This window comes from Bos taurus, chromosome 16 (genome assembly GCF_002263795.3).
Source record: "Bos taurus isolate L1 Dominette 01449 registration number 42190680 breed Hereford chromosome 16, ARS-UCD2.0, whole genome shotgun sequence".
In the NCBI taxonomy this organism is placed as follows: Eukaryota; Metazoa; Chordata; class Mammalia; order Artiodactyla; family Bovidae; genus Bos; species Bos taurus.
This window is the reverse complement of record NC_037343.1, coordinates 45,164,077-45,308,255: the sequence shown is the minus strand read 5'-3', so window position 1 is coordinate 45,308,255 and position 144,179 is coordinate 45,164,077. Positions and strand designations below refer to the sequence as shown.

The window sequence follows — 144,179 nt, the reverse complement described above, 5'->3', positions numbered from 1 at the left end:
CTTCCCTGGTGGCTCAGACAGTAAAGAACCTGCTTGCAATGCAGGAGACCTGGGTTCGATCCCTGGGTTGGGAAGATCCCCCAGAGGAAGGCATGGCAACCCACCCCAGTATTCTTGCCTGGAGAATTCCACGGACAGAGGAGCCTGGTGGGCTACAGTCCATGGGGTCAGAAAGAGTCAGACTCGACTGAGTGGCAAACACTTTCATTTTCACTTCACATTCCTTTGAATGGGATGACCTTTTATCCCTTCTGTATCCACTTTCCCTCTCCTCCATTCAAAGACCAGTTCTTGAGGCTTCTTTAGAAACAGGAAAAACATTGTTCCTGCCCTCAGAAAGCTTTCTGAATCAACTGTGAGTGTTTAGCACATAAGAATCATAGAACCACAAAGGAGTACAAATACGATGCAGTTTTGGAGAAAGGAGAAACTATTTTTGGCTCTGCTTGGACCACAACGTCTGTGCCTTTTGGCTTAGCATTTCACTTGGTTGTAGTTCTGTTTCTGAAAATCTGTTCTGCTGGACGATAGACAGCTTGAGTTGGAGGCTATGTTATTTTCACCTTTCATTCTCCTCTCTATTCTAGTACATTCAGCAGCCCCTTTTCACCACCACCATCCTTCCACAGGGCACAAAATAGTGAAAGAAAGTGAAAGTCACTCAGTCGTGTTCGACTCTTTGCTACCCAATATACAGTTCATGGAATTCTCCAGGCCAGAATACTGGAGTGGGTAGCCTATCCCTTCTACAGTGGACCTTCCTGATCCAGGAATTGAACCAGTGTCTCCTGCCTTGCAGCTGGATTCTTTACCAGCTGAGCTACCAGGGAAGCGCATACACATAATAGGGCCCAGTAAGCATTTGCTGACATGGTTGAATCGGGGAATGCTTTGTTGAGAAGGTGGAGCTTGAGTTCTGCTTGAGACAGAGAGAGGTCTTTATATGGTGACAGACTGCCCCTACACGAATCATTTGTCCTGGACCTTGAGAAGAATTTGAAAAGCCAAAACAGAGTGGAGATGCACCCTTGGTGGAATGACCACAGCAGAGCTGATGGTTAGTTTGACAAAGTAAGGGATCAGGGGGGAGGCAGGCCAAGATGTTTTGGAGCCTAATTGTGATATTGCTGTTCAGTCTCTCAGTTGTGTCCAACTTTTTGCAACCTGCTGGACTGTAGCCCACTCAGCTCCTCTGTCCATGGGATTTCCCAGGCAAGAATACTGGAATGGGTTGCCATTTCCTTCTCCAGGGCATATTCCCAACCCAGGGATCAAACCCATGTCTCCTGCTTTGGTAGGTGGATTCTTTACCACTGAGCCACCAGGGAAGCACAATTGTGATAGCTCATAAAGTAAGAGGACTTCCAGAGGTGCTGTGATCAGGATGTGGGCCACATTCATGGCATTTCTTTTTTTCCCCCAATTTCATGCCCAGGACACTCTCTTCTTCCTCATTTGTTCCTTAGCACGTTTATTATATTTTTGGTGGATTGACGAATGGGTGGGGTCTATTAATATGACTTCATCATTCCTTTCTTTGCACCTGTGTGTTTTATTAATTCGTTAGTTTTAGAATTGGTTTGTTTTTAAGAAAGAGGTTGAGTGCATTTTGAAAAACTGTTGGAAAAATTGGATTGAGATCTGAAACTAACACAACATTGTAAGTCAACTATACTTCAATTATTAAATAAAAAAAAAGAAAGAAACCAAGCAACAACCCCCCAACAATTTGGATTGAGAAAATTAAAGTTTTTTTTCTTTTTTTCTTCTGGGAAGAATCTTGGCTGGTTTTGTAGAAATACCATGGATTAAAAAAAGATACTCTTTAAAGTAAAAAAGATATCTACTTTGGGGCAACTGCTTGAGATGGGAAAAGTAGGGGAAAATAGCAGGTTTGAAGAAAGAAATAAGAGTTTCCTTGTTGACAGTGTTTGTAGACCAACTAGGAAGCAATAGAAAGAATGAATTGAAATCAGGGCTTCATTTCAAGAATTCAGAGCCAGAAGGAAATTTAGCAGACAGACAGTTGTTGGAATTGGGAAATGGTGCCAGGAGAGCAGGTGGAAGGGGGCCCTAACTGGGATCCACAGTGGTTCCATGATTAGAACCCAAGACTCTACAACCAGCAGAGACAAACAGTGTTCTCTGTGAGTTTCCACTTGTCATGCTGCAATGGAATGTGTCTGTAACTTTGATCAGATCCTGAGAGGTATCCAAAGGTCAATGAATAGATAAAGATAGATTAGAGCAAAAAGGTCAGACTCTGAGGGGAAATCAGCATTTAAGGAGGAAGTGAGAGGAGTTTGGGAAAGAGGCCAAAAGATAAGGAGGGCAGAAACCTATCCTGGAAGTTAGGAGGACGTGGAGAGCGTGGTGTCTTGAAGGCAGATAGTATTGACCATTAGGAAGTCATTCATGTGACTGGAAGAGCTGTGGTGATGAGCAGAGAATGAGAAGCAGGGAGTAGGGACCATAAGTCCAGCCTTCTCTTTCTGAAAGGTTGTTGTTTTCTTTTCAGTTGCTAAGTCATGTCTGACTTTTTGTGATCCTATGTGAACCGTGAACTTCCTGATGTTCAAGCTGGTTTTAGAAAAGGCAGAGGAACCAGAGATCAAATTGCCAACATCCGCTGGATCATCAAAAAAGCAAGAGAGTTCCAGAAAAATATCTATTTCTGCTTTATTGACTATGCCAAAGCCTTTGACTGTGTGGATCACAGTAAACTGTGGAAAATTCTGAAAAAGATGGGAATACCAGATCACCTGATCTGCCTCTTGAGAAATTTGTATGCAGGTCAGGAAGCAACAGGTAGAACTGGACATGGAACAACAGACTGGTTCCAAATAGGAAAAGGAGTTTGTCAAGGCTGTATATTGTCACCCTGTTTATTTAACTTACATGCAAAGTACATCATGAGAAAAGCTGGACTGGAAAAAACACAAGCTGGAATCAAGATTGCCGGGAGAAATATCAATAACCTCAGATATGCAGATGACACCACCCTTATGGCAGAAAGTGAAGAGGAACTCAAAAGCCTCTTGATGAAAGTGAAAGAGGAGAGTGAAAAAGTTGGCTTAAAGCTCAACATTCAGAAAACCAAGATCATGGCATCTGGTCCCACCACTTCATGGGAAATAGATGGGGAAACAGTGGAAACAGTGTCAGACTTTATTTGTTGGGGCTCCAAAATCACTGCAGATGGTGATTGCAGCCATGAAATTAAAAGATGCTTACTCTCTGGAAGGAAAGTTATGACCAACCTAGATAGCATATTCAAAAGCAGAGACATTACTTTGCCAACAAAGGTCTGTCTAGTCAAGGCTATGGTTTTTCCTGTGGTCATGTATGGATGTGAGAGTTGGACTGTGAAGAAGGCTGAGTGCCAAAGAATTGATGCTTTTGAACTGTGGTGTTGGAGAAGACTCTTGAGAGTCCCTTGGACTGCAAGGAGATCCAACCAGTCCATTGTGAAGGAGATCAGCCCTGGGATTTCTTTGGAAGGAATGATGCTAAAGCTGAAACTCCAGTACTTTGGCCACCTCATGCGAAGAGTTGACTCATTGGAAAAGACTCTGATGCTGGGAGGGATTGGGGGCAGGAGGAGAAGGGGACAACAGAGGATGAGATAGAGGATGAGATGGCTGGATGGCATCACTGACTCGATGGACGTGAGTTTGAGTGAAGTCCGGGAGTTGGTGATGGACAGGGAAGCCTGGTGTGCTGTGATTCATGGGGTCACAAAGAGTGGGACACGACTGAGCGACTGAACTGAACTGAACTTGACTGCAGAGTGCCAGGCTTCCTTGTCCTCCACTGTCTCCCAGAATTTGCTCAAACTCATGTCCATTGAGTTGGTGATGTCATCCAACCATCTCATCTTCTGCCATCCTCTTCTCCTTTTGCCTTCAATCTTTCTCAGCATCAGGGACATTTACAGTGAATCAGCTCTTCTCCATTAGGTAGCCAAAGTATTGGAGCTTCATCTTCAGCATCGGTCCTTCCAATGAATATTCTGGACTGATTTCCTTTAGGATTGACTGGTTTGATCTCCTTGCAATCCAAGGGACTCTCAAGAGTCTTCTCTACCATCACAATTTGAAAGCATCAATTCTTCAGTGCTCAGCCTTCTTTATGGTCCAACCTTCTGAAAGATTGACATTTGATGAAAGTATTTACTGAGTTTCCGAGAAGGGCTGGGACCTGTACCGTTCGTTGTAGACATGAACTTGAGCAAGGGGGCAGAAGCTTTGTGCTTGTGGATCTTAGGGTCTCATGGGAGATGTAGGCACTGATTTTCGGGACCCAAAGTAAGTGGATCAGTCATCACAAACTGAGTCAGTGCTTCAGCAGGAAGAAACAAGGTGCCCTGCATGGAATATGACCTCATTTGAGGTCAAGGAAAGATCCCTGGGGAGGTTTGAGCTCAGACCTGAAGGATGAGTAGGAGTGAAATAGTTGGGGGTGGGGGCAGAGAGAAGAATATTCCAGGCAACTTGGAAAGTGGGTTGAGAGGGCCGAAGGGCATTAAGGGAGTACATACTGTTTTTGTTTTTTTATTTTTAATTTTTATTTATTTTTAATTGGAGGATAATTGCTTTACAATGTTGGTTGGTATCTGCCATACAACAATGTGAATCAGCTATAAGTTATACACATATCTCCACCTTCTTGAGCTTCCCTCCCACTTCACCCCCATCCCACCCCTCAAGGTTGTCACGGAGCACTGAGCTGAATTCCCTGTTATATCGCAACTTCCCACTATTTACCTATTTTACACACAGTGCCATGGGGTTGAAAAGAGTCAGACACGACTGAGCATGACTTTCACTTACTTACTTAGTGTATATTAGTCCAGAACTAATGATAACTTGGACCAGCATCCTGGCAATGAAGATAAAAGAAGCAGACAGACTCAAGAAGTAGGTTGAAGCTGAAATGAGCACCAGAAGAAAGGAGAATGCAGTGATTTAGGGATATCCTGCAAAAGCTAAAATCTTTTTCTTCAGGTGCCAGGTGATGGAGGCTTTTGTAAAATGAATTATTTTTTATTGGAGAAGCAAAATGGCTGTCTCGGGAGGCCTTACAAATAGCTGTGAAAAGAAGAGAAGCGAAAAGCAAAGGAGAAAAAGAAAGATATAAACATCTGAATGCAGAGTTCCAAAGAATAGCAAGAAGAGATAAGAAAGCCTTCTTCAGCGATCAATGCAAAGAAATAGAGGAAAACAACAGAATGGGAAAGACTAGGGATCTCTTCAAGAAAATCAGAGATACCAAAGGAACACTTCATGCAAAGATGAGCTCGATAAAGGACAGAAATGGTATGGACCTAACAGAAGCAGAAGATATTAAGAAGAGATGGCAAGAATACACAGAAGAACTGTACAAAAAAGATCTTCATGACCCAGATAATCACGATGGTGTGATCACTGACCTAGAGCCAGATATCCTAGAATGTGAAGTCAAGTGGGCCTTAGAAAGCATCACTATGAACAAAGCTAGTGGAGGTGATGGAATTCCAGTTGAGCTATTCCAAATCCTGAAAGATTATGCTGTGAAAGTGCTGCACTCAATATGCCAGCAAATTTGGAAAACTCAGCAGTGGCCACAGGACTGGAAAAGGTCAGTTTTCATTCCAATCCCAAAGAAAGGCAATGCCAAAGAATGCTCCAACTACCACACAATTGCACTCATCTCACACGCTAATAAAGTAATGCTCAAAATTCTCCAAGCCAGGCTTCAGCAATATGTGAACCGTGAACTTCCTGATGTTCAAGCTGTTTTTAGAAAAGGCAGAGGAACCAGAGATCAAATTGCCAACATCTGCTGGATCATAGAAAAAGCAAAAGAGTTCCAGAAAAATATCTATTTCTGCTGTCTTGACTATACCAAAGCCTTTGACTGTGTGGATCACAATAAACTGTGGAAAATTCTGAAAGAGATGGGAATACCAGACCACCTGACCTGCCTCTTAAGAAATTTGTATGCAGGTCAGGAAGCAACAGTTAGAACTGGACATGGAACAACAGACTGGTTCCAAATAGGAAAAGGAGTTTGTCAAGGCTGTATATTGTCACCCTGTTTATTTAACTTACATGCAAAGTACATCATGAGAAAAGCTGGACTGGAAAAAACACAAGCTGGAATCAAGATTGCCGGGAGAAATATCAATAACCTCAGATATGCAGATGACACCACCCTTATGGCAGAAAGTGAAGAGGAACTCAAAAGCCTCTTGATGAAAGTGAAAGAGGAGAGTGAAAAAGTTGGCTTAAAGCTCAACATTCAGAAAATGAAGATCATGGCATCTGGTCCCATCACTTCATGGGAAATAGATGGGGAAACAGTGGAAACAGTGTCAGACTTTATTTGTTGGGGGCTCCAAAATCACTGCAGATGGTGATTGCAGCCATGAAATTAAAAGACGCTTACTCCTTGGAAGGAAAGTTATGACCAACCTAGATAGCATATTCAAAAGCAGAGACATTACTTTGCCAACAAAGGTCCGTCTAGTCAAGGCTATGGTTTTTCCTGTGGTCATGTATGGATGTGAGAGTTGGACTGTGAAGAAGGCTGAGCGCCAAAGAATTGATGCTTTTGAACTGTGGTGTTGGAGAAGACTCTTGAGAGTCCCTCGGACTGCAAGGAGATCCAACCAGTCCATTCTGAAGGAGATCAACCCTGGGATTTCTTTGGAAGGAATGATGCTAAAGCTGAAACTCCAGTACTTTGGCCACCTCATGCGAAGAGTTGACTCATTGGAAAAGACCCTGATGCTGGGAGGGATTGGGGGCAGGAGGAGAAGGGGACGACAGAGGATGAGATAGAGGATGAGATGGCTGGATGGCATCACTGACTCGATGGACGTGAGTTTGAGTGAACTCCGGGAGTTGGTGATGGACAGAGAGGCCTGGCGTGCTGTGATTCATGGGGTCGCAAAGAGTCGGACACGACAGAGTGACTGATCTGATCTGATAGGTGCTTTACAATGTTGTGTTAGTTTCTGCTATACAACCAAGTGAATCATCTGTATGGACACATATGTCCCCTCCCTCTGAGCCTCTCTCTTACCCCTCCTCCCCTCCACCCCTGTAGGTCATCCCAGAGCATGAAGCTGAACTCCCTGAGCTATACAGCAGGTTCCTACTAGCTATCTGTTTTGCATATGACAGTGTATATATGTCAATGCTTGTCTCACTGGAGCTTAATTGTAGACAAGAGAAACAGCAGTGGAGAGAGAGAGAGAGCTTGAGGAAATCAAAAACAGCAGGGGATTTATGGCAACTACACTCAGAAACACAGATCCTATTAGGCAAGGAGAACGTATAGATACATTTATAGTTAAACAGAAGGCAAGTTGAGGCTTGAAGGCTTGATCTACCAAGAGGGGCTCTGCTGTGTTAAGGGTGAGGCTGTGGCCAACAGAACAGTAGGGTCAGCTCTGGAGGAGGAGCAGCATGAACTCCAAGATGAACCCTGAAAGGGACATGGTTGTCATTTGTGGAGGTGTATGAACCTTGCCTCCTCGTCCCTTGCAAAGTTCATTTTTGAAAAAAAAAATCGTATTTATTTATTTTCGGTGGTGCTGGGTCTTTGTTTCAGTGCACAGGCTTCTCATTGCAGTGGCTTCTCTTACTGCAGAGCATGGGCTCTAGGGGACACAGGCTTCAGTAGGTGCTGCTCGTGGGCTCTAGAGCACAGCCTCAGTAATTGTGGCTCACGGGCTTAGTTGCTCTGAGGTATGTGGGATCTTCCCAGACCAGGAATGAAACCCATGTCTCCTGCATTGGCAGATGAATTCTTTACTACTGAGCCACCAGGGAAGCTTGAGAAGTTCCATTTAAAATTTTACAGCTGGAGACAGAGTCAGGGAGTTTAAAACGCCCAAATGTCAAGTGGATAGCTTAAGCTCTATTAGACAAACGTCTTTTTCCTGAATCCACGAAGTGGTTCACTCTACCATTGGGAACAGAGCTGGTTGGGTGGTAGAGTGAGAAAGGGAGACACTTGCTTTATCACTTGGGAGAACCGGGTCATTTTCTTATAGACAGAGTACCTGCACAAGTCTGTGCCTCAAATGGCATGTTAGTAATCCTCACGGTGTGGTCCAGCTGTAGGAACAGAACTAACACCAATCCATCTTTAAAAACAGACTCGTTTAATAAGAAAGACACAATGAAAAATCATGTGTCAGATATATTGAATCAAATGTGCTTTAAATCTTTTTTTATATTATATTGGAATATAGTTGACTTAAGCTTCCCAAGTGGCTCAGCAGTAAAGAATCTGCCTGGAATGCAGGAAACCTGGGTTCTATCCCTGATCTGGGAAGACCCCCTGGAGAAGTAAATGGCGACCTACTCCAGTATTCTTACCTAGAGAATCCCATGGACAGAGGAGCTGGATGGGCTACAGTCCATAGGGTTACAAAGAATCAGACTTAGCAAGTAAACAACAACAAAGTGTGTTTATATTAATCCCAACTAATGTGCTTATTAAATGTCCTGATTCAGAAAAAGAATGAGAGCTCATTGGCTTTTGAAAAAGATGACTGGAAAAGGATTAATGTTCACCTCCCCTCCTTTTATTTTTTTAAAAAATTATATGAACGGAATACCCATTAGAATGAAATATTCTTTGATTGCTTTTTTAAAATTATTATTAATAGCATGTCAGATTCTTATTGCAGAGTCGGAGTGAATCTGTGTATACTATTCTTTTTATGTCTCATGTTCTTTTCTAGGCTTGAATATAGCTGTGTCACAAAATGGCTTTTCTCTATAAATGCATGTTTTTTGAAGATCAGAGGGAGACATGTGGTTTGAGTGAGCCATGTTGGTTTATAAATGAATAGCACAGTACTGCCTGGAGGAGTGGCCCTACTTGGCAGTTTTTAAATAAATGCAGCTGGATTCATTTTCGATTCAACCCTTGGCAAACCTTCAGTGTGTACGAGAAAAGAGAAAAAAAAAAAAAAATCAAGCAAGCTGTGGAGGAGCGGAGGAGTCTCAAAGACTATGCTCACGGTCATCACTCTATCTGCTAGAATTGCCAATAAACGATAGGTCAGCTCTGTGTCCTACTGGGGAAGAAATTATTATTATTAAATGGATTAATACATCTAAATCCTGAGTATAGGGCACTTGGCATTTAATGAATATTAGCTATTATTGTTTTTTAAAATTATTAGTCAGAATTATTAACTACCTAGAATTCAATTGGAGACACTGAACATCCCTTTTACACATGGAATCATGTGTAGGAAAGATTTCCCTTTGTGCCCTAAAAGAGGAGGAGGGTTTAGGAAAACTGTCACCAATACTGCATCCGAAAGGGTCACGATCAGGGATTAAATTTCCTTCTCTGCACATATGGTCTGTTGGTTCTATACCGAAATATCTAAATTTTGTACTACACATGTTCAAAGACAACCTGGGAAAGTGTTTCAGTTCCATTCCAGCTTTGAAATGTATTTGTGTATTACAAAGTTTTCAAGAGCTAACAATTCACTTGTAGGATGAGATACGTTTCACACCCGATGAAGTCTCCGCCTTCTGAGTCTGATTCCTTTCTGAATTCCCAGGAGGACTAGGTTTTGGAATTACCCTCATAGGGCCAAATCGGACATTTGGCGTTTCCTGTTCTGTACGGGGAACCAGACAGAAGCTTTCTGAATTATCTCATAGGACGTTTCCTGATCTGTGAATCTTTAGAGCATGAAGATCATGTTCTTCCTTGATTCTCAGTCTCCAAGGAACATGTGTGTATCTCGTTACAACTCTACCATTTCCCGAGTTAAGTGATAAATATGTGGGTTACAGTATGCACATTCATACAGAACACCAAAGGTTACCAGTACAGATTTATTGCTTGTTACATCATTTTACTGTGGGGCTGATTCACAGAATCAGTTTATCTAGCAATTAAATAATATTAAATAAGGCAACTGTACCAACTTACACCAGCCCTGACTTGGCCGATGCTACCACCTCCTCCCTCTTCTAATCGGCAGCTTGATAAAGTTGATCTCAACTCACAGGATAGACCTTGACTAGGACATGCAGCGTGAGCTTCTTGATGAGGTTGTGTCTCTAAAGTGACATCTAGAGCCAGAGGATTCTGTGAACCTAAAAATATAGGCAATCGTTCCTTTTTACGTACAGGATTTTGGATGTCTCCTCTTGCTCTTGTTTACTCGATTCTTTGTTGTTGAGATTAGATTTCTTTGTTTGCTTTTGTTGGTTTTGACTGTGCTGGGCCTTCCCTGTAGCACACAGGCTTCTCTAGTTAGTGGCGCATGGGCTTAGCTGTCCTGCAGTTTGGGAGATCTTGGTTCCCTGTTGTTGTCGTTCAGTTGCTAAGTCATGTCTGACTCTTGGCGACCCCATGGACTGCAGTGTGCCAAGGCTTCTCTGTCCTTCACAATCTCCTGGAGTTAGCTAAAATTCATGCCCATTGAGTCAGTGATGCTATCTCACCATTTCAAGGCAGATTCTTACTTACTGGACTTCCAGGGAAGTCCTGAGATTAGATTGCTTTGATTACTAACTCCAGATCGTGGGTCTCCTCTGTGCCATCTTGATCAGCAAGTCACTTTATTCCACTTTACTCGGGTCAAATTTACAATGACAAAGGTCTTTATGTTAAGACCAGATACATTTAAATTTAAATCAAAGTTAAATTCAGTTTGTTAAAAATGGGATGTTTCCATTGCTTTATTTTTACTAGTTTCAAATTTACAGAAAAGTTGAGAAAACTGTACAAACTGAACACAATTGTACTTATCACTTAGATTCTGCAATTAGCATTTTAATATTATATATTTATTTGTAATGTAACCACCTATTTGTCCATCAAGCTGTCTTATTTTTTTAACTTTTCATTTTGAAATAATGTTAGACTTAGAGAAATGTTCCAAAAATAATACAGAGAGATCTCAAATACCCTTTACCAGCTTCCCCTAATGTTAGCATGTCTTGCAAAACATAATACAATGATTGAAGCCAGATAATAACACATTAACCTAATATTATTCATGAATCTACAGATCTTATTTGAATTTCATCAATTTCCCCACTAATGCCCTTTGCTGGTGCAAACTGCATTTAGCAACCCACCTTGCATTTAGTGGCTGTGTCTCCTTAGACTCCCAATTATGACAGTTCACCAGTCTTTGTCTTTAATAACCTTGACTTTTTAAAAAAAAAGCATATTTATTTATTTATTTGGCCGTGTTAGGATCTTTCGCTGTGGCATGGGGGAATCCAGTTCCCTGACGAGGGATGGAACCAGTGCCCCCTGCGTTGGGAGGGTTGAGTCTTAGCCACTGGATCACCAGTGGCAGCAAGGAACCTGCCTGTGATGCAAGGGACCCAGGTTTGATCCCTGGGTCAGGAAGATCCCTTGGAGAGGGGAATGGCTACCCACTCCAGTATTCTTGCCTAGAAAATTTCATGGACAGAGGAGCCTGGCAGGCTACAGTCCACGGGGTCGCAAAGAGTCAGACACGACTGAGTGACTGAGACAGAATACTGTTTTCCAAAGTTCCTTCACTTAGTCCTTTTCTTCACCACCCTCTTCAGTGTGATTGTGTTATTCATCTCTAAAATGATGAAGTTCATTTGTTACTGTTTGTATTCCATTTGGGGTTTCCTTCACATCTTGATTGATTTAAAAATTTATATTTATTACCTGGGAGGGGAGAGCAATGTGGGAAACTTGGCTGTGATTCTAAAGTCAGGGCTAGGAACTTCCCTGATGGTCTAGTGGTTAAGACTCTGTCTTGCAATGCAGGGGACATGGGTTTGAATCCTGGTCAGGGAACTAAGAAACTACATGCTGTGGAGCAAGTAAGCCTTCGTGCCACAACTACTGAGCCTGTGCACCGCAACTAGAGAGTCCGTGCACCACAATGGAAGATCTGACAGCGAAGATCCCACATGCTGCAACTAAGCCCTGATGCAGCCACACAAATAAATAAATAGATTAATAAATAAAATATTGCTATTAAAGTCAGGGCATAAAGAAATATACGTTCTTTCCACCAAATTCCATCTACTCCTTGCAGATAACCAGTCTCATTTGTTTCTCCTTCTTTTTGAAACATGTAATTAGTTAATCAATTCATTTTTGGTGGTGCTGGGTCTTTGCTGCTGTGCACGGGCTTTTCTCTAGTTGCTTCGAGCAGGGGCTACTCTCTAGCTGCAGGGCTTGGGCTTCTCACTGCAGTGGCTTCTCTTGTTGCGGAGCACAGGCTCTAGAGCACCTGGGCTTCCGTAGTGGCAGCACGTGGGCTGAGCAGTTGCGGCTCCCAGGCTCTACAGCACAGGCTTAATAGTTGTGCTGCACGGGCTTTGTTGCTCCACAGGAGGTGCGATTTTCCTGGACCAGGGATTGAACCTGTGTCTCCTGCATTGGCAGGCAGATTCTTTACCACTGAGCCATCAGAGAAGCCCTCAGTTGTTTCTGATTTATCCTTCCTATATTTCTTTTACAGAAATGAGCAGGCCCATGAACATTTCCACATATCTTTCTTTTCTCACATAAATCTTACTTTTTTAATTTAATTTTTTTCCCTTTCTCTGTTATCCACAAGTCTTACTTTTTGATGTGCTTCACAGTAAGTTGCAGCCATCAGTATACTTTGCCCCTACACACTAAAGCATGCCCATCATTAACCAGAGTTCAGTTTTCATGTATGGGTACTTTTTCCTTTTAAGGTAAAACTCCACATACAATAAAATGCATTAATCCTAAGTGTACCACCGGATAAGTTTTGACAATGCATGCACTTGTTTAATGCAAATCCCTAACAAAATGTAGAACATTTACCATAACCTCACAATATCCTCTGACTCTTATCCGATTACCTCCTGCTTCAGCCTCTGGTGACAATTGCTATTCTAATTGTTTTCCACTGTCTATTGGTTTGGCCTGTTATAGAACTTCATAAAAATGGAAACATCTAATTGAACTCTTTTGTGTAAAGCCTCTTTCACTCAGCACAGGGTTTTTGAAATATATCCATGTTGCAATATTTATTGCTGTTATTGCCTGTAGAGTTCCATTGTTTAAACATACCACAGTTTATTGGTAATCAATGTTTGGAATACAGGGATAAAAAGTGAAGGTTTCCTGTGGCTGTGAAGTTAGCCTTTTTTCATCTGGTGCTTCAGATTCCTCTGGTGTTACAATGGCCATGGTTCATGCATTTTAAATTATTTTAAATAATTCCGTTTTATCACACTTCCTTTTGCATAAATGGATAGTGCTTTTCTTTCAAAAAGCTCAGTGTTGAAAGATGATTAAGCTCTCTTTGTATAGACAGATAAATATCCCTTCAGATATTCAATGTTGAAAAATTCATCCAACAAAAACCTGGTTCTGTGAACATGTATTATTTGTAAGTTACTGTGAAACTTTGAAATTTGAAAGTTACATTTGGAAACACAGGCACCAAGAAAACAGAGGGTTGTTTGGTGTGTATTTTAGGGCACTCAAGATATATGAGGATGCCATTGGAGGGAACTTTCCATGAAGACTCTCAATCGTCACCTCATTTGCTTCCTGCAAATCTCATGAGATATGCAGTGATCTTCAAATCCAGTAGTTCGGATGGGTAACACTGGGCATTGGTTTTGTAGCTGTCATGCAAGCTCAGGAGTTTTGGACTGGGATCAGCAGGAACAGGGAACAAGTAAGACCAAAATGGAAACTGACACAGGGCCCAGAGCTCTACTGCCAAACAGAAGATGGCACGGGGAAGGATTTAGTCCTTTGGTGCCAACTCTCATCTCTGGAGGCAGCTGCTAAGATGCAGATAGGAGCGGAGTTAGGGCTGAACTGGCAGCCAAGTGCTGTACCCACCTTGATTTCTTGGGGTAAAGGGATATACACAGTCAGCTTCTGCATAGGTGACAGACCCCTTCAACACTTTTTTTAAAGATTTTTTTTTAAATGTGCACCATTTTTTAAAGTCTTTATTGAATTTGTTACAATATTGCTTATGTTTTATGTTTTGATTTCTTGTCCCTGAGGCATGTGGGATCTTAGCTCCCCAACCAAGGATTGAATCCACACCCTCCTGCATTGAAAGGCAAAGTTTCAACCACTGGATGCCAGGGAAATCCCCACTTCAACTCTTATAGATGCACAAAATAAGGCAAAAGTGTGGCTAAATAATTTGCTTGGGGACACACCATGGAAAGCACTCAGTGGATGCTGAATTTAGTTGAATAGTTGAATTTAAACCTCTTCTCCATCCCACACCCCAGCCATCACCTCATCACTCTGCTCTGAAGCTCCTTCGTTTTTAAAAATCTTTTTGAGTAACTTATAAAAATCTTTTTGGTAGAATACAGTAACTACTAAACTTGGAAATGGTACATTTCTTTAAACAAAAAAATATGAGCTGAAATGGAAATGACTTTCTTCCAAAACACTTTGAAGAAACATATTATCATGTGGAATCTCATTCTGAATGAATCAGAGTACAGTAAATCTCCAAATATCTACTGAGCTGCATACTGTGGTTTCCTAAACAGGAAAATGACTTCGGCAGCATAGTCTTTTCCCCCTGGATCCAAAGCAGGCAGCTTTTTGTGCTGCTCTGAAAACATGTTAATTCTCCCCCAAGCACCATGTTTCTTGGAATTATTCACCGGAAACTAATAGTATTCTGAGTTTTAAAGTAATTCCAACCACAAGTGACTTTGTAATAGTGCTTACCAGTAGTATAAAAGGGATAGAGCACAGTTTATGACAGCATTAGTCACATTTGCACATAGTGACCCCCACACAGAGATGCGTGTTTCTATTCCACTGTGCTCACTGGACAGAGGTACTGGGGCATGACAACACAGAAGATAAATCAGTGCAATGTGTTGGATAGTGTTAAGTGCTGGGGGAAAAATTAGGCAAGGACAGGATCTTAAGCATTCCAGGGTGGAGGCAAGGAGGCAGTTGAAATGATAGATCAAGTGGTTAGGGAAGGCATCATGGAAGAGGTGACGTTTGAGTCAAGATATTTGTAGTATGTGAGTCATATGGACGTCTGATTCCAGACAAAGTGAAGAGTATGTGTTAAAGCCTTGGGGCAGGAGTGTGCCTGAGGAACATAAGGGCATAGCTGGAATATACTGACTGATGGGGAGAGTAGTTGGGATTGGGGCTAGAGATGGATCTGGGGCCACATCATAAAAGGCCTCACAGCATAGAGTTTGGCTTTCACTCTTAGCGATGGAAGACTCCACTGGAGGTGTTTGAGCTAAGAAGTGACATGATCTGAATTGTGTCTTAGCACCCGAAGTAGAGAGAGCAGTTAACAGGCTCTATTGAACCAGAGAAGGAAGCACACAAACTCTTCTGAAGAAGGAAAAGAATCTCCAAGTTCTGGAGACAGGTCAGGTCTCCCCAGACAAGAAAAAATAACACACTAATTTTTCAGATAACTGAATATTTGAGGATTAAATGTGTGATGCCATTTTTAGAAAATAGCATTATTTTTTAAAAATGTCCTGCTCCTGGTTTCCGGTTGTATCTTTCAGAGCACACCATGAGCAAAGATAAGGAAGCATCGTCTTTCAAGTATAGCACTGAATTAAAAGACGCTGTTTTCCAGTTATGGTCTTATTTTGACCTTGTAGTATCCTGGGGATGATGATGTAATCTTTCTGAGCTTTAGTTTCCTCAGTGGAGAGCATCATTGTTAATTACTTTATGGAATTACCATGTCAATTAAAAACACATTAATAATCTGATGGTCATAAAGTAACTCTGAGTGTCTTTGAAATCCACATGACGTGGTAGGGACCAATTAGTGTCGTTATTATAAGAAACACATGGTGTTTAGCACCAAAATGTTCATGGACAGGAAAAACCGTGGGCGATTGGGAGAAGACTGGTGTGAACTTGGAAAGAGATGAGTGGTAAGGGGGAGATGACATTTAATTTCAGGACATTTTGATGTATTTGACCAGAGATTTTGCAATGCTACTTATAAAGGGGTGGACATTTTAGGAGGAGGAAGGAAAAAGAGAGCATGTGTGTTGAAGTATGTCACCTCCTGGTGCTAGGATATGGTACTCAGTACATGTGACACCTCCTCCCTTATATAGTACTCCATTGTTATATCTGACTAGGATAGCTTGTATTTTTAAAAGTTTAAAAGATTTCTGTATTGTAGTATAACTGATTTATAATGCTCTGTTAGTTTCAGGTGTACAGCAAAGTGATTCTGTTAAATATACGTCAATTATTTTTCAGATTCTTTTCCCATATAGGTTAATACAGAATATTGAGTAGAGTTCCCTTGTCAATTACCTATTTTATATATAGTAGTGTGTATATGTTAATCCCAAACTCCTAATTTATCCCTCTCCCCCACCATTCCCTTTTGGTAACCATAAGTTTGTTTTCAAAGCCTGTAAGTCTGTTTCTCTTTCATGAGTTAAGTTCATTTGTATAATTTTTTTTTAATTTCACATCAAGTGATACCATATATTTGTTTTTGCCTGACTTACTTAACTCAGTAGGATAATCTCTAGGTCCATCCATGTTGCTGCAAATGACATTATTTCATCCTTTTTTATGATTGAGTAACATTCCATTGTATATATGTATCACATCTTCTTTATCCATTCATCTGTCAAAGGATACTTAGGTTGCTTCCCTGTCTTGGCTATTGTAAATGATCACTGCTGCTGCTGCTGCTGCTGTTGCGTTGCTTCAGTCGTGTCCAACTCCTAGTGACCCCATGGACTGCAGCCTACCAGGCTCCTCCATCCATGGGATTTTCCAGGCAAGAGTACTGGAGTGGGTTGCCAAATGATCACTAGGGTGCTGCAATGATCATTGGGGCACATGTATCTTTTCAAATTATGATTTTCTCCAGATGTATGCCCAGGAGTGGGATTGCTGGATTGTATGGTAGTTCTAGTTTTAGTTTTTTAAAGAACCTCCATACTGTTTAGACAGATAAGGCAATGGCACCCCACTCTTGCCTGGAAAATCCCATGGAGCCTGGTAGGCTGCAGTCCATGGGGTCACTAAGAGTCTGACACGACTGAGCAACTTCACTTTCACTTTTCACTTTCATGCATTGGAGAAGGAAATGGTAACCCACTCCAGCGTTCTTGCCTGGAGAATCCCAGGGATGGGGAAGCCTGGTGGCTGCCGTCTATGCGGTTGCACAGAGTCGGACACAACTGAAGCAACTTAGCAGGAGCAGCAGCAGCATACTGTTCAGATAACTTGTATTTTTGAGCAGCGTGTTCAAAACACTGGCAGTTGACCTCTAACATGTATGTCCTGGATAATTATAGGCATATTGAAATGTGTGATATTTATTTTCTTTATTACACATTAATTTCTCAAACAAAATTGTGAAATCGCATGTAAGTGGCCACAACTTCTGATGAATAATGAGATGGACCCTGGTTTATCCTCCTCCTTTCCTGCTTCCTTTCTTTCTCTCTCTCCTTCCTTTTCTTCCTTCCTTCTTTTCCTTCTTTGTTTTTTAATTCAGAAATCTTTTTAATATAGAAAACAACAGATAACATAATAACTTATTATAAATTTAATAATGACTTATTATAAATCATAATAATGTATATAGGTTATAATTTATAATAAATTCATAATTTTAATTTAATAATAATTTATTATAAATAAATTTATTATATAAATTATATTATGTTATTATAAAAATAATAAAGAAAACTTTAAACTTTTCTGTTTTGCTACCTTTCAAAGCAAGATTATCTGTCCAAAGAATCTAGGAAATTACCTCTACTGTTTCCAGCTGATTTTGTCTAGACTGTTTCTGTGAAATGATGGCTCTTTCTTAAAGTCAAAGGATAACCAGCGTGAGCTTGGCTTTAAGCAGGGCACCAAGGAGGTCTATGAATTGGGGTTGAGACGTCTGTTGCTCTGGCAGGGCCCCTTAACTCCTTTGTTTACTCCTTCAACAGATAGTTTTTCAATCATACACTGCTTTGGGCACTGCAGAGCATAAAAAAGATGAGTAAGGCGTGGTCCCTATCGCCAATGAGCTTATAATCTAACAGGGAAATAACTCTCAGATCAGGCAGTTGGTGATATGTGTGTGTCACAAGTGGTCATGAGCAGTTAGGGGTGGGGACAGTCCCTCTGGCTCAGAGGATCAGGGCTGCTTTGTGGAAGAGCTGGTGTCTGAGTGTGTGGCCGACTGTGTGTTCAAGTTGAACAGATAAAGAAGACAAGTGATGGTTGGGTAAGGTTGCTCAGAGAGGGTGCACTGGGAAGGGTACAGAGGAGACTTTACAGGCCAAGAGCCAGGCCTGAAACTCAATGGGTATGTTAAGGAGGGGCAGCCATCAGTTATCCTGGAGCCAATGAGTTCCAGGAGAAAAATCTGGCCAAGTAGATGTGGGCTGGATTTTGTCTTTAAAAATCAGGTCAAGGAGTTTGGAGACAATGGAGGGTACTAGTAACCTCTGAGCTGAGCCATGAAATTTGCCAAGAGCATTTTGGGGATGCTAAGCTGGCAGCCATGTAAGGGATAAACTCAAGAGTGAAAGAAAGCCAAATGGGGAGCCTTATCAAAATAGTATTAGAGGTGAAGAAAGAGGATCAGTGGGGACAGAACATAATGGGAGAGATGGGTGGGGATGAGATGTCAAAGAAGAAAATTAACAAACTCAGGGGTGTATGCACCATGAAAAAGCCTCCAAATAGCAGGGGTTATTGAAGGGGAAGGAAAGGGTAACAATTTCTCCAAAGGGCTGAGTCAGCGTGAAGCTGGAAAATGGTGACATCACGGAATAGGGAACTTGAGAGATGTCATCTCAACATGGGAAGTTATCATCCACTCACACCACCTGAGTTGCGGAGAGCAGCTTGCTGGTGGTTGGATCCCTTGCACCCTCTAGGTGTGTGATTAATGGGAGTGTGGTGTTTCTCAACTCCTCATCTGCTCAGAACCGTCTAATCTCTGGGAACATATCAGATGTCTGGCTCCTGTCGTTTGGATGCATTTCCACGGGTTGTCTATGTCAGGTTGGAAGTGAATGTTTCTGCAGCTTTAGTGGAGAATAAAGGTCATGTATATACGTGCTCATTTCTAAATGGGCTGTAATTATATTCACAACCCAGGACTCCATGACTCACCTCTGCCCTTATTAACTCCACCCAATGAACTGCCTCTTTCATTCAAATATGAAGTCACTCCTTCTACTTCACTTTTTAAATCTTGGGAGAGACTTAATGATATATATATATATATATATATATTTTTTTTTTTTTTTAAAGGGAATCTAAATGTTTAAATGCCACACTCTCATGAGAGCCCCCAAGGATTCATAGGGAGACATGTCCACTCCCCAAACATGAGCTGGTTTTGTGTGTCTCTCTGGGATCCAGTGATTTCCACATCATCCCTGTAGGTGAGGAGAAGGGCAAAGGGTCCTTAGGTGGTGAGTAGGTTGACACATTGAACTTCAACCAAAGATCAAACAGCATAGTGGAGATTTTGGTTTCTTAATCTAAGTAGATTTAAACTCCTGGTGAGAGGGGAGAGGTAAAACAAATATGAACATAACATCCTGCTTTTAGCGCTGAGAGAGGCAGTTCACAGGAAAAGACCATAAATCAGAAGGGGCTGGCAGCTCACCCGTGGTCAGTAAAAGCGACATTTTCCACAGGGGAGTGGACTGAAGTGAGGGAGGCTAGAAAACATCAGAATCCCTTCGGATTCCTTGTAAACACTCGTCTCCATGTGTACTTGTATTTACTACAGTCAGAAGACTGTGGTCAACACAGAGACACAGTTTGTGCTCTCTCCATATAATAAAATCTATTTATTTACTCATCACAGTTGCTAAGGTAATTACAAGGGTTTGCAGATGAGTATTTCGAATCTTTTATGGCTGTACAATGCTGTCTTTGGGCTTCCCTGGTAATTCAGTGGTAAAGAATCCACCTGCCAATGCAAGAAACAGGAGAAGTGGGTTTGATGGCTGTGTCAGGAACATCTCGCGGAGAAGAATATGGCAACCCACTCCAATATTCTTGCCTGGGAAATCCCATGGACAGAAGAGCCAGGCAGGCTACAGTCCACGGGCTCCCAAAAGAGTCAGACAAGAGTTAGGGACTAAACAATAAATGCTGTCTTACAGATACAATCTTTGAAACTAATATCTTTGGTAATGAGTTTGAAAGTATAGTTTTTTCTCTGAATAATCATGATTTTTTAAAAATACTTTAACCATGAAATATTATAGATGGAAAGTAATGATTCCTGCTTGCTTTAAGATTCACATCGACTCAACATTCATGGTGTGCCCACATGGGATTTTCACATATTTTACACTATTCACAAATGTAAGATGTTTTAATCACCTCCATATTTTTTTTTTTTTTTTTTTCTTTTTTGGCTGGGCTGCTCAGCTTGAGGGATCTTCCCAACCAGGAATTGAATCTGGGTCCCTGGCAGTGGAGGCTTGGAGTCCTAATCACTAGACTGCCGAGGAAGTTCCTATTGCCCCCATTATAGAGATGGAAACTGAGGCTCAGAGAGGTTGCATAACTTCCTGAACCTTTTACTAGTAAGTGGCAGAATAGGGACTGAAACCCGGGTCTTCAGGGTGTAAATGCTCTGCAGTTGTCCCATGAGAAAAAATAGACTAACCTTTAGGTTGATAGAAAAATATTTACATCTACCTTACCTCTACCCTAAAGTAAAGAGAATTTAAAATCCTCTTGGCATATAGACTTTGGAGTTGAGGACCATTTGGTTTCAGGATCCTTTCTTATCCACCCTTCCCTTTTTGGGGTTTAAAATCCAAAGAGGTTATCTCTTGGACATCCAGCAAGCAAATCTTAGGAGATTTTCAGGTCAAATTGTAAAACCCATAATGTTTACATGGTCTAGATAAATTTTTATTGTTTATTTATATTTCAGTTTCCTAACTACTGGTAGTAAAACTGTCCTTACATAAACATGAAAAAGTTCCCAACACTCAATATTATTTTTATCTGCCTTCAAGGTCTCCAAACCTTTCTGGCAATTAAATAATAAGCCATCTTTGTTACTACTGTCCTTCCTCATTTGGTCCTGAAGTTGGACAAAAGTCTAAGGTTACTCTGCAGTTAATAATTAAAATCATCTCCGTGTGGACATTATTCACCAGGTCTTGGGAGCCTTCTTAGGTCATCCGTTAGTTTCCAGTTCTGAAAGAGCATAGTGTAGATTCTTCGATATCCTGTGATAGTGTAGATTCTTAAACAATGTGATAGAAATTCTGATGTCTTGGCTAATTTTTTAAAGAACTTTTTAGTTTGCATTGACGAATAGGTGGTTAACAATGTTGTATTAGTTTCAGGTGTACAGTAAAGTGATTCAGTTATACATATACATGTATCTATTCTTAATGGCTTTTTACCTAATGAACCACCTTGTCCATCTCTACTTTTAACACTTTCCCCTGTTAATCGGTAGCTGTGACGGTCAAGGCCACTTCCTCTTTACCATGTTGCTCTTCAACTAGAGTCTTAGTTCAGGGGAACTGCCTTCTGAAGAAAAATTCAGAAACACACAGATTTCTGCTAGAAGAAATTTCCAATATTCTTTTAGCCAATGCCTGTTTTAATACATTTTTCTAAACATAATTCTTTTTATCATCCAGACTCTTATGATTCATTCAAAAGAAATCTAGAACCCAAATCAGGTTTTCAAACATGTATTTCCAAGCACTGTTTTGCAGAAGCTGATCTATTTTAAGATCATCCAAAGGTTATTTCAGGTCGGTGAATGAGAATATGCTAATGAACAGCAGAGGCTGCGTTTGTTCATTTTTAAGGGAACTCAGATTTTCAGAGATACAAAGTTTTTCTTCAGTGATTCATTATCAGTTTTGCAATTTGAAAGCAGTTTATGAGTCATCTGGTTTATTAATCTGTTTTCATTTCCTAGGAAAAGGACTGCCTTTCCTTATGGCTTTTTAAAGTTTAGTCCAGTTATCTGAAAGCTGTCATCCTACCCTCATTTGTCCTACTTCTCCAAGAAATTTCCTTTGTTAGTGCGTAAGGAGGCCTAGAGACTAGTGATGTAAATTATCTGAAGTATTGCTGTTTGGGAGTTTTTAAGTCACAGCAGAATGGATAGTTGTTTTGGGGAAAAAAACACACAAAAAACCTATTAAAATACCACTGCCATTCTCCACTCCCACCCCCCCCCCCGCCCCCGCCACCTGCCAAGTTCTAAATATGAGTTCTCTGTTTTCAGTTAACTTGTTTCTGCTCCCCATGCAATAAACTCTAGTCACCTGTAGGACCGCTGGCCATATGACCTTTTGTTAGGATAAAAAAGCAGCTTTAACTGAAAATCTTCAAAAAAAAGGTAAAATACCCTCAGTTAGTCAAAGAATAAACCCAGTAGACTCGTGTTGACAAGGCCCTTGAGCAAAGAAAATAGGCTTGCTTTCAGGTCCAGACAGATCATTTAAAGTATTTTTGGATTCCTTTTTGATCAGGAAATCAGATCAACACCCTTGTAGGGAAAGGTTCACTTGGTCACAGGTGGGGCACTTTAGTTAAAGTGTCTATTTCTTAGTCCATATTAGGCAACAGGAACTGGTTGCAAGGCATTTATTCTTCATTCTGTGTCATTCAACCATAAATGACTCAGTTCTGATATTATTTACCAAGCTCCAGTGAACTCCTAGGAGAGACAGCTGGACAACACATGAAATGCTGATTTTATACTCTGAGTAGGGAAAGCAGTGAGTGACGAGGGAAGGGGGAACTTTTTCCTTAAGATGTTAATTTAATAGCTGATTCACATCCTGGGGACTTGATTAAGCCCTCAAAATGCTTCATTTGTGAAATATTATGGGCTTAATCTAAGTAATTTTACTGTCACTCCCGGCAAAGCTTATTGAAGTTTAAGGGGGAGTTTTTTAAAAGTCACATTTGAAACCACATGGGATTAGAGAAACGGAAATGATTTAGGAGCAGAAAAAAGATGCAAAAATAGTATGGAACATTAATCTAGCATTTGGAGCGTCACCAAATCTTATTACTTTTTAAAAACAGACTTGATTTGTTACTGCAGTTTTAAGTTCACAGCAAAACTGAACAGAAAGTAGAGAAAGGTCATGTGCCGCCTCTTCCCCCACGCCCCACCATGCACAGCCTCTTCCACCATCAGCATCCCCCACTGGAGTGGTACCTTTGTTACAATCAATGAACCTGCACTGACCCATCATAGTCACCCAAAGTCCATAGTTTACATTAGAGTTCACTCTTGACATTGGATAAATGTATATAAGGGTAAGTATCAAACAAAGCACATAGAGTAGTTTTGCTGCTCTAAAAACCTCTGTGTTCCACCTATTTAGGGATTTTTTTTATTTGTTTTAAGTTTAATGATCCAAATAGCTAAAATTCAAAAGTTTTAAAAAGCACAAGAACCTGAGTGTTTAAATGTAATGGTTGTTAAAAATCATTAATAGTTTTACTTAAAGCATATAATGTTAAATGTCAGCATTCATATTAAAATTTCATTAATTTGGAATATGTGTCTGAAATTTACCTTTGCAGCAGCCATGAAAAAAAATCTGTTGGCTAAGTAAATTAAATAGTTTAACAGCCAAGGTATCGTACCAACTTTTACCAATTCCCTGCCTCTGGAACTTAGTTAAAATTAAGTAATCAAACAATAATAACACAAGACAGAAAAATCTCCGAAGAATCTCTAAATATTAAGAAGATAAAATTTCTAGTATTTCTTTTTTTAATTAGTTTATTTTTAATTGGAGGATAATTGCTTTACAATATTGTATTGGTTTCTGCCATACATCAACATGAATCAGCCATAAGTATACATGTGTCCCCTCCCTCTTGAACCTCCCTCCTACCTCCACCCTATCCAACCACTCTAGGTTGTCACAGAGCACTGGGTTGAGCTCCCTGTGTCACACAGCAAATTCCTGCTGGCTATCTATTTCACATGTGGTAATGCATATGTTTCAATGACACTCTCTGAATTTATCCCATCCTCTTCTTCCCCTACTGTGTCCACAAGTCTGTTCTCATGTCTGCATCTCTATTCCTGCCCTGTAAATAGGTTCATCAGAACCATCTTTCTAGATTCTATATATATATGTGTGTGTGTGTGTGTTAATATATGTTATTTGTTTTTCTCTTTCTGACTTACTTCACTCTGTATAATAGGCTCTGTGTTCATCCAGCTCATTAGGACTGACTCATGTTCTTTTTCATGGCTGAAACTGATAACAGGCATTGTAGAGAACAGTATGGAGAATCCTTAAAAAACTAAGAATAAAACTACCACATGACCCAACAATTCCACTCCTGGGCATATATCCTGAGAGGAACATTATTGAGACACGTGGACCCCAATGTTTGTTGCAGCCCTATTTTACAATAGCTAGGATATGAAAGCAACCTAGATGTCTATTGACAGATGAATGAATAAAGAAGTTGTGATACATGTATACAATGGAATATTACTCAGTCTAGTATTTCTTAATTACACACATTTTTAAATAACCATAAGTCTCAGAAGAAATCATAGCAGGAATTAGAATACATTGTGAACTAAATAAAATTAAAACACAATATATCAAAATTTGTGTCATGGAACTGAAGCACTGCTTAGAGAGATGCTTATAGCATTTAATACATATATCAGAAAAAATGTCTAAAATTAAATATCTAAGCTTCCACCTTAAGAAACTAGAAAAAAGAGCAAATTAAACCAAACATAAGCATAAGTAAAGAGAAGAGTGGAAGCTCAATGAAACAGAAAATGGTAAAAACAATAGAGAAAAATCAATGGGCTAATAGCTGGTTCTTTGAAAAGATTAATCAAATTGATAAACCAGGAGGAAGGGCCAAGAAGGAGGGGATATATGTGTACATATAGCTAATTCACTTTGTTGCACAACATTGTAAAGCAACTATATCCCAATTAAAAAAAAAATTAAAAAAGAGGGGAATGATATCACCATGGATCCTACAGATAATAAAAGGACTATAAAGGAATATTTTGAACAATTCAATGCCAATACATTTGAAAACTAAAATGAAACACATTCTTTGAAAGATACAAGTTATTAAAACTGATTCAAGAATAGAAAAATCTTGCATCTATTAAAGAAATTAAATTTGTGATTTAAAAACCCTGACAAAAAAGACGCTCTTCCCAAATGACTTCATTGGAAAATTCTAACAAATATTTAAGAAAGAAATAATTCCTATCCTACACAAATTTTTAGAAAACAGAAGAGGTAGCATTTCCAACTCATTTTATGAGGCTAGGATTACACTGATACTTAAACCAGACAAAATTATTATTATCAAATAAAACCATAGGCCAATATTCCCCATTAATAATACATTAACAATCTCCCTTTCAATATATATAAATATATCTTGAGAGGAAGAGAGAGGCAGAGAGGATAATACATAAGGAAGATATTTATCAAAATTCCAGAAATTCAAGGTTGGTTTAATTTTTCAAAATCAACAAATATGACTCACAGAATAAAGGACAAATCTATGCTCTGTTGGTGGTCCCCAAACTACCTTCAGGTTCAGTAATTCTTTAGAACTCAGGGTTCAGCATATAGTCATACTCATGTGCTTAATTCCTAAAGCAGTGTGTTGTCACAACACACAATAAAATACTCTTTACTAGAGAAGCTCAAGAGAGACTTTGCTCAGGGTTTTTCTTGGGAGCTAGTCACATAGGCATTCTGCTTGGCACATACCAAAATCCCAGACTTCTAGAACAAAAGGAGGTGTTCAACATAAACCACATTGCTTATAAAAACAGTTTAGGCACAGTGAACCACTCATCAGTTCTGAGAATGGTGGGAAACCTCCCAAAACTTATGTCCCAGCTGACAGCCAAAGGGCAATCTTGCAAACAGACCTTTCCAAGTACAGCAGTCTCAGGACTGCCACGTTAACTCTTTTCTACATGGTGTCTCCACGGATGCATTCCCCAAATGAATGTCATACACTGCCAAGAAATCTTTGGACAAAATTTAGTACCTATTCATAACTGATGGAAAATGGGGAATAGAAAGGAATTTCATCAATTTAGTAAAGGATATCTACAAAAAAACCTAGTGCTAACTATATCCTTCATGATGAAACACAGAATGCTTTTCCCAGAGATTGGGAAAAAGACAGGGCTGCCCACTCCAGTCTTTCCTATTCAGTACTCTACTAGAGATCCTGATCTGTGCAATAAAGCAAGAAAAGGAACTTAAAAGTATACATTTTAGAAAGATGTAAAATTAGTTTTATTCATGGATAATAAAATTTTTTATGTAGGAAATCCCAAGAAATCTACCAAATGTTATTAGATGTGAAGTTAGTAAGGTATTAGGAGAGCTTCCTAGGTGGTGCAGTGGTAAAGAATCCACTTACCAATGCAAGAGACTTGGGTTTGATTCATGGGTCAGAAGATTCCCTGAAGTAGGAAACAGCTACCCACTCCAGTATTCTTGCCTGGAAAATCCCATGGATGGAGAAGTCTGGCAGGCTACCGTCCATGGGGTTGCAAAGAGTCGGATATGACTAACTGACTGAGCATGATACGAAGGTTACAGGATTCAAGGCCAAGGTATTTACAAAAATCAACTGGATTTCTATATATTAACAATATACCATTGAAAATTCAAATGTTACTGTTTACAATAGCTATTTAGAAGCTATTTATAATAGCTAGTAAAATCATGAAGCACCCAGGGGTAATCTTAACAAAATATATATGAGATCAGCACACTGAAAATTCAAAAATATTGTTATGAGAAATTCTAAAAGATAGAAATAAATAGGTAGACCATGTGCATGGATGGGAAGACTCAATTTTAAGAAAAGATGTCGATTGTCTCCAAATTGATTTATAGATTCATTGCAATCCTAGCTAAAATTCCAGGGGACATTTTGTAGAAATTGGCAAGCTGATTCTAAAATTTATTTGGAAATGGAAAGAATCTAGAAAAGCCAAACAGATTTTGAAAGTAAGGGGCAAAGTTGGAAGACTCACATTATTTGATTTGAGGATAAAATATTCAGCTACAATAATCAGACAGTGTGGTACTGGTATAAAGACAGACACATAGGTCAACGGAATAGTATAGAGTATTAAAAATAAACCCACATATATTTAGTCAATTGACTTTTGACAAAGTGGGCAGGATAACTCATTTGGGAGAAAAGAGAGTCTTTTCAACAAATTGTGCAGGAAAAAACAGATATCAACATGGAAAATAGGAGCCTTGATGTTTACCTTATGTTCTACACAAAGTTAAGGGATATGATTGAAATGGATCATGTCTCTTAGCGCAAAATTTGTAGATGAATACATAGAGAAAAATCTTTGAACTCTTGGGATAGGCAAAAATTCCTTAACTAAGACACAAAAACACGAACCATAAAAACTAATTTGAAAATGAACTCCATTGAAACAGACATAGAGAACAGACCTATGGACACAGGAGGAGAGAGGAGAGAGGAGGGAGAAAGGGAGATGTATGGAGAGAGTAACACAGAAATGTACAATACCATATGTAAAATAGATAGCCAATGGGAATTTGCTATATGACTCAGGGAACTCAAACAGGGGCTCTGCAACAGGCTGAAGGGTGGGGGGCGGGGAGGGAGATGGGAGGAAGGGGACATGGGTGTACCTATGGCTGTTTCTTGTTGATTTATGGCAGAAAACCACAAAATTCTGTAAGGCAATTATCTTTCAATTAAAATATTTAAAGAAAATAAATTTTAAAAATGAACTCCATCAAAGTTAAAGCTTTTTCTCTTGCCACAATACTGTTAAGAAAGTTAAAAAGTGAGTCACAGACTTGGAGACGGTATTTACAATGCAAAACGCAGGTGAAATGCTCAACATCACTGGAGATCAGGGAAACACAAAAAGAAAAACCACACACATTCATTGGAATGGCTAAAATTTGAGAGCATGATAATACCAGCATTGATGAGAGAATGGAAAAATTGGAGCTGTCACATATTGCTTGTCCGATCACTTTGGAAAGCAGTTTGTCAGTTTCTCATAAATTTATGTGTATGATTCAATTCCACTCCTAGTTACTCATCCAAGATAAATGAAACGTAAGTCTATAGAAAGACTTGCACACAAATGTTTATAGCATCTTTATTAATAATAATTGCCAAAGAACTAAAAATAACGAGACTGTCCATCCACAGGTGAGTGGATACATAAATTGTGATATATCCATGCAAACATTATTACTCAATACAAAGAAACAAATGAATGATTCACATAAATGACTTTCTAAAAAAATGTGCTAGGTGAAGGAAGCCAGGTGCAAAAGAGTATCTACTGTATCATTCTATTCATGTGACACTTTAGGAAGGACAACTTGAGCCTAGAAAGCAGATCTCTGGTTGCCTTGGGTCAAGTGTGTTTGCTCCAGATTTACTGGGAAAGAACACAAGAGAAGTTTGGAGTGTTATAAATGTTCTATATATTTTTTTTTATGATTTGTTTTTTGATATGGACCATTTTTTAAAGTCTTTATTGGATTTGTTACAATATTGCTTCTGTTTTATGCTTTGGTTTTTCGGCAGAGAGGCAAGTGAGATCTTAGTTCCCTGGTCAAGTATCAAATCTGTATCCCCTGCATTAGAAGGTGAAGTCTTAACCACTGCACCACAAGTGAAATCCCCGATACAGTTTTATATCTTCATTGTGATTGTAGTTACATGGATATATTATTAATATATATTTGTCAAAAGTCATCAAATTGTATACTTAAAATATATCTATTTTATTTTGTATATATTCTATCTCAATAATATTCATAGTTGATATTTTGACTGGTTTGATCTCCTTGCAGTCCAAGGGACTGCCAAGAGTCTTCTCTAGCACCACAATTCTGATGTGAAGCTCAAGGACTGACGTTGAAGCTGAAGCTCCAGAACTCTGGCCACCTGATGCCAAAAGCTGACTCACTGGAAAAGACCCTGATGCTAGGAAAGATTGAAGGCACAAGAAGAAGGGGCTGGCAGAGCATGAGATGGTTAGATAGCATCGCTGACTCAATGGACAGGAATCTGAGCAAACTCTGGGAGATAGTGAAGAACAGGGAAGCCTGGCATGCTGTACTCCATGGGGTCACAGTGAGTCGGACACAACTTAGTTACTGAACAGCGACAACAGTTACCTCAGTAAAGTTGCATTTACATCTCGGGGACTCTATTCATCTTGCAAAACTGAAACTATATGCCCTTAAACAGCTTATTTCCCCTCCCCCACTCCTGGCAACCACCATTCTACTTTCTGTCTCTATGAATTGGACCACTCTAAGTACCAATGGCAACCCACTTCAGTACTCTTGCCTGGAGAATCCCATGGACAGAGGACCCTGGTAGGCTGTGATCCACAGGGTCACGAAGAGTCTGACACGACTGAGCGACTTTGCTTTCACTTTTCACTTTCACGTGTTGGAGAAGGAAATGGCAACCCACTCCAGTGTTCTTGCCTGGAGAATCCCAGGGACGGTGGAGCCTGGTGGGCTGCCATCTATGGGGTCGCACAGAGTCGGACACGACTGAAGCGACTTAGCAGCAGCAGCAGCAAGTACCTCCTAGAAGTGGAATCGTACAGTATTTGTCTTTTTGTAGCTGGTTTATCTCCCTTAGCTCAATGTCCTCAAGTGTCGTCCATTCAAACATAATTTTGAGGGGCCATCATAATGACTTCCTAAAAGCTCATGGAACCTCCGCTTTGCCACATGGATCTGTGTCTGCAGATGTCCTGCCGACGGTACTCAGTGCAGACAGATGTACTGGCTGACCGTACGCCTTGTGGTCCTAGCTGGCACGCCTGTCCTTTCTTGGTACCACCCTCACCCCCTTGTTCTACCATGGCTATCTTGCAGTGGGGATGTTTCCTTCCCACCCCCACCCCCCAGAGTTTGAAACTGGCTGCAAAATAATGAAACCCACAGACTGAGAAGTAAGAACATATTAGGTAAAGATAATTCCTAGTAAACAAAAGGGAGGGGGTGGAAGTCCTTTCACTAAGGGAGGAGAAAGTCAGCAGGAGTGAGCCTAGGACATTGCCTGAAGCCCTCAAGGACACAGTGACCCCCCAGCTTCCTGTGTACAGTTGATCTGCCTTTCCCAACACACCTTGACTGGCCTGAATTCACAGCTTGATGTGCAGCTAAGACGCATGTGCTGCAGATAGATATTATCCCTGTTGCTGTTGTTCAGTCTCTAAGTGGGGTCCAGCTCTTTGTGACCCCACAGACTGTAGCCCACCAGGCTCCTCTGTCCATGGAATTCTCCAGTCAAGAATATTGTAGTGGGTTGCCACTTCCTTTTCCAGAGGATTATTCCAGACCAGTATTCAAACCCAAGTTTCCTGCTTGGCAAGAGATTCTTTACCACTGAGCCACCAGGGAAGCCCTAGGTAGATGTCATAGCAGCAAGTAATTATGGTTTGCATTGCCTATTTTGAGGTACAAAGGCAACTGATTTTTGAAGCTGGTGGTTATCAAGGATAGAATCTGTGATTATGTCAATGTTTATCTAGGACCCTAATGTGCTAAGCATTTGTTATGATTACCAAATAAAGGAGCAGCACAGGGAAGCAATGTGGCCTTGATACTTTGAAGTTTCAAGGTGAAAGGGACCAGTTGCAAGGGCAGTCTGAGTGACTGGACAATTAGTAGGTGAGTACCCTGTGGATAAGTATAGGGTGAAAGGGTGAAAGTGTTAGTCGTTTCAGTCATGCTCAACTCTTTGCGACCCCAAGGACTGTAGCCTGCCAGGCTTCCCTGTCCAAGTGATTTCCCAGGCAAGAATACTGCAGTGTGTAACCACTTCCTTCTCCAGGGGAACTTCCTGACCCAGAGATCAAACTCTGATCTCTTGCACTGCAGGTGGATTCTTCACCACTGAACCACCAGGGAGGATCTTAAGTGTGTGGTACATATATTTAAAGAAATATAATCCAAACTATTTTTAGGAAGAAGAAGCAGTTAAGATGTTGATTATATTTGAGAGACAAGATCTATAAATCATAGTTACCAAGTCAAAAGAATGCTTTGGGTCTTCTGGAGGGATACTAGAGACAGACACATTATTGTCATTTTTTATATTACATGAATACATGGTGAGTGAGTGAATAAACATATTTAGCTAATTACTTGTCTTCCTGGCTCTCATGTCAGACAGAGAAAAATGCCCTTTCTATTTATTTATTTATTTTGGCAAATTATAGCTTTAGTTTGATATCAATCATGATGGGGTAAGGTTACCCAAACCTGGTGTTACTCTGGCTCCTTTGAAGATGTTTTATTTCACATAAAGCTACCCTGAAAGGAAAAATTTTTAAATAATATGAATAGAAAAGTTTAATATATTTTGATGCTTTCACAAATACAGTTAAATGCCAGACATGCTTCATCCGTCTGATGATTAGTTAGCATTGACAAATCAATTTCAAATGGCTAGAGAGAATCTACCAGGTCATCCTCAGTCCATTCTTCCTCCTCATGTTTGGATTTCTTTGAAACATAATCATCATCTTCGTAACCTTTTCTCTTCTTCGTAACTACATTAAGTGCAAGCTCAGCAGAGTGACACCTCTCCAGCTTCTGTTTCAGAAAGCAACTTCTTCAGGTTTGGGTGGTTCGTATTTTTTTACCAAGTTCCTCATGCTTTTCATTATATCTAGTAATTGTGACAAGGAAGTTCTGTTCTCCTTGAGCATCAGACTTTCTGATAAATAACTTTCCATAGTAATTCCTGCTCTGGATGCACTAGATAAAATGGCAGTTAGAGCAATCTGGGAAGGTGTGTATAAAAGGTGAGCATCCGTCAATGCAACTCTATTAAGAAAGTCATCAGCTGTTTTCCTCAAAATCTCTGGATTCTCCAACAGGGGATAGCGAGTCTTTAAATCAATGGGTCTATAATAGCCCTCAAAGGGTCTATAAGGATTGTGGACAATAAGGTGGAAATTAAGTTGCTGTATAAGCAGTTCATATTCCAGAATCTGTTCGAGGGCTTTCTCTTGTACAAGAGGGCTCTCCCACAGATTTCCAACAAAACTGTGGTCTAGATACATTGAATTCATCTACTTTGCAAGCCAAAAATTCACAAGTGAGCATTATTATCCAGGGGTGATATTTCATTACTGAGTTATTAAGATAAAAGCTCTTGAAATACATACAAGCTGTACCCTGGAAAATCCCATGGACAGAGGAACCTGGCGGGCTACAGTCCACGCAGTCACAAAAGAGTTGCACATGACTTAGCACCACAACAGATCTTGACATTGCTGGCTTAAACAGCGAACAGAATTCCAATAATCTTTTCTCATAATATTTGCAGAGCGTTATTTCTTCATGAGGTTCAAGAAAGACTGGGTCATTTGAAAGAACTTCCGCTTACAAGTTCCTGCCTGTGTTCTCCAGCCTTTCAAACACTCTGCTTCCGCCACACACGATCAAGAGCATTCTGGAGACCAGCTCTGCGATTTCTGAACTCCTCCTTTGCACCTGTGGCTCTGTCCGCCGGGAAAGTCCTTTCCCCATCTTCTCCACACCAGCCACTAAGAGAAACCTACCCCTGGTACATTAGCATCCTACAAGGGTCTTCTTTGCCTTGTTACTGACTATACAGTCCGCCGCTCGACTGAGGGGATGGACGGCGTTGTCCATCTCCTTACCTACTGTACCTGGCAAGGTGCTCGCTGTTGATTAGATGGATAAACGCACTCTTCGCCTAAGAGGCGGGAGGGAGGTGTGGGGTAAGTCCTGGGGGAGGGAGGGACAGGCAAGAGTTTTCAGAGCCCAAGGCCTAAGGGCGGTAGCCCGAGCCCTCACCTTCCGGTTCCGCCACTGCTTTGCATTTGAATTTGCGGTTGGATCGGCGGTAACCGCGCCAGCTGCTCCTCCCTGGCGAAAGTCCAGTGCCTCTTCTGGCTACTGTTGTGGTACATAGGGAAATCAGAGGCGAGGCCTAGGGAGTCTGTGGAGAGAAGACCGAGAACTGTACAAAACCTGACGTAAAGCACCTAAGCCACCTCCCGGATCCCACGGAAACCGCCCCTCCTCTATTTAAAATGGATATCTTTTCCTTTTCCCTGAACCAAGACCCTCAGACCACGTGTCTATCTTCTTAATTTCATTTCTAGGACATGATTGATTAATAAATGAATTATCTAGTCCAGTGGTGATAACATTTTTTGCATGAGGTCAAGTCAGGAAAAATGAAAATTTGGAGGTGGGGGGATTTTTTCCCCCGTTTAAATATGACAAGACTTTCAGCCTCATGGAATATATGTAGACTTTCAAAATTAAGATTATCTTCTTTTTTAAAATTTCAATTAATTAATTTTTGGGTTCTGCTGGGTCTGTGTTGCTGCATGAACTTTTCTCTAATTGTGACAAGCAGGTTTCTCATTGCAGAGGCTGCTGTTGTTCTGGAGCCCAGGCTCTAGAAGCTGTGTGGGCTTCAGTAGCTGTGGGATGTGAGCTCAGTAGTTGCCCCCCAGGCTCTAGAGCACAGGCTCAATAGCTGTGGCACACGGCCCAGTTGCCTCGTGGCATGTGGGATCTTCCCAGACCAGGGATCGAACTCACTTCTGCTGCATTGGCAGGCAGATTCTTTACCACCGAGCCACTGGGAAGCCTAAATTATCTTCTTGATTCAGTCATCAGGTGTGCTTGTGAAAATGGAACTGTGTTGTAGAGATCTGGGCAAAAATTTAAAAAAAAAAAGAGTTAAAAAAAAAAGTTGCTATGCAATAAAATTAAAATTTTTCTTCTAATCTTTTATCCAAAAATTAGATCTTGTCCTGTGTAATGGCAAGAATTGGTCTGTAAGCTCAACATCATTGATATGGACCCTTGGAGGTTAGGGTATCGACCTCTAACTGTAACCAGTGAGACACAGATAGTATCTACCTTACATCTTCCACTCAACAGCAGTGTAGCTTAAAATAAGACATTTAATGACTGGTACAAAATACAATAATACTTTAGCCATATTGTATTCAGTTCAGTTCAGTTCAGTTCAGTTGCTCAGTCGTGTCAGACTCTTTGCGACCCCATGAATTGCAGCACACGAGGCCTCCCTGTCCATCACCAACTCCTGGAGTTCACTCAAACTCACGTCCATCGAGTCAGTGATGCCATCCAGCCATCTCATCCTCTGTCGTCCCCTTCTCCTCCTGCCCCCAATCCCTCCCAGCATCAGAGTCTTTTCCAATGAGTCAACTCTTCCCATGAGGTGGCCAAAGTACTGGAGTTTCAGCTTTAGCATCAGTCTTTCCAAAGAACACCCAGGACTGATCTCCTTCAGAATGGACTGGTTGGATCTCCTTGCAGTTCAAGGGACTCTCAAGAGTCTTCTCCAACACCACAGTTCAAAAGCATCAATTCTTCCGTGCTCAGCCTTCTTCACAGTCCAACTCTCACATCCATACATGACCACTGGAAAAACCATAGCCTTGACTAGACGAACCTTTGTTGGCAAAGTAATGTCTCTGCTTTTGAATATGCTATCTAGGTTGGTTATAACTTTCCTTCCAAGGAGTAAGCATCTTTTAATTTCATGGCTGCAATCACCATCTGCAGTGATTTTGGAGCCCCAACAAATAAAGTCTGACACTGTTTCCACTGTTTCCCCATCTATTTCCCATGAAGTGATGGGACCAGATGCCATGATCTTGGTTTTCTGAATGAGCTTTAAGCCAACTTTTTCACTCTCCTCTTTCACTTTCATCAAGAGGCTTTTGAGTTCCTCTTCACTTTCTGCCATAAGGGTGGTGTCATCTGCATATCTGAGGTTATTGATATTTCTCCCGGCAATCTTGATTCCAGCTTGTGCTTCTACCATCAGTGTTTCTCATGACGTACTCTGCATATAAGTTAAATAAGCAGGGTGACAATATACAGCCTTGACGTGTACTCCTTTTCCTATTTGGAACCAGTCTGTTGTTCCATGTCCAGTTCTAACTGTTGCTTCCTGACGTGGATACAGGTTTCTCAAGAGGCAGGTCAGGTGGTCTGGTATTCCCATCTCTTTCAGAATTTTCCAGTTTATTGTGATCCACACAGTCAAAGGCTTTGGCATAGTCAAGAAAGCAGAAATAGATGTTTTTCTGGAACTCTCTTGGTTTTTCCATGATCCAGTGGATGTTGGCAATTTCATCTCTGGTTCCTCTGCCTCTTCTAAAACCAGCTTGAACATCTGGAAGTTCACGGTTCATGTATTTTTGAAGCCTGGCTTGGAGAATTTTGAGCATTACTTTACTAGCATGTGAGATGAGTCAACTGTGCGGTAGTTTGAGCATCCTTTGGCATTGCCTTTCTTTGGGATTGGAATGAAAACTAACTTTTTCCAGTCTTGTGGCCACTGCTGAGTTTTCCAAATTTGCTGGCATATTGAGTGTAGCACTTTCACAGCATCATCTTTCAGGATTTGAAATAGCTCAACTGGAATTCCATCACCTCCACTAGCTTTGTTTGTAGTGATGCTTTCTAAGGCCCACTTGACTTCACATTCCAGCATGTCTGGCTCTAGGTCAGTGATCACACCATCGTGATTATCTGGGTCATGAAGCTCTTTTTTGTACAGTTCTTCTGTGTATTCTTGCCACCTCTTCTTAATATCTTCTGCTTCTGTTAGGTCCATACCATTTCTGTCCTTTATCGAGCCCATCTTTGCATGAAATGTTCCCTTGGTATTTCTAATTTTCTTGAAGAGATACCTAGTCTTTCCCATTCTGTTGTTTTCCTCTATTTCTTTGCATTGATAGCTGAGGAAGGCTTTCTTATCTCTTCTTGCTATTCTTTGGAACTCTGCATTCAGATGTTTATATCTTTCCTTTTCTCCTTTGCTTTTTGCTTCTCTTCTTTTCACAGCTATTTGTAAGGCCTCCCCAGACAGCCATTTTGCTTTTTTGCATTTCTTTTCCACGGGGATGGTCTTGATCCCTGTCTCCTGTACAATGTCACGAACCTCCATCCATAGTTCATCAGGCACTCTATGTATCAGATCTAGGCCCTTAAATCTATTTCTCACTTCCACTGTATCATCATAAGGGATTTGATTTAGGTCATACCCGAATGGTCTAGTGGTTTTCCCTACTTTCTTCAATTTAAGTCTGAATTTGGCAATAAGGAGTTCATGATCTGAGCCACAATCAGCCCCTGTTCTTGTTTTTGCTGACTGTATAGAGCTTCTCCATCTTTGGCTGCAAAGAATATAATCAATCTGATTTCGGTGTTGACCATCTGATGATGTCCATGTGTAGAGTCTTCTCTTGTGTTGTTGGAAGAGGGTATTTGCTATGACCAGTGCGTTCTCTTGGCCAAACTCTATTGGCCTTTGCCCTGCTTCATTCTATATTTCAAGGCCAAATTTGCCTGTCACTCCAGGTGTTTCTTGACTTCCTACTTTTGCATTCCAGTCCCCTATAATGAAAAGGACATCTTTCTTGGGTGTTAGTTTTAAAAGGTCTTGCAGGTCTTCATAGAACCATTCAACTTCAGCTTCTTCAGCTTTACTGGTTGGGGCATAGACTTGGATTACTGTGATATTGAATGGTTTGCCTTGGAAACGAACAGAGACCATTCTGTCGTTTTTGAGATTGCATCCAAGTACTGCATTTCGGACTCTTTTGTTGACCATGATGGCTACTCCATTTCTTCTGAGGGATTCCTGCCTGCAGTAGTAGATATAATGGTCATCTGAGTTAAATTCACCCATTTCATTTCATTTTAGTTCACTGATTCCTAGAATGTCGACATTCACTCTTGCCATCTCTTGTTTGACCACTTCCAATTTGCCTTGATTCATGGACCTGACATTCCATGTTCCTATGCAATATTGCTCTTTACAGCATCGGACCTTGCTTCTATCAACAGTCACATCCACTGCTGGGTATTGTTTTTGCTTTGGCTCCATCCCTTCATTCTTTCTGGAGTTATTTCTCCACTGAACTCCAGTAGCATATTGGAGCATAACCGTATGTATATAACTATAATATGTACATGAAAATTACAGATGTGCTGCTATAGGAGAATCACTTATTATTCTTTCTAAGTACTGTGTATGCCATGCACCAAACACACACCCCAATAAAACTGATCAAGATGGGAAGACAGAAGGTGCAAATCAACAGTACTAAGACTGAATTGGGGCACATAAATACAGATAGAGCAGATAAATACAGATACGCAGAGCTTAAAATGGTCAGAAAACATTAAAAACATCTTTAGGATCACAAATTGATAAATTCCTAGAAAAATGTAACTTAACAACAGTGGCTCAGGAAGAAAAAGTAAACCTGACTGGTTCTAAACTCTTTAAGGAAATTGAAACACAAATCAAAATTTTCCTTTGAGAGAATGTCAAGTCCAGGTGATTCTGCTGATAACTTTTACCAGACATTCACAGAAGAAATAATTCCAACTTTGCACAAACTCTTCTAACTGAGAGAGATGAAGTGAACATGCCTTAACTAATTTATTGAAACTGGAATCGATTTGTATAGTCATGAGAGCAAAACCAGACAAAAATGTACAAGAGGAGTATCCTTGGTATTCATACAGCTGGAAGAACGGAGGTGTAGTTACCACAGTCATTTCTCTCAAAGAACTTGGGTTTGAAGTGCCAGATTAAAGTTCTCTATGTGGGGCACTCTGTGAGCAAGTCAAACTAGACTAAACACGAAGGAGAAAAAGGAAATTTGACAGCCCCTGGATTAGAATAGTGTGTGGCCTACCAAATCACCAAAGGTTAGCCAAATCCTTGTGGAGAGACCATGAGTCCCTGACAAAAGTCTGTGAAAGGCAATGGAGAATAGATCAAGCCCTGAGCCTTTGGAGTGGGAGCACTGACTCCAAGACCCTAGACTACCAGAGAACTAACCCTAGGGAGTATCAAATAGTGAGAACTCACACAAAGGAAACCACTTGAATACAAGACCCACCATCACCCAACCACCAGTAGCACCCTGTGCAGGACACCTCACCTAAACAGCAAACAAAACAAAAATACAAACCCGTCATCAGCAGACATGATCACCACCTCACTCAGCCTTGCCCATCAGAGGAAAAGCAAGCAAACAAACAAAAACCCAGCACAAATCCCACCTGATACAAAGCTTACACAAACCACTGGACCAACCTTCAGTTCAGTTCAGTCACTCAGTCGTGTCTGACTCTTTGCAACCCCATGAATCGCAGCACGCCAGGCCTCCCTGTCCATCACCAGCTCCCAGAGTTCACCCAGACTCACGTCCATTGACTAACCTTAGGTGGGCAGAAACCAAAAGGAAGAAAGAATTCAACCTTGAAGCCTGAGAAAAGGAGACCTCAAACACAATAAGTTAAAAAAAATAATGAAAAGGAAGAGAAATACTACACAAATTAAGGAACAAACTAGAAACACAGAAGTCCAAATACATGAAGAGAAAATAGGCAAACTACCTGAAAAAGAATTCAGAATAATGATAGTAAAGATGATCAAAAACCTTGAAAACAAAATGGAGAAAATGCAAGAATCTGTTAACAAAGACCTAGAAGAATTAAAGAATAAACACAAACAACACAGTTGCTGAAATTAAAAATACTCTAGAAGGAATCAATAGCAGAATATCTGAAAGAGAAGAGCAAATCAGTTAGCTGGAAGATAAAATGATGGAAATAACTTCTGAAGAGCAGAATAAAGTAAAAAGAAGGAAAAGAACTGAGGATAATCTCAGAGACCTCTGGAACAATATCAAATGCACCAACATTCGAATTAAAGGGGTCCCAGAAGAAGAAGAGAAAAAGAAAGGGTATGAGAAAATTTTTGAAGAAATTATAGTTGAAAATTTCCCCAGCATGAAAAAGGAAATAGTCTGTCAAGTCCAAGAGGCTCAAAGAGTCCCATACAGGATAAACCCAAGGAGAAACATGCCAAGACACATACTAATCAAACTAACAAAGACCAAACACAAAGAAAGAATATTAAAAGCAGCAAGGGAGAAGCAACAAGTAACATACAAGGGAAACCCCATATGCTTAACAGCTGATCTTTCAGCAGAAACTCTGCAGGCCAGAAGGGAATGGTGGGATATATTTAAAGTACTGAAAGGGAAAAATCTACAACCAAGATTACTGTACCTGGCAAGGATCTCATTCAAAATTGATGGAGAAATAAAAAGCTTTCAGACAAGTGAAAGTTAAAAGAATTCAGTACCACCAAACCAGCTTTACAACAAATGTTAAAGGGACTTATATAGTCAAGAAATATAAGAGAAGAAAAAAGATCTACAAAATCAACCCCAAACAATTAAGACAATGGCAATAGGAACATATATATCAATAATTACTTTAATGTAAATGGATTAAATGCTCCAACCAAAAGACACAGACTGGCTGAATGGATAAAAAAACAAGACCCATATATATGCTGTCTATAAGAAACCCACATCAGACCTAAAGACACATACAGACTGAAAGTGAGAGGATGGAAAAATATATTCCATGCAAATGGGAAGCAAAAGAAACCTGGAGTAGTAATCCTCATATCAGACCAAATAGACCTTAAAATAAAGAAGATTACAAGAGATAAGGAAGGACACTACATAATGATCAAGGGGTCAATCCAAGAGGAAGACATAACAATTGTAAATATCTATGCACCCAACATAGGAGCACCTCAATACATATGACAAACACTAACAGACATAAAAGGAGAAATTGACAGTAACACAATAATAGTAGGAGACTTTAACACCCTACTCACACCATGGACAGATCATTAAAACAGAAAATTAATAAGGAAACACAAGTCTTAAATGATACATTAGATGAGATGAATCTTATTGATATCTTCAGGACATTGCATCCAAATGCAGAAGAATACACCTTCTTCTCAAGTGCACATGGAACATTCTCCAGGATAGACCACATCTTGGGTCACAAATCAAACCTCAGTAAATTTAAGAAAATTTAAATCATATCAAGCATCTTCTCCAACCACAACACTATGAGACTAGATATCAATTACAAGAAAAAAACTGTAAGAAACACAACACATGGAGATTAAACAACACATTTCTAAATAACCAGCAGGTTACTGAAGAAATCAAAAGGGAAATCAAAAAATTTCTTAAAACAAATGACAGTTGAAAACATGACAACTCAAAACCTATGGGATGCAGCAAAAGCAGTTCTAAGAGGGAAGCAATACAATCCTACCTCAAGAAACAAGAAAAACATTAAATAGACAACATAACTTTACACCTAAAACAACTGGAAACAGAAGAACAAAAAAAAGCCCAAAATTAGTAGAAGGAAAGAAATCATAAAAATTCAAGCAGAAATAATGAAAAAGAAATGAAAGAAACAATAGTAAAGATTAATAAAACAACAACTGGTTCTTCGAGAAGATAAACAAAATTAAGAAACCTTTAGCCAGACTCATCAAGGAAAAAAGAGAGAAGAATCGAGTCAACAAAATTAGAAATGAAAAAGAAGAGGTTACAACAGACAATGCAGAAATACAAAGGATTATAAGAAACCATTATGAACAACTGTATGGCAAAAAATGGACAACCTGGAAGAAATGGACAGGTTCTTAGAAAAGTTCAACCTTCCAAGACTGAACCAGGAAGAAACAGAAATTATGAACAACCAAATTACAAGCACTGAAATTGAAGCTGTGATCAAAAATCTCCCAAAAAACAAAAGCCCAGGATCAGATGGCTTCACAGGAGAATTCTATCAAATATTTAGAGAAGAGCTGATGCCTATTCTTCTAAAACTCTTTCAAAAAAATTTCAGAGGAAGGAGTACTTCTAAACTCATTCTACAAGGCCACCATCACCCTGATACCAAAACCAGAAACAAAGACAACACAAAAAAAGAAAACTACAGGCCATTGTCACTGATGAACATAGATGCAAAAATCCTCAACAAAAGTCTAGCAAACAGAATTCAGCAACACATCAAAAAGCTCATACACCATGATCAAGTTGGGTTTATTCCAACAATGCAAGAATTCATCAATATACACAAATCAATCAACATGATACACCATAATAACAAACTGAAAGATAAAAACTATATGATAATCTCAATAGATGCAGAAAAAAACTTTTGACAAAATTCAGTACCCATTTATGATTAAAACTCTTCAAAAAATGGGCATATAAGGAGCCTACCTCAACACAGTAAAAGTCATATATGATAAGCCTACAGCAAACATTATTCTCAATGGTGAGAAACTGAAAGCTTTCCCCCTAAGATCAGGAATAAGACAAGAGTGTCCATTTTCACCATTATTATTCAACATAGTTCTGGAAGTCCTAGCTACAGCAATCAGAGAAGAAAAAGAAATATAAGGAATCCAGATGAGAAAAGAAGAAGTAAAGCTCTCACTGTTTGCAAATGATATGATACTGTACATGGAAAGCCCTAAAGATAGTATCTGAAAATTACTAGAGGTACTCAGTGAATTTAGCAAAATTGCAGGATACAAAATCAATACACAGAAATCACTTTCATTTCTATATACTAACAATGAAAAATCAGAAAGAGAAATTAAGGAATCAATCCCATTCACCATTGCAACAAAAAGAATTAAATATCTAGGAGTAAACTTACCTGAGGAGACAAAAGAACTGTACACAGAAAATTATGACACTGATGAAAGAAATCAAATATGACATAAATAGAGAGACATAAACATGAAAAGATATTTCATGTTCCTGGGTAGGAAGAATCAATATTGTGAAAATGACTATACTACCAATCTACAGATTCAATGTGATCCCCATCAAATTTCCAGTGGCGTTTTTCACAGAACTAGAACAAAAAAATTTCACAATTCATATGGAAACACAAAAGACCCCAAATAACCAGTCTTGAGAAAGAAGAATGGAGCTGGAGAAATCAACCTTCCTGACTTCAGATTATACTACAAAGCTACAGTCATCAAGACAGTATGGTATTGGCACAAAAACAGAAATATAGACCAATGGAACAAGATAGAAAACCCAGAAATAAACCCGTGTACCTATGGGTACCTTATTTTTGACAAAGGAGGCAAGAATATACAATGGGGCAAAGACAGCCTCTTCAATAAATAGTGCTGGGAAAACTGGACAGCTACATGTAAAAGAGTGAAATTAGAACACTTCCCAACACCATACACAAAGATAAACTCAAAATGGATTAAAGACCTAAATGTAAGACCAGAAACTATAAAACTCTTAGAGGAAAACATAGGTGAACACCGGATGACATAAATTAAAGCAAGATCCTCTATGACCCACTTCCTAGAGTAATGGAAATAAAAACAAAAGTAAACAAGTGGGACCTGATTAAACTTAAAAGCTTTTGCACAGCAAAGGAAACTATAAGCAAGGTGAAAAGACAATCCTCAGAATGGGACAAAATAGCAGCAAATGAAATAACTGACAAAGGATTAATTTCCAAAATATACAAATAGCTCATACAACTTAATGCCAGAAAAACAAACAACCCAATCAAAAAGTGAGAAAAAGACCTAAATAGACATTTCTCCAAAGAAAGCATACAGATAGCTAACAAACACATGAAAAGATGCTCAACATCACTCATTACTAGAGAAATGCAGATCAAAACTACAATGAGATATCACCTCACACCAGTCAGAATATGTACGTGAAGTTGCTCAGTCATGTCTGACTCTTTGCGACCCCATGGACTGTAGCCTACCAGGCTCCTCTGTCCATGGGATTTTCCAGGCAATAGTACTGGAGTGGATTGCCATTTCCTTCTCCAAAGGATCTTCCCAACCCAGGGATCGAACCTGGGTCTCCCACATCGTAGACAGATGCTTTACTGTCTAAGCCACCAGGGAAGTCCATCATCAAAAAGTCTACAGACAATAAATGCTGGAGAGGGTGTGGAGAAAAGGGAACACTCTTGCACTGTTGGTGGGAATATAATTGATACAGCCACTATGGAAGACGGTATGGAGATTCCTTAAAAAACTAGGAATAAAACCACCATATGACCCAGCAATCCCACTCCTGGGCATATACCCTGAGGAAACTAAAATTGGAAAATACACATGTATCCCATTGTTCATTGCAGCACTGTTTATAATGGCTGGAACATGGAATCAACATAGATATCCATCAACAGGTGAATGGATAGAGAAGTTGTACATATACACAATGGAATATTACTCAGCCATAAAAAGAAATGCATTTGAGTTGGTTCTGATGAGGTGGATAAACCCAGAACCTATTACACAGAGTGAAGTGAGTCAGAAAGAGAAAGATAAATATTGTATTCTAATGCATATATATATGGAATCTAGAAAAATGGTACTGAATAATTTATTTACAGGGGAGAAATGGAGAAAGAGACATAGAGAATAGACTTATGGACACGGGGAGAGGTGAGGAAAGGGTGAGATATATGGAAAGAGTAACATGGAAACTTACATTACCATATGTAAAATAGGTAGCCAATGGGAATTTGCTGTTTGGCTCAGGAAACTCAAACAGGAGCTCTGTATCAACCTAGAGGGGTGGGATGGGGTGGCATATGGGAGGGAGGTTTAAAAGGGAGGGGATATATGTGTACCTATGGCTGATTCATGTTGAGGTTTGACAGCAAACAACAAAGTTCTGTAAAGCAATTATTCTTCAATAAAAAATTTGATTAATAAAAAAGTTAGTTACAATCTAAGAATACACTACCAAAATCATCATGTAAACAAATTTAAATATGGTTTAAAAAAATAGGAGGGAAAAGAAAAAAAATGGTACAAGAAAGGAGAACTTCTAACCAATTTCACTCATTAATATAGCTGTTAAAAGCAAGTATTAGCAAATAGATTCAAGGATTATATGAGAAAGATAGTTTATTCTGGAAAATCTATTATAATTTTTCCCATCAGTTGCTTAAAGGGAAAAAATGATGTGATTGCCCCAAATCAATGAAGAAAAGCAAGTTATAAAATTTAATATTCATCTATAATTTAAAAAAAACCCTTAAACTGAAAAGAATATCCTTAATTGAATGAAGATAATTTATTTAAAACAAACAAGCAAAACTACAACAAAACTCAAACAATGGTGAAGCATTAAAAATATTCTTTTTAAAATTAGGAACAACTCAAAGACACCAAGTCTAGTCAGTGCAATAAGACAATAAAGGAAAGAAACATAGAATTGAAAAGGCAGAAGTAAAGCAGAAACCATTCTGGATAAACAACAAAGTCCTGTATAGCACAGGGAACAATATTCAATATCCTGTACAAATCATGATGGAAAAGAGTATAAAAATAATATATATTTGTGCAACTTGGTCACTTTTCTGTATAGCAGAAATTAAACACAATAGTTTAGATCAACTTACTTCAATCAGATTTTAAAAAGAAAAAAGAAATCATTGTAGATGCATTTGACTGTCTTCTTAGAAAATCCTAAGGAATATACAGATACATTATTAAAGGATTTTAGAAATGTGCCTACTTAATCAAAACCCAAAGATCATTCCTACAATGGTGCCACACCACCAACAACAGTGAAAACCAGGTAATAAAACAATATCATTTGCAGTAGTACTTGGGAATAGACATAATAAAAATGAGCAAGACTTTTGTAGAGAATGTTATAAAATTTGCCTAGCAGATATTAAAGACTTAAACAAATGGAGAATTATAGCATGCTTTTGAAGACATAACCTCCCTTTTTTTATCCCCCAGCTTTATTGAGCTTTATAATTGACATATAATGTTGAGTAACTATAACGTGTTGATTTGATACACATATATATTGCAATTTGGTGGTTACCACCACAGTGTTAGCTAACTTCTCCATCATGTCATATAATTGCTTTTTCTTTTTTGTGGTGAGCACATTTAAGATCTAGTCTCTTAGCAAATTTCAAGTATATAGTCAACATTGTTATCTGTCATTGCAATGCTGTACATTAGATGGCCAGATCTTATTTATCTTCTAACTGAAAGTTTGTACTTTTGAACCAACATCTTCCCCACTCCTCCAATCCCTGGTAGTCATCATTCTACTCTCTGTTTCCACAAGTTTGGTTTTTTAAGATTCCACATAGAAGTGATATCATACCATATTTGTCTTCTTCTGTCTGACTTATTTCCATAACCTGTTAAACATACCAATTCTTCCCTAAGCAACCTATAGATTTAATGTTATTCCAATGAAAATTTCAACAAAGTGTTTGATTTGGTGGGATTTAGCAAACTGAACATTTTGCTGGTTGTAAAATAGTACATACAATAAGATTTCATTTTGTAAAAGGAAAACATGCACATTCACTGCAGGCATAAGTGGTCTGGAAAAATTTTGGGTGGAGGGAGTATTTATTTTCTATCACTGTGTATCTAGCAGTGTAAAACAGCACCTATTTATTAACTTAAGGTTCTGTAAGTCAGAAGTCTGCCATGGTGTGGCTGAGTTTCCTGCACAGGATATCACAAGGCTAAAATCAAGATACGGACTGGGTTTAGTTCTTGTTTGGAAGCTCAGCAGGAACATCTGCTTACAGACATAATCTGTTTCTTGTTGGCAATTTTTTTTTCAGCTCCTTGGGGTTGTAGGACTGAGGTGCTACTTCCTTGCTGTCAACTGTGAGCTATTTTCAATACTTACAAGCTGCGTACATTCCTTGCCATGGAACCCACTCCATCTTCAAACCAGCAATGGTGCAGTGAACCCTCCATGCTTCAAATCTCTGACTCCCTTTTTTGTGACCAGTCAGAGAAAACCCTGCTTTTAAAGAGCTCATGTGATTAGATCAGGCCTACCCAAATATTTTCCCTATTTTGAGGCCAACTAGTTTGGTGCCTTAATTACATCTGCAAATCCTCTCCCTGGCAGTGCCCAGTATTTGATTGAATAGCTGCAAGAAGGTGTGTATGTACCAGGGACCTGGAATTTAGGTGGGAGATTGCATTTTAGAATTCTGCCAGTCACAGTGAGATTGCAAATATGCATATATGTGTGTATTTATATATTTTATAATTGTTTGACATTGACTTGTTGAATTTCAAATTCTTTATTAGGCATAATATTTGTTTTATGTCCTTGGTATACAACCTTACCAATAAATCATTTTTAAATAATAAAGTTGTTGAACATTATCAAATGCTTTCTCTGTATCTATTAAAATGATAGTATTATTTTCTCCACTAAACCAGAATTATAGTGAATTACATTGGTGGGTTTTCTGATATTAAACTATCCTTTTTTTATGGAACACAGTGTTTTATTACTTAAATGTTTTAAAAATTAAATAAAATTTAAACAGGGGGCAGGGTCCTTGTTTCTCCTAAAGGAATAGACATAACAGTATCTTTGAGTTCTTCAGTAGGAACTAAGGCCCCCATCCAGGTGGAGGATGGTAACTTCAGGCTGAGCACAAGATTCCTGAAGCACCGCCCTGTTACCTCACCACTAAACAATCAGGGGAAAGTCCACATATAGAGGAAGATGCAAAGATTCTGACCCTCTCCCCAAATGATTCTCCCTTTAAAAAGTTCATGGTTGAGCAGAATCTTCAGAGTTGGTTTTTGGACACAAGTCTACCTTCTCCCCATGTTATTTTTCTAAATAAAGGAAAATTTCCAGGAGCTTCCCTGGTGGCTCAGATGGTAAAGAATCTGCCTGCAATTCAAGAGACCTGGGTTTGATCCCTGGACTGGGAAGGTCCCCTGGAGAAGGGAATGGCTACCCACTTGAGTGTTCTTGCTTAGAGAATTCCATGGACAGAGGAGCCTGGCAGGTTACAGTCTATGGGATCACAAAGAGTCCGACACGACTGAGCAACTGTCACTTCCTTACCAAACAATACTTGCCTCTCAAATATTGACTTTTAAGCCACAAGCAGCCAAGCCTGAGTTTGGTAATGGTACGTGCCTCACCGCAGGAAGTTCTGTTTGACCTGTTTGTCACCACATTCCTCTCCACAAGATCGTAACTTGTGTACAAATAAATCCATTTGAGTCAGCCATCAGGCTCTGAGTCCAGGCTTCACCTGTTACATTCCTGTTGGGCACCTCCATCACTTCTCACACCCTTCTTGCAAAGACTGGGCTATTCCTTTCAAAGAAACTTTGATGTAACAGAAGATGATACTAGGGAACTTAAAACTGGATGTCAGATATATTGACTTGGAAATTGTGAGGCCCAAGTCTTGAGATTTGGGTGCTCTAGAGTGTTTTGGCAGAAAAGGCAATGGCACCCCACTCCAGTACTCTTGCCTGGCAAATCCCATGGACGGAGGAGCCTGGTAGGCTGCAGTCCATGGGGTCATGAAGAGTCGGACACGACTGAGCGACTTCACTTTCACTTTTCACTTTCATGCATTGGAAAAGGAAATGGCAACCCACTCCAGTGTTCTTGCCTGGAGAATCCCAGGGATGGGGGAGCCTGATGGGCTGCTGACTATGGGGTCGCACAGAGTTGGACACGACTGGAGTGACTTAGCAGCAGCAACAGCAGCAGAGTGTTCTAGTGTTCTGGTGTCAATAACACTTTCTTTAACTCTCCAACACCAACTGGGAGCCCTGCAATTCAATTCAGTTCAGATACTAACTGCCTGAAGTTAATGCAGACCCCACAACTTAAGGGCTCAGTGTTACAGGACGGCTCCCACATTAGAAGCCAGGTGCAAGTCCTGGGCCACCTGTACTTCTGACCAGCTGGCCCCACAGTTGCAGGAGAGAAAGTGGGGCATGAGAGGTCAGTCACATCTCAGGGCTTAGGGTAGTCCTGGGATTGGCTGCTGAATGTGGGTTCTTGGTTTTGAATTCTTGGAAAGAATTCAAGAGTAAGCCATAGTAAAGTGAAAGAAGGTTTATTCAGGGAGATGCAAACTCCACAGACAGAGTGTGGGCCATCTCAGAAGGTGAGAGACACCAGGGTACAGTGTTGTCAGTTTTTATAGGAGTGGGTAATTTCACAGGCTAATGAGTAGGAGGATTATTCCAACTGTTTTGGAAAAGGGATGGGGATTCCAAAGAATTAGGCCACCACCCACTTTTTGGCCTTTTATGGTTGGCCTGTCATGGTGCCTGTGGGTGTGTTATTTAGCTTGCTGATATATGACAATGGGCACATACTGAGCATATGTAAGCATATGTATGCTTAGCATATGAGGCTAAGTCGTGTCTGACTCTTTGCCACCCCACGCCAGGTAGTTGACTCAGGCACCATCTTGGACCAATGTATGTGTTCAGTCACTAAATCAGGTCTGACTCTTTGCCATCCCATGGACTGCAGCACATCAGGCCTCCCTGTCCTTCACCATCTCCCAGAGTTTGCTCAAATTCATGTCCATTGAGTTGGTGATGCCATCCATCTCATCCTCTGTTGCCCTTTTTCTCCTGCCCTCAATTTTCCCAGCGTCAGGGTCTTTTCCAATGAGTCGGCTCTTCGCATCAGCTGGCCAAAGTATTGGAGCTTCAGTTTCAGCATCAGGCCTTCAGTGAATATTCAGGGTTGATTTCCTTTAGGATTGACTGGTTTAATCTTGGACCTAGTTAGTTCTAACCAGTTTATGTCATGTTCTCAACAGCAGCGTCATTTTTGTTAAGATTGTACCCTGTCCCCTTCCTGTCTCACCACCACTCCCTCTTAAATTTTGATTACTTGCTAGAACCCAAGAAGGCACTTTTCCTATGCTTATCAGTTTATTATGAGAGACACAACTCAGGAATGCTGAATTGCAGAGATGCCCAAGGCAAGATCTGAGGGAATGGGGAGTGAGGGGTGGCTGCTGGGAGCTGCTACTGCCCTCTCTGTGCACACAACTCTCACAGTTTTCCCCCGTATTCACCATCTCACCATCAAAACTTGTTGTTCAAGAGTTTTTATAGAGTTTAATCTTCACCTCCCTCCCTTCCCCACTATAGACACACCATTTGGTCCTCTGGTGACCAGCTCCATTAGAAGCAATCTAGGGCCCCCACCCAGAGTCACCTTTTTAACAAAAACTCAAGTGTGATCAAAAGGAGCTCACACCTTTTGTTAATGAATGGCAAAAGACACTCTCATGGCTCAGGGAAGTACAAGGGTTTTAGGAACTCTGTGCCAGAAACAGGGGGCAAAGACCAAATATATTTCATATTGCTGTAGGAAGGGGGACCCCTTCCAGAGCCCAAGAGTGGGCTCTTGTCTAACACTCAGAAGTGAATTGTCTAAGGGGAAACACATGCTGACAAAGCAAAAGACTTTATTAGAAAAGGGTGCCCGGACGGAGAACAGTAGGGTAAGGGAATCCAGGAGAGTTGCTTGCCAAGTGGCTCACAGTCTCTGGTTTTTTGGTGATGGGATTAGTTTCCAGGCTGTCTTTGGCCAATCATTCTGACTCACGGTGCTTCCTGGTGGTGCACGCATTGCAGGGATTGAAGTGTCTCCTGCTTTGGCAGGCAAATTCTTTATCACTGAGCCACCAAGGAAGTCCTTATTTAGTTTTCAATATTTAAAATTTGGAGACTTCGGCTTTCTCTTAAAACATGAGGAGGGACCATGATACTAGTGCATTGGCACCAGTTGTCTGGAGGTAAACAGAGCTGTCTTTGGAGGCAGACCTGCCCTCTCCAGTTGATCATGGTCCCCTCCCCGTCCCGTAGCCTTCCTGACCCCAGGAGACTAATACCATCTACACCTGGGTTTTCTATTTGAATAACTCTGGGTTCATCAAGTGTTCCTGAAACAGAGGAGCAGCTAAGGGAAAGATGAGTTCAAGCTCCCACTTTTGGCAACACAGCTAGTCTCAAAATACCTTTGGAGTCCCTTTCCCATAATAGTCAATTTAAAGATTTTTTTCCCTCATGTGTGCCGTCAGGGAGGGGGCCAGTGGAAGTCCTAGGAATCCCTTTTGGAACACAGGCCACCACATTTCCCCTGGTATACATGTCAATGACAGACTGGTAGTATAAATACTTATAATATGTAGGTAACATTCTGTCTTCATACCATCACTGTGTTTTCATTTTGTAAGTTCCATGTTTAGGGCGTTGGGTGTTTCTAACTTAGCAGGTGGCACCGGTGGCAAGAAATATTTCTCCATCATGTAGACTGTTTCTGAACTCCTCCCATTGCCACTTGGGGTAACATGTACTTCCACACTTCTTTTGTGAGTGTTCTGCTCGAGACTTTTGGCTGTTGAATTCCTTTGTTAATAGCCGTAAAAATATCATGGTGGAAATTTTCAACATCACTAAAGAGCTCATGGCAATAGGGAAAAAAAAAAAAAAAAAGGTGCCTTTTTCATGGATGTTTAAGAGTGGACTAAAAGGAAAAAAAAAAAAAAAAAACAAATTCGAATTCCTCAGAGAACTGACTGTGTTGAAATGTTTACAGAAGGTCAAGGAGTTCTTTCCCCTGGCCCTGAGTGGAGACGTGAAGCTGCGGCCGCGGTGACGCGAGGCCGGCCTTTCCTTCCAGCCTTGTTTATTCTGGAAATAACTCTGGAAAAGGCCTCATATGGTTCCCCAGAGACCTGGAGGTGGGCCTGTGTCAGTTCATGACAAACCCTAACAAACCGTTCCTCTGAATCGTTGAGCAAAATGTACAAAAAAGATCTTTCTTAGAACTTCCAGACAGACCTAAGGGACTAGAAACGAACTTGAAAGTGTAAGGAAGTCAGAGGACGGAGCTAGACCGAAAAAACACACTTAACCCAACTTTACAACTGTGTTAGACAGTGGAATTTTACACAGTCACTGAAATCCAAGGGTTTGAAGTGGATTTTGAAATGCTTATTTTCATCCATTTCTAGCTCCGTAATGAAGTCATTCCTTGAGGACCGGGCCAGCTGTCCCTTCTCTGCGGATCTCTGTCTTTTGAGACTCTTCTCCCTCCACCCCCACTTGGCAGCTTGTCTTTTACACCCGGTGCCTGCCCCGGGCCTGGTAGGAGGGCAGCACCCTTGGCTGTTGGATAAACAGAACTTTACATCCAATGGAACTCTCAAGAATGATGAAGGGATGGATGGTCACGAACAAGTCTGTCCCCAGGAGAGCCTAATACATGCTATTGATCATTAATATGATTTCTTGCTATAAAATCCTTAAATTTTTTTAAATTGAAGTATGGTTGACTTACAATATTGTGTTAGTTTCAGGTGTATAGCAAAGTGATTCAGTTATACATATACACCTATTCTTTATCAGATTCTTTCCCATGATAAGTTATAGTTGTTGTTCAGTTGCCAACTCGTGTCTGACTCTGCAGCTCTGTGGACTACAGCACACCAGGCTTCCTGTCCTTCACCATCTCCCAGAGTTTGCTCAAACTCATGTATGTTGCGTCAGTGATGCTATCCAACCATCTCATCCTCTGCCACCCCTTCTCCTTTTGCTTCAATCTTTCCCAGCATCAGGGTCTTTTCCAATGAGTTGGCTCCTCACATCAGGTGGCCAAAGTATTGGAACTTCAGCTTCAGCATCAGTCCTTCCAGTGAATACTCAAGGTTGATTTCCTTTAGGATTGACTGGTTTGATCTCCTTGCTGTCTAAGGGACTCTCAAGAGTCTTCTCTATCTCCATAAGTTAATGTTATTATATAATGTTAGTATAAGATATTGAATATAGTTCCCTGTGCTATATAGTAGGTCTTTGTTGTTTATCTATTTTATATATAGTAGTGTATATATATTAATCCCAAACTCCTAATTTACCCCTCCTTCCTCTTTCCCCTTTGGTAACCAAGATAATTTTCTATGTCTGTGGAAAAAACCTAAGTGTCCATCAATGGATGAATGAATAAAGAAGATGTGGTATATATATAATGGAATATTACTTGGGCATAAACAAGAATGAAATAATGCCATTGGCAGCAATATGGATGGGTTTAGAGATAAGCATATGAAATGAAGTAAGTCAAGACAGAGAAAGACAATATCATATATTACTTATTTGTGGAGTCTAAAAACTGATACAAATGAACTTATTATTTAAAATCATTTTAACTCAAAGGCACTCTGACTCATAAAGCACTTGTAAGAGTGGGACTGGTCCTCCAGGAGTCGCTGAGGTCACTGTGGGCGCCTGCTGCTTTCGTTCCTCTCCTTTTCTCTCATTATTTTGATCGTCATATATTACTTATTTGTGGAGTCTAAAAACTGATACAAATGAACTTATTATTTAAAATCATTTTAATTCAAAGGCACTCTGACTCATAAAGCACTTATAACAGTGGGACTGGTCCTCCAGGAGTCGCTGAGGTCACTGTGGACACCTGCTGTTTTCGTTCCTCTCCTTTTCTCTCATTATTTTGATCAGTCTCTGTCCTCTTCCCACCTTCTTCTCTCTCAGAGCCAGGTCTTAAGACTTGGTGTAGGGTTAGGTGGGCTTCTCAGGTGGCACTAGTGGTAAAGAATGTGCCTGCCAATGCAGGAAACACAGGAGACATGGGTTCGATCCCTGGGTGGGGAAGATCCCCAGGCATAGGAAATTGCAGCCTGCTTCAGTATTTTTGCCTGGGAAATCCCATGGACAGTGGAGCCTGGGAGGCTACAGTCCATGGGGTTGAAAAGGAGTTGGACACAACTGAGAGGTTGAGCACCCATGCATGTAGGGGTAGGTGACCCAAAGTACGTCAACCTTACTTCTTCCTCAAGATTTTCCAAGCTGGGTGGGTCTGAGAGGGAAAATCAATTTTCCTCCACGCTTTTGGAGTTACTAGGATGTGGGACTGGAAGCTGCTGGCAACCACAGCTCCTGCTACATGTAGAGAGAGGATCAGTAGAGAGACAAGATTTAAGCAGCTTCAAAGCCAGGCGGTCTGAATGATGGCTCGGTAGGTGAGAGTGAGGGGACATTCAGGGGGCATCAGAAGCCATGGATCCTGTCTGCCTCTAAAGATAAACTCCATTCTTGCCTTCTGCATTGTGCTTACCTCAGGCTGCCCAGACATCCTCTTACTAAGCTAGTTTGAATTCAGTTTGCATCACTGACAATGGGAAGAGTCTTGAAAGTACCACTAGGAAAGCCATAGTGGACTCCCCGTTGTCATCTGAAAATGCAGGCCAAACTTCAATGTTCATTAAAAAAATTATTTCAAACTTGAAAGTGCACATTTTGGTCTATGTGAGGATTTGTCCATTTTAGGGTTTTGGTGGCTTTAAAACTTTTTGTTGGTTCTCTTCTCACTTTTTTTAACATTCAGTTTCTTTCCCAAACACAAAATACTTTCTGAAAGTGCTGGAACAACACAACCATGACGAAATGAGCATTTGAGTATTTACTGTACCAGGCGACTGAGCGACTTCACTTTCACTTTTCACTTTTATGCATTGGAGAAGGAAATGGCAACCCACTCCAGTGTTCTTGCCTGGAGAATCCCAGGGACGGGGGAGCCTGGTGGGCTGCCGTCTATGGGGTCACACGGAGTCGGACACGACTGAAGCGACTTAGCAGCAGCAGCAGCAGCAGCAGGTGCCACTCTATTTGTATTAACACTTTTCACCCTCATGAAAGCCTATGAAACATAGTGTCACTTCCCCCATTTAACAGATGAGGCACAGAATGATTAAGCAGTTAACCCTGGGATCACTCAGCTAAGTTAGTGGCAGAGAGAAGGCTTGCACACAAATTTGTCAGTTCAGAGGTAGAGCTCTTTTTGTATTGAAAACCATTGATTTTGTTCAGTTATGATGATCGTATTTAAAACTGAATTATAAATTTCTAAGTTTTGGAAATAATTTTGTGCTGTTTTTCAAGGCAATGAAAAAGCTACAAATGTCCTTCAGTTCAGTTTAGTTCAGTTGCTCAGTCGTGTCTGACTCTTTGTGACCCCATGAATCGCAGCACGCCAGGCCTCCCTGTCCATCACCAACTCCTGGAGTTTACCCAAACTCATGTCCATCGAGTCGGTGATGCCATCCAGCCATCTCATCCTCTGTCGTCCCCTTCTCCTCCTGCCCCCAATCCCTCCCAGCCTCAGGGTCTTTTCCAATGAGTCAACTCTTCGCATGAGGTGGCCAAAGTACTGGAGTTTCAGCTTTAGCATCATTCCTTCCAAAGAAATCCCAGGGCTGATCTCCTTCAGAATGGACTGGTTGGATCTCCTTGCAGTCCAAGGGACTCTCAAGAGTTTTCTTTAAAGGTATTCAACTCTATAACTTGAACTCACACATTTAAAAAAATATATGCATTTATTTATTTGGCTGCTCTTTGTCTTAGTTGCGGCATGTGGGATCTCTAGTTGCAACATGTGAACTCTTAATTGCGGCATGTGGGATCTAGTTCCCCTACCAGGGATCAAGCCTGGGCTCCCTGCACTAGGAACTCAGAGTCTTAGCCACCAGACCACCAAGGAAGTCCCTGAACTGGTGTATTAAGAGACTCTAGCCCACAGAGGTTTTCCTCTGCTTTTCTGTGGTAGAGGTACATTCCCACTTCTGTACCAGCTGGACCATCCCATGGATGGATCTTCATGTAAGTACTGACTTCACCAAAAAACCAAACTGGTAGCAGTCTAATCATGAGGAATGAGTCTGAAATAGAAGAGGGGAATGTTGGAAGTCCCCAGGTCTCCTTTCAGTTCTTCACAGCATTGTATCACCACCCCTCATGCATTTGGTGAGTAAGGAACCTCATCTCTCTGGCCAGCTTTTCATCCTGCAATGGCATACAATGGATGAATAGAAATGGTTAAAATGTTCAGCCCCATTTGCTAATGTCCCAGAAGCACATCGAAAGCAGGAAAAGTTCAACCAAGGTTCATCCCTCTGTCATTCCAGTGAAACATTTCACACAGTTGCTGGGGAATTAGGTTGAAACCCATAGTTGTCATCCGGGGACTTTGGTGAAGTGTTCATTTCTTACCTGTTACCATTTCCTTTTTGAGCAACTGCGAAAACAGTGATCTCCTTAAGTCTCGAGCAGAAGGGAAGAGGGGACTCAAACACCCTTGACCCTCTCATTTCCTGTGAGATTGTGAAACAAAAAAGGTAAACATTTAAGGGGATGTGGTAACTGGGAACAATTGTCCCCATTGTGGAAGGAATACTGGTTTCTTTTTTACACAAACTCTTCCTAGTGGAAAGGCTGAACCGAAGAAGTCAGCTCTGCCACGGGCCCTAGAGGTTGCCCGGATTCACAGGGAGAAAATCCAGGGAGATTTGCTTTGTGGGAAGTGTGTAGACTTTGAAGGGGTTGGGCTACAGCATCCTTGGGTCACATAAAACAGTTGTCTTTAAAGAAAGTCCTTCCGAGTGCTTCAGGCCTGGCATCCTTCTACGAGGATCCGCATCACTCAGCAAGCTCATTACTGACAGTCTGAAACTTGGGTGACCGTGCTGTAATCCGAGACCCCTTGCTCAGAAGCCCTTGGCAGCTCTCTGACTTTCTTCCTTTTTAGATTTCCCTACTGAGAGCCCTTCACAGAACAAGGTCATGGTGATCTATGGCAGTGGCTCACGCCAGGCCTCTCCAGGCCTCCTTGGCCAAGACACAAGAGTCTTTTTGCAAAATCTCAGGATGGTTCCGTGATGGAGGGCAAAGGGCTCCAGCAGAACCAATTCAGCAGTGTCCCTTGGTCTTTATTTTTTAATTATTTGACTGAAAGAATTCCATAGGGACTTCCCTGGTGGTCCAGTGGTTAAGACTCCTCATTTCCAATGCACAGGACATGGGTTTGATCCCTGGTCTGGGAATTAAGATCTGACATGCTGTGTGGCATGGTACCCCTGTCCCCCAAAATAAATAAAAGTAAAAAAAAAAAAAGACTTCCTTGGTGGCTTAGAGAATCTGAGTTAAAGAATCTGCCTGCAACTGCAGGAGAACTGAGTTCAATTCTTGGGTCAGAACTGAGTTCTGGAGAAAGGAGTGGTTACTCACTCCAGTATAATTGCCTGGAGAACCCCATGGACAGAGGAGTCTGGTGGGCTATAATCCATGGGGTCACAAAGAGTCAGACACAACTGAGTGACTACACACTTAACTTCAAAAAAGAAAAAAAGAGTTCCATAACTACAGGGAAAGACTTCTTTGGGGTCAGGGTGAACTATTTTTTTGTTCATTCAGCAAATTCTTACTCAGGAATTACTGTGTGTGTGTGTGTGTGTGTGTGTTTCTGCCCCAGGTTCTACCATTTTATCTTTGACTTTAATTCTTGACACAGAGCTCCTAAAGCTCCTTGTAATTTTCTGAGTGAGAGAAGCACCTTTTGTTCTTAAGAGGTAGCTCTTGGATGGCTCCAGGATAGGGATCAGTCACCAGAAGACCAAGCCATGATTAGAAGCTTGGCACCTTCAGCGTCGCCTCCCATTCTCTAGAGAAGAGAGAGGAGCTGGAAAATGACCTAAGGATCCATGATGGAGTCTCCATAAGAATCCCCAAAGTACAGGGTTCAGAGAGCTTCCTGTTGGTGAACACATCCCCCGACCAGGATGGTGACACACTCACCCCCAACTCCATGGGCACAGTAGGTTCCTGGGCTGGGGACCCTTGGGACCTTGTGTACTTCTTCACTTGTACACGTTATCCTTTTTTGTATAATAAACCAATAAATGTTAGTGTTTTCTTAAGATCTATGGGTCGTTCTAGCATCTGCTCAAATCCAAGAAGGGGAGTGCAGGAATCCTGATTCATAACCAGCCAGTCAGAAGCACAGATGACAACCTGGATTTGCAGCTGGTGACTGAAGTGGGGGATGTCTTGTGGGACTGAGCCTTTGCCCTTTGGGACAGAACAAAACTGAGTTGAATCATAGAACATGCAGTTGGTGTCTGCAGGAGGGCTGGACTATTGTCTGGTGTGGGAAAACCCACACACATCTGGTGTCAGGAGTGAAGACTTGAGAGTAGGGGAAAATAGTGTGGTTTTCCTAAACAACCTGGAATTGCCCTAATCTCTGGGCATACAATATTGCTGAAGCTGAAGCTCCAATAATCTGGCCACCTGATGTGAAGAGCCAACTGATTAGAAAGGACCCTGATGCTAGGAAAGATGGAAGGCAAAAGGAAAAGGGGGTGGCAGAGGATGAGATGGTTAGGTAGCATCATTGACTCAGTGAGCATAAATTTGAGCAAACTCCAGTAGATAGTAGAGAACAGAGTTGCCTGGTGTGCTGCAGTTCGTGGAGTCGAAGAGAGCTGGACATGACTTAGTGACTAAAAAACAATAACTGGGCATACAGTAGTGACCAAGTCAGACAATGTGTTCAGACTCATAGAATTTATAAGAAAATGGCCAGTAACAATTACAGTTTGATAAATACTTTGATGGGTAAACTCCAGGAGATAGTGAAAGACAGGGAAGCCTGGAGTGCTGCAGTTCATGGTGTCACAAAGAGTCGGACACAACTTAGCAACTGAACGACAACAGCAGCGATGGGCCAAGTCGGGGGTCATGCAAAAATTCCCAAGGAGAGTTTCTGTCCTGGGTTTTTGGTTGGGAAAGGCAAAAAGAAGCAATGATTCATCCAGACCAGGGAAGGTCTCCCTCCTACTGTCTGATTTCTTCTAGACTGACTTCTTTGAGGTGGTGAATGAACTCCTTTAAGACATATATTTAAGAGAAAATAATACGATGCCTTATTTATTTAAATTTTTGATATATTTTTACTAACCACACAGATCTACTGAAAAGTTGCAAATACAGTAGAAAAAAACTTTGTTCCTGAGCTATTTAAGAGTAAGTTGCCAACCTGATGACCCATCAAAACCAAATACGTCAGCTGGTACTTCTACAAACAAGGACATGCTCCTCCATAACTGCCATCAACCATCAGCACCAGGAAATTAGCTGCGACTCATCACCATCACCATACTCTCAGACACCACTTGAGTTTGTCAGTTGTTCCAAGAATGGCCTTTATGGTGGAAGGATCCAGTTCACGGTCATGTACTGATTGTGTCATATACCCTTCCTCACTGTTTCCTTGACCTTTGTGACCTTGTTATTTTTTAAGAGAATGGGACAGTTGTTTTGTAGACTCTTCCTGCACTTTCATTTGTCTGATGTTTCCTCATTCATCTATGTGAGTGTGCTCAGTCGTGTCCGACTCTTTGCATCCCCAAGGACTGTAATCCGCCAGGCTCTTCTGTCCACAGGATTTTTCCAGGCACGAACACTGAAGTGGGTTGTCACTCCCTTCTTTGGGGAATCTTCATGACCCAGGGATTGAACCCATATCTCTTAACGTCTCTTACATTAGCAGGCAGATTCTTTACCACTGCACTACCCAGGAAACCTGATATTTCCTCATGGTTAGATTTAAATTGTGCATCTTTAGCAGACACAGATCAGAGGTGAGGTTGTGTTCTTTATGGCATCATCACGAGTGGTGCAGGATTGTGAATTGTTCCATCATTAGATAAAATGGCATTTGCTAGGCTTCTTCACCAGGAAACCACTCTTTTGCTCTCTGTGATTAATATGTATTTTTAAAAATTATGTTTATTTATTTATTTGGCTGTGCCAGACCCTACTTTGAAGCTGCAGCATGAAAACTCCCAGTTGCAGCATGTGAATCCAGTTCTCTGACCAGGGATGGAACCAGAGATGGAACCAGGGATGGAAGCCAGGCCCCCGCATCCCCTTGCTGGGAGCTTGGAGTCCCAGCCACTGGACCACCAGGGAAGTCTCAATATATATTTTGAGGGAGGAACTGAAAACATCCCATTTCTTATCAAGTCCTTAATTCAGTATGGATTCATGATTTTCTGTTTTATTCAATGGGTTATGTATGTACTCAGTCTCTCAGTTGTGTCTGACTCTCTGTGGCCCCGTGGACTGTAGCCCATCAGGCTCCTCTGTCCATGGGGTTTTCCAGGCAAGAATACTGGAGTGGGTTGCCCAGGGATCAAACCTGAGTCTCTTGCATCTCCTGCATTGGCAGGTAGATTCTTTACCCCCCCAGTGACACCTGGGAAGCCCTCAATGGGTTGTAATCCGTTACAATTCTTTTTATGCTCAAATTGTGTTATATTTGAGCCCCTTCAAGCTGACTTCTGTGTCTTTGTGACATTTCCCTGTCATCCTTTGAGCATTTCCATATTTTTTTCTGACACAGATAGATGTTCTAGGTTCGACTTCTACGTACCCTGTCCTAGCCCTAGAACCAGCTGCTTCTCCAAGGAGCTTTTAGTGGGGAATGGTACTTAGAAACCACGATCTGGGCACTAGGTGTGCTCATGGCTATGGAGCTACTGCTGCACCAAGAACCTCTCGGCAGACAGAGCTAGAAAATACACGAATGTGTCAACACACACACATTCATTTCCATGTGTATTTTTATTGACACCTTTGAGTTCACACCAACACCTTCAATTTCAATCCAATATCACAGGGCTCTTTCTCATCTTCTCTATTTCCATATTTGCAATGCCTTTCTCTTACAGTGAGAAACCTAGATCCCATTTTTCTAAGTATACTTACTTATTTGATCCATGCCCTGTATAGAATCAGTCTCCACCCCTCCTCCCCCATGTGGACTTCCTCCCTCTATCGGCTCTGACACCCCATCTGGACCTAGAATATGCATAGAATCCTGAGCTCTGAGTCCCCTCTCTGGGCCACCTCTCCTCACACACACCTCCTTTGCTCTATTGACCTTCATGAATTACAGACTTAATTATTGAGAAAGGGACAAGATGCTAAGAGAAGGAAAAAGGGAGAAAAAAAAAAAGGAAAGGAAAGGGGAGACACGTGAGGGAGGTCAGGAAGGGCCACTTGCAAGCTTTTAGCTTCCATTTCCTTGGTTGCACCTTTAAAGTTCTGTGTTGTCTATCATCACCTCAGAATTCATGTTTACTTTGCACAAGTGCTCCTGGTTCAGCAGCCTCTCCATTCCTCTCTCTACTTCCCTATCTGTATCCAAGAATCCATCCATCCTGGTCTCAGCTGCTCGTGGAATTAGCTCCAGAGTGTGCAGTTCTGGACTATCTGGTTTGTCAGCGTCTTTGAAGAACCAGTTGTCTGAAAAGAATGAAGGATCTTAGCTTCCCTCCAGCAGAGCACGTAGAAGGTAAGCACAGGACATCTGATATCTCAGGTGTAATTCCATGCAATTATGAGATCATATCTCTGAAAGGGAAAAGGCAGTTAAATATATCCTTTAAGGTTTTGTTCACTTGTTAAAATGCGAGTTAGCACCATTGTTTGTTATTCAGATAATTTTGTCATTTAAATAGGTTTTCAATACCTCAGTATTGCTCAGTTCAACTTTCCTAAAGCTAATTAAGAATGTCAGAAAAATACAACTCAGTTAATACTACGAATTTGAAAGTCTAAAGGTACTCCTTAAATTTAAATGTAACATTTCAAGAAGATTCAATCTTCTTTAATTAATCTAGATTTAATGTCTGCTTCCATTAAAATTAATTAATAAACAAAACAAAACAAAAATCCTCAGAACAACTCGAGCTATAACATACTTCAGTTGAAAATTTAATTTTACATTGCATCTGCCTTGAGAAGTGGTACATCTTAGGGATTTTTAAAATAGAAGTAAGACCAGGACAACTATAGAAAGTTCTAATATAAATGTCTAATCTAATATAAGTGATCCTCATGCATGGATTATATGAGCACCTCAGAGCTCAAACACCTCAAAGATAAAAACTATCTTATTTAGGGTGACTCAGTCCAGTGACATATGCTTTTGTCAATGTCACAGGAAAATGACAATGCTGGAATTTTAGTATTTATTTCAAGTAATATGAAATGCTATTTTTTAATGACATCAGAATTCTATTTAAAGATTTTCAAATTCATTAGATGGTATAACTGGAGATGAAAACTGAACCTCCATAAGCATTCCATCTCTTGGAGTCTGGTTTGTCCAAGCTTTGCACCTCCTTCACATCTATACCCCTCCCCAGGAGCCGTTGGAGCCCTGTGAGCTCACAGATCACAGACCCTAACCACTGTCCCTGAGTTGAGGGAATTTGTCTTAGGATGGTGGCAAGAGGACTTGGTGGGGAGGTGCAGGTGGTAAGTGGTGATGAGGATTGGGAGAGCTTGGAGTAAAGATGTCCAGATTGGGTGGATATCAGGAGGGATTCAGAGGAGAAGGGTTGAAGAGCCAAAAGGCTAAGCTAATTGCCAAAAAAGTCTAAAATGCAATGATGTTACATTCACAAACATAATTCAGTACCTAAAAATACTATAATATCAGAAAGGAGTGAGGAGGCTTCAGGGGAGTAATGGTACTGCTCACTATTTTGATTAGAATGATGGTTTCATGGATGTATGAACACACAAAGCTTTTCTAACTGCACACATTTACAAAAATTTTTATTTTGGCTGTTCGGGGTCTTAGTTGCAGCCTGTGGGATCTTGGCTCTTCAGTCTTTGTTGAGGCATGTGGGATCTTTAGTTGAGGCATGTGGGATCTAGTTCCCTGATCAGGGATGGAACCTGGGCCCCCTGCACTGGGAGTGTGGAGTCTTAGCTACTGAATCATCAGGGAAATCCCTAATTGTACACTTCCTAATGTGCACTTTATCTTTTGTCTGTTTTACTTTATGCCTTAAAATGTGTGTGCTAAGTCATTTCAGTCATGTCCAACTCTTTGTGACCCTATAGACTATAGCCCACCAGTCTCCTCTGTCCATGGGATTCTCCAGACAAGAATACTGAAGTGGGTTGTCATTTCCTCCTCCAGGGGATCTTCCCAACCCAGGGATTGAACCTGAGTCTCTTATATCTCCTGAATTGGCAGGTGGGTTCTTTACCAGCACCACCTGGGAAGCCCTTATGTCTTAACAAAACTCTTTAAAAAAATATGGTACACAGTAATGGTAGAAACCTGTACAACCATTGCTGAGTGAGTGAGTGCTGTGTCAAAGTCTGAGCAGGTCACCCTGATATTGGGCTTTCTGTTTGGACCTGGGAAGGGTCTGGGCCAGTGATTTATTATAGAAATGAATTCTTTTGCCAAGTCACGGTAGCCTCACGATCTTAACTGCCTTCAGTGAGTTTTTTTCATGGGGGCTGGGAATTAAGCAGAGGGCTCTGATTTGTGTTTTAATTTTAATTAGTCCTTGCATGCAGGTGTCGGGGAAGAAAAAAATGTTTCCTCCACCCTCTTAGGTTCTGTGCTGAGGGACTTAGAATTAAATGAAAAAACATAGTTTAAGGGGGGCAGAATATGCAAGTTTAAAACACATTTACATAAATGAGAGTTCACATTAACAAAGTAGAACTCAAAGAATCAGTAGATTTGGGGATATCATAAAAGATTTTTAACCAAGGAAGGAGAGTTTGGGCTTCAAGAGATGATAAATCCTGGGGAAGAAAGTAGAAAATATATGGGGGAACTAATGGAAGATAAAAGTTCTTATAGTCAGGGCTGTTGTATGTTTGTTGAAATACTGATTTATTTATTTGGCTGTTACAAGGTCTTTCTAGGTGGTGCAGCTGGTAAAGAATCCTCCTGCCAATTCAGGAGGCACAAGAGATTCTGGTTAGATCCCTGGGTTGGGAAGATCCCCTGGAGGAGGAAATGGCAACCTATTCCAGTATTCTTGCCTGGAAAATCCCATGGACAAAGGAGCCTTTCGGGCTACAGTCCATGGGCTTGCAAAGATTCAGATATGACTGAGCCCAGCATGCGTGAGCACACACACACACACACACACACACACACACCCCAGGTCTTGGTTTCAGCATGCGGGGTTCCCTGAACGGGTATCAGACTCGTGCCTCCTGCACTGGGAGCACAGTCTCAGACACTGGACTGCTGGGGTAGTCCCGGCAGGTCTGACACCACCTCGGCTTGCTGTCACTCTTCATCTCTGTCATGAGTTCTCTCCTCTTCTGGTACAGGGGTGGGGTGGGACCGTGGGATTTGGGGAGTGCGAGTGGGGACAGAGGACACTTTCACACTTGCAAATGTGTGCCCTGATCTTAGGCAGTTAAGGGGAGAGCAGAGAGCTTCTCCTGCATTTGCTGATTCTCAATTGCTTTCAACTCAAAATAATTCTTATGCCAAAGAGGAAGATTTTGGGGTGGTGAATTCTTATCTCCTTCCCAGGGAAGACCACCAGGAACTGAACCTTTTAGAAGACTTTGTGCCTCAGCTCCCCACCCATGTTACTGTTACTTGATTGTGGGACAGAGAGTTACAGGAGCCTCATGCAAACCTCGAGGATAGAGCAGGTGCCTCCTCTGGGGTTAGCATTTTGCATCTTGACTATCTCCTTGTCTGTGTCTCTGAGTCTGCATCCTACTCCCTCCGTCTTGCCTGGGGCACCCTGTTTTGTCTGACTTTCCAACTTCCTCCCTCCTTGCTCTCACATCCTGAGCTAGGGCTCCAGGAATGGCTTTTATCACTTTAAAAACATTGTGCAGTATTTTGCCTTTTGATGTTGTTTCTGTCAGATGCACATTGTGTCTGAGTTCACTGACTTGATGCACTCTACCAACACTGAGAATTTAGTTTTCCAAGAAAAAAATCTATTTTATTTTGTTTAATATTGTCCATATAACATCTTTGTACTTAAACAATATCCCCTTCCCCCCTTTTTTAAAGAAGGAGCTTGGCTCAAAAACCTCAAAAGCTGTGGCCACCAACTGAGATCCTAAAATGACCTAGAAGTGGAGCTGGGTCAGCGTGAAACAAAATAAACCCCTTTCCAAGAAGTTCAGCCTTGGAGAAGAGCGTTCGTAAACAAAACCGCAGGCCCCTTGCCATTCTCCGCCTTTCTGCTTTGGTTGGCTGCAGTCCTGTCATCTTCCCTCCTAACCAAAACAATGCCTCTGAGACGATGCAGATTTTTACATTTTTTCCTTAAAAAAAAGTTCTATATCTCAAATATTTAAGAATTCAGTATAGAATGTACCTTTGAAAAAGTACATACTGATGTCTGAAACACAGTCCTCCAACCACCATTAAAAAAGATTCAATATCTGACACACGTCTCAGAGTTCCAAGGTCACAGATTTCTTAAACTTTGTAAGAACAGCCAGACCAGCTCACACATGCTAAAATGTATTCTAAATGGTTTAAAAGGAATAGGAAGACTTAAGTGGTTTTCTTTGCTTTTCTGGGATGTGAATGTGTTCATCAGATTCCTGCCCCTCTTAGTTTTTTTCTCTTTCTTTTAAATTGAAGAATTGGCCAGCTGTCACCCTACCCTGCCCACCACCCCATTTTATACTTTTGTAGTCCAGGAAGGGGGGTCTTTGGGCCATTTCCTTAACTCCCCCTTCCACCCAAAATTTTATCATGAGCACTTTCAAGCAAACCAGATACACACAGTGAATAAAGCAAGGCCCAGTCTGTTCAGTTCAGTTGCTCAGTCATGTCTGACTCTGCGACCCCAAGGACTGCAGCATGCTAGGCTTCCCTGTCCATCACCAACTCCCCAAGCTTGCTGAAATTCATGTCCATTGAAAAGGTGATGACACCCAACCATCTCATCCTCTGTCGTCCCTTTCTCCTCCTTCAATCTGTCCCAGCATCAGGGTCTTTTCCAATGATTCAGCTCTTTGCATCAGGTGGCCAAAGTATTGGATCTTCAGCACCAGTCCTTTCAGTGAATATTCAGGCCCCCCATCCCGTTTATTAATCAACGCTGTTTCTCAATGCTGTTTCATCATCCTGCACACAGGACATAATTTTACCCATTAACACTTCAGTATGTGCCTGGGACAGAAGAAGACTTTTTCTTTTTCTATGGGTTTTGTTCAGTCACTAAGTCATGTCCAATTCTTTGTGACCCCCATGGACTATAGCATGCCAGGCTTCCCTGTCTCTTGGAGTTTGCTTAAATTCATGTCCGTTGAGTCAGTAATGCTATCTAACCATCTTCTCCTCTGCTGTCCCCTTCTCCTTTTGTCTTCAATCTTTCCCAGCATCAGGATATTTTCCAGTGAGTTGGCTCTTCGCATCAGGTGGCCAAAGTATTGGAGTTTCAGCTTCAGCATCAGTCCTTCCAATGAATATTCAGGGTTGATTTCCTTTAGGATTGACTGGTTAATCTCCTTGCTGTCCAAGGGACTCTCAAGAGTCTTCTCCAGCATCACAATTCAAAAGCATCGGTTCTTCTGTGCTTAGTCTTTCTGAGGGCAACAACTATCAACCCAACACAATTAACAAAATACCTGTAAAATAGTAAAAAGCAAGAGAGTTCCAGAAAAACATCTACTTCTGCTTTATTGACTATGCCAAAGCCTTTGACTGTGTGGACCCCAACAAACTCTGGAAAATTCTTAACGACATGGGAATACCAGACCACTTGACCTACCTCTTGAGAAATCTGTATGCAGGTCAGGAAGCAACAGTTAGAACTGGACATGGAACAACAGACTGGTTCCAAATCGGGAAAGGAGTATGTCAAGGCTGTACATTGTCACCCTGCTTATTTAACTTATATGCAGAGTACATCATGAGAAACGCTGGGCTGGATGAAGCACAAGCTGAAATCAAGATTGGCGGGAGAAATATCAATAACCTCAGATATGCAGATGACACCACCCTTATGGCAGAAAGCTAAGAAGAGCTAAAGAGCCTCTTGATGAAAGTGAAAGAGGAGAGTGAAAAACCTGGTTTAAAGCTCAACATTCAGAAAACTAAGATCATGGCATCTGGTCCCATCACTTGATGGCAAACAGATGGGGAGACAGAGCAAACAGTGACAGATTTAATTTTTGGGGGGCTCCAAAATCACTGGGGATGGTGATTGCAGCCATGAAATTGAAAGACACTTGCTCCTTGGAAGAAAAGCTATGACAAACCTAGACAGCATATTAAAAAGCAGAGATATTACTTTGCCAACAAAGGTCCGTCTAATCAAAGCTATGGTTTTTCCAGTAGTTATGTATGGATGTGAAAGTTGGACTATAAACAAAGAGGAGTGCCGAAGAATTGATGCTTTTGAACTGTGGTGTTGGAGAAGACTCTTGAGAGTCCCTTGGACTGCAAGGAGATCAAACCAGTCCATCTTAAAGGAAATCAGTCCTGAATATTCTTTGGAGGGACTGATGCTGAAGCTGAAACTCCAATACTTTGGCCACCTGATGCGAAGAACTTATTCCTTGGAAAGACCCTGATGCTGGGAAAGCTTGAAGGCAGGAGGAGAAGGGGACGACAGAGGATGAGATGGCTGGATGGCATCACCAACTCAATGGACATGAGCTTGAGTAAACTCTAGGAGTTGGCGATGGACAGGGAGGCCTGGCGTGCTGCAGTCCATTGGGTCACAAAGAGTCAGACATGACTGAGCAACTGAATTGAACTGTAAAATAGTAACTGCTTGGGTCAGAGTGAACCACAGCCAAGCATCTGGGGATGGGATCAGGACCACCGTAGGCCTGCAGAGTTGGTGGACTGGGAGAAGTGTTGGGTGGGGACAGAGGAAGACAAGCTGGAATCCACTGATTCCTCTGTGCCCCTGTCCTGCATGGCATCATCACAACCTTGGAGAGCCTCTGTCTCCCAAGTCTGGTGAGAATTCCTCTCTTGGCCTCTACTAACCCAGAACTACTTCAATAAAGGGATCTACAGAAATATAGCTCCAGCTTGGCCAGGATGACACAGTACAAAGTGCTGCAATCATCTGATACCCAACTGAGTTCAAATTTCCCCCAGGGCCTCAATAATGGGATTTTACAGTTAATTTGTTCAAAATTGGATCCAAACAATATCCACATATTGCATTTGACTGTTAGATCTCTTATGCTTCTTTCAAGCTGAAATAACCCCCTCCTCCTTTTTTTCCATGATGTTTGTTTGTTGGAGAACCTGGGTTGTCTGTCCTGTAGAAAGTCCCCACATTTTATGGAGGTTTCTTTAAAAAGTTAAAATAGAGCTTGTGATCCTGCAATCCCACTCCTGAGCATGCATCTGGAGAAAAAGCATGATCCAAAAGGATACACACACCCCACTGTGCATTGCAGCACTGTTTACAATGGCCCAGACATGGAAGCAACCTAAACGTCCATCGACAGAGGAATGGATAAAGAAGATGTGGTACAGATATACAACGGAATATTACTTAGCCATTAAAAAGAATGAAATAATGCCATTTCCAACAACATGAATGGAACTAGAGAGTGTTCCAACTGAGTGAAATAAGTCAGAGAAGGAGAAATATCCTATGACGTTCCTTATTTGTGGAATCTAAAAATAAATGATACAAATGAACTTACTTACAACACAGAAAGAGATTCACAGACTTAGAGAAGCAAAGTATGGCTGCTGGGGGGAGGGAATAGTTAGGGACTTTGGGAAGGTCATGTACACACTACTATATTCAAAATGGATAACCAACAAAAACCTACTGTATAGCACATGGAACTCTGCTCAGTGTTATGTGCCAGTGGGAGTGGGAGAGGGTTTTGGGGGAGAATGGATACATGTGTATGTATGGCTGAGTCCCTCTGCTGTCCACTTGAAACTATCACAGCATTATTAATCAGCTATACCCCAACACAGAATGTTTTTGGTGTTAAAAAAAAAAAGACTTCCACATAAAAAAAAAATGAATGATATTACAGTAAAACAATGGCCAATCTAAGTAAAGTCCCTGATGCCAGGAAAGATTGAAGGTAGGAGGAGAAGGGAGCGACAGAGGATGAGATGGTTGGATGGCATCACCGACTTAGTGGATATGAGTTTGAGCAAGCTCTGGGAGTTGATGATAAACAGGGAAGCCTGGTGTGCTGCAGTCCATGGGGTTGCAAAGAGTCGACGTGACTGACTGAACTGAACTGAACTGAATATAATTAATTAATGAAAAATATACTGAAGCTTCAAAGATAAAATTAAATAAATAAAATGGATAACCAACAAGGATCTATTGTATAGTATGTGGAACTCTGCTCAGTATTACATGGCAGCATGGATGGGAGGAGGGTTCGGGGGAGAATGGATACATGTATATGTATATGTGTGGCTGTTCACCTGAAACTACCACAACATTGTTAATCAGTTCTACCCCCAATACAAAATAAACAGTTAAAAGTTCTGGGGAAAAAAGAAAGTCCCCATATTTGGAATCTGGCTGATCCCATCCTCCTGTGATCATGGTAGTGAGGTCTAGAAGTTTGAGAGGGTTCTGGCTTTTGTTCTTGTTCTGTTTCAGCAAAATGCCCTGAGGTTCCTTACGTTTTTGACTCCCTCTGAGATCCAGAGCTGCCCCATATCCCAGACTGATAGGGTTGGGAAAGCCAGGAAGCAGTCATTGGACTACACTGCCCTAAGTCAACTTCCTTTGAGTCATCACTGATCATAAATGGTCTCCTCTAGGGAATTGGGTAAATTCTACAGATATAATTCTTTCAACCACCCCTGGCCTCACACCATGGGCTCATCTGTTTCCATCTTGGCAATAGCTAGTTCACTGGTTCTTCTTTCAACTGGATGAATATTGCAAGAATGGTGATGCCAATTTCAGTTTTGACACCATCTTGGTATGTTGGTTGGATTAGCATCTAGTGGGAAGAGCCCACACATACACCTTCTCTATAAGATTAGGTTAAAGTCCATATTTTTTGAACAAAGGCTCATAGGAAGTGGGGCAGCCTTTCCTTCCCAAGGGTGGAAGCAGATGTACCCTAAGACCCCAACATATGAATGAGCTCCACTTTGAGAGTGCTTTTGTAGGTCCAACAAATTAGCCTAGATACTCAACTAACACAATTAGCTATATAATTCTTGCCTGAAGCATGCCAGGCTTCCCCATCCTTCACTACCTCCTGGAATTTGCTCAAACCCATGTCCGTTTAGTCAGTGATGCCATCCAGCCATCTTGTCCTCTGTCATCCCCTTTTCCTCTTTGTCTTCAATCTTTCCCAGCATCAGGGTCTTTTCCAGTGAGTCCATTCTTTACATTAGATGGCCAAAGTATTGGAGCTTCAGCTTCAGCATCAGTCCCTCCGATGAATATTCATGACTGATTGCCTTTGGGATGGACTGGCTTGATTTCCTTGCTGTCCAAGGGACTCTCAAGAGTCTTCTCCAACACCACAATTTGAAAGCATCAATTCTTCAGCGTTCAGCCTTCTTTATGGTCCAACTCTCATAGCCATACGTGACTACTGGAAAAATCATAGCTTTGTATGGACCTTTGTTGGCAAAGCGATGTCTTTGCTTTTTAACATGGGGTCTAGGTTTGTCATAGCTTTCCTTCCAAGGAGCAAGCAGCAGCTATATAGTACTATACTGTAATAGGTTTATAATACTTTTCACACAAATAATACATAAAAAGCACAAAAAATATAGGAAACATTTTTAATCTTACAGTACAGTACCTTGCAAATTACAATAGTATAGTCCAACAGCCGGCACACAGGGGCTGCCATCAAGTGAAGAGGCAAGAAGAGTTACTGACTGGGGAGGGATAGGAGGTGGGAGATGGCAGAGCTGAAGGATCATCAGCAGTAAGAGATGGAGGACAAGCTGCAATGTCAGTCACACCTGACACTGTGGAATGCATGTTGATATCTTAGGAAGTTCAAAACTTGAAGGTTTGTATGTAGGGGACATACTGTATTCTGAGATACAACTCAGAGTAGCTTTCCAGGAACCAAAGTGGACGCCTCCATGGACTCAAAGTGAAAGTTGCTGAATCTTGTCTGGCTCTTTGAAACCCCATGGAATGTACAGTCCATGGACTTCTCCAGGCCAAAATACTGGAGTGGGTAGCCTTTCCCTTCTCCAGGGGATCTTACCAACCCAGGGATCGAACCCAGGTCTCCTGCCTTGGAGGTGGATTCTTTACCAGCTGAGTCACCAAGGAAGCCCAAGAATACTGGAGTGGGTAGCTTATCCCTTCTCCAGAGGATCTTCCCAACCCAGGAATCCAACCGGGGTCTCCTGCACTGCAGGTGGATTCTTTACCAACTGTGTAATCAGGGAAACCCATGGACACAAAGGGGCCCATCAATACAGTCCATGTTTTTTTTCTATGTCCTTGAACTTTTTATACCCTGGGCTCATTATCCTCGCTGAAGAAGAGCTTGCTCCAGCAATCATGGTGGTGTTCAAGAAAGTGCTTATCAACATTGGATTCTCTTGTTTCTTGAACCAAACTCAGTTTCAGGTCATATCCTCACTGGGTAAGAGAAATTGAAGTTGGTGCCTGGGTTTCCGTGAGCTCTAGCTCCGGTTCCAGATGCCCAACGTTCTGGATACTTTGTTTCCCAGAATTGACCCCAGGACTCTGGATGAATGCTCCTTAAAATGAATGTTTCATGCAGAGTTTGGTGTGAGGCCCATAATCCCATTCTAAGAAGATTGTATTAATCCTTTGAAGATTTTCATGGAAAAGAAAATAAAATACTTTAGTAAAAACAACTGTGGCTATGTGAGGATTCACCTCTGGGACAGACTTCCAGGAGGTTTGAACACATCTCATTGGTACCTAACAGGTCCACATTTTTTCTGACAGAGAGTATATATCAATGCGTGCTCAATCAGTCGTGTCTGACTTTTTTCGACCCTATGGACTGTAGTCCACCAGGTTCCTCTGTCCATGGGATTTTTCAGGCAACAGTACTGGAGTGGGTTGCCATTTCCTACTCCAATATATATCAATATTTGAGCTAAAGCTAATTTCTGCCCAGAATTCTGACTGGAACAGACAGGGATGGGCTCCTGTGGTTTACACTGGGGTCACTGGTAGAGTTGGCTCAGCTGGTAAAGAACCCACCTGCCAATGCAGGAGACATAAGAGACATGGATTTGATCCCCAGGTCGGGAAGATCCCCTGGTGGGGGAGGGGGGGCATGGCAACCCACTCCTGTATTCTTGCCTGAAGAATCCCATGGAGAGGAGCCTGGCAGGCTACAGTCCATGGGGTCACAAAGAGTCAGACACAACTGAGCACGCAGACAGCAGCAGCACTGGTTAGAATTTAATTTAAGCAAAAGGGAATGCATTAGAAGGGCCACACTGGCTCTTAGAAGGGATGTGTGGTGTGGGCCCTGGGTTTGGAATGGAAATGATGCAGTTCCGGTTCTGGTTCTGGGAGACCTGGAAGCATGTCCTTTCAAGCCCTCAGTGGGAGGCCTGAGCCAGGGTTTTCAGTCCCATCAGGTTGCCCTGAAGGGGAAGAAGCAATTCCATAAAAGGAAGTTGGTTGGCCATCAGAATGGCAGGATGATTACAGGGCAACTGAAACCTGACCCAGTCCACTTGCCCGTACCGTAGAACAAGAGAACCACGACCAGCTTCCTTTTAGGAAAAAATTTAGTTTCTGGGCTGAAGGGAAAAATGAAAAAAAAAAAGTCTAAAACCTTGAACCTAAAGGAATGCATTTGCGAAAATCTAGCTCCATAAACAATGCCATGAAAGGCCAGGAGGAAGGCTGTCAGATTGGGGTGTTTGTGTTGAATTTCTCAATTTACCACATTCCAAGAGCAGAAGTTGTACTCATTGGTGGGGAATGTTTCCGAGGACACCCGGGGTCAAGGAAATGTGGTCGTTTGCATGCTGAAACCCAGAACTGTATGTTTCTACAGCTGCTGTCTTACCAGCTCTCTGGGGGCGCAGGCTTAGTTCATCTTGGCCGAGGGACAGCATGGCTGAATGTCTTCTCTGGTCACAGAAATTACAGGACATCTGAGCAGAGTTAGACAGAGGAGCAGTCAGTGGACTGGAAAGATGGGCCCTGAGCTCAAGAATCTGAGATATCAGCAAGAGATTTGGGAGGAAGTGAAGTTTGTCGTGGTAGACCCAAAGGTTTACAGCCTTAAAGACAGCAGTGACATGCTTCCATTTCTATTTTTTAAAGTAGAACAATGACTAAACTTAATCTTTGGTTGGTTTTCTCTGAGCCTTGAGTTGTATCAACACCTTGGGCCCTCAGTCTGGTACACAGAAATCATTTTCATTTTTAAATTTCTTTTTTTAGAACAGATTTTATTCTACTTTATTTTTTGGCTGTGCCACATGGCATGCAGGGTCTTAGTTCCCGAGCAAGGAGAGAACACGTGCCCTCACAGGGGAAGCTCCTAGCCACTGGACCATCAAGGACGTCCCCATTTTTAAATTTCTAACCATAATGCCTCTTGGATTAAAGAAAGCTTAAGGAACACTGATGATGAGAAATAAAGGCTAAATGGCAAGATGTGTGTGTATGTGCATGTGTGCGCTCAGCTGGGGCTGACTCTTTGCGACGCCATGGACTGTAGCCTGCCAGCCTCTTCTGTCCATGCAATTTTCCAGGCAAGAATGCAGGAGTGGGTAGCCATGCCCTTCTCCAGAGGATCTTCCCGACTCAGGGAGTGAACCTACCTCTCTTGTGTCTCCTGTACTGGCAGGTGGATCCTTCACCGCTGCACCACCAGAATGATAACATTTCCACAAATTGGCTATAATATGGTTTCCCAGCTTTCTTAGTTGTTTTCATCAGATCCAAATTAAAATTTTCCAAAATTAAAAGCTAAAAGTATCAAATTGCCAACATCCGCTGGATCATGGAAAAAGCAAGAGAGTTCCAGAAAAACATCTATTTCTGCTTTCTTGACTATGCCAAAGCCTTTGACTGTGTGGATCACAATAAACTGTGGAAAATTCTGAAAGAGATGGGAATACCAGAACACCTGATCTGCCTCTTGAGAAATTTGTATGCAGGTCAGGAAGCAACAGTTAGAACTGGACATGCAACAGCAGACTGGTTCCAAATAGGAAAAGGAGTTCGTCAAGGCTGAATATTGTCACCCTGTTTATTTAACTTCTATGCAGAGTACATCATGAGAAACGCTGGACTGGAAGAAACACAAGCTGGAATCAAGATTGCCGGGAGAAATATCAATAACCTCAGATATGCAGATGACACCACCCTTATGGCAGAAAGTAAAGAGGAACTCAAAAGCCTCTTGATGAAAGTGAAAGAGGGGAGTGAAAAACCTGGTTTAAAGCTCAACATTCAGAAAACGAAGATTATGGCATCTGGTCCCATCACTTCATGGCAAATAGATGGGGAAACAGTGGAAACAGTGTCAGACTTTATTTTGGGGGGCTCCAAAATCACTGCAGATGGTGACTGCAGCCATGAAATTAACAGACGCTTACTACTTGGATGGAAAGTTATGACCAACCTAGATAGCATATTCAAAAGCAGAGACGTTACTTTGCCAACAAAGGTTCACCTAGTCAAGGCTATGGTTTTTCCTGTGGTCATGTATGGATGTGAGAGTTGGACTGTGAAGAAGGCTGAGCACCAAAGAATTGATGCTTTTGAACTGTGGTGTTGGAGAAGACTCTTGAGAGTCCCTTGGACTGCAAGGAGATCCAACCAGTCCATTCTGAAGGAGATCAGCCCTGGGATTTCTTTGGAAGGAATAATGCTGAAGCTGAAACTTTGGCCACCTCATGGGAAGAGTTGACTCATTGGAAAAAACTCTGATGCTGGGAGGGATTGGGGGCAGGAGGAGAAGGGGACGACAGAGGATGAGATGGCTGGATGGCATCACTGACTTGATGGACGTGAGTCTCAGTGAACTCCGGGAGTTGGTGATGGACAGGGAGGCCTGGCGTGCTGCGATTCATGGGGTCACAAAGAGTCGGACACGACTGAGCGACTGATCTGATCTGATAGGATAATGATGTCCAATCTTGCTTGTCATTTTTTAGGAATAAAGATTATGCACACCCAGGTTGTGTTTTTGCTGAGGGTGCTTTCAACTGGTAGTCTGGAACCTTCCCATTTGTCATTTAGAAGGAAAAATAGTGTGATTTATCTATAAATAAAAACCTCAGTTATTAAAACCTAGTTTTAAAAATGCAAAAATTTCCAAATAATCTATAAAATCAGTTCTTTTTTTGATGCCATCAATACATACTTAACTTTGAATCTACATTTGTCACAAAATACATTGCTTTAAAACTTGCTGATAAATTATACTTTTCCTAAAGGAATTCATTTAGAGTAAATTAAGCATGAGGCTCCAGGTTCAATCCCTGGGACTCTCAGTTGTAACTTAACTTCTTGTGTGGCATTCTGTGGTGGCTCAGACCATAAAGAATCTGCCTTCTAATGCAGGAGACCCGGATTCGATCCCTGGGTTGGGAAGATCCCCTGGAGAAGAGAATGGCAACCCACTCCAGTATTCTTGCCTGGGAAATTCCTTGGACAGAGGAGTCTGGTGGGCTACAGTCCATGAGGTCCCAAAGAGTAGGACATGACTAACACTGAAGAGTATGTCTTTCCTTAAATGTGATAAAGTTTAAATAAACATTTTTAATATAGGTTGAGATTCGGTGATTGTGTTTGAAATTTACCATTAATCCCCCCACTACCATCCCAGCAACCTAAATAAAAAATAATCTGCAAATGCTAGCATCTTGCTGTGCAAATCCTGCCTGGCAGCTTTGCTGTGTCTCTTCATCTCACTGTCTGCCAGAATGCTGCCCCTCAGGCCCTTCACATGGAAGATCTGAGACTGCCACTCAAACCAGCTCTGGCTGATGGAGGCACAAAGGCACAGGAGGTCCTGTTGTTCAGTCGCTAAGTCGTGTCTGACTCTTTGCAAGCCCATGGACTGCAGCATGCGAGCCTCCCCTGTCCTCCACTAATCCCCAGAGTTTGCTCAAACTCATGTCCAGAGGTGGTCCTGAGGGAGCTCAAAAAAATGGGCAGTCTGAGTCACCTGTTCTCAAAATAACTCCAGGACCTGGGTGGAGCTATAATCTGAGCTGAGCTATAATCAGCCTCTTCAGAAGTGCAAGTTCCTATTTTCTCAAAGCTTTTGAGATGAGTTGCCAGGTGGCCTTCTAGAACAAATTTGGAAACCTTGTGCATTGGTCCATGTGCCTCTTTCTTCCATAGCTGCTCCACGCTGGGCTCCCTGATGGCCCCCTTGTCTGTGTCTCAGCTCTACCCCAGGTTCCACGTTCAGGTCCATCAGAACCTTGACCTGTCAGTAGCATCTGGTGTGGACAGTCACTCAGGTGTGATTAGGCAACTTCACGTGACTCATGAATCCTGGGACCAGGCATCCCTAGGAGTCATTGCTCTTGGCCCTTGCATGTGGCAGACACTGGTACTTGCCTGTTTAATAACCATTATCTCCTTTTCTCCAATTGCTGTTGTTATTCAGTCCCTCAGTAGTGTCTGACTCTTTGAGACCCCATGGACTGCAGCATGCCAGGTTTCCCTGTCCTTTACTATCTCTTGGAGTTTGCTCAAATTCATGTCCATTGAGTCAGTGACGCTATCTAACCTTATCTCATCCTCTGTATTCCCCTTCTCCTTTTGCCTTCACCTTTCCCCGCACCAGTCTTTGTCAAAGAACTCAGTGTTGACCATTCTAGGGTTGTTCCCCATTTGAAGCAAACTGGAAAGGTGAAAAAGTGGGTGCCTCATGAGCTGACCACAAATTTTTTTTAAAATGTCATTTTGAAGTGTCTTCTTCTCTTATTCTACACAACAATGAACCATTTCTCAATTGGATTGTGATATGCAATGAAAAGTGGATTTTATATGAAAACCAGTGATGACCAGCTCAGTGGTTGGACAGAGAAGAAACTCCAAAGCACTTCCCAAAGCCAAACTTGCACCAGAAAAAGGTCATGGTCACTGTTTGGTGGTCTGCTGTCTGTCTGATCCATTACAGCTTTCTAAATCCCAGCGAGACCGTTACACCTGAGAAGTATGCTCAGCAAATCAGTGTTGCTTTTGTTGTTGTTCAGTTACTCAGTCATGTCCGACTGTTTGTGACCCCACGGACTGCAGCACACCAGGCTTCCTTGTCCTTCAGCACCTTCTGGAGCTTGCTCAAATTCATGTCCATCCAGTCCATGAGGCCATCCAATCATCTCATACTCAGTTGTCCCCTTCTCCTCCTGCCTTCAATCTTTCCCAGCATCAGGGTCTTTTCCAATGAGTTGGCTCTTGGCATCAGGTGGCTAAAGTATTGGGGTCTTCAGCTTCAGCATCAGCTCTTACAATGAATATTCAGGGTTAATTTCCTTTAGAATTGACTGGTTTGATCTCCTTGCAGTCCAAGGGACTCTCAAGAGTCTTCTCCAGCACCACAGCTCAAAAGCATCAATTCTTTGGCACTCAGCCTTCTTTATGGTCCAAGTCTCACATCTGTACATGACTACTGGAAAAACCACAGCTTTGCCTAGATGGACCTTTGTCAGCCAAGTGATGTCTCTTCATTCTAATTCACAAATCAATTAGATGTACCGAAAACTGTAATGCCTGCAGGCAGTAACGGTCAACAGAAAGGGCTCAATTCTCCATGAGAACACCTGACTGCACATTGCACAATCACCACTTTAAAAGTTAAACAATTTAGACTACGAAGTTTTGCCTCATCTTCCATATTCACCTTACTTCTCACTAACTGACTACCACTTCTTCAAACATCTCAACAACTTTTTGCAAGGAAAACCCTTCACAACCAGCAGTATGCAGAAAATGCTTTCCAACAGTTTGTTGAATCCCAAAGCATGGATCTTTACACTACAGGAATAAGCAAACTTATTTCTCCTTGGCAAAAATGTGTTGATAATAATGTTCCTATTTTGATTAATAAAGATGTGTTTCAACCTAGCTTTAATGATTTAAAATTCACTGCCTGAAACCACAATTATCTTTGCAATCTAAATACTTTGTTTTTGTGATACACTGCCGCCTTATCCTCTTCTTTGTTTTCATCTTCCTCCTTGGAACGTGGCCATGAAACTGGAGCTGGAGCAGCCACCTTGAACCATGAGGTCAGAATCCACAAAGCCGAAAGTGACATGCTAAGGATGGTAGAACATAAAGATAAAAGGAGTCTAGAGTGGCATGTTGTGGAAGGTAGGTCTGCTCTAACCTTTGTAGGGCCTGGGCAAAAGTACAAACAAAGCCTATATATTTTGCCCAATTTTTAGAATTATCAATCAAGTGCACAAACTGTTACACAAAATATGTTCTATTCTCTTACCTTGACAGTATACTTCATAATGAACTTTAAAAAATATGCATAAAGATACAGCTTTTATATGACTTAAAAGTCAGCAAATTATCCAAGAAACCAAATATTTCGGTGCTCTTTTCAGTTTTCCACTGCAAATTAGTTCATCATGAATTATGACTCAGGATGTACTGGGCCTTGGGATCAGCATTCTGAGCATTAGATATCATTGTAGAGGGGTGTGGACATAATGATGTTGGATGATGCATGCTGAAGGAATCACTCAAGGAACACCAGAACAAAATCTGGCAGTTTTGTTATTGTTTTTTTTTTTAATAAAGTAGATTTTATTTTGGGCCTATTTCATGATATGTTAGGCAAGAATACTGGAGTGGGTTGCCATTTCCTTCTCCAGGGTATCTTCCTGACCCAGGGATCAAACCTGGGTCTCTCGCATTGCAGGCAGATTTTTTACCATCTAAGCCACCAGGGAATACCCATGATATGATTTACGTTCTTTTAAAAAAAAAATTACCAACCCCTTTTATTCTTGTTAGTTTGGAAGATTTTTTTGGCTTGATCCTAAAGGGTTGCATTTTTTCTCTCTTTGTACATCTTGTGCAGGCTCTGGAAATGGAGCAAAGCTAAATAATTATGAAAACAGTTTCATAAGATAAAGTTTAAAGAAGTTCTTTATAAAGACACATGACGGATGACAGCTTTCCCTTTCCTAAATGGCAGTTGCACAGGTCAAGCAGAAGGCAAACTTAATAGGTAGCTATTATGTCAAACCACAAAGAACTTTGAATTCCGTGGTGGCAGATCCTCTGACCTCAACGCCAACAGGCGGAGACTTAAATCTTACTTGCGGTTTCAGATTCAGAAATGTAGTATTTCCATCAACCTCCTCCAATGAGTTATCAAAGGAAAATGCTTCCAGAATCATCAGTGTGAAGGCAGCTATGCTTCAGAACAGCGGTTAAATGTTTACAAGGGTTCAGCTGATTTCCAAAAGCATTAATGAGCAGCGAGCAGACATTAGGGCTTTCAGGAGGCAGTTCATATTGATATCCCAGAGTCTGGAAAGCTCCCCCAAGCCTGGGAGATCAGCTTGGCCATGATCCACAGTTTTAATTCTGGAAATTCCAGTTTATTTCTACTTCTGGTCTAGACTAGACACTGGCTACAGTCCCAGACACTCACTTTTTCTATCACTGCTCATTCAGGAAGACAGAACCCACATGTGAGAGGAGGAACTGAATTGTGTCCCCCTGAATACATGAGTTGAATTTCTGACCCTCAATAAGACTATATTCAGAGACAGGGCCTTTAAGGAAGTCAGGTTAAATGAGGTCACAAGGGTGGGCCCTAATCCAAACAGAACTGGTGTCTTTATAAGAAAAGGAAGAGATACCCTAACTCTCTCCCCATCTTGTGAGCACACAGCCAGAAGGTGGCCATCTGCAAGACAGGAAGGGTGCTCTCACCAGAGCCTGACCATGCTGGACCTTGACCTTGGGCCTTCAGCCTCCAGAACTGTGAGAAAATAATTTCTATTGCTGTCTGCCATGTTGTGTCATGGCAGCTGGAGCAGACTGCTACAGTGTGATTTGCCCCCAGTTCATTTCTAAGTTAAATGTGGTGCATGAGTGCATGCCAAGGTGCCTCAGGTGTGTCCAACTCTTTGCGACCCCATGGACTGTAGCCCACCAGGCTCCTCTGTCCATGGGACTCTACAGGCAAGAATACTAAAGTAGATTGCCATGCCCTCCTCCAGGGGATCTTCCTGACTCAGGGATGGAACCTAGTCTCTTATGTTTCCTGCATCGGTAAGCGGGTTCATTACCACTAGCACCATCTAGCATGATCCCCTAAATTCTTCCTTCCCAGGATATTGTATAGGAATTTAGCTGCACAACTTGCTTAAAAATATAGACTATTTTATGTTTGCACTTTGCTTTTTCTGATCCCCTGGCAATTGTTATTTGAATGTGAAAGCAGAATGAAACTTTTAATTTATTTATTTAGGTCATGCAGAAGGATATGTCCTGTGCAAGGCTGCCACCCAGTTGAGACTTCCCCCTGGACTTGGAGGGAAAAGGATTGGGTGAATTATAATGGTAACACCTCTGATAAATGCCTTTTAACTCATCATATGTGATCAAATCAGTACCTCATGTTTACTCTTAGAGGCATATGGCACACATAAAAGTATGTCTATTTCAGAGATGTTAAAAGTGAGGCTTAGGCCAAAATTGTGCAGCTGCTGGTGAGTGCCCAAAACTAGACTCCCTGCTCACGTAGGGGAAGATGAATGATTCTGTTGTGTGGTGCTGATTAAAGGGGTTATTGGGGGAAGTCGCCATAATAAACAGAACTATATCATATCATTTAAAGAGGCTTCGTAAGGAGAGAGTCTGGCTGTGCTCCCCTCTCCACTACACCGAGGCCTGCAGTCTGGGTACCACCCACCTCCATCACTTGTGACCTAAAAGCCATCCACTCTTGGCAGCAGATGCTCAGATCCTTTATCTGTTACTCCCTTTCAAAACAAGAAATATTTTCAAAGACATAGACCCATTTGTTATCTCTCTGAGTCATTTCTAAAAAGTGTAAGAAAACTCTTGGTAAAAGAAGTCATTCAATTGGGCTGTGCCCCATGGTTTGTTTTTGAGATAGCAGAAAGTATCTTTTATTCCCCCCTCCATCCACTCCACTGGTGGAAATCTCTCTTAAAATAAGAAGAACACAAAACCGAAACACAAACTCAGTCCTAGTTGAAACAAGAGAGAAACATGCAACTGAGCTGTTACTGGTGATAGAGGGGGAGAGGGGCAGGATTGGTGATACAGGGGAGGAGAGCAGGTGGAGGCAAGGAGCCCAAAGCCTGTGGAGTAGAGAGGAGGCCAGGTGAGGAGAGGGCTGGAGACAGGAGCCCTTAAAAAACACCTGCTCACTTCTTTTTAGACTGCACCCTGTGGCATGTGAGATCTGAGTTCCCTGACCTGGGATCAAACTTGTGGAGTTCCACTACAGTTCCCTATAGTGGAAGTGTGGAGTCTCAACCACTGAATCGCCAAGGTAATCCTTTTTTTCTTCCAACTTGCTCACTTCTGTTTAGGCCAGAGGTTCTTGCCCTGGCTACATCCAATCACCCAAGGGACTTCAAAAATTCTGATGCTCAGGCCTAGCCACATCCTCCTGCTTCGCCCCTCAACTCACGCCTTCTCTCCAGGATTATGACTTGCAAGGCTGGGGACACTGGGGAGAAGGAACTGGACTTCATCGTGCTCCCCTCCCTCTCTGCTCCTCAGTCTCTGCCAGCCTGCGGAGAGCAGGTGTCCCATCGGTCTCGCCCATCTGGGGAGGCTGCCGCTTTCCGGCACAGCTGGGTGGGTGCACTTAATTCTAGGGTGTAGAGGGAGGATGTGCCCTTGGCTGGCTGACAGGGAGCCACCTCCTCCAAACAGGCCTGGCAGTAAGAAAGCTGCTGTTCTGACCTCCATCTCTCTTACTCCAGCACCTACCTTTCAGCTGGCTCTGTATACTTTCTCAGGAAGCTGCTGGAAGATGTGGTCCACGAAGGGGAGGGAGGAACCTGAATAGCCAAGAACGAGGAAGAGGAAGTCCCAGGAAGGCGGGCTTAGAGGAGCAAAGGGAATTTCCAGGGTGGTGGTGAGGGGAAGTCCAAGGACAAATTTATGGCACCTGCCGGCAGAGGGGAACGAAGTTTAGCCACAATCAGTGAGCCTGGGTTCCAGGAAGGAGCCTCTTGGAGACAAAAATGGAACCAACTGATTATCAGCTGGGAAGAAGGAAAGTTAAGGGATGAGGGGAAAAAGTACAGATATGAATAAAACAAAGGAAATCCAAAATATAAGGCAACTATCTTTAAAAAGGGAAAGGGACTTGCCTTGCAGTCTAGTGATTAAGACTGCACTTCCAATGCAGGGGGTGCAGGTTTGATCCCTAATCAGGCAACAGCGATCCTGCATGCTGTGTGGCCAAAAAAAGAAGAAAGGAAGAAAATAAGGAAACTATTAATTTTGAGACAAACAAGAAGTTGCAAAAGAAAGAAACTATAATCATAGTTTATTATTTGACTCAGCAGTGAGCAATGTTTCACATGGTCTTAATAGTACAGATTTTAAAGACTGATTTAACCAAAAGTTAATGCTGTAACTATAATTGGGTGTCAAAGCACTAAATTCTCAGCTACCATAACGGGAAGACAGTAGATGGTATCTAAGTTGGATTAGTCAAGACAGAGTTGTAAATCAGCTGTGAAAGAATGAAAGTGTTAGTCGTTCAGTCGTGTCTAACTCTTTGGGACGACATGGACTGTAGCCTGCCAGACTCCTCACTCCATGGAATTCTCTAGGCAAGAATACTGGAGTTGGTAGTCATTTCCTTCTTTCTGACCCAGTGATTGAATCTGCATCTTTTATGTCTGCTGCATTGGCAGGTGAGTTCTTTACCATTAGGGCCACCTGGAAGCCTATAGAAGTGTGTGTGTGTGTGTGTGTGTGCGCGCGCTTGGGTGTGTGTGTGTGTTAGTTGCTCAGTTGTGTCTGATTCTGTGGCTCTAGGGACTGTAGCCTGCCAGGCGCCTGGGTCTATGGAATTTTCCAGGCATGAATACTGGAATGGGTTGCCATTTCCTCCTTCAGGGGATTTTCCCAAACCAGGGATCGAACCTGCATCTCTTAAGTCTTCTGCATTGGCAGATATGTTCTTTACCACTAGCGCCAACTGGGAAGCATTGTAACAACACGCTAAATCGCTTCAGTTCGGTTCAGTTCAGTTCAGTCGCTCAGTCATGTCCGACTCTTTGCCACCACATGAATCGCAGCACGCCAGGCCTCCCTGTGAAACTCCCGGAGTTCACTCAGACTCACGTCCATCGAGTCAGTGATGCCATCCAGCCATCTCATCCTCTGTCGTCCCCTTCTCCTCCTGCCCCCAATCCCTCCCAGCATCAGAGTCTTTTCCAATGAGTCAGCTCTTCGCATGAGGTGGCCAAAGTGTTAGTCGTTCAGTCATGTCCAATTCTTTGAGACCCCATGGGCTGTAGCCCGCCGGGCTCCTCTGTCCATGGGATTCTCCAGGCAAGAATACTGGAGTGGGTTGCCATTTCCTCCTCCAAGGGATCGTCTGGACCCAGGGATTAAACCTGAGTCTCCCATATTGTGGGCAGATTCTTTACCAACTGAGCCACCAGGGAAACCCTTGTAAACCTGTACTTAAAAGTAGGGGAATAACTACCAGAAGAATCTGCTAAGAATTAGAAGTATCCACACAACAGGCTGCCCGTGATGCAGGAGTTTCAGTTTTAGTTTGGTTGCTCAGTTGTGTCCGACTCTTTTCGACCCCATGAACCACAGCACGCCAGGCCTCCCTGTCCATTACCAACTCCCAGAGTCCACCCAAACCCATGTCCATTGAGTCGGTGATGCAGGAGACCCAGGTTCAATTCCTGGGTCAGGAAGGTCCCCTGGAGGAGTGCATGGCAACCCTCTCCAGTATTCTTGCCTGGAGAATCCCATGGACAGAGGAGCCTGGTGGGCTACAGTCCATATGGTAACAAAGAGTCAGACAAGACTGAGTGACTAACACTTTCACTTTTTACAAAAAAACAATTAGATGTAGACATGATATCAAAAACAGTCCTCTTCTGGGGAGGAGAGTACAAATGCAGGGTTTCGAAAATGCATTGAAATCAAGAGATTAGCAACTGAAAACAACCACATATCTATTAAAGACCATTATCCAAAACGTCATGGCAACTGCAAACCAAGAATCTAAAATAGATATACACACACACAAGACAAAGACATCCAAACATAACACTAAGGAGAAGAGAACAAAATTGCAATAGGAGAGAACAAAAGAAAAAAGGTCTAAGTGGAGGGAAAGACCTACAGGAGTTGGAAGTATCCAATGAAATTAAATGGGGCAAGTGACCACTCTTTTGCTTTGGTTTTGTAATGAGCCTTTTAATGCTGTTTGACAAGACAAGCCCACACACACCCAAACCAGACACCCATGTTTCATCTTAATAAAAATATAAAAACAGTTTGGGTTCATATTCAGTTCTGACCTCCTGCCCAGATCTCAGAGAAGGCAAGTGTAACCCAATATACACCCCAAGAAGAACTTCTACTGTCTTTTTAATCTCTGGCTTATAACCAAGCTGTGCATACTCTACCTGCATAATTCCAATGTATTGTTAGGAATAAAAACAATTAGCTATGTATTAAGAATTCTGGAGTGTCTTGAATAGCGGAAAGTGCAATTCTGTCTGCTTATTTCTGAGGAGTTATTTTTTAAAAAATTTTATTTTATTGTAGTTGATTTACAATGTTGTTAATTTCTGCTGTGCAACAAAGTGACTCAGTTATAAATATATATGTGTTCCTTTTCATATTCTTTTCCGTTTATAATCTATCACAGGACATTGGATATAGTTCCCTATGCTATACAGTCGGACCTTGTTTATCCATTCTCTATATAATAGTTTGCATCTGCTAATCCTAAAGTCTCACTCCATCCCTCCCCAACTCCCTTCCACCCTTGGCAACCACAAGTCTGTTCTCAACATCTGGGAGTCTTGATGAACAGCAGTTTGGATTTGATTCCAGCTAGGAAGCAGGAAAATTTGGTGTCTGTAATTTTTGTGCATGTTGAGGTAAACCCCTGATGAGTTCTCTACCTGACACAGCAATGCTTGGTTCATGTCGTACTTAGAAAGTGTGTGGGATGCTCTAGACTCCCAGGGCTGGAGGTAAGAGAGTCATCCCACAAGTTGGTTCTGTTAGCCAGATCTGTGGTAAACCTGATTCTACTTGGCAAGGTTTTAAAAAGTGAACTTTGTAGTGTGAACTGTTATGCATATTTCAATACAAACTTGTATTCCTATTTACTTCCAAAGAGGCTTAGAGGCAGCTTACAATAAAGTAATAGTAATGAAAATCAGTAAAAATCAGTTTCTTTCTTCTTCTTACTAATCAGTAAAAATTGGTGGCTCAGGGGCAAAGAATCCATTTGCCAAGCAGAGATGTGGGTTTGATCCCTGGATCATGAAGATCCTCTGAAGGAGGAAATGGTGACCTGTATTCTTGCCCAGGAAATCCCATGGACAGAGGAGCTTGGCAGGCTACAGTCCATGGGGTCGCAAGGGTCAGACACAATTTAGTGTGACTAAACCACCACCACTAAAAATTAAAAGCAATCAAAATAGTCTTTCGTAAGCAAATGGATAACCAAATTGTGGCACATCCGTGCAATAGAATATTATTTAGTGATAAAAAGAAATGAGCTTTCAAGCCACAGAAAGGTATGGTGAAGCCTCAAATACATATTACTAAGTGAAAGAAACCAGTCTGAAAAAGCTATATACCTCCTGTATGATTCCAACTACATGACTTTCTGGAAAAACAAAACTAGGGAGATGGTGGAAAGATAAGGGTTGCCAGGGGTTATAGGGAAGGGAGAGGATATGAATAGGTGGAGCCAGGGGATTTGTACAGCAGTGAAATTTTTCAGCATGATACTTCGATGGTGAACACATAATATTATGTGTTTATCAAAACCCTTAGAGCACAGCACAGAGAGTGAGCCCTAACATAAACTATAAGCTTTAATTAACAATCCTGTATCAATACTTCCTTATCAACTGTACCAAGTGTACCATGAATGAAAGATGTTAGTAATACGGGAAACTGTATATAAGGCGAGGAAGGGGAGATATGGTAATTCTCTGTACTTTCTGTACAGCTTTTCTATAAATCTAAACAATTGCTTGAATGAATGAATTAACAAAGAATTAGTACCTCAGTGAAACCCAAAATCATTCAAATAAGAGTCAAGTGACAGGTAAAATTACAATGAAGGACTCAGGGTAAGAAAAAGTACTGAACTGAACACTGACCTTTACTCTGAATTCTCCAACAAGAAAAGGATGGATTGCACAGCGTGTTGTCTGCAAAGAGGAAATGGACCAGTTTGTCAGCTGAGACAGATAGACTCAGAGATGAATTTATTCTTAAGAGACAAACACCATAATGGGGGATGACCTTGATTGGACTTTCAGAGAAATTTTTGAATTTATTTTTAATTGAAAGATAATTGCTTTACAGTGTCGTGTTGCCATACAACAATGTGAATCAGCCATAAATATACACATGTCCCCTCCCTCCTGAACCTCCCTCCCACCTCTACCCCCATCCCACCCCTCTAGGTCATCACAGAGCAGCAGGTTGAGCTCCCTGTGCTATACAGCAGCTTCCCACCAGCTCTCTGTTCCATACACGGTAGTGATATGTTTCTATGATACTCTCCAAATTCATCCCACCCCCTCCTTCCCCTGCTGTGTCCACAAGCCTGTTCTCTATGTCTGCATCTCTATCCCAGCCTTGCGAATAGGTTAATCAGGTAGAGGGTATAAAGAAAAGGGAACTCTCTTGCACTGTTGGTGGGAATGTAAATTGATACAGCCACTATAGAGAACAATATGGAGATATCTTTAAAAAATTGGAATAAAACTACTATCAGTTCAGTTCAGTTCAGTCACTCAGTGATGTTTGACTCTTTGCGATCCCATGGACTACAGCACACCAGGCCTCCCTGTCCATCACCAACTCCCGGAGTTTACTCAAACTCATGTCCATCGAGTCAGTGATGTCATCCAACCATCTCATCCTGTTTTCCCCTTCTTCTCCTGCCTTCAATCTTTCCCAGCCTCAGGGTCTTTTCCAATGAGTCACTTCTTCACATCAGGTGGCCAAAGTATTGGAGTTTCAGCTTCAGCATCAGTTCTTCCAATGAATATTTAGGACTGATTTCCTTTAGGATTGACTGGTTGGATCTCCTTGCAGTCCAAGGGACTCTCAAGAGTCTTCTCCAACACAACAGTTCAATTCTTTGGCACTCAGCTTTCTTTATAGTCCAACTCTCACATCCATACATGACTACTGGAAAAACCACCGCTTTGACTAGACGGACCTTTGTTGGCAAAGTAATGTTTCTGCTTTTTAATATGCTGTCCAGGTTTGTCAGAGCTCTTCTTCCAAGGAGCAAGTACCTTTTAATTTCATGGCTGCAGTCACCATCTGCAGTAGTTTTGGAGCGCCAGAAAATAAAGTCTCTCACTGTTTCCATTGTTTCACCATCTATTTGCCATGCAGTGATGGGACTGGATGCCATGATCTTAATTTTTTGAATGTTGAATTTTAAGCCAGGTTTTTCACTCTTCTCTTTCACTTACATCAAAAGGCCCTTCGGTTCCTCTTTGCTTTCTGCCATAAGGGTGGTATCATCTGCATATCTGAGGTTATTGATATTTTCTCCCTGCACTTGCAATCCCACTACTGGGCATATACCCTGAGAAAAACATTATTGACAAAGACACATGTACCCCAGTGTTCACTGTAGCACTATTTACAATAGCCAGAAAATGGAAGCAACCTAGATGTCCATCGAGAGATGAATGGATGAAGAAATTGTGATACATACATACAAAGGAATATTACTAGACATTTTATACCAACCCCCTGATTTAAAAAAAAATCCAAGAGTGTCTGATGTCACATAGTAGTTAAAGGCAGATTTGTGAGACCAAGTGGAGAAGAGAACAGAAACATTCTTCTGCTGGGTGAATGCTTACTATGATCCAATCTTATGAATACCCATTTGCCCTCAGCTTCTAAGCTGAGTCAAGGCTGAGCCATACGGTTTTGTACGCACACACATTTCCTTATCTGCTCAATTGTTTTTTAAAGGGCTGCTTTAAAAATCAGCACACGAGCAGTGTTCTTACTATGATAGATTTAGTCTTTTAGTCCCCTTGCTCCTTTACTTGCTTCTGCAAAGGAAATCACAATACCACAGAGGTTAGAACGGAAGGGACTTGGCTCATCAAGGACCTCCCTGCCCCCCACTATTACAAATGAAGGAACTCAGACAGGTATAAATGGTTTGCTCATTGGCACAGGGCTAGTTACCAGCAGAGCTGGTTCCAGGATCCAGATTGATATCAGTTAAGTGATATGCCTGACCCTTCCACTCACAGGAAATTACTGCTCTGGGTCGGGCCGGATTCTAGGGCATTCATCATGATGTGGGCGGGGACACCACCCAGAAGGAGGAGAGCACGTGACTGCCTGCAAACAGGCTGCCTGATTGCCATCCACACCGCCCACCATCCTACTCCAGCCAGCTGCCCCCTCCAAGACATGAGCTATTTGGGCTGCGGGGTTTTGAGCAGCCACATAGAAAACCCCATTTCACCAGACGGCGGCAGACCTAGGAGTGGTGAGATGGGTGTCAGCTTATAGTTGTGAACAGGGCTGGGAAACTCTGATCTCCTGACCCTCTTAACACCCTGCACCCCTAAGCCAAAACGACTTTCTACTATTCAGCCTGAAAGGAAAATCTTGTCACATATCCTGCTGGCCTCATGCCGTGAGTGTGGACAGGGAGGAGCCACAACTCGGTCAGCAGAACCCCAGCTGCTGTGACTTGGATCTTTGCCACCGGTGGCCTGTGCTGATGGCCCTGGTGGGTGTGTTTATTTTGCCTGGCTGGGGAGAAACCCCACTGGAGGCACTTCCGGGTTGATGCTGGCTTCAAACCTTTTTTTTTTTTTTTTTTGGTAACTAAGAAGTGGTAAAGATAAAGTTAAGTGAATCTTCAGGTTAATGAATTAAGCCCGATAAAGAATGCCGATTCTCTATCACTGAGTTTCCTGCTATTGTAATATACAAAGACAGCAGATTCTGTTGTGGATGGTGGCTCTGGGGTAAACAAAGCCTGGGATTTTTTCCATCCCTGAGGACAAAGAACTTTTCAGGAGCATCTCTGGCCTCTGGGGAGCTGAACTGCTGAGCTGCCAGGATTGATGGATGAGTGGCATTTCTCTGCCCACTGACCCCATGGACTCTGTGCAGGAATTATTATTGGAGCTGCTGGCTCTATCTTAGGATGGACAGCCCAGGGAAAGCAGGCCGTACATAAATACAAATGTCATTTTGTGAAGACAAAATCCACACTACATGTGAAATAATTCTATGGTCAGAAGTGAGAACTATAAACTTCATTTTTATCCAGGAAATAAAGCTGGATGTGATTATGTTTTGCTCTTTGAGATGTCCCATTTATTTTTCTTTTTAAATTTTTTGAGTTCTCTATTTTCTTTTTAAATTTTTTATTGAGGTGTAGTTGATTTATAATGTTATATTAATTTTGTGTATACAGCAAAATGAATCTGTTATACTATATATGCATGCATGCCTGCTTAGTCGCTCAGTCATGTCTGACTTTTTGGAGTCCTATGAACTGTAGCCTGCCAGGCTCCTCTGTCCATGAAATTCTCCAGGCAAGAATACTGGAGTGGGTTGCCATGCCCTTCTCCAGGGGAATCTTCCTGACCCAGGGATCAAATCCTGTCTCTTATGTCTTCTGCATTGGCAGGTGGGTTTTTTACCACTGGCGCTACCTGGGAAGCCCTATACTATATATATATATATCCGCTCTTTGTTATACTCTTTTCCCATATAGGTCATTACGTAGTATTGAGTAGAACTCCCTGTGCTATACAGTAGGTCCTTATTAGTTATCTGTTTTATGTTATGGCACCCCACTCCAGTACTCTTGCCTGGAAAATCCCATGGATGGAGGAGCCTGGTAGGCTGCAGTCCATGGGATCGCGAAGAGTTGGACACGACTGAGCGACTTCACTTTCACTTTTCACTTTGATGCATTGGAGAGGGAAATGGCAACCCACTCCACTATTCTTGCCTGGAGAATCCCAGGGATAGGGGAGCCTGGTGGGCTGCCGTCTATGGGGTCGCACAGAGTCGGACACAACTGAAGTGACTTAGCATCAGCAGCAGCAGTGTGTATGTGTCAATTCCAATCTCGAAATTTATCCCTCCCCTCCTACTCCCAACTGCCCCATAACCATAAGTTTATTTTCTACATGTGTAGCTCTATTTTTGTTTTGTAGATAAGTTCATTTGTAACCTTTTTTTAGATTTCAAATATGAGTGATATCATGTGATACTTGTCTTTTTCTGTCTGACTTACTTAGTATGATAATCTCTGGGTCCATCCATGGTGCTGTAAATGACATTATTTCATTATTTTTTATGGATGAATAATATTCCATTGCATACATGTACCACATCTTCTGTATCCATTTCTCTATGGACATTTAGGTTGCTTCCATGTCCTGGCTATTGTAAATAGTGCTGCAGTGAATACTGGGGTGCATGATTCTTTTCAAATTATTATTTTCTCTGAATAAATGCCCAGGTGTGGGATTGCTAGGTCATATGGTAGCTCTATTTTTAGTTTTTTAAGGAACCTCCATACTGTTCTCTGCAAAGGGTGCACCAATTTACATTCCCACCAAAGTGGGAGGGCTCCTCTTTCTCTACATTCTCTCCAGCATTTGTAGATTTTTTGAGGATGGCCATTCTGACCAGTGTGAGGTGAGGCCTCATTCAAGTTTTGATTTGCATTTCTCTAATAATTAGTGATGCTGAGCATCTTTTCATATGCTTTTTAACCATCTGTATGTCTTCTTTGGAAAAATGTCTGTTTAGATTTTCCACCAGGGCTTGACAGAAGAAAATGGTTTCAGCCTCCACCTGCCTTTCTAGGAGTATGGTTGGTGGAGCAGGAGGGAAGGGACAGAGGAGGCCCCTGGAGTGCGTTTGCAGTGTGGGCTGGTCTTTCAAGGGCCAGACAGCCTCTCCAAGCTCCTCCTCCCAGTCACCTGCCTACATCCTGTGGCCTTCAGAGCAGCTGCCTCTCCTGGTCTTCCCCTTGGCTAGCCTGACTGACCTCAGTCCTTTATGCCCTGGCCTTCAGCCTCTACAATTGATACACATTTATTTTGCTGTATGATGGAGGACTCTTATCTGGAGATTGAGTTCATTCTGGTGGAGGGAAGTTCCTTCTGTTATCCCTAAGTCAATGATGCTCTTCTGTAAGTCTCAGACTTTTCTCATATTAACAGAACAGTACCACATCCCCTCACCTGTCTCCCAAGACCCCTATATGTGGGTCAAGAAACAGTTAGAACCAGACATGGAACAACAGACTGGTTCATAATGGGGAAAGGAGTATGACAAGGCTGTATATCATCACCCTGCTTATTTACCTTATTTTCAGAGTACACCATATGTAATTCAGGGCCTGATGAACCACAAGCTGGAATCCAGATTGCCAGGAGAAATATCAACAACCTCAGATATGCAGATGACATTACCCTGACAGTAGAAAGTGAAAAGAAACTAAAGAGCCTCTTGATGAAGATGAAAGAGGAGAGTGAATAACCTGGTTTAAAACTCAACATTCAAAAAACTAAGATCATGTCATCTGGTCCCATCCCTTCATGGCACATAGACAGGAAAAAAGTGGAAACAGTGACAGATTTTCTTTTCTTGGGCTCCAAAATCACTGCAGATGGTGACTGCAGCCATAACATTAAAAGACACTTGCTCCTTGGAAGGAAAGCTATGACAAACCTAGACAGTCCATTAAAAGGCAAAGAAATTACTTTGCCAACAAAGGTACATTTACTCAAAGCTGTGGTTTTCCAGTAGTCATAAAAAAGGTTGAGCACCGAAGAATTGATGCTTTCGAATTGTGGTGCCAGAGAAGACTCTTGAGAGTCCCTTGGAGATCAAACCAGTCTATCTTCTAGGAAATCAACTCTGAATATTCACTGGAAGGACTGATGATAAGGCTGAAGCTCTAATACTCTGACCACCAGACATGAAGAACTGACTCACTGGAAAAGACCCTGATGCTGGGAAAGACTGAAAGCAAAAGGAGAAAAGGAAGACCAAGGATGACATGGTTAGATAGCATCACCAACTCAATGGACATGAATTTGAGCAAACTCTGGGAGGTAATGAAGGATAGGGGGGCTGGCATGCTGTAGTCTACCGGGTCGCAAAGAGTCAGACATGACTTAATGAACTGAACAACAACAGCAATCCGCTTGGATGACCGGGATAGGTTTCTCTGTTAGGAAGGGAGGTGCAGACTGATTAACACAAATATTCAGTATACTCAGCGTGGCGCAATGGGAAATAGATAAATGGTTTTTGTCTTCGTACTTGGAATACAGCTTCTAAAACCCTTGGCATCTCTGGAATGATGACTCTTTTGAATGAGATGACCCTTGGCTGGAAGCCCTCAGGTTGGGGGCTGGTTGTCAGCATGATCAAGACATGATTAGACAGTTAAACTTTCAGCAGCACCCACGAACTCTCAAGCGTACACATGCACTCACCAGCTTCTAGCAAGGAAAGAGGGACTGGAGATTGAGTTAGTCACCAATGGCCAAAGATTTCATAAGTCATCCATTTGTACTGAAACCACCATAAAACCCTTCAATGATAGAGTTTGGGAGCCTCAGGGTGGGTGAACACGTCCAGGTTCTGGGAGGGTGGTACTCCCAGAAAGGGCACAGAAGCTCCCCATCTTTCCAACAGGCTTTGTCTTGTGTATGTGTCTCTTCCATCTGGCTATCCCTGAGCTGCATCTTTTATCATAAAAACAGTAATAATAAGTAAAGTTCTTTCCTCAGCTCTTTGAGGACTTCCCAGATGGCACAGTGGTAAAGAATCTGCCTGCCAATACAGGAGCCACAGGAGATGCTGGTTCGATCCCTGGGTTGGAAAGATACCTGGAGGAGGAAATGACAACCCATTCCAGTATTCTTGCTAGGGTAATCCCATGGGACTGATGCTTTTGAACTGTGGTGTTGGAGAAGACTCTTGAGAGTCCCTTGGACTGCAAGGAGATCAAATCAGTTAATCTTAAAGGAAATCAGCCCTGAATATTCATTGGAAGGACTGATGCTGAAGCTCTGATATTTTGGCCACCTGATGTAAAGAACTGACTCACTGGAAAATACCCTGATGCTAGGCAAGATTGAAGGCAGGAGAAGAAGGAGATGACAGAGGATGAGATGGCTGGATGGCATGACCAACTCATTGGACATGAGTTTGAGCAAACTCTGGGAGTTGGTGATTGACAGGGAAGCCTGGCCTGCTGCAGTCCATGGGGTTGCAAAGAGTTGGACACGACAGAGCAACTGAACTGAACTGAATCCCAGGGACAGAGGAGCCTTGTGGGCTACAGTCCATGGGGTCACAAATAGTTGGACACAACTGAGCACGCACAATTCTTTGAGGTATTCTAGCAAATTGTCAGGAGAAGGCAATGGTGACCCACTCCAGTACTCCAGACCCAACTGAGGGACTTCACTTTGACTTTTCACTTTCATGTATTGAAGAAGGAAATGGCAACCAATTCCAGTGTTCTCGCCTGGAGAATCCCAGGGATGGATGGGCCTGGTGGGCTGTCGTCTATGCAGTCGCACAGAGTCAACACGACTGAAGTGACTTGGCAGCAGCAGCAGCAAATTGTCAAACCTGAGAAGGGTTTGGATAAATCATAGGGGAACCCCTGGCTTATCTGCTCATCTGTCAGAAGGATGAGTGGCCTGGGGACATGAGATTGGCAACCGGAGTGAGGATAGTCCTGTGGGACCAAGACCTTAACTGTGGGCCTGACAGGTAAGGTCAGAATTGAACTGAACTCTTGGACACCCAGTTGGTGTTGGTGCAGGAGAAAACCCACACATTTGATGTCAGAGGTGGTGAGAATAAAGATAGTTCACTTGGCAATTATATTCTGGTGTATGTATATATTTAATACAAAGAAATTATAAGTTTCTTATAAGAAATTTATATTTATTCTGGTTTAGTCACTGAAATTTATTTATTTCCAGTCCCATCACTTCATGGCAAATAGATGGGGAAACAATGGAAAGAGTGACAGACTTTATTTTCTTAGGCTCCAAAATCACTGCAAATGGTGACTAGAGCCATGAAATTAAAAGACGCTTGTTCCCTGAAAGAAAAACTATGACAAACCTAGACAGTATATTAAAGAGCAGAGATATTATTTTGCCAACAAAGATCCATCTAGTCAAAGCTATGGTTTTTCCAGTAGTCATGTATGGATGTGAGAGCTGGACCATAAAGAAAGCTGAGTGCCGAAGAATTGATGCTTTTCAACTGTGGTGTTGGAGAAGACTCTTGAGAGTCCCTTGGACAGCAAGAAGATTCAACCACTCAATCCTAAAGGAAATCAACCCTGAATATTCACTGGAAGGGCTGATGTTGAAGCTGAAGCTCCAATACTTTGGCCACCTGATGCAAAGAGCAAACTCATTTAAAAAGATCTGGATGCTTGGAAAGATTAAAGGCAGTAGAAGAAGGGGACGACAGAGGGTAAGACTGTTGATGGCATCACTGACTCAATGGACATGAGTTTGAACAAGTTCCAGGAGATGGTGAAAGACAGGGAAGCCTGACATGCTACAGTCCGTGGGTTCACGAAGAGTCGGACATGACTAAGCAATTGAACAATTTATTTTATGTAAGTTATATTAACATGCATCAATCTAGAAAACTAGTTTCTTTTCTTTTTAGAATTTTATAGTTTTAAATTAATTAATTTATTTATTTTAGATGGGCTCTGGGCCAGCCTGACATAGACCCACACACCTAGTGTGACTGGGCAGGAAGAGAGGGGTGGTCCCTCAGCCTGAGAAAGGCACAGAAGTGACTTCGAGGACTAGTAGGCAAGAGGAAACCTCACATTTGGTCAGTGAGAACAAAGAGCATACCATTTGACAACCGGAGGCCCCAACAAATTGTAGGCATCAATCACAGGGCCACAGGATTGGAGGGCAGAGCCCAAGACCTGGTGGACAAGTGACTCTCAGGAGCAGCCAGGGCAGAGGGCCATGGACCAGTTGTGCCATCCTTCTGTGACACTCAGATACTGTGTAAACCTCCCCTGAATCCTGGTCCCACCCAGGATAAGGAAAGAAGATGGGATGGAGTGGGAAGCACCTCAAGTTGACCAGTCCAATACCACCGTCTTCAGGCAGAATCCCTTCTCCAGGAAACCTCAGTGTTGGCTCTCAAGGCCTCTGACTGGTTGGGTGGGGCCCAATCACATCATCAGGGATCCTCTCATTTCCTCAAATTCAGTGATGGCAGACATTGACCACATCTACAGGATATTTTCAAGGTAACACCCCAGTTGGTGTTTGATTAGATACCTGGACTGGACAGCCTGCTCAGGCTGACACAATCACTCAGGCTCTTTTTGCATATCCAAGTTTGTGATTCTGTTTGAATTCACACTTGAGACAAATATAATGTATAATCACATGTCCTGATGCTTTTAGTGGGGCACACTGCGACTCTTGGGTGAGGCAAACCCCCACACTGTCCACTCCCACTTTCGGGGGGGGCCTGGCTCCCCATTTTCTCTTGTCAGGCAGGAGAAGGGGCAGCAGCTTCACGTGTGCCCTCCTTCCCCAGACGCAGAAAGGTTCTATTTTGTTGCAGTTGTTGTTATTTAGTCGCTCAGTCATGTCCGACTCTTTGCAACCCCATGGACTAAAGCCCAACAGGCTCCTTTGTCCATGGAATTTTCCAGGCAAGAATACTGGAATGGGTTCCCATTTTCCTCTCCAGGGAAGAGAGAAATATAATTCACAAACCGTAGAATTCACACTTTTAAAATATATAATTCAGTGGCTTGTAGTATATTTACAGAGCTGTGCAAATATCATTACAATCTAATTTGAGAGCAGTTTCATCACCCCCTGAAGAAACTGCCCCCATTAGCAGTCATTCCTTGTCTCTCCCTGACTCCTCCAGCCCAAGGCAACAATTAATCTTTCTGTCTCTGTGGATTTGCCTGTTCTGGACGTTTAGTATAAATGCTCAGTCACTCGATTGTGTCTGACTCTGCAACACTTTGAACTGTAGCCTGCCAGGCTCCTCTGTTCATGGGATTTTTCAGGCAAGAATGCTGCAGTGGGTTACCACTTCCTCTTCTAGGGGATCTTCCCGACCCAGGGATCAAACCCATGTCTCCTGTGTCTCAGGCATTGCAGGCAGATTCTTTACTGCTGAGCCATCGGGGAAGCCCTTTGTGTAAACAGAATCATCCAATAGGTGGTTTCCTGTATCTGCTTCTTTAACATCACAGGATGTTTTCCAAGTTCATCCACATTGTAGCCTGTATCCAAACTCCATTTCTTCTTCTGGCTAAATATATTCCATTGTACAGACACAGCGCACATTCCTCATCTGTTCACCAGTCGATGGACATTTGGATTGTTTCTGCCTTCTGTCTGATTGGAATAACGCTGCTGTGAACATTTACATGCCAGCGTTTGTGAGGACATATGTTTTCATTTCTCTCGGGTGTCCTCCTCGGAGTGGAACCACACGGTCATATGGTAACTCTATATTTAACCTCTTCAGGAAGCGCCTGACTGTTTTCCGCCGCAGTGGCTCCATTTTTACCTCCCCACCAGCAGGGTACGGGCTCCAGTTACTCCACATCCCCACCAGCCTGGGTTTTTCCATCTTTTTGATGATAGCCATCCTGTGGGTGTGCCTTAGCTTGTTTGTGTTTTTGTATGGCCTATAAGCTAAGAATAGTTTTTCTATTTTTAAAGGGTTATAACACACACAGAGAGGAAGAAAATGTGACAGAGATGGTATGTGACCCACAAAGCCTTAATTAAACATTTACTGTCTGCCCTGTCTCCTTGACCATCCTTGCAGACTTCTCACCTGCAGGAAAAAAATGCTAACAAAACTTTACGTGTTTCTGCTCAGCGGTCTCCCACATGTGAATGCTGGCATTTTCCTTTTATACCTGAGAGATGCCTTCTCTCCTTCCTTTTTTAAAATATGTACATTTTATTTTTTTAAGTAAAACTTTTTAAAATTGTATTTATTTTTAGTTGCACTGGGTCTTCATCACGGCACACAGGCTTAGTTCCCCCACAGCATGTGGGATCTTAGTTCTCCAACCAGGAATCAAACCCATATCCCCTGCATTGGAAAGTGGCTTCTTAACCACTAGGCCACCAGGGAAATCCCTCTTCTTCCTTAAGACCTGAGGACAATCTCATTTTCTTTGGGAAAGTTTCCGGGTTGTCTTCACACTCCCGTTTGCCTTTCCGTGTATTTGGCAAACACCTCCTCTGGCAGGATGCTGACCCTCAGTACACTGTTTATGTTTTTTTACCATCTGAGACCCTTGAGGGCAGAGGTCAGGGTTGGTGTGTTGATTCTCATCTTTCTTTCCAAGCCGAGTGCTGAGCACAGCATTTGCTTATTGAAGGAGGGAAGGCATGGAAGGACAAGATGAAACCCATGTCCTCAGAAAGCAGAATGCTCATGGGGTAACGCACCTTGCACAGAAGACTGTGACAAGCTGCGAAGGCATTCGTGCCTCCTGCAGTGTTTTTTTAATTGAGGTTTTAAAAATTATTATTATTATCAAAATTTTCTTATTTTTTGGCCATACTGCACAGCATGTGGGATCTTAGTTCCCCAACCAGGGATCAGACTAGTGCCCCTTGCATTGGAAGTGCAGAGTCTTAACCACTGGACCACAGGGGAAGTCCCAGCAGTATTTGCTGACTGCCTCCTTGCGCCAGGCCCCATGCAGGCAGCAGCGGTACAACTGTAGAAGGGAAAGAAGCTTGTGTCCCCGTGGAACTGAACGTGCCGGTTGCAGCCTCTGTCACGTGGACACATGGCCTCGGCTGGCAGGTAGTCTCCCCTCCCTCCAGCCAGGGGTCTCCAGGTGCTGGCTAAGCAGGTACCACCCATAACGATCCAGTTCTGGGGAAGTCACTACAGTTCTTTACCTGAACCTCGGGTTTCCTCTTTCTAGGCTCTTGATGGGCTGGCACCTCCCTCTTTGTGGCTCGGGAGGCTGTTTGACTCAATGAAACATGAGCAGAGGCAACGTGTGTCATTAGGGGGTAGGGGGACCTTGAAGGACCAGTGAACACTGTCCTGTTTCCTTCAGCGTCCTGCACTGACCATGGGAGCACACGGCCAGTAGAACCTCCTTCTGCCTAGATGACTCTGCAGATCAGAATTTTTCAGACCATGCTGGACATGTCTCATAGGACTTGGAGGTCGCACAGGACTATGGCCTGACCTAGCCTCTCCTATCTGACACAAACCCCACGACCGTGGGAGTTCCCCCACGGGAGGGTCTGGAGTGGCCCAGGTCATACAGGATGAGTGGGGCAGGGGCGGGCAGAGGGTCAGAGAAGACCAGAGGAAGGATGTGCTGCCCCTGGAAGGTTTCACCTGAGATTGCTGCTCACAAAGACTCTGTTCCCCCTTCGCCACCAACACCTTGTTTTCCAACCAGGATTAGAACCACTTTGCCAATGTCCCTCCCTTGGAAGAGATTCCATTAGTACACATTTTATACTTCGTGGGTGAATACACATAGATCCTTCCTTCTGCATCTTATTTTACTTCAGAGCAGATGCATCAGTAAAATATTTCTGCTCTCTTTGGCTCACAAAGTTATCCCATTCTGGCATGCAGGTCAAAGGAGAGATGAAACAGCAGGAGTGTTTGCAGCCAGCGTACAAGAGTCAGGATCTCCCTTACGGAATCGTGCTCTGGTCCAAAGCACCATCCATGAGTCTGGGTGATGGTGGCATATGGTCTGTTTTATTTCTAAAATCAAGGACTCACTGATGAAGCTGGGCTGGAATTCTTTTTTTTTTTTTTTTTTTGATTGGAGGATAATTGCTTTACAATGCTGTGTTGGTTTCTGCCATACAACAATGTGAGTTACTCATAAGTATATATATGTTCCCTCCCTCTTGAGCCTCCCTCCCACCTCTCTAGGTTGTCACAGAGCACTGGGTTAAGCTCCCTGTGTTATACAGCAGCTTTCCACCAGCTATTTATTTTACATATAGTAATGTATATGTTTCAATGCTACTCTCTCAATTTGTCCCACCTTCTTCTTGTCTCACTATGTCCACAAGTCTGTTTTCTAACTTCTGCATTTCTATTGCTGTCCTGCAAATAGGTTCATCAGCACCATTTTTTTCTAGATTCCATATATATGTGCTGTTGTTGTTGCTGGTTAGTCATTAAGACATGTCCAACTCTTTGCGACCCCAGGGACAGCAGCACTCCAGGCTTCCCTGTCCTTCACTGTCTCTCAGATCTTGCCCAAGACCATGTCCAGTCAGTCAGTGATGTATCCCAACCATCTCATCCTCTGTCTCCCCCTTCTCCTCGTGCCTTCAAACTTTCCCAACATCAGGGTCTTTTCCAGTGAGTCGACTCTTCACATCAGGTGGTCAAAGCATTGGAGCTTCAGCTTCAGCGTGATAGGGGATATGAATATGTGCATTAATACATCATATTTGTTTTTCTCTTCCTGACTTACTTAACTCTGTATAACAGGCTCTCAGTTCATCCACCTTGCCACAACTGACTGAGATTCGGGCTGAAATTCTTAACTGAAGTTTGAAAAGCATTCCGTGTTTGCTTTCTGGTTGCAGGTCATACACCACTGTCTTCTGTCACTTTCATGAGTCTTGTTATTTAGAAATAATGACATGAATGATTTTAGTGCTGGGAAGCGTTAATTTACCAAAACAGTGTCCGCATGCAAGTGTTGATGGGATTTCAGGAAAACACCATCACAGCATCACTCCCTGCTCATCCAGGAAAACTACCATCACTCCTTTTCTCACGGGCTGCAGGATCTATCAGAGAAGCATCCAGTGAGGGTCCCCGGCAAGTTGCCCGCTGCCAGAGCCAGATTGTTTTTCTTTAGTGACAAGGGAGGGGAGGAACAATGGTGCCCTTTACTCACCAGTGACTAAATAACAACCTTCTGGGCCAAGAAGCCCAGGTGCAGGTGTTTTCTCTGCAGGGAGTGTGCTAGCTGAGTTTTATGGGCTGCAAACTCCTATCAGAAGTTGATAAGAGAACTTCTGGGCCATTGGTTCTCCGCTGATTGGACATGAATTTCCTAAGCCCCAAGTGTGAAACAGCTGAGGATGAATCATCCCCATGAGCCACGTTCTGCACAAAAAAATCTATCTATTGCCAACAAAGGTCCATCTAGTCAAAGCTATGGTTTCCCCAGTGGTCATGTATGGATGTGAGAGTTGGGCCATAAAGAAAGCTGAACAATAATGAACTGATGCTTTCGAACTATGCTGCTGGAGAAGACTCTTCTGAGTCCCTTGGACTGCAAGAAGATCAAACCAGTCAATCATAAGGAAATCAACTCTGAGTATTCATTGGAAGGACTGATGCTGAAGCTGAAGCTCCAATACTTTGGCCACATGATGCGACGAACTGACTCATTGGAAAAGACCCTGATGCTGGGAAAGATTGAAGGCAGGAGAAGAAGAGAACGACAGAGGATGAGATGGTTGGATGGCATCACCAACTCAATGGCCGTGAATTTGAGCAAACTCTGGGAGATAGTGGAGGACAGGGAAGCCTGATATTCTGCAGTTCATGGGGTCAAAAAGAGTCAGACATGACTTGTTGACTGAATAGCAACAGCAACTGGTATAAACGCACACACACACACACACACACACACACGCATGCACACCTTTAACCTGGTAATCAGGGCCCCCGAGGAAGTGGTGAAATCAGACAGAGTGTGTGCCTCCCCCTATCCCAACTCAAGTTACAATCAGAAAGTGAGATCTGATAGAAGGGAGGAAAGAGGGAAGCCCCAAGGGATTCATCAGAAGGAGCCAACATGTGGAGGGGATACGATAGGAATCGTCAACAGATGTGTAGCTGTGATTCTGTGTGTACATCCCAGGAGTTACGTGCCAGGGGCGGGAGCCACCTCCAGCTACCCTCTCCACAGCCTCCCTGCTGCTCCTGTCATCTGGGCCCTTCAGAGGTGCCCCTCTTACAGGACAAGCTCCCTTACCGGGGTGGTGGGTCTCCTGGTTACACAATCTCACACAGCCATGGCTTTTCAGAGTTAGGATACAAAGGTGTGTGTCTGAGAGCAGAGATTCCAATGCTTTGGAGCTGCCAAAGTTCTGAATGTTTTATAAGTCATACTTCACGGCCATTCATCTTCTGTCCCAGGAACACCAAGTTCTTCGAGGTCAGTGTCTGAGCCTCACTCCTCAGGGGGCTCCCCGTGTACCCACAAACCACACATTCAACATTCTCTGACTCTGTGTCTCTGTCTCTCTCTTTGTCTGTCTGTCTCTCTGACAGAACTGCCACCAGCTGATCAGAGTCTGTGCCTCCATTCCTTTTTCTTTTTGAGGGCCAGTCTTCATGGAAAGAAATAAAATTTAAAGCTCTTTAAAATACCTAGGATACCACCCTCTTCAGGGACTTGATATAATTACTGTGTGTGATGAGTTAGAAGGAATGTAACAGGTGAAGTTGAGTAGGTGGCGGCACTCGCTGGTAAGTTCAGAGGGGCTCTCCAGCTTCAGGCTCTGCTACCCCAGCGCGAGGTGTGGGGGTCCTGGCTGATTCCTCTGCAACCTCTGAGCTGTAGACAGGTGGTACTGCCTTCAAATGCCTCCTGTGGGCCTTCCCACCTCATGTCTGAGCTGTCTCCAACTTACCTGGTCTCCACTGGCCCCTTCCAGAAGTCAGGATAGAATACTGCAGTGGAAGTGGGGGGATCAGGTTCTGTGAGCAGTAACACCAATGGTGTCAGTAGGTAGTCTTAAAATGGGTGAGAGAAAGAGAGGGAGGGAGGGGCGAATGAAGAGGAAGAGCAAGGGAAGGAGAGGAAGAAAAGAAAGGAAGGGAGGGAAAAAGGAAGAGAGGGTGTGAGGAAGAGAGAAAGAGAGAGAGGTAGGGAAGGAAGGAGGGGGAAGAAAGAAAAAAAGAAAGAAGGAAAGGAAGGAAGGAAGGAAGGGTCTGGCACTCTTCCCAGGCATTTCACCCACAAACTGGTTTAGGCCAGTGGGACGAGGTGTTCTACAGAGCAAAGATCATGTGATCACACAGTGTGAACAAACAGATGGTGTATCATTAACAAAATGCAAGGCTGCGTTTCACCATCTCTGCCGGGTGTCAGTGACCCAGGCAATTTAATTAAAAACATAAAAAAATAAAATAAAAAGTAACAAAGGCCAAAGTTTCATCCTGTTCAGACTCAACCTTGCCAACCACGTGGAGTGGCTGCCTGCCATGCAGGCCTGCACATCCGGCCCTCTGTGAAAGGTGGCCAGTCTGCCTTGTCCCGTCCATGGCATCCAATCTTTGTTCTAGCTCAGAGCAGAGGGAGGGGCTCCAGGACAGGGACTTGTCCCCTACTTTCTCCTGGAGAGTCAGAATGGCAAGCTGCAGAGAGGATCAGGCGGTGCATGTGGTGAACCTTGAGTCCACACAGCAGGTGTCACCTTGGTACTGGGATGCAGGCTCCAGGTGGGCTGGGAGGGCTCAACCAAGAGTTGGCATCCAATGCCCAACTCTGCCATAGACAGCCTAAGGTGATGATGTCAGGGCTGTGTACCTGGGGCTCCACCATCCCCCAGTGGTGGGCACCTTATTGAAGCAAGCCTCGGTGTTCTCCCCTGCAGCATCATGGCAGGGTTCTTTCTTGGGAGAATCCATGAGGAGAGCAGAAAAAGGCCCAGGACTGTGCCTGGAATGGTGGCTATACTGAATCTGGCTCCTTGCACGGAGGTTGCCTTAACCACCAGGGTCAAGTTGAGCCAGGACACACCGGCCTCACAGGTGGGTGGGGCTCTGTGGGTAGCATCAGCAAAGAAAGGGAGGGCTTCCCTGGTGGCTCAGTGGTAAAGAATCTGCCTGCCAGTGCAGAAGATATGCGTTTGATCCCTGGTCTGGGAAGATACCACATGTCACTGAGCAACTACGCCTGTGAGCCACAACTACTAAGCCTGTGCTCTAGAGCCCAGGAGCCACAACTACTGAAGCCCTCATGCCTAGAGCCCCGGCTCTGCAGCAGGAGAAGACGCTGCCATGAGAAAAGCCTGCACACCACAACTAGAGCGTAGCCCTCACTCACTGCAACTAGAGAAAAGCCCATGCAGGAACAGAGATCCAGCACAGCCAAAAATAATAAAACAGAAGGGAAGGGACAGACAGGGACAGGGAGGGAGGAAAGAGCAGCCAGGAGTTCCCTGGAGCCAGCTGGCGGTGGCACGGTGTGGAGCTCTAGCAGGCTTGCAAAGGCACCAGCGGGCACAAAGTTGTGTGGCTCCAGGACTTGTCTCCAGGCAGAGGTGCTGCTGGAGCTCTTTTTTGGGAACCTGATGTGATGGATGCTTGTTTTCAAAGGCTCCTTTGCAGTCATGGGGAACTCCTGTCCAGCAGTGGTGTCGGGCTGCACCAAGGCAAAAGAGCCTCAGAGCAGAGACAGGGAGAGGTTGAAGGGAGCTAGGGACAGGATAGGAATCTATGAGCAAGGACGTAGAGGTTTTTAGAAGGGCATATAATTGTGGGCCTCTGAGAATGCAAATGAAAGAATTCCTGTTCATCCTAAGTCCAGATCCAAAGAGTTTGGAGGGCTTGTTTGTATGTCAGCACCTGTGGAGAGCAGTTGTTGTTTAGTCGCCAAGTGGTGTCCCTCTCTTTTGCAACCCCATGGACTGGAGCCTGCCAGGCTCCTCTGTCTATGTGATTTCCCAGGCAAGAATGCTGGAGTGGCCATTTCCTTCTCTGGGGGATCTTCCCGACTGAGGGATTGAATCTGCATCTCGTGCATTAGCAGGCGATTCTTTACCACTGAGCCACCAGGGAAGCCATGGAGAGCAATAGCTTTCTAGAAATTCTCAATAAAATGTAACGTGGATAAACCTTTTAGCCCAGGGATGCATCTAGAAAAACACAAACCTAAGGTCACGAGGCTGTCAAGAGAAACACTCATCTGTTACACTCAAGCTCTTTTTGAACAGATGGCAGAGAGCATCAGACAACACAACCTATGCAATGAACTATTCTGAACCAGGTTCGCCACCTCTCCCCTCAAATTTGTTCGTCATTTACTCTGAGCACACAATACATTCTCTGCTCTAGATGCTGAGCTGGCCAATCGGACCCTGAAGGTCTCTGGGCTCTGCGTTGTTTAAACTGAATGACTGAAAGAATCCAGTCACACAGAGAGCTGAGGGGGAGCCTTTAGGGAAGAAGGAATAGCTTGTGCAAAGGCCCTGAGGTGGAAATGAGCCTGGCACGTTTCTGGAAAGCCAATGTAGCTGGAGGTTGGGAAGCAGGAGTGCCAACACCAGATACAAGGGATGTGAGGAGATGGGAAGGGGCCAGGTCACAGAGGACCTTTAGGGTTAGATGAAGGGTCTGACTTTTACTCCCAGTATGTGGAATAGCCATCAGAAGGGAGTCTGATCCATTTTATCCTTTATTTTTTCTGTCTTTATAGAATTTATTACAATACTGCTTCTGTTTTATATATATATTTTTTTGTTTGTTTGTTTGTTTTTGGTTTTTGGTCCTGAGGCACATGGGAGGGATCAAGCCTGAACCCCCTGCCTTGGAAGATGAAGTCTTAACCACTGGACCACCAGGGAAGTCCCTCGGTTTACACTTTAAGAGCGTATCCTGGGTACTGGTGAAGGATGGAGTCTGAGTGTTGGTGGCAGATGTGGTGAGAGCAAGGAAGAGATTATTACAGAATCCTGGCTTCAGGGACTTCCCTGGTGGTCCAGTGGCTAAGACTCCACACTCTTAGTGCAGGGGCCCCAGGTTTACTCCGTGGTCAGGGATCTAGATCCCACATGCTGAAACTAAGGGTTCACATGCCACAACTAAAAATCCTGAATGCGGAAATGAAGACTTGATGCAGCCAAATAAATAAATAAATAACTATTAAAAAAAAAAAAAAAGAAGAAGAATCTTGGCTCCCGCTGGAGTGCAGGCAAGGAGGTCCACAGATGTGGGTGACTGGGAAACGCTTCAGACTAACAGGACTCTATTGAGGGTTGGAAGTTGAAAATGAAAAGATCATTTCTGTCCTCACAACATGACTGTGAATTGAGAGTGTGGTACATGGGAAAGTGGCGATTCCTGCCGTGGGAAGTTCATTTACTTCTGGGTTTTTGTTTTCGTTTGCTTTTGTTTTTTAGGGAAGGTTGAGAAAGGATGCTCTGTTGGAAGGGAGGGAGAGTTCAAAGTAGAGAACTGTGGTTCTCAAATATTAGGGTGAGTCAGAATCACAGGAGTGAGTGGAGTGAGTGAAAGTCGCTCAGTCGTGTCTGACTCTTTGCGACCTCATGGACTATACAGTCCATGGAATTTTCCAGGCCAGAATACTGGAGTGGGTAGCCTTTTCCTTCTCCAGGGTATCTTCCCAACCCAGGAATCAAATCCAGGTCACCTGCATTGTGGGCGGATTCTTTACCAGCTGAGCCACACAGTCTGCCCTCCCACCTCCCCCCACCCTACCTCCCGCCAGCCCAAGTTCCTGATTCAGCAGGTCTGGGGCAGGGCCTGAGCATTTCTAACATGTTCTCAGGTGATGCTGAAGCTGGCTTCCTGGGCTCCTCTTGGAGAAGGAATGGAGTTGATTAAGGAGAGTGCAGGAGGCATGCTTGAATACTGGGAAAGCAGTGTGGTGTGTGCTAAGTTGCTTCAGTTGTGTCTGACCCTTTGCTACTCTATGGACTGTTGCCCACCAGGCTCCTCTGTCCATGGGATTCTCCAGACAAGAATACTGGAGTGGGTTGCTATGCCCTCCTCCAGGGGATCTTCCAAACCAAGGGACAGAACCCGAGTCCCTATGTCTCCTGCATTGGCAGGTGGGTTCTTTACCATTAGTGCCACCTGGGAAAGCAGACCCAGGGGCATTTCTAGACAGAATGAGTGCTCATCGGAGATGTGTAGCCACTGGGACTCTGTAGATGACACAGCAATGGGGGTCCATGCAAAACCCAACTGACCTTTAATAGCAGATCCAAGTGCAGAGAGAAAGCTTGGTTTGGCTCTACATTGAAAGAAGGTCAAACAACTGTACACTCACTCACAAGTTTTAAGTTGTAATAAAAAATGTTTAGAACAGAATCCCCTTGGCATTATTATCTAAATAAACTTTATACTTAACTTTGGGATTATAGAACTATTCCACTTTGGAAAACAATTTAGTGATTACCTCAAAACTGAAAATATACATTATCCTAAAACCCACACACAACAGTACAGTAAGCCCCCTACATATGAACCCCCAAGTTGCCAACTTTCAAAGATGTGAACATACATTCCATCAATGTCAGATGTGAGGGACATTGCAGCTTGCCCTCCAACCCCTACTGCTGACAATCCTTCAGCTCTACCATCTCCCACCTCCCCTCCCTCCTCCAGTCAGTAACACTTTTGCCTGGTGACTTGATGCCAGTCCCTGTGTGCCAGCTGTTGGACTGTACTACTCTATACCTTTTCAAGGTACTATACTGTAAGATTAAAACAATGGATATTTTTGTTTGTTGGTTTGTTTTTTGTGTATTATTTGTGTGAAAATTATTATAAACCTACTACAGTACAGTACAGTACCTAAGAGAAGCAGAAGATATTAAGAAGAGGTGGCAAGAATACACAAAAGAACTATACAGAAAAGATCTTAGTGACCCAGACAACCACAATGGTGGTTATCAGATCACACAATGGTGCGATCACTCACCTCGAGTCAGACATCCTGGATTGCAAAGTCAGGTGGGCCCTAGGAAGCATCACTATGAACTAAGCTAGTGGAGGTGAGTTGAATTACAGTTGTAATTGCAGTTGAGCAATTTTAAATCCTAAAAGATGATGCTGTGAAAGTGCTGCACTCAATATGCCAGCAAATTTGGAAAACTCAGCAGTGGCCACAGGACTGGAAAAGGTCAGTTTTCATTCCAATCCCAAAGAAAGACAATGCCAAAGAATGTTCAAACTACCACACAGTTGCACTCATCTCACATGCTAGTAAAATAACACTCAAAATTCTCCAAGTGAGGCTTCAATGGTATGTGAACCAAGAACCAGATGTTCAAGCTAGATTTAGAAAAGGCAGAGGAACCAGAGATTAAATTGTCAACATCTGCTGGATCATCAAATAAGCAAGACAGTTCCAGAAAAACATCTACTTCTGCTTCATTGACTAGGCCAAAGCCTTTGATTGTGTGAATCACAACAAACTGTGGAAAATTCTTCAAGAGATGGGAATACCAGACCACCTGACCTGCCTCCTGAGAAATCTGCATGAAGGTCAAGAAGAAACAGTTAGAATCGGACATGGAACAACAGATTCATTCCAAATTGGGAAAGGAGTGCGTCAACGCTATATATTTTCACCTTGCTTATTTAACTTATATGCAGAGTACATCATGCAAAATACCAGGCTGGATGAAGCACATGCTGGAGTCAAGATTGCTGGGAGAAATACCAATAACCTCAGATATGCAGGTGACACTACCCTTATGGCAGAAAGCAGAGAGGAACTGAAGAGCCTCTTGATGAAAGTGAAAGAGGAGAGTGAAAAGGCTGGCTTAAAACTCAACATTCAAAAAATGAAGATCATGGCATCCAGTCCCATCACTTCATGGCAAATAGATGGGGAAACAATGGAAACAATAACAGACTCTTTTCTTGGGCTCCAAAATCACTGCAGGTGGTGACTGCAGCCATGAAATTGACACTTGCTCCTTGGAAGAAAAGCTATGACAAACCTAGACAGCATATTAAAAAGCAGAGACATTACTTTGCTGACAGAGGTCCATATAGTCAAATTTATGGTTTTTCCAGTAGTCATGTATGGATGTGGGAGTTGGACCACAAAGAAAGCTGAATGCCAAAGAATTGATGCTTTTGAACTGTGGTGTTGGAGAAGACTCTTGAGAGTCCCTTGGACTGCAAGGAGATCAAACCAGTCAATCCTAAAGAAAATCAGTCCTGAATATTCATTAGAAGGACTAATGCTGAAGCTGAAGCTCTAATACTTTGGCTACCTGATATAAAGAAGTGACTCATTGGTAAAGACCTGATGCTGGGAAAGATTGAAGGCAGGAGGAGAAGGGGATGACAGAGGGTGAGATGGTTGGATGGCATCACTGAATGGAGGGACATGAGTTTGAGCAAGCTTTGGGGGTTGGTGATGGACAGGGCGGCCTGGCATGCTGCAGACCATGGGGTCGCAGAGTTGGACACGACTGAGCAATTGAACTGAACTGAACAGTACAGTACTCTATAGACAGTTGTTTTAGTTGGGTACCTTGGCTAACTTACAAACAAATTGGATTAAGGAACACGATCTCGGATCGGAGCTCACTCATAGGTAGGGGACATATTATAATCATTGCTTCTTTTTTTTTTTTTTTAAACAGAAACTTCTTTGTTGTAATAAATTCAATAAACAGTTTAAGACTGGTCTAAATAAAACAAATCTTAAAAAAATATACAACTCAGTGGTCTTGAACATATTCACAGTTTGTGTAACCATTATTTCTTAATACTCTTCAAAAGATCAGTGCATGTGATAGGTTCGTATGAAAGAGTACAATGCATGTCAGTGAGAACAAATCAAATCTGTTCTCTTCCTCCTTAATGTAGATATTTGATTTTTATCAAATGCCTTTATGCATGTTGGATTGATTATATACTTTTTCACTTAGTTTAAATTCTGTTAATCTCTCATTGAGATGAATTATATGAATTCAATTCTAATGGGAAGGAATTCTTTTACATATGATAAGCTTGGTCATGACACCCTAATATAAATAAAACCTCTAATTCAAAAAACAAAACAAAATGCTTAAGAGTTGTATATTTTGCTTTTTAAAAAATAATTTTTATTTATTTGGCTGTGCTGGGTCTTAGTTGTGGCATGTGGGATCTAGTTCCCTGCTGTTGCTGCTGCTAAGTCACTTCAGTCATGTCCGACTCTGTATGACCCCATAGACAGCAGCCCACCAGGCTCCCCCATCCCTGGGATTCTCCAGGCAAGAACACTGGAGTGGGTTGCCATTTCCTTCTCCAATGCATGAAAGTGAAAAGTGAAAGTGAAGTTGCTCAGTCGTGTCCGACCCTCAGTGACCCCATGGACTACAGCCTACCAGGTTCCTCTGTCCATGGGATTTTCCAGGCAGGAGTACTAGAGTGGGGTGCCATTGCTTGACCAGGATTCAAATCTGAGTCCCCCACGTTTAGAACACAAGAGTCTGAGCCACTGGACCACCAAGGAAGTCCCAAGTCTTTGCTTTTTTTTTAGGTTATAAGACTTCCTTCTATGTTCTGTTTTTAAAAAATTTGAAATATAATTTATATATGAAAAATGTGCAGATTTTAAGGGTATCGTTTGATGAGATTTGGAAAATGTTAACACCCTTGGAACCACTGTTCCATTCAAAAAATTTGTTTCCATTTCCCCAGAAAGTCCCTTGTATCTTCTTCCAACCAATAATCTCTCCCTGCCAAAGGCTGCCACTATTCTTTCTTCTCTCTCCATAAATTAGTTTTGCCTGTTTTAGAATTCCTTATCAATGGAATCATACAATGTTTACTTTTTTGTAGACAGTTTTTTAAAAATTATCATTCAGCATAAAGTTTTTGAGTTTCACCCATGGTATTGAGAGTATTCACGGTAATGTATTTGTTTTTCTTATGGAATACCTGGTGGCTTACACGGTAAAGCATCTGCCTGCAATGCGGGAGACCTGGGTTCGATTCCTGGGTCGGGAAGATCCCCTGGAGAAGGAAATGGCAACCCACTCCAGCACCCTTGCCTGGAAAATCCCATGGACGGAGGAATCTGATAGGCTACAGTCCATGGGGTCGCACAGAGTTGGACACGACTGAGCGACTTCACTTCATAAGGGGACAACAGAGGACAAGATGGTTGGATGGAATCACTGACTCAGTGAATGTGAATTTAAGCAAACTCTAGAAGATGATAAAGAACAGGGAAGCCTGGCATGCTGCAATTCAGAGAGTCGAAAACACTACTTAGCAACTGAACAGTAACAATATGATGCTTTGGTTACTCATTTATTTGTTGATGAATATTTAGTTTGCTTCCAGTTTGAGTTTATTACAAATGATACTATGGTAGATATTCTTTTTTGTGTACCTTATTGTTTTTTAAAATATAAAGACATTTGTCTCTAATGTATTTATGATAGTTTATTATTTAGTTTTGTAGGCTTTTACAAAACCATTTTTCTTTAGAAATGGCATTATGTTTCAGTAGGTCTTCTGGGACTTATTTTTCCCTTAGAATTTTGTCTCTAGGGTTAATCTATCATATGACAGGCAACTGGTTTTTTAACATAGCTCTTACAGGTAGCCAGCGTGCTAAATTATCTTACTATTTTAAAATATCTATTTATCTATCTTTTGGGTTTTATTTATAGAAAATCATATAATCTGCAAATAATAACTGTCCTGATTCTTCCTCTCTAATGTTTATGCCTTGAATTTATTTTTCTTATTATATCCTCTAGAATGCCAGTAAATTTAGAGAAAGAGCAGTAAATAGTGACATTTGTGATTTGCTCTTGACTTTAAAAAAAATACTTTGAACATTTCTATAGTGTTTATTTATATTCTCTGTATCAGGCTGCAGAAGTTTTATCCTAATCCTAGTTTACTAAAGTCTTTTCTTTATCAAAATAATTAGATAATTTTATTAATTTTTTTTTGCATCCATTGAGTTTACCCAATTTTTTTTTCATTCATTCAACTACTAAGAGTTAGCCAGACTCAAGGTGATGGGCACAGTCCTCCAGACTACCGAGTTGGCCTGAGACTTCTGACACCAGTCTCAAGTTGAGGGGTCTCCAAGGCCACCTCTGCTCAGAGCATCTGGCTACAAATTCAGGGACCTGGACTCTCTCAGGGTCACTAGAATAATTCATCAGGCTCAGGGACATGCTATATGTAACAGTTACAGTCTTATTATAGTAAAAGGATATAAAACAGAGCCAGACAAGGGAAGAGATACAGAAGGCAGAATATGAAATTGGGAGGGTTTCAGACACAAAGCTTCTGTGTCCTCAGGGATGCACAGCCCTTTCCGCGTCAGTGCATGGCAATACACAGAGTGTTGTCAACCCACGCAGCTCCCCTAAGCTTTGCTGTCCATATTTCTTTTCCCAGTTTTATTTATTTATTTTTGGTTGTGCTGGGTCTTTGTTGCTGTGCAGGCCCTCCCTAGTTGCAGCGAGTAGGGGCCATTCTCCACTTGTAGTGCATGGCTTCTCGTTGTGGCTTCTCTTATTGCAGAGGATAGGCTCTAGGGGTTTAGCAGGGATTTAGCATAAGGGGTTTAGCAGTTGCAACACGTAGGTTCAGTAGTTGTGGGTCCTGGGCTCTAGGACAACAGGCTCAAATTTGTAGCACAAATCTGGCTTAGTTGCTCCACCGCATGTGGAATTTTCCTGGATCAGGGGTCAAACCTGTGTCTCCTGCACTGGCAGGCAGACTTTTCACCACTGAGCCATCAGGGAAGTTCTGCTGATTAAATTATTGCCCATGTGGTTAGCTTCCATTTCCAACGACTTTCTCCCTCTCCTGAGGTCAGGCTGGATTCAAGTGCCCCAAAGCCCCAACTCTCTAACCACCTGGTTGGTCTTTCTGGTGCAGCCAGTCCCCACCCTGAGTCATCTTATTAGCATAAACTCTCAGGTGTGTCACAAGGGGCCCACCATGAATAACAAAGACACTCCTATTACTCAGGAAATTTCAAGAGTTTAAAGGTTACCTCCCAGGATCTGGGACAGAAGCCAGATCTGTCTTTGGGCGAAGTTAATTTTTCACTACACAATGACATTCACAGATTTCCTCATTTCAATCCAACCTTGCATTCCTGGAAAAATAAAACATCATCTGTTTTAAACATGGTTGGATACATTTTGCTAATTTTTAAAAGAATTTTACACCAATGTTTATGAATGAGATTAGTGTATTTTTCCTTTCTCTTACTGACTTTGCCTGATTTTTAAAACTGATATACTGAGCTCATAGAATAAGTTGGAGAGCATGTTTTCATTCTTTCTGTGTGCTAAAAGAATTTTTGTTGGGTTGGAATGATGAGTCTCTTGAAATTTTGAGGAACTAGCCTCTAAAACACTGGTGTTTTGCTATGGAAGATGTTTTAATACTGTTTCAATTTTCCAAAATAATGATAGTATTCTTCAAGCTTTCTATTAATATTTCTTCTTGAGTCACGATTAATAAATTATATTTTTCTAGAAATTTGTCTGTTTCATCTAATTGTCAAATATATCAGCATAAAACTTCATTGTATTCTCGTTTTGCTTTTTTTTAATGAATGAATTAATTAATTAATGGCAGTGGTGGGTTTTCGTGGCTGCACTCAGGCTTTCTCTCTAGTTGCGGTGAACCAGCTGCTACTGCTGCTAAGTCGTTTCAGTCGTGTCCGACTCTGTGCGACCCCATAGACTGCAGCCCACCAGGCTCCCCCGTCCCTGGGATTCTCCAGGCAAGAGAACCAGAGCCACTTTTCACTGTCGTGCGTAGACGCTAGGCATGCAGACTTCAGCAGCTGCAGTGCTTAGTGGCTCTTCGAGGCATGTGGGAACTTCCTCCATCAGGGATTGAACCTGTGTCCCCTGTGTTGGCAGGAGGATTCTTAGCCACTGGACCACCAAGAAAGCCTCTCTCATGGTTTTCACCTCTGCTGTATTTGTAGTTAAATACTCTCAACTGGTGATTAAATATTTATGTCTTTTCTTTTTTCTTGATCAATATCACCAGAGATTGGTCTATTTTATTAGTCTTTTCAAAGGACCAGCATTAGGCTTTGTTGATTCTTTCTACTGTATGATATTTCTGCTACTCATCGATGCCTGCTCTTTTCTTTATGATCTTCTCTTTTTGTTTTCTTTAGATTTTTGCTGTGATTTTTGCCATAACATTTTTAGTTAGGAGTTTGCTCATTAAATGTCAGCCTTTATTCTTTGCAAATATAAGTATTTAAGACCATGCAATTCCCTCTGAGTTCAGTTTTTACTATAATACACAAGTTTTAGAGAACCTCATGGGCAGTATGAGTTTTTATGATTATTCCAACCATTTCTAAATTTTCATTCTAATTTCTTTTTGGAGTCATGAATTATTTAGAATTCTGTTTTTTAAGTTCTAGTGTATAAAACATCTTATCTTTTTGTTATTGACTCTACTTAATTAGGTCTTATCTTCCACTGTGGCTCAGATGGTAAAGAATCTGGCAGCGATGTAGGAGACCTGGGTTTGATCCCTGGGTCGGGAAGATCCCCTGAAGAAGGGAATGGCTATCCACTCCAGTATTCTCGCCTGGAAAACTCCATGAACAGAGAAGCCTAGTGGGCTACAGTTCATGTGGTTGCAAATTGTCTTGGACACAATTGAGCAATTAACACATTCACACTTTCACTACTTAATTAGATTGTGTTCAAAGAATGTGATGGGTATGTGATTTGTTTTTGGAAATTTGTTGAGATGTGCTTTACTTTATTTATTTATTTGCCACACCATTTGGCATGTGGGATCTTAATTCTCTGTCCAGGGATCACAACTGACCCCCCTGCAGTGGAAGCACAGATTAATAACCTCTGGATTGCTAGGGAAGTCCTCTGATTAATCTCTGTACCTGTTTCATATGTACTTAGGGAAAATGGATCTTCTCTGAATGGTTGTTATATTCAAGATTTTACCTGTGTCCATTATATCAAGGTTGTTAATCAAATTGTCTAAATATATTTATTGATTCTTTTTTGCTGCTCAACTGACTAATAATTGAGAGAGAGATGTCGTTTGATTTGTCAATTTCTCCCTATACTACTAATTTATAGTAGTACATACAAATTTTTTATTTATATGGTGTGAAACTTTATTGGATGTGTATCCATTTAGAATTCTTAGGTCTTCCTGGTAAGTTGAAAATTTTTCCATGATTTAGTAACAGTTTTTGTCTTAAAGTTCATTTTTTTGTGTGTGATTTTGATGAAGGTATGCCAATTCTCCTTTGGTTACTATTTTTCTGGTGTATCTTTTTTCTTCCTTTTAATGTCAGCTTTTCCACGTCCTTTAGTTTTAGTTGTCTCTTAGGCAGAACTTCTCCCAGTATGTCTGCCTTTTAACTTATGGGTTTAATCCATTTATATCCGGGAGGATTATGACTACTGTGAATATAAACTTCTACCATCTAAATGAGGGTGCAGAGGAGAATGAGAATCTTGAGGTCCTCACCATCTTCACCAGTCATTGAAGTGAGTGATCTGACAACTCAGACCTGTTGATTGCCTTCCACTTTTCCTCAATAGGGCTTCTATTAAGTTTCGAATCTTGAGAAAATGTTACTTTCTGATTAGGCATAGGATTGGAGTCAAATCTTTGGGAAATTAATGAATCCACATAATTTCTCAAAAGATTTCTCAGGAAACTCTGAGAGGCTGAGTAGCAGACCGTTGAGTGCTGGACAGAATTGACTGCTAGTCTTTGCTTGGTCCCTTTCTAGCTGTGTGATTTGGGGTACATTCCTGAATTGCTCTGAGTCTCTTTCTTCAGCTGGAAATCAAAAATCACCACACCAGTTTCCCCAGGATTCTCTGCCTGTGGATGGGATCACCTGTCATAGAGCTCTATGTTTATGTTTTCATGCTCTATGTTCCTCCTTCCTCTTTCCAAGGGCATGGCCTTAATGATGTCAAGAACATTTTGTAAATATTACAATAAGATGTGTCACTGTGATTTTTACTTATTAAAATCACTTTGCTTTCTGACTTAGGTGATTCATTTCAACTAAAAGAAAGATTTGAGCAAAACAATAACTGCCTCATTTCAGCAGCCTGTTCTGTGTTGATCACGATGTCAGTCTACACTGGCATAGATTTCAGGTAATTACTGAGCTTTCTGAAGCTGTTTGTTTGCATATTTGTCTGAAGGCAGTTGAAGTGTGACTTAGGTAATGTGATTGTATTCTCAGGTATTCACAGAGATCAAAACACAGATTTGAAAGGTGCCAGAAGGAATAAGAAGTTTCCAGTGTGTAAGAGTAGAAAAGTACAAGAAAGTGAAACCCTCAAAGTTGGCGTTTTGTAAAAATAAGGAACTTAGACATCTCTCTTTTCTAGGCTCCTTTGACCCATCAGATGCTGATAAAACAGGGTATTAATTATCTGTCACAAACCTTGTCTTGTTTCTTTTCCCACATTTTTATCATCATCAAATTTTTGAGTGTCCGTAAGTGTTACATGGTTTTGATGTGATTGCCATTTGGCTGGAAGGTATTTGAGTGTCACTCAGTGCTCAGGTTTTCTTTTTTTGTTTCGTTTTTGTTCATGCTCTCCAGCAGTTTGGAATCTAGCATGAAATCTCATAAGGAAGATGACACAGAGGAAGTGTGAAAATGCACACAAAAACTATGCTTATACATTTGCGTTTTTCATGCATGTCATGGTTTGGCTAAGGAGGAAACACGAGATAATCAGAGAAGGCTTACTTGAGAGGCTATATAGAATCTCCTCCCAATGCTAATTGCCACTTTGTGGCTGTGTGATCTTGGGCAAGCTGCTTTACATCTCTGTGACTCAGGTTCTTCAACCTTGAATACAGACCCATCATGCCTTCTTTATAGGGCAGTTGTAAGGATTAAATGAGTCAGTACCTATAATGCACTTGCTGTGGTGTACAGCTTCCCAACGTATTTTCAGATTATATAGACTTCGCGTGAGTGACAGAACTATTGGTCCCAGGTACCTGGCTATAGACTTCAGTTTCTTGGGCTCCAAAATCACTGCAGATGGTGACTGTAGCCATGAAATTAAAAGATGCTTGCTTCTTGGAAGAAAAGCTATGGCAAACCTACACAGTGTATTAAAAACACAGACATCACTTTGCTGACAAAGGTGCATGTAGTCAAAGCTATGGTTTTTCCAGTAGTCATGATGCTTTTGAACTGTGGTGTTGGAGAAGACTCTTTGAGAGTCCGTTGGACTGCATGGAGATCAAACCAGTCAATCTTAGAAAATCAACCCTGGATATTCATTGCAAGGACTGATGATGAAGCTGAAGCTCCAATACTTTGGCCACCTGACGCAAAGAGACTCATTGGAAAAGACCCTGATGATGGGCAAGACTGAAGGCAGGAGGAGAAGGGGATGACAGAGGATGAGCTGGTTGGATGTCATCACACATGGACATGAGTTTGAGCAAGCTCTGGGAGTTGGTGAAGTACAGGAAAGCCTGGTGTGCTGCCGTCCATGGGGTTGCAAAGAGTTGGACTGAGTGACTGAATTGAACTGAACTGATTCTTTGGAAAGACTGATGCTGAAGCTGAAGCTCCAATACTTTGGCCACGTGATGTGAAGAGCTGACTCACTGGAAAAGACCCTGATGCTGGGAAAGATTAAGGGCATGAGGAGAAAGGGGCTGGAGAGGATGAGATGGTTGGATGGCATCATTTATTCAATGGACATGAATTTGAGCAAACTCTGAGAGATAGTGAAGGACAGGGAAGCCTGACGTCCTGGGGTTGCAAAGAGTCAGACACGACTGAGTGACTGAACGACACCTGGCTATGAGCATCCCCACCTGTTCCCCAGTGTGCTTGAAACATTGCATTTTCTATGATGGTCATGAGATGACAAAGCCTGAGGTCTCTGTTAGGTTTGTTCTCTGTCCCTGAGGATGTGGGTGCCTTGGTGACAAATGCACTGGTGAAGCAATACAAGGCCACCATTACGAGTTTGTACTTGGGGACTTCCTTGGTGGTCCAGTGGATAAAACTTCGCCTTTTAATGCAGGGGGAGCAGGTTCAATCCATGGTCGAGGAGCTAACATCCCACATGCTGTGGGGTGCAGCCAAAAATTTTTTTAAAAGAAGAGTCTGTACTTAATCTATTGACATCAGAGGTTTTTGAACTTTTATTTGATCTGTTGAGAGCAAAAGTATTTGACACTTGGGAGCACAGCCAAGATCAAAAACAACTGAAATGACTTATGCCTCTTTAATTATCAAGAGGCAGAATATATTTTAAATTTAAAAATGTGAAAAATGATTCTTGAGAGTAAACATTTGCTGTAAGGGCTAGATTCCTACCTCTTCAGATAAAGAGTAAAAGCTGTTGCTCATTAAGAAATCTGATTTTGCAGAAGGACTGGCTCTGTGCTGTCCTGACTATCACATGACCAGAGGTGCTGGGCATGTAGGGCATCAGATTGAATGTGCTCAGTTAAACATAAGATGGCATGTTGCTCCTTGTGGAAGGTGGGTCTGGACACAGATGCTTCCTTACATGAATCTCCCTGCTTTCATGTAGGTCTGACAATTTCCATAATTAAAAGTTTTAAACATTCACTCAGATAAGTAAAAGATCTTTATTTAAGATAAAGAATGCTATGGAATCATGATTAACTCTTTTATTAATATTTATATAGATTTTTAAAGCTCTTATTTATTTATTGGCCACAGTGGATCTCTGTTGCTGTGCTGGCTTTCTCTAGTAGTGGTGAGGGAGGGCTCCTCTCTAGAGGAGGAGGCTCCTCTCTGGTACCACAATCATTGTGGTACTCAAGCTGCTCACTGCTGTGGCCTCTCTTGTTGCCGGGCATGGGAACTAGGCACGAGGGCTTCAGGAGCTGCAGCGCATGGGCTCAGTAGTTGTGGCACACCAGCTTAGTTGTTCCAGGGCGTGTGGGATTTTCCCAGACCCAGGATTGAACTTGTGTCCTCCGCATTGGCAGGCAGATTCTTAACCACTGGACCACCAAGGGCATCCCAATATTTATATTCTTCAGAAACTTTCTAAACCATCCAGAAAGTCTGATTTCTCTCCTTTCTGCCATTTTGAATAGAGTTCATCAAACGTAATCAATCATGAGTTAGCTTTCATGGGTACTAATTAACAATTGATAATAATAATAATAATGGCTTCCCTGGTGACTCAGATAGTAAAGAATCTGACTGCAATGTGGGAGACCTAGGTTCAGCCTCTGGATCAGGAAGATCCCCTGGAGAAGAAAACGGCTACCCACTCCAGCATTCTTGCCTGAAGAATCCCATGGACAGGGGAGCCTGGCAGGCTACAGTCAATGAGATCACAAAGAGTCAGACACGACTGAGTGACACTTATTTAATAATAGTAATAACAGTGAACACATATACTTCTATTTATGATAAGAAGGGCACATTTTTGACCACTTGGCACATATTACAGAGTTCTCACCGAAACCCAACGAGGTGGGTATTTCATTATCCCCATTTTATGGATAAGGAGACTGAGGCACAGATAGTAACTTGTTCAAGGCCACCAAGCCAGTAGGTGGCAGAAAAAAAAAGTGAAAGTGTTAGTCACTCAATCGTGTCCAACTCTCTTGTGACCCCATGGACTGTAGGCCACCCGGCTCCTCTGTGCATGGGATTTCCCAGGCAAGAATACTGGAGTGGGTGGCCATGCCCTCCTTCAGGGGATCTTCCCAACCCAGGATCCAACCGTCTCCTACATTGCAGGGGGATTCTATACTGACTGAGCCACTAGAGAAGATAAATTGAAAGCAGAACATCAAAGTTTCACAAAGAGAAAAGTCTTCAAACTCATGTATCAATGATAAATAATCATCTCTCCAGACACAGTACAGAATATAAAAAGTGTGAATAAGTGGAGAAGGTGTTAGGGAAAAGTCAGGAAAGTTAACCTATTTTACTCTTCCATCATTATATGGAAATGCACACCTATTTGATATTTTAACTGTGCCTACAGGAGTGACATAGTCGGTAGCACTGAGAAACGTTTTCTATACTAGAATGTTAAACCTTTAAAATATAATTACCAATTTTAAAAGTTCTAATTTTCAAGTATTTAAAATAAAATCTTAGTTTGTTATATCTTCGAAGTTTATTTTGTGAGGATTATTTATCTTAGGTCAAATAATTGGCTTCTGTCAATGAACATTCACTATTGGACCAAACTCTGCATTCAGTGAACCTCTAGTAGCTACAATTCTGTAAAACAGGAATGAAATCAAACTTTATCTTAAAAATGATAAAGTCTAGCAGAGACTTACCAGATAGTAGTTACAGAAGAAGAAGTAATCATTCAAATATGGGATAGGGAAGAACTTAACTAGATCCAAGGAAGAAAGATAAAGAGCTTGGGATCAGTGATGAATTAAGGTTGAGTGACAGTTGGCATTAAAAACAACAACCGGAAGTCCATTCTCTATGAACATTGTAAATCAACTAGACTTCAGTCAAACAACAATGACAACCACCACCACACTGGTATGCTTTGGAGGGTAAATGGGTGTCTGTGTTTTGCATCTATCAAACAGTTATGAAATGTTATACCAAGTAAGAGCTGACATGACATATCAGACCCTAGACAGAGTGTAGAACTGATCATAAAAAAGGTTCTTTAGTAACTAAATAAATAAACTGGAATTGTTTCATCAACAAAACAGTTGATCAAAAGGCATCTTGATTCCTGTTTCAGGGATGTGAAAGTCTTTTAACAGAAGGTTGCAAATATATGTTCTTCGTGTTTACAGCAATCTGAAAAAAAGGAAATACCACACTTGTTAAATAAGATTTGAAAGATATGAAGACTCCTTAAATCAATCCGTCCAAAGATACTTAGTGAAGTCAGATTATTTGTCAGGCACTGTCTTTGACATTATTGTCACCTCCAGGTCTGGGGCTTGGGGCCTCTGAGCTGATCTCAAGCATCTTGAAACATTGTGTTCAGTCGTTCAGTTGTATCCGACTCTTTGCAACCCCATGGACTGTAGCCTGCCAGGCTCCTCTGTCCATGGAATTTTCCAGGCAATACTGGAGTGGGTTGCCATTTCCTTTTATATCTTGAAATATTGGGGTCCTGAAAAATTGTATTGACTTCTAAATAAAGGAGAAAAAATCCTGAAATAATGTTTGGATATCTCTGAAATGTGGCACAACATCAGCCTTGTTGGTTTATGATTTGTAAGCATCTTATCTCATTATAAAACTACCTGGGGGGACTTCCCTGGTGGTCCAGTGGCTAAGACTACACACTCCCAAACCAGCGGGCCCAGGTTCCATCCCTGGTCAGGGAACAAGATCCCACATGCTGCAAATAAGATCTGGCACAGCCAAATAAACAAATATTTTTAAAAATGTTATCTGTAGATTACATGTCTTCCCTCTTTCACAAATGTCCCAGTTTGCATGATAACTGCTGAGAATGTCACAGCTAATCATAAATTAGTTATCTGGAGCCTAATAATTTCAGAAGCAAGATGATCAAAGTTGTTTCAGATATTTTCACGGATAAAAGCATGTGGGGCTCAGGTGATTTTTATTGTGTCTGGTACAATGTTGGATGGGGTCCCCACCTGTAAGAGTCCCCAGGTCTAAGTCCTGGAACAGAAAGGAGACTTGTTTTCTTTCTCTGACTATTGAAATACACACACTTTGCAGACTTCAAAAGATCCTGGAAGGAACACAGATGGAAATTTCAGATAATCCCTCACTCAGAGACACCCCCTATTAACATTTTGATTCAAAATACCTTCCAAAGTTTGCTCTATGCCTCAATCCACATAAATGGATTTTTAAACAGCTTGATTGAGATAAAATTCACATTTTGTTTTTTGGCTGCATGGGATCTTAATTGTGGCACGCGTGATCTTTTTCAGCTGCAGCTTGTAGGATCTAGTTCCCAGACCAAGGATCAACCCAGGCCCCCTGCATTGGCCACTGGACCGCTAGGGAAGTCCCTCACATGCCATTTAATTTACCCACTAAAAGTATATTCTTCAATGGTTTCTAGGATATTCACTGAGTTGTACCACCATCACTGCAATCAATTTCAGAACATTTTTATCATCCCCATCAAAAAAACCTCTACCCATTAGCAGTCATGCCACTTTTCACTCCAAATCACTCCCAAACCAGCCCTCAATTCAGTTCAGTCGCTCAGTCGTGTCTGACTCTGAGACTCCATGGACAGCAGCACACCAGGTTTCCCTGTCCATCACCAACTCCCAGAGCTTACTCAGACTCATGTCCATTGAGTCAGTGATGCCATCCAACCCTCTCATCCTCTGTCATTCCCTTCTCTTCCTGCTTTCAATCTTTCCCAGCATAAGGGTCTTTTCCAATGAGTCAATTCTTCACATCAGGTGGCCAAAGTATTGAAGTTTCAGCTTCAACATCAGTCCTTCTAATGAATATTCAGGACTGATTTCCTTTAGGATGGACTGGTTGTATCTCCTTGCAGTCCAAGGGACTCTCAAGAGTCTCCTCCAACACCACAGTTCAAAAGCATCAATTGTTCGGGGCTCAGCTTTCTTTATAGTTCAACCAGCCCTAAGCAACCACTAATCTACCTTTTGTTTCTATGGATTTGCCTATCCCAGAGATTTCATATAAGCCGAATTAGACAACATGTGGTTTTTTGTATGTGGCTTCTTTCATGAAGCATAATGCTTTAAAGTTTCATCCACATTGTAGCACGTAACAGTACTTCATTTCTTTTTATGGTAAATAATATTCCATTATTTATAGACAGACCACAATTATCCATTCATCACGTGATGGACTTTTGGGTTATTTTCATTTCTTAGATCTTACAAGTAGTGTTGTGAAATTTGTATATAAGCTTTTGTGTGGACACATTTTTATTTCTCTTTGGTATATATTTAGGTTTTTGCAGTAGTCATATGCAGATGTGAGAGTCGGACCATAAAGAAAGCTAAGTGTCAAAGAATTGATGCTTTTGAACTGTGGTGCTGGAGAAGACTCTTGAGAGTCTGTTGGACTGCAAGGAGATCAAACCACTCAATCTTAGGAAATCAACCGTGAATATTCACTGGAAGGACTGATGCTGAAGCTGAAGCTCCAATACTTTGGCCACCTGATGTGAAGAGCCGACTCATTAGAAAAGACCCTGATGCTGGGAAAGATTGAGGGCAGAAGGAGAAGGGGGCAACAGAGGCTGAGATGGTTGGACGGCATCACCGCCTCAATGGACATGAGTTTGAGCAAACTCTGGGAGATAGTGAAAGACAGGGAAGCCTGGTATGCTGCAGTCCATGGGGTCACAAAGAGTTGGACATGACTTAGAGACTGAACAATTGCCAATTGCAATATACCTACTAGTGGAATCACATCAGATAGTGACTCTATGTTTAATCTTTTGAGGAACTGTCAACCCATTTTCCAGAGCAACTGCACCATTTTCATTCCCACCAGCAAGGTCTGAGGATTCTAATTTCTGAACGTCCACATCGACACATTATTTTTGATTATAGCCGCCTTAGTGGTGAGAAGTGGTACATAATTAGGTTTTTAAGAAGGAAGAAGAGGAGAAGAAAAGAGATGAGATCATTTAATATGCATTTTTATTACTTTTTCAAGTAACATTTAATGTAGATACCACTCCAAGTCAACAAATATAATTTTAAATGCCTGTATGCGATACCATTGAAAGGTAGTCCAGTAACTTAATCCTTCTTGTTGGACACTGTCCTTGCTTTAATTTTTTGCTATTATACACAGAAAATCTGGAAAATTCAGCAGTGGCCACAGGACTGGAAAAGGTCAGCTTTCATTCCAATCCCAAAGAAAGGCAATGCCAAAGAATGCTCAAACTACCGCACAATTGCACTCATCTCACACACTAGTAAAGTAATGCTCAAAATTCTCCAAGCCAGGCTTCAGCAATACGTGAACCGTGAACTTCCTGATGTTCAAGCTGGTTTTAGAAAAGGCAGAGGAACCAGAGATCAAATTGCCAACATCCGCTGGATCATCAAAAAAGCAAGAGAGTTCCAGAAAAATATTTATTTCTGCTTTATTGACTATGCCAAAGCCTTTGACTGTGCGGATCACAATAAACTGTGGAAAATTCTGAAAGAGATGGGAATACCAGACCACCTGATCTGCCTCTTGAGAAACCTATATGCAGGTCAGGAAGCAACAGTTAGAACTGGACATGGAACAACTGACTGGTTCCGAATAGGAAAAAGAGTACGTCAAGTCTGTATTTTGTCACCCTGCTTATTTAACTTATATGCAGAGTACATCATGAGAAACGCTGGGCTGGAAGAAGCACAAGCTGGAATCGAGATTGCCGGGAGAAATATCAATAACCTCAGCTATGCAGATGACACCACCCTTATGGCAGAAAGTGAAGAACTAAAGAGCCTCTTGATGAAAGTGAAAGAGGAGAGTGAAAAAGTTGGCTTAAAGCTCAACATTCAGAAAACTAAGATCATGGCATCTGGTCCCATCACTTCATGAGAAATAGATGGGGAAACAGTGGAAACAGTGGCTGACTTTATTTTGGGGGACTCCAAAATCACTGTAGGTGGTGATTGCAGCCATAAAATTAAAAGACACTTACTCCTTGGAAGGAAAATTATGACCAACCTAGACAGCATATTAAAAAGCAGAGACATTCCTTTGCCAACAAAGGTCCATCTAGTCAAGGCTATGGTTTTTCCAGTAGTCATGTATGGATGTGAGAGCTGGACTGTAAAGAAAGCTGAGTGCCAAAGAATTGATGCTTTTGAACTGTGGTGTTGGAGGAGACTCTTGAGAGTCCGTTGGACTGCAAGGAGATACAACCAGTCCATCCTGAAGGAAATCAGTCCTGGGTGTTCATTGGAAGGACTGATACTGAAGCTGAAACTCCAATACTTTGGCCACCTGATGCAAAGAGCTGACTCATTTGAAAAGACCCTGATGCTGGGAAAGATTGAGGGCAGGAGGAGAAGGGGTCGACAGAGGATGAGATGGTTGGACGGCATCAGCGACTCAATGGACATGAGTTTGGGTAGGCTCTGGGAGTTGGTGATGGACAGGGAGGCCTGACATGCTGCATTTCATGGGGTCCCAAAGAGTCGGACACAATTGAACTGAACTGAACAGCTCTGCGTTGGCTAACCTTATACTTCTGTGTCTTTGTACATTTGTCCTTTTATGGCTCCTTACATTAAAACACTGACGTTTCTTAAGATCTTTGATGGATATTGGTAAGTATCTTCCCAGAAAGATTCTACCAGTGTATTCCCCACTCCTATCCTTATCCATAGTGGTTCTTACATTAATTTTTTTAATGTAATAAGCTAAAAAGTCTCATTTTAGTTCAGATATCTTTTGCAGCTCATCAATCATTTTTTTCGGATTGCCTAATCATAGTCTGTTTTTCTGTTGGAAAACTTTTTTTTGTTGTTGATTCGTAAGACCTCTTTGTATGACTTAGCCAGTGATTTTTATTTTTAATGTTTGCAGAAGATATATTGTCATCAGTCTTTTAACTTTGATTATGGTATTTTTGCATTCAGATGTGTGCTCAGTTGCTTAGCTGTAGCTCACTTTTTGAGACCCTGTGAGCGGTAGCCTGCCAGGCTCGTCTGTCCATGGGATTCTCCAGGGAAGAATACTGGAGTGGGTAGCCATTCCCTTCTCCAGGGATCTTACCAATCTAGGGGTCGAACCCATATCTCCTGCTTGGTAGGTGGATTCTTTAGCACTGGACCTCCTGGGAAGCCCACTTCACACATACACAGAAACACACACACAAAAGTTTAGTCGAAGTAAGGGAGACTCCACTCCCAGGGCCCCGCCCTCAAATTTTTCTAAGTCCCCAGCTATTGTTGGGTTGGGGGCCCTTCCTGTGAGAACCCTTTTCCCTTCCTAATCATGCCTACCTTCCTCACTTACGGGTGCCAGATTTAACAAATATAAATACAGTACACCCAATTAAGCAGGAATTTAGATAAACTATGCATTTTTTGTTGTTGTTGTTAGCATAAGCGCGTCCCTTGCAACTTCTTACCTGATGGCCCTCCCCCTCTGGGTCTGGGCTCACAGACCAGGTGTCATGGCCCAGTCCTAGAACATAATCCAGCTTCCATTGGTCTCAATTAATCAGAACCACTAGCAAAGTTTGAAAGCCACTAGTGGGGGTCATGTTTATTTAAACCCAGTTGAAAGCAGAAGAAGAGGGTAAGTGGGGGAAGGAGCATGGGGAGTATTTTATTTTATTCTTCAGTTCAATCACTCAGTTGTATCTGACTCTTTGCAATCCCATGGACTGCAGCACACCAGGCTTCCCTGTCCATCATCAACCCCCAGAGCTCATGTCCATCAAGTCGATGATGCCATCTAACCATCTCATCCTCTGTCATCCCCTTCTCCTCCTGCCTTCAAACTTTCCCAGTATCAGGGTCTTTTTCAATGAGTCAGTTCTTTGCATCAGGTGGCCAAAGTATCGAAGCTACAGCTTCAGCATCAGTCCTTCCAATGAGTATTCAGGACTGATTTCCTTTAGGTTTAACTGGTTTGATCTCCTTGCAGTCCAAGGGACTCTTAAGAGTCTTCTCCAACTCCACAGTTCAAAAGCATCAATTCTTTGGTGCTCAGCTTTGCCATGCGGTATTTTTACCCATGGCCCCCACAGTGGAAGCACAGTGTCTTAATCACTGGACTGCCAAGGAGTCCTTATGTTCACGTGTGCGTGTTCAGTCATGTCTGACTCTTTGCAACCCTCTGTCCATGGGATTTTTCAGGCCAGAATACTGGAGTGGGCTGTTATTTCCTCCTCCGAGGGATCTTCCTGACCCAGGAATTGAACGTGCATCTCCTGTGTCTGCTGCACTGCAGGCAGATTGTTTTCCTGCTGAGCCATCAGGGAAGCCTGAAGTCCCTATAGGAGTAGTTTAAATTTATTTTAATGCTGCCTGCAAACTTGTCTTTGGTGGTCCAGGGACACGATGGGATGGAAGAGGGTGTGAGGATGGAAGCAACCTCTCCAGGAAGACTGAAGCCACCTGGGACCTTGCCCAGCTTCCCATGGCCACAGTGATGTCCCTTCTGCTTAGCCCCTACCTGGTGGCCTTTTTCGCACAGCTTTGATCCCAGAGGCCTCTGTGGCTAAAGTTCTGAGTGGTCTAGAATTGTCCCAGTTATATTTGTTGGGTGAGGGTTAGAGTTCAGCAGAAAATCCAGGAGGACGAGGGTGTCAAACGCATGGATAACTCTGGACATGGCTCTTTCCTGTGTCCTTTAAAGACTGTAATTGTAGATGATTTCAGCTTCCATAGAAGCCCACACAGGAGAAGCCTGGACCAGAGAATTCCTGAGAGTTCTTCCTCTTCGGTGATGGTTGAGTCTGTGAAGGGCTCACTAAGCCAGGGGTTCTGAGCCTGAGGTCTGATGAGCTTCAGTTCAACCATCTGTGGCCAAGATAGTTTTCTTTCCTCTGAACCCGTGAATAGCCAGCATACATCTTCAATTCGAAAGGGAACAGAGAGGAACTTGGGAACGAAGGAGAAAAATGCATCACACCTGGACAAACAACTCAAAGCAGATGGTCCATGGAACAAAGATCAGCCATGCTATGTTCCTATAGAAATGCTCACATATTGTTCAGACAATCATGATGAACTGCTTACCGTCTCCCCCAGGAACTGAAGGAGAGGAAATTGGTTCAAATAGCAACAGGAAGTTTACATTATAGTAAAAAAAAATTTTTTTTTAAATCCACCCACAGTAAGCAGTCCTTGATAATGTTATTGTGTCTCTGGGAGGATGTATGTGTTCTGGTACATGCTCGCTCAGTGATACAGAGATTCTTGCCCGTACATCTTGTGTGGGCTCAAATCCCAGTGCTTTGAAATTCAGATAGATCAAAACCTCACTGAAACCTGTGTAGGAATCAGCGTCTCAGATGAAAACTTAAATGGTGACAGATGTCTGAATGTTTGCCTGAGCAAATAAGACTTCGGCACTCTGCCCATGTTTGGTGTCACTTCTCGAAAAGGCTACTTTGGCATTTATTAGGCATGACATCATTTTCTCTTTTATGAGCTGAAAGGATGAAATATCAAGAGAAGGAATTAAATATATGGGACTGGGGGCTGGGAGACATTTAACTACAAGGACCTTCCTTATGACTGTGACATAAGGAGGCTGATCCACCCAGCCTTTGCCTTGTTTGGACAGTGACTAGGCCATTAGAATTGTTTTTGAAGCAACTAGAAATAGAATCAATTGCTGTTTGCTGTGATATCAAAAACATATGTCTTGGGCTGGGAAAAGAGAGAACGAGGAAGCAGCAAACAATTAGGGAGTATGTTTTAATCTGGGTTGAGCTTTGGAACATTTACATTAGTAAATGTATATTCTAAAAACAATGTTATACTTAAAAAAAAATAATCCTTTCTATGAGAAACATGAAAATACAAAGCCACCCAGAACAGGCCTTTCTACAGAGCCTGGTGGGTGATCATAAGGCCTGACATTGGGGTGCACCTAATGAGGCCCTCCAAACAGCCCTAGTGTCCTGATCTTATCCTTTTAATCACACCTATTGTCATTCCAAACATGGCAGGGGAGCAGGAGAACTTCTTTGGGTAGCTTAATTGACTGCTGCTGCTGCTGCTAAGTCACTTCAGTCGTGTCCGACTCTGTGAGACCCCTGAGACGGCAGCCCACCAGGCTCCCCCGTCCCTGGGATTCTCCAGGCTAGAACACTGGAGTGGGTTGCCATTTCCTTCTCCAATGCGTGAAAGTGAAAAGTGAAAGTGAAGTCGCTCAGTTGTGTCTGACTCTGAGTGACCCCATGGACTGCAGCCTACCAGGCTTTTCTGTCCATGGGATTTTCCAGGCAAGAGTACTGGAGTGGGGTGCCATTGCCTTCTCCGAGCTTAAATGACTAGGTAGCTATTATTCTCCTGCTGCTCTGCATCCAGCCTCGAAACAGGGTTAGTGCCTGCTTAAGGAACATGATTAAGCTGGAAGCTAAAACAAATATCCATGAAAAACATCAGACCCAAGAGAGCTCTTTTTTTTTTTTCAATTTATTTATCTTTGGCTTTGCTGCAGGCGGGCTTTCTCCAATTGCAGCAAGTGGGGGCTACTCTAGTTGTGGTTCAAGGGCTTCTCATTGTGGTGTCTTCTCTTGTTGCAGAACGCAGGCTCTAGAGCTCTCAGGCTTCAGTGCTGTGGCACGTAGGCTCAGCACTGGGGCTTGTGATCTCCAGAGCACAGGCTCATTAGTTGTGCGCACAGGATCGGTTGGCCCGTGGTACATGAGATCTTCCCAGGCCAGAGATCAAACCTGTGTCCCTGGTATTGCAAGGTGGATTCTTAACCACTGGACCACCAGGGAAGCCCAGAGAGAACTCTTGAGTTACAGGAAATTTGGGTCACAAATGTTGGTGAGTGGAAGGCCCACACCCTGGGAGCAGTGAGCCCAAGCAGGAAGCCCCTATCACTATCCTCAGAGAGATTACAGGAGCTGGAGCTACCTGAAGAGAAGAGGAACAGAAAAGGAAGAAAGAATAAGATGTAGACCAAGGAAGGAAGGTGAGGGAGGAGATGAAATCTGGAGTTGATGGCCTTGGGGGAGATAGCTTTTGTTGCAGGGGAAAAAGAAGAGCTTTAGAGTGGGATATCCTGTGGGGTCCTGTGCCAAGCAATTCCAAATACAGGACTGGCCAATTGACCAAGCTGGAGATAAAGTCTTAGGAGTCATCCTCCTGGAGATGCAAAGTTGAAGTCCTAAGAATGGAGGGGTCCAGTCAGGAGTGAGAATGCAAGGGACCCCGAATTCCTCCTCTCCCCGCTTTTTCTCTGTTCCCCTCTTCCTTCCTTCCTTCCTTTCTTGTCTATCCCCTCCCCAATTTTTTTATTCTCTTACCTCTCCCTTTCCCACTTGCATCCCCCTCCTTCCCATTCTTCAGTATTTGATGGGTGTTGTTTGGTTTTTTAGGGCTTCCCTGGTAGCTCAGACAGTAAAGAATCTACCTGAAATTCAGGAGACCTGGGTTCAATCCCTGGGTCAGGAAGATCTCCTGGAGAAGGAAATGGCAACCAACTCCAGTATTCTTGCCTGGGAAATCCCACAGACCAGGAGGCTGGTGGGCTATCGTCCATGGGGTTACAAAAGAGTCAAACATGACTTAGTGACTGAGCACGCACACATGCATTGGATTTTTATAAGATCTTCCTATTTGTGTTCTGCTATTTCAGTGCATATACTTCTGGTAAATTTTACTTGGGAATAATTTAAAATTTCCTGAAAATCTGCAAGAATAGTACAAGGCGTACCCTTTGCTCAGGTTCATTCATTGTTTACACTTTGCTCTGTAGGCTGTGTCATTCTTTCTCTACCACACACACACACACACACACATCTGAAAGTGTTAGTCATTCTGTCAAGTCCGAGTCTTTGTGACCCCATGGACTGTAGCCCACAAGGTTCCTCTGTCCATGGGATTTCTCAGGCAAGAACACTGGAGTGGGTAGCCATTTGAATCAAACCTGGGTCTCCTGCATTGCAGGCGGATTCTTTACCATTTCAGCCACCAGGGAAGCCTGCACCTGGATTCATATTTTTTCTGAACCATTTCAGAGTTAAGTAGGAGGCACTGTGCCTCTGGACACTTCAGCATGTGTTTGCCAATCACCAAGACATCCTCGGATACCACCACCCTACAGTGACCAAGATCAGGGAACTTAACGTAAAGAGAAAGCCAGGATGCAGTCCACAATCTAAACCGGAATTCCACTGGCTGTCTGCATCTTGTCCCCGCAGCTCCTCTCCTGGGTCTGAGACCGAATCCTGGATGGCGGGGGCCTTAGTCATCCTTTCTCTTCCGCCCACACCTTGAGCACCTGGCCTCTGATCTACCAGGTCTTAGTGAAAGGTCACCCTGTGACGCTCCTCCTAATACGGGTCCTGAGCCCTTCCTGCAGCACTTTGCTCCCTGGCTTTATCAGGTTATCTCTTGGTCCACATCCTCTTTTATTATCTCTTCCCTTTGACAGCCGCGGATACAGCCTGGGGGCAGGCGGGATGGACATCCCAGGGACCCTTCTGGGACTGCGTGACCCTGGGCAGCTTAGCCCCAGCTCAGCCATTTGTGAAATAAGGATGATGACTGCACCCATTTCACTGGGGTTTCTGGGGAACAGACGGATGGATCCATTGTGAGAACTGAATGACTCCAAATGAGTGAGTGCTTGGCGCACACTATGTACCCAGGAAACAGAAGCTGTTCTCCCTTCCTCCATCCTTCATCATTACCATCCTTGTCATTGTTTAGAAAAAGTGCCTGGCACAGAGTAGATACCCAATAAAATATTTGTTGGACAAATGGGTTTAGGCAGAAGTGGTGGGAGGCAAGGGGGAAAGAGGATGATGCCAAGAGAGCATGTGGAGCTGGACCCGTGATTTCATCAAGCCCTTCCATTCTGCAAATCCCACCATTGGGAGTTGCATGGTTCCCAATGATGCAAGAATCAATTACACACAAGGAGATGGGATGCACTGTAACGGGCTCACATGCATAAAAGTGTTAGGGTGCAGGTTCCTTCACCAGAAGGACTGGTGGAGCAGGGATGCGTGTTCAGGGAGCCCCTTCTGGACTGAACTGTGAATTATCAGGAATAGATCGGTCTTTGTTGTCATCATCACAGCTTGGCAAATTGAGCACTACCTAGCTCACAGGCAGACAGGATTATCCTTACTTTGCAGGTATGGAGTCTAAGGCTCCGAGAGACAGTAATAGATGAAAGACCTGAGGTTTAGCCAAAAATCTAGGAAGGTGAGGGCAGAGGCTATAGTGGGGAGTGAGAAGCATCTTCCCCTAAAACTGGGAGCAAGAAGAGACAGGGAGAAGCAGCAATTCTTGGGGATTACTAGAGCGTGACTGGGGGACCCAGCTGTGGGTTCAACTGCCTTGTCCTATTCAGGTTTTCTGAGAGACAGGATGGAGAGAGGCCCTGAGGCCAGAGAAGCCTCCCCATCATAGGACCTGGGGGATTTTGCTAGGAAGAAAATTAGAGGTGATCAGAAGGTCTGCGGAGAAGGCAATGGCACCCCACTCCAGTACTCTTGCCTGGAAAATCCCATGGACGGAGGAGCCTGGTAAGCTATAGTCCACGGGATCGCTAAGAGTTGGACACGACTGAGCAACTTCACTTTCACTTTTCACTTTCATGCATTGAAGAAGGAAATGGCAACCCACTCCAGTGTTGTTGCCTGGAAAATCCCAGGGACAGGGGAGCCTGGTAGGCTGCCATCTATGGGGTCGCACAGAGTCGGACACGACTGAAGAGACTTAGCAGCACAAGCAGGTCTGAGCTGATGAGGCACCAGGCTCTGTGTCTTGTGAGGACTTTCTGTGATTGGGAGCAGGAGTAGGGGGGGCCAGGGAGGAGGTTCAGTGAATAGCAGGGGTCCTCAGAGCTGTGGGGAGGGGGGTGGGTACATGGAGGTGGTAGAGTCCAGGCTTCGTGGTGGAGAGAGGCCCCAGTGCCCGGATGGACTCCCACACGCTGAGTCAGTGCCCCTTGTTGATTCAGGCAGGAGTTCGTGCCCTCCGTAAACTAGGAGTGGTCATGACCTAGGAGGGAGGGGGAGGGAGGTCCAAGGCCAGAACCTTTGGACGTGTCCAAGTGCAGGGAGCAGGGAGGGGAAAGGCAGCCAGGTTAAAGACAGGCAAGAAGTAGCTGGAGAAGCAGGAGATGGCTGTGCTCAGAGACCACCTGTGGGGAGGGGTCCACTCCAGAAGCTGGTCCCAGAGATGGGCTGAGGGCAGGGCATGACGGGGCCTGGGGACTCCAAGTGTTTTGTTTACCCACCCAACGTCAAGGGGTGAAGGTCTGACCTGGAAAGAGGAGGTGGTCGATACTAGTTAACATGTAAAATCGGGGAAAAGCAAATTGAATCACACCCAGATTTTCCCAACTACCCCTGCCTGCCAGTCCCCAGCCCTCACCTCTCACCTGATGACAGAGGGGTGGGGGCGGGGATGGGGCTGCCCCCACCCAGACCTGACTTCACAGGGTCATCACTGAATCGTCCGTCTAGCAGTTTCATTCCAGGTAGTCTTGAATGTCACTGAGCCCCCGGGAACAGAATCATCTCGTGGACTTCTGAGCCCTGACAGCTTTATTGATTTTTTTTTTTTTTAACTGACAGTTTTAGCTATCTGATTTGATGAGGGAAAAGCCCAGGACCCACGTCTTCTTCTTTTAGCAGTTGTTTTGATCTCACCCTGGCGGAGGTGCAGGGAAATGCAAACCACTTCCTTCTAGCATCCCTTTTTGATTTTGGAAAGTCCCTTGGACTGCAAGATCAAACCAGTCAATCCTAAAGGAAATCAACCCTGAATATTGACTGGAAGGACTGATGCTGAAGCTCCAAACCTTTGGCCACCTGATGTGAACAGCAGACTTATGGGAAAAGACCCTGATGCTGAGAAAGACTGAAGATGAGGGGGTGGCAACAGAGGATGAGATGATTGGATGGCATCACTGACTCAGTGGCCATGAATTTGAGCAAACTCTAGGAGATGGTGAAGGACAGGGAAGCCTGGCATGCTGCAATCCATGGGATTGCAAAGAGTCAGACACGACTGAGCGACTGAACTGAACTGAGCTTCTTCAGCACCCACTGGAGAGAGGAGCTAAAAAGCTCTTTTTTTTTTTTTTTGGCTGAGCAGCATTCAGGATCTTAGTCCCTGGGTCAGTACCCCTTGCATTAGAAGTATGGAGTCTTAACCATTGGACCACCAAGGAAGTGCCTAAAAAGCTTTTTAAATTCAGGTCCACAGAGGAAGATTAGCTGGATTGTCCTGTGATGAGGGGGCATGGCTCACCCAAGGTGAGAGAGGGCGATTTGGCGAAAGCTTCGGTATGCTGCAGGAAGTACCAGGCTTCAGAGTGAGCACTGGGAGTGCAGAGGGGGTCCTGGCTGCACACAGCGCCTCTGTTGGGAAGGTTTGGGCTACGCTTGACCTTGAGAGTGGCTGGAGGGTGCCTGGGGCCAAGTCCTCAGAGAGCTTGGAAGATTTGGGGTCCGCAAGGCCTGGAGGGTGACAGTGATGTTCAGCCAGAGATGGCTGGGAGAAGAAGACCTGTGGACCAACCATGGGGCCCCTTCTTTTTGTCTCGGATTCTTGGATAAGCTCTTGGAGGAACATAGTGTCCTGGTAGTAACTGAGGGTGCTGCCTTCCTCATCCTGTAGAACAGGATATGGCCGTTTGGGTACCCAGTTCACAGCTTGCCTTGCCCCAGAGCTGCTAAAAGAAGTCTACACATGAGTCCTGATCTATACTCGAAATGTTCAAATCACTTTTCCCACATTTTAAATGTTTCCTGCATTTCTATTCTTTTATTGTGAAAAATTTCAAACACACAGAAATAGACTAGAACTCACCCAACTCATGGTTAATGTTGTTTCAACTGTACCCTCCCCCTCGCCCTTTATGTCTTCCTCCTCTATGATTACTTTTATATGTATATAAACTTTTTAACGAAGTTTACTATCAGTGGTAACTCAGTCCAGTATTCTTGCCTGGAAAATGCCATGGACAGAGAAGCCTGGCAGGCTACAGTCCATGGGGTCGCACAGAGTCAGAGATGACTGAGCACAAGCAATGTTAGAGGAAAGTACACAAACCATAAGTGTACAGCTCAATGAACTTTTGCATCCTGTCACATCATTTCAAAGCCACGGTGTTGTATTATTTCACCTACCTATTTCATCCTTAAAGATTTTTTTGTTGTGGTAAAAAATGCTGCTTTGAGATTTAGCATCTTAATTATTTTTAAGCAGACACTTTGGTAATATGCAGCATGCAACAGAGCTCAGAGAATCTTTTCACCCTGCAACACTGACACTCAATTTCAAATCCTTTTTAACAAGTATCGGGGGAGAGATAAGCTGTCTCAACTGCCTGAAAAAAAAGACGTGTGCATCCTTCTTATGTCACAGCACCTGCCAAGGAAGACAGGGAAGGAACACACAGCGGTCATGATTATATATACCTGACGCCAGAAAGGCTCTGTAAACAGGAGGCCGACAGCACGCGCTGCTTGGCGGGCACGCTCCCTGGAGGCACAGTGATTATGGGGTGGACGGCACGTAGGAAATGAGATGAGGTCAAGGCTCCGCGGCCTGGTGGCCGTCACCTTTGTTCCTGGGGAGTGACTTGTTGCTTGGTTTCACAGCAGTTAGCAATGCGCTGTGGCCTGCAAAGAATGAAGGGAAGAGTTGATGAACGTGTTTCTAAAGGGAGTAGAGGAGAGTGCAGAGTCTTGGCTGGTTTTCCCACTGAACCGAAGGGTCTTTGGCCCCCACCCCCACCACATCTGGGCTGGGCAGTGCGAATGGCTGAAGCCAGGGAGACTGTAATCCTTCAACCCGATTCTATCATTCCTATTTACATTCTATGTCCTCTCTTTCAAGAATATTTTTCTGACATTTGCCTTCTGGCAGAGCTGGGGCCCGTGCGTGGGAGTTGTGGGGAGGTGGAGTTGGCTGGAAGCAAGGAAGAATTTTCTTAGTCAGAGTTGTCCAAAAATGGAACAGCCTGACTCAGAAGGCAGTGTGTCCCCAGCCTGGATAAAGTCCCGGAGAGGTCCTTTCAGGGGAGCACTCCCTCTGCTGTGACCGTCATGTGCAGAAATCAAGGATGACCACCCCTTTCTGAGCACCTACTGTGTGCCAGGCATTGCTCTCCTGTGTTTGTGTGGACTGACCCACTTCATCAAATAGCCCATTGTAAAGATAGGGAAACTAAGGCCCGCAGAGGCTTACTGACCTGCCCAAGCTATGGGTCACGACTGCTAAGTCACTTCAGTCATGTCCAACCCTTTGTGACCCTATGGACTGTAGCCCACCAGTCTCCTCTGTCCATGGAATTCTCCAGGCAAGAATACTGGAGTGGGTAGCCATGCCCAAGCTGACGCTCTGCTAAGTGAGGGAGGCAGGATCAAGAGCCAGGCAGTTTACTCCTCTCCCTCAACCCTCTGCCCCCCACCCCCGCCCCTACTGTTTGTAACTCTGTGAACCGTGACCTCAGGTGAACACCCAGCTGGGTGACCGGCTGTTGTCTGCTAAAGTGAGCTGAAACGGCAGTTGACTCAGCATGCAACATCCGGTGAGAAGGCCGGAGGACTGCCACATTCCAGACCCCACCAGTAACAGGGGCTGGGTTTGCTCAGATCTGTGTCTAAGTGACAGGTGGACTCCAGGGCCCAGACCTCCCAGCCCAACCGTCCAGCTAGCAATGCCCTTCTTGACCCCTAGGTCTGTAAACTGGCTTCTTGCCTCGTTCCTTCAAGTTTATCCTCCAGTTTCAGGAATCCATCCCAAACTACCACCACCCATTCCCCGAGGCTGAGTCCTTGCCTTGGTCATCTGCCCAGGTCTTGGTTTCTCTGAGAAAGCCTCAGGGTCTGGAGAGGCAGTTAGGCCAGCCTTGGAATCTGGGCGTGAAGCCTGATTCTCCCACCCCCAGGGGAAGGTTGCTTACAAATCTGATTCCTCAGGCAGGAATCCGATGCCTGTTTCATAAGACTGTGGTGACGATTACCAAGTGATCACATGGGAAGTGGCCAAGCTCATGGCAGCCTCTATGGATGACGGTCACCTCCATTATCTGCTTCTATTGACGGAGGGGCTCGTCCTGAGCTCAGTGCTTGGCACTGAGCCCCTAGGTTTGTTGAACAGTTGCTCAGTTGTGTCCAACTCTTTGTGACCACATGGACTGAAGCACACCAGGCTTCCCTGTCCTTCACCGTCTCCTGGAGTTAGCTCAAACTCATATTCATTGAATTGGTGATGCCATCCAACCATCTCATCCTCTGTCACCCCCCTTCTCCTCTTGCCCTCAATCTTTCCCAGCATCAGGGTCTTTTCCAAAAAGAGTCAGGTGGCCAAAGTATTGGAGCTTCAGCTTCAGCATCAGTCCTTCCAATGAATATTAGGGTTGATTTCCTTTAGGATTGACTGGTTTGATCATCTTGCTGTCCAAGGGTCTCTCAAGAGGCTTCTCTAAAAGAATTCACATCCACAAAATCTGAGGAAGAAGGTTCTTGGGCATGAATTTGCCCCTCAGTGGGAGCAGGGAGCCTACTGCTGCATGTGCCATAGCTGGGTAGAGCTAAGTGGTTCCTTTGAACAATTCTCAGAATCAGAAAACTCGGCTTTTAGCTCCATGGCCCACTGTTTTAAAATGAGAAATAACTAGAAAATCCCTAAAACTCCTCCTAGCTATAAAAATGTTCTGGTTCATGATCAGGGGAAGGAGGAAAATGTGTATGTGATAAAATAAAAATACTTTCTGCAGTGGCCCAAGAAAAAAGAACAAAAGTAATTCGCCTTCCAGTTCAGCCCCACACTGTTGAAAATTCCGGCTCCTGCACAAGGCACCTCCTGGATTTCTCCTGCTCAGATTGCACTGTGGTCCCTGAGGGACATTTCTGAAGTCCCTGACAACAGATTCCAATCAGGTGAATTGGCTGTAACTTTACACCATGCAGGCTTCCTGGGGGCCTGGAAATCTTAAACATTTATGAGACAGTTAACAACAAGCGAATACTTCTCAAGCTTTATCCAAGGTTGTGTTTCCCCTGCAGTATCATAAAATAGGTTAAAATAATTTTTCTGATTTTGCACTTGGGATAACTGAGGTACAGGAAGGTTTAGTCATTTTTCCAGAATGTGTCAATAGAGAGAGAAACTTTGGGTCTTGGAATTGGCTAGATCCTTGCTAGCTAAGCAAGCTGTGGGATCTTTACCCATTGCATCTTTGAAGAGAAAAGAGTTTCTTCTTGCTTTCCCTCAAATATTTTCTCTACATTGCTGCACCTGCTGTACAACTGGAAAAGATTTCTGAGGGGTGAAGTTATTATAAAACCTCTGTCTCCTCTCTGCATTTCAAGACATCTTAACCCTGCAGCCAAACTTTCATTCACAGTAAAGGAATAGCTTCCTTCATTGCTAATTTCACTGTCTCAGGGCATAGTTTGGGCCAGAAAGAATAACAATATGGGTGTTTTTAACCACTTGAAGCATCTGTTGTTATGACACAATCTTTAAAGCCTTTGTTAACTTTTCTGATTACGATCACCACCATACATTCTTTCCCACGTGTCTGGTCCTTTACTGGGCCAGCCCGACCATCCAAAATTAGAAGATTTCTGAAATCCCAACCATTCTCTGTCCCAAAAGATGATGAGCTTTATGATTCATCGGTGGAACTGGGCAAAGAACTGAAGGACAACTGGTCAGGTTGGAAGGACATGAGATAGAAACATTGATACCTGGATTTTCCCCAAACCCTTTCCCAGTGATACAAACCAACGCAGCCTTGAGTGTAGGAAGCACTTGCCAAGATAGGGAAATCTCACAGGCAAACTCTGCAGATCCCCTGTGTTTGCTAACTTTCTCTCCCAAGTTTTAAAACTTACTGACACATTTAATGAGGTGATAATACTCTGTCTTAGAAACTATGCCCCAGTGGGGGAAAAAGCAAAAATAATTTTAGGGAACTTCAAATTTGAGTCTCTTATGAAAGGAAAAATCTCCGTCACAGATTTGGATAGGAAAAAAGGGACTTGGCTGTCAGATGTGGGTCATGTTCTCCACGTGAGTTTGGATGGACCAAGGCACCCGGGAAATCTACTATCTGAAGTCAGTAAGGTTACAGTGTCCTGAAGATCTCCTCGCTGGGAAATTTGACAGTGTCAAGGACATGGAGTAGGGTCAGTATTTTCTCAGTGACTTTGGATTTATGTGATGGTCTGGAAGGGCAGATTTCAGTCACCACTCAGGAACTTTCTTATATCTTTTTTAAGCTTATTCCGAGATCTTTTGGAGAATGACAACCATGAAGGCTCCCACGCTCACAGAACGCACATGGCTCACTATCAGTAGCATGGTGGGCCCTGGGATCCACATGATCCCAGGATACGATTTAGGTTAATTTAGGATATGACGCTAATTTAGGCTATGATGCTAAATTAAGCCTCATGCTTTTAATCCATTTCCCAATAATAAAAATTTTTTTAACTTTATTTTATTGTATTGAACTATAGTTGATTTACAATGTTGTATTAGTTTCAGGTACACAGCAAAGTGATTCCATTATATATATTATTTAAATTAAAAAAATTTTTTTTACAATGCTGTGTTGGTTTCTGCCATACAAGAATGCAAGTCAGCGATAATTATACACACACCTCTCCCCCCATCCCACCCCTCCAGGTCACCACAGAGTGCCAGACTGGGCTCCCTGTGCCACACAGCAGCTTATATATATTCTTTTTCAGATTCTTTTCCCTTATAGGTTATTATAAGATATTGAGTATCATTCCCTGTGCTGTATAGTAGGTCCTTATTGGTTACCTATTTTATATATAGTAGTGTGTATCTGCTAATCCCAAGCTCCCCATTTATCCCTCCCTCTCTCCCCTCTCAATAACTATAAGTTTGTTTTCTATGTCTGTGGGTCTCTTCCTGTCAATAACACAAAAGTTTTACAGAGTAAGAATCCCGGCACATCGTCACAGAGAGGGTTCGGTCGTTCTATACATGGCCTTCCTTATTCAACTCCGCCTAACGGCAGAAGGGATATTCACGAACCTCTCCTTTTATTGTCCACCAAGCCCAGGATCTGAGATGCTGTGCATTCTCATGCAGTAAGTCTGGATCCTTTTCTGCTCCTTTCCATTGCCAATAATCATAAAAGCTGTTTGTTGCCAGGAAGCCATGAGATCTTGTATCTCCCACTCTGGGTTTTCAGATCATAAAATGGGCTTTGTCATGTGCTTGGAATCATAAGATGCTTTTAGAGCTAGAAAAGATCTTGAAGATCACATTACCTAATCTCCTTTCACAGGTGAGAAGTCAGGCTTGGATCAGGTGACCCTGGGCCTCTGGCTGTAGTGGCCAAGCCCACAGGACTACAAGGACCCTGGTAAGCGAGCGCGGTAGACCAGCTTCCTCCTGTAGCCCATGTGCGCTGGATGAGAAGGAGCACACGAAACACAGACAGCTCTAAAGTACAGGAACCTGAAAGCACTGGCCAGGCCAGGCTCTTTAGCCAAGGTGAAATGACACCCATTGTAGGAGTTAGGGCCCGAGGCAGGGCCACTGCCTCATTTATCAGGCCCCAGGGCAAAGTAACAATGCAGGACTCCTTGTTCAAAGAGCAGAAAGGGGTTTCCCTGGAGGCCCAGAGGTAAAGACTTTGCCTTCCAATGCGGGGATGCGGGTTCAAACCCTGATTGGAGAGCTAAAACCCCACATGCCTCATGGCCAAAAAACTTAAAACCAGAAGCAATGTTGTAACAAATCCAATAAAGATTAAAAAAAAAAAAAAAGGCAGGAAGAAAGCGGTGTCTTTTCTCCCATGGTCTCTGTCTCCTCGTGCCATGGTGTTTTCCATTTGCTGTTTAACGGGAGTACTTCTTCAGTTGCGGGGTAGGGGTGGCACAGATGTATCTGGGAGTACAGACCATCCCCTACCAGGGGCCTGGGAGCCCTTTGACTTTAAGAGGGGGGTGATTGTGTGTCCCCAACCCTGACTCTCCTCCCACCTGGGACCAGGCCCCACTGGTGGTAGAGGGTATCAGTGGTCACTGGACAGGGGCAGAGAAGGGGATCTGGGTCCTGCAGGGCACCAGGGGACCAGGAGCACTAGGCAGCCAAGGACCCACAGGAAGTGGACCAGAAGATCATGTGTGCGACTCCAAGGCCCTGACATGTGCTTCATTATCCCACTGAACCTCATTCACAAACCACAGGACCAAGGATAAAATTAGTAAGTTCAAGACCACAGTCACAGAACATGAAACCTTGTGCACATGGTCTCCTCTGAGCATAGGAGCCAGTGTGTCTGATCCTCACGTATTCAGGCCAGAGGTAAGTAGGCTGGGACCTCTACCATGGCCCTGGGCTGACAGAGGCCCAGGTCCTGCAGGGATGCAAGCTTGAGTCTTTCTTAACTGCGGCCTCTATCTACAACCTTTCCTGGGAGGGTAGGGGATGGGGCTCCAGCTCAGACCAGCATGACTTGGTGATGGAAGATTTGGGGGTGGACCCTGTCTGGGCTTCCCTGGTGGCCCAGATGGTAAAGAATTCGCCCGCAATTTGGGAGACCTGGGTTCGATCCCTGGGTCAGGAAGATCCCCTGAAGAAGGGAATGGCTACCCACTCCAGTATTTTCACCTGAAAAATCCCGTGGACAGAGGAGCCCGAGGGACTATAGTCCATAGTGTCGCAAAGAGTTGGACAAGACTTAGCAACTAACAAACTTTTTCTGTCTCAGGTGGTGGCTGAAAGAATTCTCAGGTTAGCAGGTGAATAAAACAGCTTATCAAAGCTGATATCACCCTTAGAAGGAGCACTCTTCTGAGAGGTAGAGAAATGGGGCTGCCAAGGGCCCCATCCCATCCATCTGAATCCTTCATTGGGGAAACACAAGTTTTGCCATTCGACCCAGGGATTGAACCTGGGTCTCCCGCATTGCAGGTGGATTCTTTACCATAAGCCCCCAGGGAAGCCTGAGTTTTGCTATTTAAGATGGCATCTTCTGACAGCACAGACCTTCCCTTCTCAGTCTTGCTGGACCCTAAACTCCCTGCTCTTTGCTGGGCTAAGTCAGTGTTAACACTCATTTGATGGAGCCATGGGATTTAACCCTGAAAGACCCTACTGAGAAAGACTCAGAATGGGGAACCCCACTCCTGAAGTCACCTCCTGCCACAAAATGTTCCCCAGGAAAGAATCTTCTGTTTATTTGTTCATTAAGCATCATGGAGTCCAGGCACTGTTGGAGGTACTTTACAAAAATAGGTTTGCCTTGATCACAACCCTGCTATTATTCCTGGTTTTCAGATACAGAGAGAGAGGATCAGTGATGACCAGAGAGGTTAAAACATGAGCTCAGAGAACGGGGAGCTGGTCGGGATATTGGGATTGGCATATATACACTGCTTCCCTGAAGGCTCAGAGGTAAAGAATCTGCCTGCAATGCAGGTGATGAGAGTTCTATCTCTGGGAAAGGAAGATCCCCTGGAGGAGGAAATGGCAACCTGCTCCAGTATTCTTGCCTGAAAAATCCCATGAACAGAGGAACCTGGTGGGCTACAGTCCGTGGGGTCACAAAGAGTCGGACACAAATGGGGCTTCCCTGGTGGCTCAGAGGTTAAAGCGTCTGCCTCCAATGCGGGAGACCCGGCTTCGATCCCTGGGTCAGAAAGATCCCCTGGAGAAGGAAATGGGAACTCCAGTATTCTTGCCTGGAGAATCCAGTGGACAGAGGAACCTGGGGGACTATAGTCCATAGCATCGCAAAAAGTTGGACAAGACTTAGCAACTAACAAACTTTTTCTGTCTCAGGTGGTGGCTGAAAGAATTCTCAGGTTCAGTTCAGTTCAGTCGCTGAGTCGTGTCCGACTCTTTGCGACCCCATGAATCGCAGTACACCAGGCCTCCCTGTCGTCCATCGAGTCAGTGATGCCATCCAGCCATCTCATCCTCTGTCATCCCCTTCTCCTCCTGCCCCCAATCCCTCCCAGCATCAGAGTCTTTTCCAATGAGTCAACTCTTTGCATGAGGTGGCCAAAGTACTGGAGTTTCAGCTTCAGCATCATTCCCTCCAAAGAAATCCCAGGGCTGATCTCCTTCAGAATGGACTGGTTGGATCTCCTTACAGTCCAAGGGACTCTCAAGAGTCTTCTCCAAAACCACAGTTCAAAAGCACCAATTCTCCGGCGCTCAGCCTTCTTCACAGTCCAACTCTCACATCTGTACATGACCACAGGAAAAACCATAGCCTTGACTAGATGGACCTTTGTTGGCAAAGTAATGTCTCTGCTTTTCAATATGCTATCTAGGTTGGTCATAACTTTCCTTCCAAGGAGTAAGCATCTTTTAATTTCATGGCTGCAGTCACCATCTGCAGTGATTTTGGAGCCCAGAAAAATAAAGTCTGACACTGTTTCCACTGTTTCCCCATCTATCTCCCATGAAGTGATGGGACTGGATGCCATGATCTTTGTTTTCTTAATGCTGAGCTTTAAGCCAACTTTTTCACTCTCCTCTTTCACTTTCATCAAGAGGCTTTTAGTTCCTCTTCACTTTCTGCCATAAGGGTGGTGTCATCTGCATAGCTGAGGTTACTGATATTTCTCCCAGCAATCTTGATTTCAGCTTGTGTTTCTTCCAGTCCAGCGTTTCTCATGATGTACTCTGCATATAAGTTAAATAAGCAGGATGACAATATACAGCCTTGATGAACTCCTTTTCCTATTTGGAACCAGTCTGTTGTTCCATGTCCAGTTCTAACTGTTGCTTCCTGACCTGCATACAGGTTTCTCAAGAGGCAGGTCAGGTGGTCTGGTATTCCCATCTCTTTCAGAATTTTCCACAGTTTATTGTGATCCACACAGTCAAAGGCTTTGGCAAAGTCAAGAAAGCAGAAATAGATGTTTTTCTGGAACTCTCTTGCTTTTTCCATGATCCAACGGATGTTGGCAATTTGATCTCTGGTTCCTCTGCCTTTTCTAAAACCAGCTTGAACATCAGGAAGTTCACAGTTCACGTATTGCTGAAGTCTGGCTTGGAGAATTTTGAGCATTACTTTACTAGCGTGTGAGATGAGTGCAATTGTGTGGTAGTTTGAGAATTCTTTGGCATTGCCTTTCTTTGGGATTGGAATGAAAACTGACCTTTTCCAGTCCTGTGGCCACTGCTAAGTTTTCCAAATTTGCTGGCATGTTGAGTGCAGCACTTTCACAGCATCCAGGAAAGAATCTTGCATTTATTTGTTCGTTAAGCATCATGGAGTCCAGGCACTGGTGGAGGTACTTTACAAAAATAGGTTTGCCTTGATCGCAACCCTGCTATTATTCCTGGTTTTCAGATACAGAGAGAGAGGATCAGTGATGACCAGAGAGGTTAAAACATGAGCTCAGAGAACGGGGAGCTGGTCGGGATATTGGGATTGGCATATATACACTGCTTCCCTGAAGGCTCAGAGGTAAAGAATCTGCCTGCAATGCAGGTGATGAGAGTTCTATCTCTGGGAAAGGAAGATCCCCTGGAGGAGGAAATGGCAACCTGCTCCAGTATTCTTGCCTGAAAAATCCCATGAACAGAGGAACCTGGTGGGCTACAGTCCATGGGGTCACAAAGAGTCGGACACGAATGGGGCTTCCCTGGTGGCTCAGAGGTTAAAGTGTCTGCCGCCAACGCAGGAGACCTGGATTCGATCCCTGGGTCGGGAAGATCCCCTGGAGAAGGAAATGGGAACTCCAGTATTCTTGCCTGGAGAATCCCATGGATGGAGAAGCCTGGTAGGCTACAGTCCGTGGGGTTGCAAAGAGTCGGACATGACTGAGAGACTTCACTTTCACTTTCATGTAAAAAATAGATAACTACAAGCAGGAGACCCAGGTTTGATCCCTGGGTCAGGAAGATCCCCTGGAGAAGAAAATGGCAACCCACTCCAGTATCCTTGCCTGGAAAATACCATGGACAGAGGAGCCTGGCAAGCTATAGTCCATGGGGTCACAAGAGTCAGAGATAATTTAGCAACTAAATAACAACAGCAACTGAGAACCTACTGTATAACATAGGGAAATTTACTCAAGGCTCTGTGGTGACCCAAACGGGAAGGAAATCCAAGAAAGAGGGGATATACTTATATGTGTGGTTGATTCACTTTGCTGTACAGCTAAAACTAATACAACATCGTAAAGCAGTTATATTCCAATTAGAAAAAAAGAAAGAAATAAAATGGGGAGCCAGGAGCCATTCCTGGTCAGCTCCAGACCCTTAGCCTCTGGCTCCACTCTGCTGCTCAGTATTCATGTTGGGGGCTCTAGGCCCCCACCATGAAGACAGGTAATGCAAGCAGGACTGTCTCTTTATCAGCTTAGTTGCCACATGGGCACAAGGCCTTGGGTCACGGAGCAGAGCCAGTTTCAAGGATGATAAGTTTAGGAGATTCTGCAATAGGCCACCTGCAGGAGGTAGAGAACTACAGTGCCCACCTGCTGCCTTCTCAGCTTCTCATGACAAACTGATGTTTGCTTGGTGAGCATCTCAGGGACCCTTCAGAGCCTGTGTGGCACCCACTCCACCTGCATCTGGTGGGTGTGAGGATCTCACTGGCGACGTTGGGGAATCTGAGTTTTCTTTCTTCCAGGTGAGTAACTATGAGTTTGTAAATAACTCCTGGGGGGTGCCCACTGCTCAACATTGCTTTGGGCTATTGGCCTTGAAACAGCGACTACCCACAGGCTGCAGAGGGGATCTTACCTAAGGATGGAGCAGGGGGGCTGGGGGATAGACAAAGCCGCTGACAACCTCTGCCCAGTGAGGCAGGCTGGTGACTGGTCCCGTCTCTCTGCTCATGAGCCCTGTGGCCAGGCGCCCAGAGGTGGGTGGAGTGAACAGGTGGCTGTTCTGTGGAACATAAAAAAAAAAAAAACCTGCAAAGCATGTGTTGTGCGTTCAGGGAGAGTTGCCAAATTCTTGCCCTTGGAATAATTTTTCAGGTCTTTCTATTAGAAAAAGGCTTAATTTGGAGAGTGAGGAAGAATGAAGTCCAGGAAGGAATAGCCAAGTTAGCATAAAGCCCCAGGGTCTCTGAAAATCAGAGAGGAACTTTGTTCATGGGAGCCTGTTCTAAGGACAGAGCGCCCACCCTCCCTTACCCCCGTTTCCGCAAAAGGAATAATCAGAACCACAGCTGAATTCACGGAATTCAGGCTGGCACATCTGAGTATAGACACAAGCGCCCCATGGACCTCTCACTCCAGCTCTGAGAAAACAGGATTGTGTTTACGTGGTTGGTCTCTGCACGCCCAGTGCCAGGGCAGCCCCCAGACTTGGGGGACATGCTGACTTGGCACCAAGCACTCTCCACCACCCTGTCCTCGTTAGCCCTGCTCAGGCTCAGCAGCCCAGGGAACTCTGAGTCATCCGCCTCCTTCTCAACCACGACATGTTTCTGGGAATGTGAGAGCACTCAGCGACGTGACATTCCTTAGCTCGTAGTAGGAAGGCAACTCCCCACTTCCTTTCTCGTCACGTTGCATCATCTTTCCCAACAGGACCAGACAGATTTACTTGAAACTTACATGCCTTTAGGAAAGAAGGACCTGAGTCCACGTCCGAGCCCCACCCTCTCTTTATAGAGCAGCCCGGTTATCCTGCCCTAGAGGAAGAGGGCAAGTGTCATGAGCAGCCTTTGCAGGGATAAGAAAGACATACGTGACGTACGTTCTGCGCTCACCTCATCATCATGAAAAAGGGACGCGACAGTCAAGGCACTCGTGTGTCACAACACACAAGTACATGGCACCTAGTTCACCCGTATCAGTTCGGGTGGGGTATCTCAGTTTTAAAAAAATTCTACGCACTTGTCATCTCAGAGTAAGTCTCAGAAAGGTAAATGATCTCTGCGAAACTTTGGCCTGTGGGTAAACTTTTGAACATCGACATCCTGGGAGAATGTTATTTATTAACAATGCAGTTAACAGGCAAACACTGGGGGTTTGTGGACAGGAGCTGGGGCGGGGGTGGTGGACACAGAGGTGACAGAAAGTGAATCTGTTCCCACGAGGGCGCAGAGTCATGATGGGGAATGGACCTTCCATGGCATGC

General features: G+C 42.9%; 2 long non-coding RNA genes and 1 pseudogene across 2 annotated transcripts; all 3 read right to left on the bottom strand.

Annotated features, from left to right (window-relative positions):
• Positions 1 to 31,269: 31,269 nt before the first annotated feature.
• On the bottom strand, positions 31,270 to 32,155 carry LOC513399 (cyclin-H-like; annotated as a pseudogene).
• A 27,118-nt stretch (positions 32,156 to 59,273) lies between these two features.
• Positions 59,274 to 100,706, bottom strand: LOC101906383 (uncharacterized). Its single transcript, XR_003029748.2, has 5 exons — positions 100,382 to 100,706; positions 84,791 to 84,841; positions 80,388 to 80,856; positions 71,482 to 71,569; positions 59,274 to 60,084 (listed from the first exon to the last, which is right to left on the bottom strand). It is a non-coding gene; the product is annotated as an uncharacterized lncRNA (long non-coding RNA).
• Positions 100,707 to 116,120: 15,414 nt separating this feature from the next.
• Positions 116,121 to 143,958, bottom strand: LOC101906278 (uncharacterized). Its single transcript, XR_003029747.2, has 3 exons — positions 142,830 to 143,958; positions 132,542 to 132,745; positions 116,121 to 118,266 (listed from the first exon to the last, which is right to left on the bottom strand). It is a non-coding gene; the product is annotated as an uncharacterized lncRNA (long non-coding RNA).
• Between the last annotated feature and the right edge of the window lie 221 nt (positions 143,959 to 144,179).